Raw genomic sequence first — 144179 nt, 5'->3', positions numbered from 1 at the left:
AAAAACAACAGACACACGGAATTATTTAATGCGTGTTTTCAAAGATTAAAAATATGTGAATGTTCTTCGCTAGTATAACGATTCATGACTTTTTGAATTAGTTGCTGAAAAAATAGTTCAAGTTCGAGGGCATTTTTTAGTACGCAAGATAAGAGGCGAAGGTGGAAAAAAAAAAAAAAATCTGGGACGGGTTTTCAAAACGGAAAATTGTTGCTTTCATTCATTTCTGATGAGACATTATCAAACATATTTAACTAAACAGTTTCTATGACTCAGTAATTATTCATTTAAACATTGACTAAGCCATAGAAACTGTTTAATAATAATTTGTAAATTCATATTGATATCATAATGACTTTAAAACGATGAAAAACGGGAAAATGAGGAAAGAAGTCAGATATATTTATAATTACCTTTATGATTAATTTTGTGTCCATTTTTCGTGGGGTTTTCACGAGATCATTTATTAAACAACTTCTACAGATACATAAATGCCTTTATGATTGTACGTAAGAGATAGGCCATTGCATAGTTCTTCAAAAATCTCTATATAGAAGTTCTAAATTCATGGGAAAAATGTCATAGAGGGAAAAAAATGATTTATTCAAGTAGCTGTTTAAAACAGTCACGAAAAAGGTATTAACAGACAAAACAGACTTAGTTTCGCTGAAAAAAAAAATTGAGCAGTGCTGGAAGTGCAGAGTGAACATGATCCCCTTTTGCATTTTATCAATACCTTTTAGCCATCTTTTAAAAGAGTAGGAGTTTTCATCATGAAGCATTCTACTTGTATGTTTTAGAATTGGAGAGTAATTTTGTGATTGCTTCCCGTTTTGTAAGCAATAAGCTATTTTGTTAAAACCTTATAAGTTTGAAAAAATTCAAATGTTCACTGTTTTTCTCCTTTTATTAGAGGGATAAAAATAAGTTGGAGTTCTGGAAGGACCCTAAAACTCCTCCCGTGGCTGCGCCACTGTTTGTGATATCATGTTCATAGGCCATTAGAACGTTAAAAATAAACCATAGTAAGTAGAACGTAATTGGGAAAACTGGGCGCTTTATATTTTAGTTTATTAATTATTATAACTATTATATTAGAGAAGTAATATTCAACTAATAATATAAATTGGGAAATTAAATGAAACTTGAATAAACTGTAAATAGAATGAGTTTGAGAAGTAACAGTCAAGAATTGATTTTAAAATTTAGAATTAGAGGATGAAACTTTTTGTTAGTTCAATTATTTCAACGGATCTTGGCGACTTGTTTGCTTTCTGAATTGGCGAAAACAGGATGTACTCCCCCTACCCCCCCCCCCAGTGCACTTCCCATACTTTAATTTTTACATTTCATGGTACTTTTACTGTTTCTTACTTATGATGATTGGCTGATGTACAAAACATTAGTTGGTTGATCATATACACCTGTTAACTTATTGCTTGGGTGGCTGATTTACAAGTGCTGCGTTACTTACAACGGAAGAACACCAAAACACTAATGGCAAAACCTTGCTGATACATTTAGAAATATTTGTAAATAAAAGGCTGAAAACGCGAACTTCTGATATTAAACGTCACAACAACCCGAACAGTTCGAAAGACCTAACACATAGATCAAAATTAGCTTCAAGAAATAAGAAGAAACAGACTTCTAGATGAAGTCAATTTCACCAACTGCTGGAAACATCCTAATTTACGGAGTTTCTTCAAGCATTGTAACCGTATGAGTCCTATTCTCCGAGCCATTTTCCATGCATCTAGGATTCCATAATGGTTTCCACAACCTAGTTCCGCGCTCTAATTAAGCCACTGTCCCCCCACCTCCCCCGAAAAGAGCCCCTCTTTGAGAAAAACTCCCATGGGTTCGAGTTACGTCTAAGCAACACGGTGACATAACTCTCGGAACAAAAATATTTTCTTGTCTAGTCGGGAAAGAATGCTATTCAGTTGAAGGTCACAAAGGAGAAAAATGAAAGTCCAATGGTATGAATCTAGTATCCAGATAAAAGCACATTTGAAGGTTCAAATCAATACAAATGACGCTGGTTGTTTCGAGAAAGAGATTTTTTCTTATCCCCTTGAAAATGTTAGAATTTGAAATGTTTCTGTTAAAAAAATATTTTTTGGAAATCATTGAAACATGATGTCTAACTACAGTGTAAACGAATTAATTCGATATAATTTCATTTGTTCATACTTTGTTTTTATTCATGCAAGTCTTGCTGTCTTTTCAAAAAAAAAATCTTAAAAAGGTACGTTTGAGCAAAAGTACAGTGTTATTACACAGGGGTGCCCACCATCCCTAAGAGCAAGCATGCAACCCCCTAAACATCGCAAAACCCCCCGCCAAAGCAATAGACCTCCAAAAAGTGAAATACCTCTCAAAATACCCCCCCCCCAAAAAAACTTCAATGGCGCAGTCCCCCCCTCTAGGAGGGCACCCCTGTACTACAAATATCCAAAGGTATTCAATGAACAAGGATAAGGAATGTATGGAAATAGCCACAAGCTCATAACGATTTGACATTGTGTCGACCAGGGGGAAATAAGAGGGCAGAATATTTTTGAAATTGCGACAAAACAAGAAAAGCGTTCTATTATTTATTGGTTTTTATTTTTGTGTTACATTGTGCGTGGTGCACAACTACTTTATTGTTGTACCCCCACTACCAAAAGCATTAGAGGAAATCCAAGGATAGCATCCATGCGGCAGCGATGACCATTATGTAGAGTGACTCGCCACACGCATTTTTTAGCTTTGGCCTAGTAGCGGTTATTACTGCCGCCACCGAAGCATTTACATTGCGCAGAAACAGAACGTATGCTTCAATTTTTTAATAAAAAGAAAGAAAAAAAAATAACACTTTGAAAATGAATGAAAAGAAATCTAAGCATAAAAACCTTATTTCAGTAGTTTATAGACATAAGTTTGCTGAAAATACTAATTGAATGCGAACAATAATGAATGGAAGTATATAATATTTGTAATATTTTTTGGATTGAATTAAGACAAAAGTTTAAGCAGATTTAATGAATATTAAATAGTTTTTTATTTCATGAAGCTTTTAGATCTTTTGTCATTGATCGCAATTGTTAATTTTTTTCAATAATGCTCATATTGAAAAATAATTGTTCACAGTATGGTGCAAAATCGATCTTGATGTGAGAAGAAGTTGGCTCTTTTCGTTCTGAACGAACTTGTTCAAAATTATAAACAGTGTCGATAGTCTTACTTTCTTTAAAGTGTTTTGCTTTACCTATTCATACATGACATTCATCTGATATATGTTTGGGTTTATCAATAGATCTATTTCAAACAAGTCCAAGAAGGTTCTTCTGCCTTTATATAGTCGTTTAGGAAGACCCCATTTGGAGTATGCTGTTCAGTTTTGGTCGCTTTATCTGAGGAAAGATATTTGTGTATTGGAAAGGGTTCAAAGAAAGGTAACTAGACTAGTAAGGGGACTTTCAGATTTAGATTATGATACTAGACTTAATAGGCTTAACATGTACAGCCTGGAGCAAAGTAGAGTCAGGGGGACATGATTCAGTTATTCAAATTTATCAAAATGAAAGATATAAATGGATTAAATTTTTGCGGTTAAAGCAGGACGAGGGGTCATTGTTTTAAGCTATTTAAATCTCAGGCTAATCTGGAAATTAGGAAAAACTACTACTTTAGTAGGGTCGTGGGCACTTTTAACAGCTTACCAGAAGAGGTGGAAATGAGCATGGGGGTGGATAGTTTTAAGAGGGCCATTGATCTTCATTGAGGCCTAATTAATTGACTAGGACCAGCCTAGCTGGGCCAAGAGCCTGTTGCTGGTCGTCTCATTTGTATTTGAACATATTAACAGATATTTTCCCGTTATGTACCAGTATATAATAATTAGAAACCGATGTTCGTTGTGTTAATTCATTTTTCTTGCCTTAATCACATTTTACTGAGGAATGCTTCTTATCATAATTCTTTGTAGAATGAGTGACATTGACGATACGCCTCGATACTCGAAATAAATGATAAAAATTCGGTGACAAGAATTCATACACCAAATTGTAATAAACTCCATCAGTGCTTTTTGTGTATTGTGGGTCTAACCCAGTGGTTGACCATTTTGTTCACTTCTCGTGATTGGAAAGTGAGTGCTTTCAGTCATTTTAATATAATAGGGAAGTTTTCGATTTTTCAATTTTATTTTTATATGATAGAGTAACATGTACGAACATCACAGGTGAAAATTTTTTGCGATACGATAAGTAGTTTTTTTTAAATTAATTTTTAAAGTTCAAGCGCTTGTGACGTCAAATGGCATAAGACGTGACGTCATGCGCTCTTTCGATACGGGAGAAGCCGAAGGACATGCAGTTGGCTTCGAAGTCGAAACGTAAAAGGCTTATCTCCTCGCATTTAACTCCTCGCGTTTCTGGAACATTAAATCTCTCATCCTCTAGGAAATATTCGCATACCATCATTGATGTTACTTGAGGAAGATAATTAGATTGTGCTTTAACGAATCTGGCCTCCATAATGTGTTCAAAAGGATTATTGAATTTCTAAAAAATAAAAATACCAGCGCGCTCAAAATGTCCGTAGCGAAAACAAGGGATCTTCGGCGGAAGGTTGCCCATTCGCGCCCTGTGACGTAGGCTCGTGACGTTTCAGAAGCGCGCACTTTTGCGCGTGGATTTTTAAAAATTCATTAAAAATCAATCACGGTGTTTTAAAATTCGGCGATGGTGAGTTTTTTTTAGTTTTGAGGGTCAATTAACAATATCCAATAGTCAAAATATTAACATTTAATAGGTTGCAACTTCCCTATTTCGAGTAAATGAAGATTTTGTGAAAAATCGGCAAAAAATAAAGAGAAATATAATACTCAAATTTTAACTTCAGCAACTTCTTTAACTTTCAGAGTTTGTATTCCAAAGAGGTATAGCTCGGCGGAAACAGAAAGCTGTAATTTGTAATGTTTATGCTCTGAGAGAACACACAGGCAGTCTTAAGTTTCACTACACGATATTTCTTTATTATGTTGAATTGACTTTTAACAAAAGTTACTTGCAACTTGTTTTAAAGTAACTTTAACCACTGTCATTCTACATTTCAAATGAGTTTACTCAAAATTCAAATAACTTAAAATTTTCTACTATCTTTTAATTTAAATCTGCTGGTTTATCAGTGGCATGAAAATTGACAAAAATCACTATCTTTTTCATCTGAACAATAAGTGGAAAATTTTAGTGTGGTCTTAGTGACTAATATATTTTAATACTTTTTGAGCAATGGCTACAACTAATCGAAGAACTAAAGAGGAATCTAAATCCATGTTTAACTGAAACTGTGCAATTTTTTATTTGCAACACTATTGCTCTCTCATAGTGGAAAATTTTAGTGCTTTCCTACTTCCTAGTGGTCAATTTATTTTAGTGCTTTTGCGCAATTGGTACATTTAATAGAGGAACTAATAGTCTCTAGTTTTAAAAATGACTAACTTCTGTCTGTTACCTTTACTAATAACAAATCTGAAAGTTTCTGTGTCTGGATATCTCACTGTCCGGATCTCTATCTGTCAGGATCTCTGTGACGCCCGTAGCCTAAACCGTTCGCCCGATTTTCATGAAATTTGGCACAGAGTTAGTTTGTAGCATGGGGGTGTGCACCTCAAAGCGATTTTTCAAAAATTCGATTTTGTTCTTTTTCTATTCCAATTTTAACAACATTTCCCCGAGCAAAATTATCATAAGATGGACGAGTAAATTGCCAAGGTATCATAAAGTGGAACCGTAACATGGGCAAGCCAATGGGCGAGAAATTCACCATACATTATTTGTAAATACACAGGCGAACCAAAAGACCTTTTAATTTTCTACTACGGGCAAAGCCGTGCGGGTGCGACTAGTTTTCAATATACTTCTTTATTAAAAGTATTATTTAGAGATATGTGGCAATTGATGGATATCATTAAAGCGTAGAAAGAAAAAGAAAGAAATTGCAGTTATTTATTTTGTCAGTTTTTGTTCTCTTTTACAATGAAGCTAACTTGTAATAGTCATTCCAGTATTTTTGAATATGACACAATAACATGCAGTTTCTTGTACTTTTTTATGAAACCGACCTTTCGTTATAGCGACCGATTTTTTTTGGACGACAGGTGTCGTTATAACGAACGTTGACTGTGTTATGAAGAAAATCTAGAAAAAGAAGTTTTCGATGATTTAAAAAATATTTTAAATTGAATACTCCAAGAAATCTCCTTCTTAGCTACAAATGTGTATGTTTTTAAACTTTTCACTTCTCTAAACTTCCAGAAAAATGTTAACGATTACTGCTCTCTTTTCTTCCAAATAAAATTAATAGAAATGAAAAATAAATTAGGGGAGCTATTTAAAAAGAAGTGGAAGATGGGGAAAACCAGTGGTCATATTTGGATTCAGGAGGATTCTTAATTCTTAGCAAGAATGGTGTCAGATACAATTTGAAAGTTTTTTTTTTCTTTGCCACTAAGTGTAATGAATGTTGGTAGGGTAACAGTGGGAGAGACGCTATACTTTTTGTAGAAATTAGATAAAAAATTCAAAATGCGATACAAATCAATCCTGTATGTTTTATTTTAAAGTTGCACTATTATTAAGTATTAAAATTACCATTAACGAGTTTTAGAATGGAATAAAAAAGGAAAAAAAAATAAAAATTGTAAGTTGAAATCAGGCCATATATGTTATAATTCCTTGTTTTTGAAATTTTTGCGGATCATTTCCCTACCACAATTATTACAGTGTGGTGCGTACATTGTACATGACTCATGCAGCCATTTTTGGCGTAAGAAACACTTAATCCAGTCAGTTGTTTTTTGTTAAATAATAACTTTCTTTACATTTTCCGCGCCCACAAGCAACTTGTTTTCGCTTCACTGTCGAGCTAGGTAGTTTTGAGATTGGATAAGTCTTCTGAAGAGTCTTTGTAGGGGTTTCTGTACTAATGGATGTTTGTCTGGAGGTTGATGGTTTTTGTGAAGACTGAGCTGGAGTCCCAACACTTTCAGGAGGAATTTCAGGATTAGCTACTTCAATTAAACCAGTTATAGCATAGAAATGATGTGGAATAGCATTAGGATTCAGTAGAAATATTCCACAAACTTCAAAACCTGATGTTGCATTTCCCACGGCATTCCACGAGGTTTTTGAGCTTCATTTTTCGATGTTTCTCCTTTTTTTTTACTTTTTCAATATCCAAAATTAAGTTATCTTCACTCCACTGCCCCCTGATTATCGTATGCTTAGTCGCGTATTTTCATTGCTCTCTAGAAACAAAAACAAAAAAAACTTAACACCCCTTCATTTACACGTTTGAAAAGTTTGGTATCTCTCCTCATTATGTGAGAGAGATGCCACATAGGTATACATTATGTAAGTATTAACATATATTGCAAAATGTAGTTAAAATAAGTTAATAACAAGCTAAATCAAACATTAAAACCAGTTTTTGCATTACGTTGCCTTTGTTTTACATTTAACACTTACTGAAAGCGCAGCGACTCAAAACTTTCGTCGAAAAATGCTCGTACTAAAATAATCTTTTCGTCATACACACGTCACACTCGAGCACAGTCGAACAAGAACTGACACGTTCTGAAAAAAGTGGCTATGAGTAAATAATAACAGTGAAAAATACATCTAGCTCTTAATCACTGATTTTCTGAAGGTATGGCGTCTCTCCTCATATGGCGTCTCTCCCACTTTTACCCTATGTAGGAAACTAGGTTTGTTTAGTAAAAGAAACAAGGAAAATAATTTCTTGTAACCCCGAAACAATTGCATGGTGTTGCCTACAAAATTCGTGAATTTACGTTTTATTTTTCGATTTAAACACAAGAGTATTTAGTTAGTTCCTAGAGGCGTTCAGTTCCGGGCAAACTTCTTGATCTTCTAAAAGAAACTTCAACGGGAAAGAGGGTCTAAAAATAATAAAACCTGGATGTCAGATAACATTCGCAGTGTGCCAATAACATTAACTGTCGACACTTACTCAGATATAAGTTTTTGTCAAATTTTATACTTGAACGAAAAAAATTACATGCTACACGCTTTAAGAAATCAAAATTTTACAGAAATATTCAGAAGGAAAATATTTTGAAAACATGGTTGCTTTTCGTGATTTTTTAAAAGTAAAATCCTGTAGCGTAGACGACGTTACTAAGCAGGAAGCTTTGAGACGTGAGTCTCACTTTTGTTAATTTTTTTGGAAAGTTTTTGATTCCTCACATTGCTCACTCCTTTTAAAAACGTCATATCTCAAAAAATGAGCACTTTTGAGGTACGCCTCTTTTTGAACTGCCACGAATCAGCAGGATATCTCTGCAAGACCTGCATTTCTATAAATTATTATTTCGCCGTTAGAGAGCAAAAGCTATTTGCGTATTTGCGTTTTCAAGTATTTTCGGAATTTTATTTTCAAGAATGTCACAACTTATATCAAGTATTAACTATACAGATATTATTTACTATACCGAAAACAGTATTGTACACAAAAAAGGGCCTTTTTAACGCACTATTTGCATCTATGTCGGTATTGCATTGAGAACAATCAGTAACAATAACGACATATTTTGAGATATTTCAAGCATTAATTTTTGAAATTTGTTGCAAGAAGGTCTTAAATGAAACGCAACTTTTTAAAGCTTGCCCTTTTTACTTCTAATCTTTTTGAAACAGAAAAAAAACTTAATATTTCATTGGAAAAGACCTTTATGCACGACAAATAGTTCAGTCAGCGGCTCTATGTATATCGTACTTTTAAACTTAAAAAACTTTTTCCTAAAAAACCGCGATATTTGAGATGACGTTGTTGAAAAGAGTGAGCGACATATTGTAGCATTATGTATACTATGCAGTGGTGTTCCCATAGGCCATAGGGTGTACTCTATTTACGCCGTATACTCTCAAACATTTTTTAGACATACAGCGTATACCCTCAAGCTTCATAAATTTTCATATTATGACACACTATGTATATGATCATACACACAAATTGTGCGTAATGGATTACTGGGAGTAGATCCTCAGAAAAATTGATAGGAACATCACTGATACTATGTACATATATATATTGTATAACCACTCTGTTTGTTTAAATTGCCTAAAAGTTCCCCAAGCGATATTTTCTTGGTTATTTTCAAAAATCGAACAGTTTGAAAATTCAAATTACTTATAGTCCAATTAGTTCAGATTTTTGACTCGATTTTACTTTTTATAATGAAATAAAGAGGAAAAATTATTCTTCCTTCTAAACCTTATTTCGGTTGATTAGTGTTCGAAATTTTTCATTCCAAATGTGATAAAGAGCTGCAAAGATGTTCCTTTTTAAATATGATTTTGTCAAGTATATAATTCACAGTTCACAATGCGCTCTTTCTTTAACCATGCACCTCTAAATTCGAGCCCCTTGCTACATTTTGCGTGAGCTGCTCCAATACTGACAGATATCGATTCAAAATTTAACTCTGTACTGTAGATACGTTTTTCCAAAAAAATAAACCCTTGGCAGTAAGCTCACAAATATATTTCAAAAAGTACCCCCTCCATCTTTTAAAAATATTCGCTGCCAATAATTTATGAATGTCTAAATATCACTCATTTCGTATCAGCATTATCAGTAATTCAGCCATAAAGTTTGGTCTTAAATATCAAATAAAATACGAAGGTCTCCAACTCTTTTTATACCCAAAACCCCAGGTGATCTCCAAAAAAAAAAAAGAGGAACGAATCCGGAGAACTAAATACTCTACCTTTTCATTTGAAGCGAGGGACGTTTATAAATAATGATTTCCCCACTGTGTGTCTTTCAAATTTAACACATTCCCATCATTTTTCCGCTTACCCCCTCTTAAAAAAAAGGCATCTGTTAAGCGAGGACCGTTAAAGGTAACCTTCAGTTCCTTATCCCCAAACATCTCTGCTCTTTAACACCTTTTATCCGAGGGGACTTTTTTTTTTTTGCTTTATAAAATGGGGGGGGGGGGGGTGGAGGCTCTTTAATTTATAACTGCAACTCTTTACTTTCACCTGCTTCGGGTTTTTTTCTTCCTCTTTCACCTAGCGTCTTAAGAACTGTGTAAGAATGCGAAGATGTAAGGGGGTGACCACCAGGTGTCGTAGGGGGTCACGTGGGAAAAAAGGGACCAGTCACCTGTCGCGCTTTCCCTTTCGAGCTTTTTTCTCTCCCTCCTTTTTCTACCAGAAGATTTGGAGTGTGGTGAGAATAGAGTTCGGAATACGGGGATGGGCAGTATGTAAAATAGTTTGAAATGCATTGATGATTTTTAAAGAGTAATCAGAATCACAGGAGTTTTATTTTTCACTAGCGGTACCCGCACGGCTTTGCCCGTAGTAGAAAATTAAAAGGTCACTTGGTTCGCCTGTATGTTTGCAAATAATGGATGATGAATTTCTCGCCAATTTGCTATGTTCATTTGCTCGCCCACGTTATGATAATTTGCTAGTCCACGTTATGATAATTTGTTCGTCCACGTTATGATAATTTGCTCGGTAAAATTTTCGTACAATTGCTTTATTGTTAGTAAAGGCAAGGCTGCACTTGATACGTATTTCTATCAGGCTCAGTCATTTCAATAAAAGTTGTAGGGTGACATCAAACAAAAAATCTGGTCAGACTCCAGCGGCATCTGTTGAATTTTTTTAGTAACTTTTAACTGTATAAAAATCAGATTATTTTATTTTTAAAGCGAGAATTCAAAATTGAGTTATAAAGTGTTCCAAGTTAATTTAAAGGTGGAGTTTTTCCTCCTCAAGAAAAAGTGTTTGAAAACATATTTCAGGCAAAAAGTAAATAAATATGAAATTTTGTTTTCAAAAAAAGAAAAAAAGTTTCAAAACAAAATCCCATAACATCAGCTGAGGAAGCCGTTTTCTCTACTACTAATTAAATCAATGTAAAATTACTTTAATGAAAAAAAAAGGATAATTTATTCCAATTTTAGCAGTGAAACATTTTCAAAATTATTACATTAATTTAACTTTAAAGCTCCAATAAAAATAAATAGTAGTTAGTAATATTGAATATTGATAATTTTTTATTTATTATTTATGCATTAAATAACTATTTCAAACAAGCTCAAAAAAAAGTTTGCTATTTGGAAATGTATGTTAATAAAATGTTTTAGTCATACCATTTTTCTCTTTCGTTTCTTTCTTTCTTTTTTTCGGATTTAGTTTCTACTTTTAATTAATAAAAGAACTCATTCGAAAATTTTGTTCTGAATGAAATTATGCGTAATATAAAATCAAACATTACATCTTATGCACGAAACAATTCAAATGCTTTTGCATTACGAAGAAATTTAATTAAAAAAAAAAACCTCAGTCTGGAAAAAATAGCCGAAGAATTAACGTGAAAACATTTGGCGCGTTTTGGTTTTCGCCAAACTAGTCAAACGTTACCGAACGAAAACAATGCGGTTGAAGTGTAAAATTCAGTGTTCACTTTTTAAGCAAGACAAGTTATTCGACGAGATTCGTTAAATCGAAGAAAAATCTGCCAAATAAATACATTAATTTATTAAAAATCAATTAAAGTTCCATCAAAATGGTTGTAGAGCAAATAATGGCGGTAGCAATTTTAGCAATATAATTTTTTTTCGCTAATTTGGCATATTCCACGTCGTGATAATTCCCTTCAAATTTTAATGTGAATACTAAAAGGCAAGAAATGTAATCTTGGCGATTATTTTTCATTTTATTTGTTGTCGCCGTGTTTGATCTTTTAGTTTCAATAAAATAAGCTTTTATTGTTGTCTAATATAGTTTTTTACCGGATTATTTTACCTTTTATGCAAACTTTATTGTCGTTTTGTGGCTTGTTTCATTTATTGGAGGGATTATTTTAACTTTCAATAAATATATACAGTGGCTCTCAAAAGTGTTCGTACACTTCAAATTTTTTAGTAAAACCAAAATAACGCGAAACTGAATTCGAATATGACGTCCAATATTTTTTCACATCATTCCTACGTCATTCTAAATAAAACCCTGTAGTTTGTTCAAAATATTGACGGATCTTCTTTTTGAAATGGGTCAAAAAACGAAGAGACAGAGAAATCATACGCCACAAAAGTCATCGTACACTCAAATATTTTCGAATAAATTCATGAGTAAAATTATCATATGTCGTTTTTTTTTTATTATTTTTCATTGTGTTGACCCTTAAGAGTCATTTGGCTTTAAATTTTTGTTTATTTATTCTTTAATATTGTGCTTATTACTTTAAAATGGCTGGTATCCGTAAGAAACCACAAACACCATTTGAAATTTGAATTTTTTTCCTCACAGTGGACGTAAATTGGTTTGAAATGTCTCTAAATTAGTTAATTTATTCCATTCTATAGTAAAGTGCTTGATAAAATGCTTTAAAGAAAAGAATCGGACCGAAAACAAAACAAGAAAAGGTCAACCGGCAAAGTTGACAAAGCATGATCGGAGATTTACAGTTAAAAAAATTATGAAAAATACACATTTGAGTGCTGTAACAATTTCTGCAGAATTTAATGAAAAAACTTACATTTAATTTTCACCTAAAATTGTTCGCCAAGTTCTCTGATTAACTGGATTAAATGGGAACTCTTCCCGCAAAAATTTCTTTTTCGTGCGAAAAACGTAAAGCTTACGCTTTTTGTCGCAAAAAAAAAAAAAAAAAAAAAAAAGATAAGCTCCAAAGCGTTTTGGAATAACGCCTTACTTACAGATGAAATTAAATTCAACATTTTTGGTTAAATTGTTGTATAATTCAATAGAAGAAAAAAATGAGGAACTTGATCTTTAGAACTTAGTTGGATCAGTTTATCAGGACGGTGAAGGGGTTCTTGTGCGAGGGTGCATATTAGCATCAGGACTTGGCAGTTTGGAATTTTTTGATGAAATAATAAATATAAATCATACTGTTCATTTAAATATTTTAAAAACCAATTTTAAACTCTTAGCCAAAAATTTGGTTATCGGAAACCTCTTTGTTTTTTATCAAGAAAACGATAAGAAGCACACAGCTTTCAACGTTTGCGTCTAGTGCCTCAAAAATTGTCCTAAAGTTTAGAAAATACCCCTTCAATCTCAAGATTTGAACTTAATGTAACATATTTAGAGATATCTGGAGACTAGATTACGAAAATACGGCTTTGAAACGAAAATAGAGCTAGAAACTAATACTCGAAGTGTGGTTGAACACTTACTCAGAAATTACGCAAAAAAAAAAAAAAAAAAAAAAAAAAAAGGAAGAAAAAAGAATGAAATCTATTCCCAGATATTTAAAAGGTGTTGTTGATACTGAATGATATTCTACTAAATAATTACTTAATAAAAAGTTAGATTATTCAATAAATTTAGACATTTTTTAAAGTGTACGAAGACTTTTGTGAGATAAAATTTCCGGCACTTTTTGGTTTTTGATTTTTAAAAAATTAAGTTTAAATATTTTTTAAAAAAATTTCATGTAGTTTTGTTGAAAATTGATCATAGATCTTATAATTAAATACCTATACCGAAATAATAATTCCAACCAATGGATAGGGTCATATTTCATTGAAAGTCGTAGGTGTACGAACACTTTTGTTAGCCACTGTATGTAATAAAACTTTAGATGCTTTTTGATTACCTAATTTATTTATTTGGTGAAATCGTGCATTATTTTATCTTTTTTGTGGATTTTTAATCAAAACAAAGTAAAATTATTCACCACATAAAAACGAGCGTTTAAGTAATATGAAAAATCTCGTTAAAATATTGCGCCAAATCAATTTTAAATTATCCATTATCATGTAACATTATCAGCTGAATAAATAAATCGAGTCCTAAATTAACTAGTATGTTGTGGCCATCACGAAACTTCTATATTTTTCTTTTTTTTTTCTGATCCCTCCCCATGCTTGATGAGGAAGCAATATTTCCAACAAAAACAAAATTACACATGCAAAAACTTGATGACCATCCCAATGTCTGAATTATTGCAAAAGCAAAGCAAAGAGCGAAAAAATTGAAGTTATTTTAAAAGCCTTGCTTGAATTAATTAGAAATATTTTATTTGTTAACAAACATAAGATGGCAACAGTTAAAAATTTTAAATCATTGAGATAATATTTCCGATCATTTCCATACAATTAAAATCACGAGAAATAAGCAGACGATAATCTATTACGATTTATCTTTCTTATTGTTGCATTAATAAAGCTAATTTTATTCGCAAAAAAAAAAAAAAAAAAAAAAAAAAACTACACCTCTTGTAGCGATCGGCGTCAAAATTGAACCAAAGCCTGTTTACATATGGATTCACATATATTCCAAATTTCAACCAGAACGTAGCATTACTTCTTGAGATAGGGCACTCACAATCGGAAAAAATAACGGGTGATTGCGCTACCCCCTTTTTAGCTATTGACGCCAAAATAAAATCGGCTCTTATACCCACTAAGGGCTACTTGCCGATAAATTTTTCTTTCATTCCTTTAATTATTTCTTGAGATACAGCAGTCACAATTGACGACAAAAAACGTTCTATAGCTCAACCCCCGTTTGAGTTATTGACACCAAAACTGAATCAGCACCTATTCCTGTTAATGGCAACATATGGACCAAATTTTGTTTGATTCCGCCAGTTAGTTCCTGAGGAATAGCAAGCACGCGTAACTCAAAAAACGTCCCATTGCTCCACCCTCCTTGGAGGAATTCGCGCCAAAAACCGATGGGCACAAGTTCACATAGCGGCACATATGTGTACCAAATTTCGTTCGATTTCATGCGGTAGTTTTTGCTGTAGAGCGGTCACAAAAAACTGGTCACACACAGACGTGACACACACCCACACCCGCACATACACACAGACAGACATTTTCCAAAAATAGTCGAAATGGACTCGGCACACCTCAAAACGTTCGAATCCGTCGAAATTCGAAAATTTGCACGAATCCAATACTTTCTTCTATATATTAGATATAGAAGAAAGTAAAAATTGAAAGGCTCTGTAAATTTGTACAATAAGTGACGTACCTCGAACGGAAAAATATCGTAAGAGAAAATGTATTGCATTCTTACTGATGTTGTCAAAATAAAACGATTATAGTCGAAATCTTAACGATTGCGCCATTAAATATTTACTTTAGATATGCAATAAAATACCATAAAATTTGTAAACAACAAGGGTTCCTTTCTAGACTTTTTTTTATTCAGAAGAAGAGTAATGTTTAAACCCTTTACAAAATTTACTCACATTAAATATCTCAAAAAATTTTGTCGTAATCCCGGAAAACGTAAATAGTATTTATTCACTTTCATTTAATAAGGCGTGATGAGCTTCAGGGATGAATTCGTACATTTTGCAAGTAGCGAACACCAATGAGAAATAATTGAATCCTGAGTTGAGACCAGCTTTTACTGAAAAAGTAATTCATTTTCCCTGAAAAGCAGAACTGATACGGCGTTACGACATCAATTCACACTGTTCTACGCATCAGTTCACCATATCAATGAAATTTTACTTTGAAAATTGAAACAACATCCCTTTTTACAGCAGAAATAATTTGTTAACTAATGTAAACAAAGATTCCTCTGGTCCATACTACAGCGCTCTTTTGCGGGCAAGTCGGGCAAGCATACATTTTACAACTCTTTCTTGAAATTATTTATTTTTAACTAAACAAAATATAAATTATTATATACAGTGGCTCCCAAAAGTGTTCGTACACTTTGAAATTTTTTAGTACAACCAAAATAACGCGAAACTGAATTCGAATATGACTTCCAATATTTTTTCACATCATTCCTATGTCATTCTAAATCAATCCAGTAGTTTTTTTAAAATATTGACGGATCTTTTTGAAATGAGTCAAAAAACGAAGAGACTGAGAAATAACACGCCACAAAAGTCATCGTACACTCAAATATTTTCGAATAAATTCATGATTAAAAGTATCATATGCCGTTTATTTAATATTTTTACATTGTGTTGATCCTTAAAAGTCATTTGGCTTTAATTTTCTGTTTATTTATTCCTTAATATTGTGCTCATTACTTAAAATTGGCTGGTATTCGTAAAAAAAACAGCAAACACCATTTGAAATTTGATTTTTTTTCCTCACGAGAGCGGTAAATTGGTTTGAAATGTCACAAAATTAGATAATTTATACCATTCCATAGTAAAAAGCTAGATAAAATGCTTTAAAGAAGAGAATCGGACCGAAAACAAGGTAAGAAAAGGTCAACTGGCAAAGTTGACAAAGCGTGATCGGAGATGTAAAGCTAAAAAAATTATGAAAAATACACATTTGAGTGCTGTAGTAAATGTTTCTGCAGAGTTAAATGAAATTTTTCACATTTAATTTTTACCTAAAATTGTTCACCAAGTTCTCTGATTAGCTGGATTACATGGGACCTTTTCCCGCAGAAATTTTCTTGGCCGTGCGAAAAGCAGAAAGCTTACGCTTTTCGTCGCAAAATCATTGATAAATAAGCTCAAAAAGTTTTACAATTACGTCTTACTTACAGATAAAAATATATTCAACATTTTTGGTTAAATTGTTTTGTAATTGTAAGTAGAAGAAAAAATTTGGAACTTAATCTTAAGAGCTTAGTTGGATCAGTTAATTAGGACGGTGGAGGTGTTATAGTGTGAGGGTGCATATCAGCATCAGGACTTGTTAGTTTGGAATGTTTTGATAAAATAATGAGTCATGCAGTTCCTTTAAATATTTTAAAACCCAATTTTGAACACTTAGCTAAAAATTTGGTTATTGGAAACAACTTTGTTTTTTATCAAGACAACGATAAGAATCACACGGTATCCAACGTTTGCGTCTAGTGCCTCGAAAATTGTCCGTAAGTTTATAAAATACCCCCTCAATCTCCAGATCTGAACTTAATGCAACATATTTAGAGATATTTGGAGGCTAGATTACGAAAATACGGCTTTGAAACGAAAATAGAGCTAGAAACAGGAAGACTCAAAGTGTTGTTGAACACTTACTCAGAAATTACGCAAAAAAAGAAAGAAAAAAGAATGAAATTTATTCCCAGGCGTTTAAAAGGTGTTGTTGATACTGCATGATAATCTACTAAATAATAACTTAATAAAAAGTTAGATTATTCAATAATATATATACATTTTTTAAAGTGTACGAAGACTTTTGTGAGATAAAATTTCCGGCACTTTTTGGTTTTTTATTTTTAAAAAATTAAGTTTTAATATTTTTTAAAAACTTTTCATGTAGTTTTGTTAAAAATTGATCATAGATCTTATAATTAAATACCTGTTCCGAAATACTGAAAGTCGTAGGTGTACGAACAAATTTGGGAGCCACTGTATATATATATATATATATATATATATATATATATATATATATATATATATATATATATATATATATATATATATATATTTACAAACTGATGGTTTGAGTAATTTTGTTTGTTTATTTATTTTCTCTTTTGAAAGATTGTACGCATGCATACAATGTTGCAACATTTTTCATGTGTTGATACTTTTAGATTACCTTATAATTTTAAGAATTCAAGTCTTGGACTTAATGGTTAAAAAATAAATTTAAATTGAAAGTGCTTCCAAATTAACAGGCTGACCGTCTGCTACCCCAAAAAGCTTTAAATATTCCTATCTAGTTAAGAATTTGTAATTTTATTTCAAAAATATGAAATTGAGCTCAAAAAATTGAATGATTTTGAAATTATTTTGTTAACTCTAGGAAAGTGGAGCAAAATAAATCCTTTCTCAGAAATCACTTATTAACTACTTCAAAAGTTGGAATTATAAAAGAAAAAAAATCTATGTAGAAATTGGTAGCAGTAAAAAAAATAACTATGAACATTAAATCGGCTCTGTCGATCAATCGGCCGATTATCAACAGTCGATTAATCGGTAATGTATAATCGCCCAATTTGTTTAGCTGCGCATTTCCACTTCATACTTTTCACTGTTATTCATTGAGTGTAATTTCTTGTGAGAAGCCTTTAGCCACTACTGATGTTGTTGAATTCAACACCAGCAGTGTTGCCCAGGGAGTACCACGTGGAGGTAGGCTTCTCCAACCCTTTATGACCCGATGGCACTTTAAAGTCTACTCGAAAATATCGCTCATTAAAAATTAAAGTTGAGAAAATTAAGGGTTTTAGACCCAATTTTAAACTCAAGTTGAATGAAACTTAATGTTTTTATAACTTTAAAGACATTTGGGTCATAAAGGGTTAACTCCCCGGAGGAGGGCCGCCAGGCACTCTGATATTTTCACTTCATCTGGCGACCCCCGAGCCTGATGTTGTTGGCTCCTGAGCCTGGATGTTGGTGGCTCAGCTCCTGAGCCTGGATGTTATTGGCTCATTGATTTAACATGTAGTCAAATCGTATATTGACGAGTGGTATGTACCCGTCCTCCCGTTTGGTGAAGCGTTTTAGCAGCCTGAAAAGAAGAAAAAACAGAATTAGTAAATTACACTTAAAATTTTCGTTAATAGTCAAGAGTAAATAAAAACATGATTTACTTATAATGGATACATTAAAAGTTACTTGGCAATATAACTAATATTTAGGGAAGACATGTATAGTTTTTTTTAGATCAAAGTTAATATTAATAGAGTTCTTCTTTTTTTTCCAATTTTATCAACAAATCTAGTTTTTGAAATTGGTAAATTGTCAGAATTGGATTCCATACTCAGTTTTTGTCACAAAAAATCAAGAAATATAAATTTACTTCAAGTTTTGAAACAATATTAAATTTCAACATTTTATAAAAGTTTTTGAAAACATAAATTTAAAAAAAAACTTTATAAAAAAAACAGCTTACCAGGCTTTTTTAGAATGAGTTTTAAATTATGAGGTAACAATAATCCGTTAATTAGTTTTAATATGAACGTTTACACTTTTTCCCCCTTGAAAAAGAGTAACAATTAGTTTTCATGTAACAACAACACTTACAATCAAATAAGTTCAACTATCTTAAACAAACCGGGGATTATATTTTCTTCAAACTGACAGTTCGAAAATTATGATAATGCATGTAAACCATTTACGATTTTCAGATTAATTTTGTTGACTGTTGGCGATATGACTTGAAGATTTTTCATTTGAGTTAAATTAATGATGAAGAACCTCTGACATTGCATTAATTTGTTGATAATTAAATGCTTGTGATCCAATTATGGAAAACGAATAATCGTACTGTCCACCTCTGGCAAGTTGAGCTCCGCTGCCCGACCGATTCAACGATTCCATTAGTTGAAATAGGGGTGAGGAAAAACGGCTTAACAACTTGCGGATTTAGTTGGCAATGTTATTGCCCATTTGGCGAACAATATTACTGTTCAGTTAAGAAGTACCAAGCGGTACAGGGTTTTCTCGCCAATACAAGGGTTGCAACGGTAGCCCAACTCTGCGCCTAACAATTCCTCTTCCTACTGACGGCTCTCCCTAGAAAGAAATGGACTTGCTCAAGACCGTAGCTCAACTTTTCAGAGGTGGACAGTACATTGTTACGCGTAAACAAGAACAATAAATAAAAAGCACAAACAGGACTTGTTTTTTAGTTTAACTGATAACCAAAATGATGACTTACTTGTTTACCGAACGGGAGATTTTATGTTTGAGGGATGTATTGCCAACATCCACGTCTGCATCGGCGATGGGCCCGATGTCACCGAAATAATATTTCGTGACGTTTTCCGAGTACCTGCAATTATATGAATAAAATTGTAGGTAACAGCCTAGTAATAACTCCGTGAGAGAAAATCCGGCATTTTTTCCGTTTGCCGGGCGCAAACGAAAATCGCCAAATTATTACGTTCAACGCCAAGCGACGATTTGCCAAATGCGAAGCCAAGCAAATACGCCTAACAAGGGTTGTAAAAAAATTAGCGGATTTCTACATCAATTTGGCGAATCATCGTTTGGCGTTGGGCGCAATCATTTGGCGATTTTCGTTTGCGCCCGGCTAACGAAAAAGTACCAAAAATCCTACCTTTTCTAAATTTGTTAAAAATAGTATCGTCATCACCCCTTATACTTTTATCGTTTCAAAATGCGATTAAAAAACAAAACAAAAAATATTGTAAATGATAACTCCTCAGCAAACAGTTTTTTTTTTTTTTTTTTTTTGAAGAAAATTAATATTTCTGATGAGTCAATCCTATTGATGAACTTATTTTTTTTCTTCCTAATGGGGCTGTGGTAAAGGCGCTGCCTTTTGCAGACCTAGTGCGGTGCTCTGGCATAGCAACCACTATTTTACGTGGCACCACTATCGGTAGAATGCCATTGTCACGAATATTTTGACGCCCAGTTTCCTCCTCTAGGTGGAGGCACCTGGACTCTATTCGATGCAAAACAGCACTAGGAAATTTATTTTGGCAAAAGATACTAATATAAATAATAGTAAGGTGCTTAAAATTAAAGTGAGTTTCTAGTTAAATTCCAAACTGGGATTTGCATATTCAAGCACTAGTACCTACTTCAAATTATCTTTTTTTTTTGCATTAAAGTAGAGGATCTTATAGCACTGAAACATATTAATATTTTCAAAACATTTTTAAATTACGCAATCTGTTGCCTCTAAAATTGAATTGAATTTCTAATTCAATTCCGAACTACATTTGTCTTGAATATCCAAGCACTGGTGCACACTCTAGATTATTATTATTTAGCATTGAAGCTGTGAATCCCATAGCGCTGAAACAAATATTCATACTTTAAAAAATGTTTCAACTTCGAAATTAGCCGCTTCTAAAATCTGCCGCATCGAGTGGACTGGCAGGGTCAGCCTGTCGGGGATACCGGACTGGGCCAACTGCTTAGGGGGCCAACTTTAATACTAGACCCTTTTTTGTCAAACAAATTTTCCTAAAAAAACTAATTACTGAAGTTCTAGACCTTCAAATTCTAACCGAAATTGTGTATAAAGTAAAATGGGAAAAGTTCTATAAAACTGGGTTTTTTTATTTTCTAAAAAGTATTGAGAGAGAGAAATCTAGGTCAAGGATTTATATTTTGTCTGTTTATCTGTAGTTTGGATGGCAACTCAAAAAAAGTTCTTTCGCTTCATAGATGGTTTTTGGTGGGTAAAAGATAGAGTGAAGCTTTCAAATCTTGGAGCAAGGACCTCAAGTCAAGTAATAAATTTTAAAGTATTGGAAGAAATCGGATTTCTTTTACTATTTTCAGGTAAAACCTAGTTCTCATTCGTCTCAGTTGAATCATGTGACTTGGGATCTTTACCTCAGCTTTTCCTAAGCCAATGATTTGACTTGCTTTCTCCAGTTTCTAATTCCTTCTCTAAGACAGCTACCCGTTGGGGGGGGGGATCAGTCATGCAATATGCTATTCTGTTTTTGTAGAACTAAATTTATCTTCTATAAAATTGAACGTATTAATTTTCATGGGAATTATACCGTGAAGCTTGCTAATGAGTTAGTGCTGAATAAAACCACTCTTTTTCTGCGTTTTAAAAGCTTAATTTTTTCAATATAAATCAGTAAGAATCTTTTTTTCCTAAAAGGACGGTGAAAAAAAAAATGCATTGCTTACATTTAGATTGCAAAAAAAGACTTAATGCACCATACAGCGGTGTTGTTTCCATCAGTCAAAAGTACAACTTATAGACAATGAAGTTGATAGACTGAGCAAAATAAATAAAAGATTTCCCTAGCTCCATGTTATTTATTTTTAAAACGTTTAATTTTTAATTATTTTTTTAATAGTTCCGATTTTTCAAACAATGCGTGGTCTTTATGACGTCGCAAGTGATGTAATTTGACGCTACTCCTGTGGCACACTGAATGTTTACGCTTGCTGTCTACCGCGTTTCCATGTTATGATAATTCTGAAACGATTAAATATTGTACTCTACGCTTGCTATCAACATATCATAGCCACTACATATGACTAAAGAAGCGAATTAAATATTTCGCTCTGCCTTAATGGCATCAGTGAATGACATTTCATCACTTATGATGTCATACGCAGAAGCATAAAAAATGAAATTGAATCTGCACACCGATTAAAATATATTTTTAGAAAATACTAAACTTTGTCAAATTATTTTAAAAGTTGTCAGATCTTATGTTTTTAAGCATGCTGTTTCAGAAAACCATACTTTTAAAATTTCGGAAACTACCCCATTGTTAACAAGTTTGACAAAAAGTTTCGAAAACTTGACAAGTATTCTACGTCTAGTTAATTTCCTGATTTCATTTATAAAAAAGAATTTGAATGTTGAGAATCCAAACAAATAGAGCAAATGTAGTTACAGGCGTCCCACGTATAACACGGTATCAAATTTGCGATTATTATAACACGGTTTCGATATGACACGGTACGAAACTTAAATTTAATACTTTATGGTTTTGATATAACACAAAGTTGTACTTAAAAAACATGGAATTTCATTTTTGCTTAATAATTTCTGTCTGTTTGATAACTCTAATAAATTTTTACTTTGATTTTAGGAAACTCGGTTTCAATATAACACGGTACTCATCCCTTGATTTACATTATTTCTAAGTCTCGTATAACACGGTTTCGATACAATACGATACATATTGACATGATTTTTACTAAGTACATAATTAATTAGTATAAACGAGCTGATGTGTGCATCACATGACTTCCTTTTACTCCAATTTAATGTCGTTTTCTTATTATTGGCAGTTTTAATATGATTCAACAGTTTACTCTCTAAATATCACCAACAGTGGCCAAACTGAAACCAGATTTTAAAAAAAAAAATTAAAAGTCGCCAAATTTGTCGCCAAGTTCGCGACAGAACTTGGCTACCAAGACTGGCGATATATCGCCAAGTGTCCGCTAAATTATAACACCACTTGAGTTTACATCGAAATTAACAATGATTTCCTCCCAAAAAGGGGCAAAAGACCCCCTTTAGAGCATACGAATGCAACCAAAAAAGTAGGTGAACAACTAGACCCCACTAGGAGTCTTCGTACCGAATTTCAACATTCTAGGGCATTCCGTTCTTGAATTAAGCGACATACATACGCACATACGCACGTACATACAGACGTCACCAGAAAACTCGTTGTAATTAACTCCAGGATCGTCAAAATGGATATTTCAGGTGTTTGTACGTCCACGTGTGGTCGTTTTGAAAAAAAAAAAAAAAAAAAAAACTCAACATTCATTTGGGGGTGAGCAAAATGAAAATTAAGGCCGATTTTTGGGTGAAAATTTTTTCGCGAATACAATACTTCCTTTTTTTGTTAAAGGAAGTAAAAAGGTTAAAAAGTTATTTTTAAACAAGTACCACACGGAACTAATTAACCGTGTTATACGAGGGACGCATGTATTTGAAAGCAACTGTAAATACAAGCAATTAAAATACAAAAACTGCTGCTTACCCGCCGAGCAATTTGACGTTGAGCGGAATTCCAGACGTGAAAATCACGCCGTTGCGTTGTATGGTATAACAACGGGAATCCATTTCAAATCTAGAAGAAAAAAATAATAATAAATTCGTGTCAGACAAATTAAAATTCCCGCAATTAGGCATTGCAAAAACGGTGATTGCTTCATGTTTTTAATTTCAATTTATCTTTACATATTTTTAATTATACACTAAATACCACACAAAAAAGAACTCGAATGAATAACAATATTTTAAGTCACTAGAAAATCGCCCGTCAAGGTATGACGGATGAAAATTGCTTCAACATTTGAACGAAGCCATTGCCTGTTTGGCGATATTTTGATAGTTGAAATTTTAACCCTAACTCTAATGGATTAACCATAGACTAATAAGAGTAGACAGAGCTTTCCCGGACTTGCTGATGAAAAAAGTGGTTCATGGATACATCATGTGACTGGTGGAAGGCTTGGCGAAAACTTTGGCAGCATGGTTACTAGATGGCAGGATTATCTGTAGTTTGGCACTCGAGATGTATTTTAAGACGTAATGTGTTTTTATTATATTTTTATTTTCAGGTTCAGAGATGATTGAATTGTTTTTCTTTTAGTTATGCATTATTTTGATATTAATAATTAATTTTTGATCACAGTTCTCAGTAACTTTCATTTCATTCGGAAAAATCTTACCGTTTGCCGATTCTTTTTAAGCGCTTGCATCTTTAATTGCTTAGAAAGTTATTGAAATTGAATAAAGAAAATGCACAATACTATCTAAACGAAAAACTCACTAAATTAACAAAATATTTACAATTTAGAATAACAAATTTACAAATCGGACTCCATAAAAGATCATTCTTCCATGTTCCATCAATTCTATTTATTTTATTTCACGCTCCCGTTGATCGTCTGCTACGATCAACGCCCGCTGTTGCTAGGATATCCACCAGTCACATGGTTTGGTTTATGAGCTACAAAAGGGTTGCCATAGCTCGGTCTACTCATATTATTAGTCTATGGGATTAACCTTAAACTTCAGTAATTAGCATTCATTGTTGACCATTCTTTTTTTTCTTCATTCCCCTGAAATGACTGTCTTACAAGTAAAACAGTTAAGTTACCGGGTCTAATTCAGCCCTGTCACAATAAAGCCTCTCCCTGCATCTTAAACATCACCAAAACATGTTATCAAATTATCATGCCGTGGCGCGAGTTTCATTGTTGAAACTCGTGGGTTGCTCGATCATTGGCTGATAAGAATTATGTAAGACGTAAGGAAAAATAGCCTAGACAAAGTGATACAGAAGTGGATCCCCTTTATTTACTGGCAAAATTGCGGACTTAGAGAGAAAATGACAGACTCCGACTCTGGGGAATTTTAAAGCATTTGACTCTGACTTTTTTACCTCAAAATTATTCCGACTCGGAATCCAATTCCGCACGTACTGGCAGAGTTGCGGACTTTGTGGGAAAATGACAGACTCCGACTCTAGAAAATCTAACCCTTTGACTCCCGACTCCGGCTCCTTTACTCCAAAATGATTCCGACACTTTTACCCCAAAATAAGTACAACTCCGATTCCACAGCCCTTGTTTCAACTCTATACAGAAACATATTCGGCGATAGAACAGTTTTGAATAGTTACAATTCTTTGCGAAATGCATTTCACCACAAAACCAACCAGGATATCTTGGCATAGTTTGATCATCGTTATTTTGCTTTGGCAATGATGTACCATACTTGGCGTGTTTCTTTTTTACCAAACTTCAGATCAAACTGTTTTTTGGTACGAGATTCCAAATGTTTAATTGCCAATTTTCGCAAATTTTTCGTTTGAACTTAAGTAAACCGATGACTTCGCAAAACAGAACTGTTATATCACCTTTGCATCTTCTTTCAATGAAGAGTAAACTTGGTATTCTACGAGCTTACGAATATTAATATTGGTGATATGCTGATTTTTATCCGTTCATCGTAAAAATTTACAGCACGAATTTCGAAGTATTTTGGCATATTAAAGAAAAAGATGACTTATAAAAAATAAGGCAATAGAACTTATCTATGCCAATCTAATTATATCCAAAATCATCACAATTTTAAATTACTATACTTGTATATGAAGAAAAATCATCAAAGTCACTGTAATTATTCGAAAGCATTTGTATCTTTTGGAAAATACTGTGAGATTTTGCATGATTGCTGCTGGGAGTCGCTTGTCTGCTTGTATCGTTGTCACATCTTTGACTTTCTTTGTGAGAATGTATATGACATATTTATTAGAAGACGCCTTATCTAAACCTTAAAAGAAATCTTCATTTAGCGGCGTCAGCTAATTCAGCTGAACCGATATTAAAAGTTTCTTCGAACTGTGTTACAAGACTGAACAGGAAACAGATTTACAGTCTATCTCTTGTACCGCTATTAAAATGAATTCTTGTAGCCAAAGTTTCCAATAAAAATGTAATGTTGATCTGCTTCATTGGACCAGCAGTTGTTGATAAACATTGGCGAGATGCTTCTTCCAAGTATCCAAGACAGTTGCAGAAAATACCAAAGTTGTCAGTTGTTTCGCAATTCTTTGGTGCTAACCGTATCTTCACGCTTGTCGAAACTGTTAGTTCAGTGATGCTGCAGCTTAAATATATTTATTTACAGCACTAGATTACATAATAACTTCGTTTGGTTCTTTTACGTTAAAGTACATCACTTGGCGTATCTTTTTTGAGCAATCACGATTGCTTATTGTTCTCATTTGACTGCTGTCCTTGACGTTACGCTGATTTTATTCCCCCCCCCCGCCATCCTCTGCGGCACTCCCACCCACCGTCCTCTGCAGGCACGCCTCCTCTGGTCTTGAGCAGTGTTCCATGTCCTGCACACACGCACGCTCATACACATACACACACGCCTACGTGCATACACACAGGTTTACACACACAATTATACACATTTAACCGCCCAGGAGGAGGGGCAGGCTTGGGGGGACAGGAGACATTTCTAGAAACAATAACTCCAATGATTAAGGTCCTGTCGCAGCTCGTGATTGCGAAAAACATAATTTGAATTCAAAATTTCAGAACTCAAATTAATTTACTTTTTTTTAAAAACATTTGGCGATTTTAATTTATTTATCGCTGTATTGCAAATGACAAACTTCGTAGTTGGCGACGTTCAGCAGCTTCAATTTCTAAATTTTAAGGCCGCCATATAATTGTAGACATCGTCAATCCCTTTAGGCAGTTTTTCTATTGTCGCCAAGGTAGAAATTAAAAAAGTCGCCAAAACAAATGGTATACTAAGTAAAACGGACATAAATTGAAAAGAAAAATACCCTACTTTTTTGACAATGACATTCTTCTTTTTCATTTTAGTAGGTTCACTCGCAAAATGGTTTGTTCTCCCCCTTCCCTCTTTATTTGCTCAATTTATGCTCTCATTAGAGCCACCAATTAGGTACTTGAGCACTTCAGGAAAAAAAGAATGAAACAGATATAGTACAATAGCCCACATAAGCTAAATAATTCAATCCCAGAATTTCCACTCAAATGTGTAAATGTAGAACGGTAACGTACATGTTACAACAAAAGTAAATGAGGCCAAAAATTATCTCAACTTTTTCAGCTGAAAAAAAAAACACGTCATTAAACGAGATTGAAATAAATAGAAATTGGCCGAATAATGCGAACTATTAATAAGTACCAAATCTTAAAATATAAATCAAAGAATGAAGAGAGAGCATGGTGGTAAAGCAAACGATTTAGTTCTGTTCTCATCAAGGTAGAAAGAAAACGCCAAAATTCCGCACTCGCTTACACATAATTTGGTACATTTCCAATAAAGACACGTTTCATTTGGCATGTTTTTTCCTCCTTTTTTTTTTTTTTGTCTCTACGTTTCGCCAAAGTTTCATCGAAACTAATTGATACGCGATACCATACATTACTTTGTCTTTCAATGGACTTACAATAAGTCACCCTAAGAGTTGTATGAGAATGAATAAAAAACCACCACAAATATTTAACTTTGCCATTAAAAGTAAAATAATCCGCCACAAACTAAAAAAAATCTATGATATAATATTAAATATCTCATTGAAATATTTTTAAAAATAAATATAACTTTAAATGTTGCATTAAAATGCAAGATTATCCATCCTGATTATGTAACTATGTAGGAACATAAAAGTCCCGTTAATAGAAAAAGTTGAGCAAATAATTCGACGTAAACGTTATTTCTTTTAGCCAAGTCTCCAAGTGACTAACTAAGTCAAAATTGAAATGAAGTTAGTTGAATTAGCGTGAAAATTGGCGATTAAAATATTCTTGCAGGTTCTAAAAGCATATATTTTCATTGTGTAAATTTCAATGAGTTTATCAAAAGGAACGAGAAAATGCTTCAATACTAGTGTGTTCTGTTACTGTACTGAAATCGTATGCTTCATTTGAGGGTCTGAAATTTTTGCCAATTACATTCCATTGTCTAGGGAAGATTTCACTAATTTGAACTAAGCGATTTTTATACATCGGCATCGATCATTTGGCTCTAATGCCTGTGCCAGAAATATTTTCCCTTTAAACGAGTAAGAAACGATAAATGGGGCTACCATAAAGTGACTGAGTGAAGGGTTTCAAACATAGACTAATAATAAGAGTAGACCGAGCTTTCCGAGACTTGCTGATGAAAAAATTGGTTCATGGATACATCATGTGACTGGTGGGAGGCTTGGCGAAAACTTGGGCAGCATGGTTGCTAAATGGAAATATTATCTACAGTTTGGCACTCGACATGTATTTTAAGACGTAATGTGTTTTCATTATATTTTTTTTCCAGGTGCAGAGATTGAACTGTTTTCTTTTTAGTTATTCATTATTTTGACATTAGTAATTATTTTCTGATCACAGTTTACAGTAACTTTTATTTCATTCGGAACTTCTACGTCAGCGTTGGCGTAAACGTAATGGCGTAAACGTTTTGCGTTAACGCAAAAATGTACTAATCGGTATCTTAAATTGAAATTGTAGGTAAAAATCTTACCGTTTGCCGATTCTTTTTGGTCGCTTGCATCTTTAATTGCTTAGAGAGTTATTGAAATTGAATAAGGAAAATGCACAGTACTATCTAAACGAAAAACTCACTATATTAACAAATATTTGTAACTTAGAAATAAGAAATTTACAAATCGGACTCCTTAAAAGATCATTCTTCCGTATTCCATCAATTCTATTTATTTTATTTCTCCCGCTGTTGCTAGGATATCCAACAGTCACATGGTTTGGTTTATGAGCAGCAAAAGGCTTGCCATAGCTCGGTCTGTTCTTATTATTAGTCTATGGTTTCAAAGGTAAAATGATTTTCTCCCAACATTTGACAACCGCGCCAAACATCCAATTAAAATCCTCATCGCCAAATTGGCGACAGCCAAAATGTGAAAAACATTCGTGCGATATTAACAGAAATAAATCTTGATTTGAAAGTGTAAATTCGGGAAATTATTGAAATGTTTCAAAATATTACGCAGATAATGGACGTTACTTTTTCTAGATATTAAAGGCCTGTATTACAGAATATTGTACAGATGTTTATTTTCTTAGATTTAAATAAAAATATTTATCAACGTTTGAGAAACGTAAAATCTAATTACCAATCAATCCAAAATCAAGAAGAATCCAAAGAAATCAGTGAATATATCACAGTTTTAAAAGCAGAGCAAAATTTTTTTTCAGCATACAATGCAAAAAATTTTCTCCAAGTGACGTGAAAACCATCTTCAACGCTAAATATTGTTGTAGTAACAATGTAATGCCATTGTTGACACCAAAGTTGAAATCTGAAATCTTATGTCAACAATACCAAACATTGTTGAGTCAATATCATCTGTTGCTTAAGATTCGACAAAAATGTACGAATCAAGCGAATATTATAAGTTTTTAAAAAATAGATTATACACAAATCATATCACTAAATATTTTGAAGATGAAGCTCATTAGTTTAGATTGGCACACGCACTAAATTCTCAGATCCAAACAAGCAGTATTATAAGATAAATAAATACCTTTGTGCTGAACAGTAAAGTAAGACAAAACAACGTTAGAAGAAGCATTTACAAATTTGTGCTTCTTCTAACGTTGTTTTGTCTTACTTTAAAGCAGTATTATAATTGAAAACTAAGATTTGAAGCATTGAACTTCGCCAACATGCTAAAATAGTACCCTACCTTTACCATTAGTTTTAGTACATACACATAAATAACATACTTTTCTCTAAATAAAATCCAAATACACGTTAATATTAAAATAAAAACTATTAAAATAAATATATTTGTAGCACCGTAGATACGCTGTCTTTGAGACAAATTTAAAGAAATAGCAGAACGTAATAAATTAGTAGGAAGAGAGAAAAGGTATGCACGAATATAAAATCATTTCGGAGTTGGTACATTTGCAGATATTGAAAAATACGGTACGTAAATTATATGTAGGGTAATATATCATCCGTTTGGAACATTAATTAATGTATAGCAAAATAGAGAAACACAGATATTGCAATTGCTTTTCAACGGTTGAAGCAACGACGTCTTAAGAATAATTTGGAGAAAACTAATATAGTATAAAGCAATAAAAGTTACAAAAACGCAGTTTTTTCAATATACTTAAAGCAGTGCTTGAGAAATCAGAACTATTTAACACCTGATAGTTAGAACTCAGATTCAAGTTACGCACCATTAATCCAATAATCACTCATTCATTACTTCTAGATAAATGGGGGGGGGAGAAAAAATCATCGAATAAAAGTTCTTTCATTTAGGGAACTTTAAAACATGTCGATTAAGTAAAAGAAAAAGAAACAACGTTAATTCGCACATAGTCGCATACACGTGGTTAACTCCGAAACACGTGCATGCAGAGCTCTGTAAGTTCGTGTGAGTTGAAGTTGTGTTACTTACTCTTACATATTTCTGAAAAAAAAAAAAAAGAAATTCCTTATTTCTTCATGTCGATTAACTTTGTACCTTTTCTTATTTTTTGCTGTACAGAAAAAAAAGAAACCCAGAAGGACCAATGGTGCGCTCTGTTGTCTACTTTTTATTTCACAAAATCTGTCTGGAAGAAGACAATTAAAGTTTTTTTGCATAGTTTTTTTATTTTTATATTTTGATCCTTATCTCGTCGAATTCCCCCCCCCCCCTAATAGTACAATGCTAGTGACAGGCGTTTAGGTGGTGCTAACATCGAAAAATGAAAATGGCATCTTCAAAAATGAACTTCAAATGGAGTACCAGAGGAGTTTTGAGGGCCAATCGCCAAAAGCATTGGCTTTGACACATATTGACAATCCTGATATAATTTTTTTTCCATAAAGAATGCAATAACCAAAAGTTCACATCCCCCCTCCCCTCCCATTTGGCACAATATTCTAGCTGCGCTAGTGCCTGGCACGAATTTGAGAATCGTCTAAAGACCATTCCACAAAAAAAAAAAGAATTTTGACCTCTTGAATTCAAATTATGTTTTTCGCAATCACGAGTGTGTGTGTGTGTGTGGGGGGGGTTATGTGTGTTTGTGTGTAGGGGTATTTGTGTAGGCATGTGTGTTTATGTCTGTGTGCAGGTATGAGTGTGTGGGTAGTTGTGTGTATGAGTGTGTGTGGGGGGGGGGAATGTATGTGTGTGGTAGGCATAAGTGTTTGTGTCTGTGTGCAGGCATGAGTGTTTGGGTAGTTGTGTGTCGGTGTGTGTAGGTGTCTGTATGTATGCGTGTGTGTGTATGTGTGGGGGGGGAATGTGTATGTGTGTGTAGGCGTATGTGTTTGTGTCTGTGCAGGCATGAGTGTTTGGGTAGTTGTCTGTAGGTGTGTATGAGTGTTTGGGTAGTTGTGTGTAGGTGTGTGTGCGTATGTGTAGGTGTCTGTATGTATGCGTGCATGTGTATGTATGTGTTTGTGTATGTATGTGTGTGTGTATGTGTTTGTGTGTGTATGTGTTTGTGTTTGTGTGTGTGTGTGTGTGTGTGTGTGTGTGTGTGTGTACGTGCGTGTATGTATGCGTGTAAGTGTAGGATATTAACGTAACCTGGAGACGGCTTTCGCTAGAGGAGCAGCATCGTGAGGAGCCAGTCGACGGTGATGCTGCAGAGGGTACTGGCGGGAAAATAAAATGATAGGACCTCAAAACAGTCAAATGAAAGCTATAAGCAATCGTGATTGCTCAAAAAATCAAATAGGCCGTATCTCACCATTTTTGACTTTAATGAAATTTGATAGGTAGCATGCTCCAATATTCTGTAATCCTATTATTTTTTCTTTCTTGAAAAAATTTTATTCCTAAGATGTAGCTATTTTTTACAACGCGGATGAGTAAAATTTGGTACTTTGGTCATTTTTCTAGATCTAGAAAATTCATGTAAATTAGTAGGAAGATCAAACACGGCTTATTGTAAAGTTGTAAGAATGAACTTCTATTTTTGCATAAAAAGAAACTATTTAAGTCGAGTCTAACTAGACATTTTCTAGGGTCAAATCGTGGATAAAAAAGTTCTGTTTTCGTCAGTTCAAGCATTAAAATGTCAGTTCAGTATTTTCAGTAGGAAGCTGTGTTTTCTTCTGTTGCACATAGCTATGCCTGCTAGAATCACAGAAAGAAATAGTCCGATAATAGTAATCCTTCATTATGAAAAAGTTGCTTAAACTTACGAAAAAATGAAAAATGTGCTTTTTCGCTATCCAAAAATGGCTTGTGGGAGAGATGATAGAAATCCAAAAAAAAAAAAAACGCTAGGCAGAGAGCTGTTATGTGGTTTTTTAAAACGAAAAATAGTCATGTTATTCTAAAGCGAGACAAACCTTTAGGGTTATCTTCATATACACTGCTCGACATTGAAAATGCAACACCAAGATGGAGTGGTCAAAAAGTGATGAAATTTGGAAAAAAGACAGAGACAGCAAGGAATAATAAATGATCTTAATATCAAAATGATAGGCAGAATACAGAGCGAGAACGGCGGCGCTGTGATTACAAGACCACGTGCGACCAAACGACGGGAAATGGTTCTGGTTGACATGGGAACATTCAGGGTATCTTGCACCTACTGCAGAATCGAGGAACAAGTGACTAGTGGATCTGCTACAGCTTGTCGGTGGATGCGTCGATCCACGCGATCTGACGTCACTCTGGCTGCCCCTGCAGCTCTCAGTCTTGCCACATTTCGTTGTTCCAACCATCTTCGGCACAGCCGATGCACCGTGCTCGCATCCATGTGGGTATCAGCTGCTATTTGACGTACGGACCAACCTCCACTTCTCAGTCCGATCGCCGTACCCCTCGTAAATCTGCTGGAAGTGCCTTCGTTGGCATTCTCTCGTGTTACACGTATCCTCCAGGACAAAAACAAAATTTCTTCGATAATTCTCCAGTCAGAAATAACGACACGAATATTGCCCATTCTGCAAGTTCCTTTCCTTATATCTTACTTCACGTGCGTCGGAGAGCTGTGCATTTCACATCATTTACATAACTCAGTGATGTACGTCTACTCTAAAATTTGCATAAATTTCTGAACACTCCTTCTTGGTGTTGTATTTTCAATGTCGAGCAGTGTATATAATAGCCAATGATCGAGTAACCCGAGAGTTTCTTCAGTGAAACTCGCGCCGCGGCATGATGATTCGATTATATATTTTGGTAACGTTTAACGTGCAGGAAAAAGTTTATTGTGATGAATCTGAACTCGATGCGGTAACTTAGCTGTTTTACTGGTAAGACTGTCATTTCAGGGGAATGAAGAAACGAAAAAATCGTCAACAATGAACGCTCCTACTGGAGTTTAGGGTTAATCCAATGGAGTTAGGGTTACAATTTCAATTATCAAAATATCACCCAACAGGCAGTGGCTTCGGTCAAATGTAGAAGCAATTTTTACCCGTCGTACCTTGACCGGCGATTTTCTAGTTTTCAATAATAACCTTAGCATGCTACTTAAAAGATGATGAGTAGGCTGAAGAATTACCTAACAAAATACCGCCTACACAAATTTGATTGAAATATATTTACAAACTATAATTTTACACAGGAAATAGCTTTCCATTTTTAATGAATATATTTACAATCATAATTTTTCACCAAAATAAATGTCATTTCCTTGGACACATAAGAAACAGTCGCAATTTCACGGGTCTCAAGGATAAATATAATATCTAAATTTTCTATTATTATTGTAAATTTTCACTTGAACTACTTCCTCTGTCACCATGCTTTACCATTTGCACAGCCAATACAATCCTTCTCCTTTAGTTGTAGTACATTTTACGTATCGTCGCCTCAGAGCAACAGTAAAATATCTAATCCCAGGAATAACAGTAAGGTATAATAATGTTGCTTTGAGGCGAATAGTACCTGAAAAACTCTCTTTTCTTTTTCAAGTGCCTCAAACCATGTTAATTTAACAAGTGGAAGCTGCCTTTTTCAAGGAATGTAGGACTCGATACCAATCAACAGTGAAAAAAAAAAAGGTTTTGGAAGTTAGTGTTTTTGAAAATAAATCAACGATTATTTTCATTATTTTCAAATTACTGAAGAATAATAAAATAAAAGCGAATGAATTTCCAAATGATGCATATCATCTTTAAAAAAAATATCTCAAAATTATTTAAAAAAAAAAAAATATCGTACACCGTCCCGGACATAAAGCAATTAAAGTTTTTTGGCGAAAAACCAAAGTAAAAAATGCTTTCCTGATTGGGTTGCCATCTTTGGCGAACTGTATTCAGGCCAGAAATGTTTTGGAAAAATTAATGTACGCCTGAAATTTTTTTTATTTCCGAATTTTAGCTTATATACAGTGGAATCCGTTTAATGGGATGACCGGTTAATCGGACCAGCCGCTTATTTGGACCAAATCTTAAAGAACCGAAACCAGTGGCGGCGGTTCAGGGGGCTATTGTCCCCACATGTTTTTCATCATCAAATATTTTTTCAACATTAAGATTTTAATTTCAAACCATTCTGGGTGAGATTACCCGAACGTTACCAAGTATTGTCTAAAATTTCAGTTTTAAAACTTCAATTTTGAAAATTTTCCGGGAGCAAATCTTCGAGCGCACTCCTTCCTACTTTTAAATTCAAAGATGACCAAAATTTGCTTTATAAAACCTCCAGTTTGAGGGGGGAAAAATCAGGAAAAGAATTTCCCCTAGATAGAGTAAAACTGCGTTTTTAAGGCTCCAACTTAGAAAAAAAAAACCGGAGATTTTTTTTCTGAACTCCCAAAAGGAAGTTTAAAACTGAGTTCTTAGGTTTTCATCAGTTCAAAAAAATTAAATACTAGGAGAACCTACGAACCCTTTTGTTCTTCAAGTCAGAAGAAAAGTCTGAAATAACTTTCTAAAAGACGTTTAAAAAACATTTTAAACTTTGCAAAACTTCTGGAAGCGAACCCCAAACCCTTTGCTCTAAGTTTGCTAAAGATGGCTTTATTTTGCGTCTTTAAGACATCAGTTTAAGATTTTTTTCCGGGAAAAGCCTTCCTTTTCCTTACATTAACAAAGATAGTCTAAACTTATTCGTTTTTATTATTAGTAATTGGACTTTATTTAAAAAAAAAATAAGTTAAAAGGGGACAATCCTGGAAACCCCTTTCTGTTCTCCAAACGTTGACAATACTCTACAAAAACGGCGTTTTTAAAACTACAATTAGAAAACATTTACATGAGAGAACATCAGAAGCCCCCCCACACACACACACAGTCACTCAAAATAACCGAAAATAGTCTTCAACTTCCTTAAAAAAATCATCCCCCCCCCCCACTTTTGATCCCCACTCGCTGCCTATGACCGAAACAAATCCCATCAACACAAGCCTAAAATAATTCCTTCATTGGGGATCAAATATCCGTTTAATCGGACAAAGGAACATAAGAACAAATTAAAGATTGCCGCCTTGAAACGAGTTTCAAGCGGGTCAACGAACTTACTAGTTAGTGCAATTTAAATTAATAATGGCTCCTTGTAACTTTCAATTAAACCCAGAAATATTTACAGGAAAAAATGGTTAACGAAGCACCCATTGCATGGCGGCACTGTTCCAGCGCAGATCAAAATTTCAGTGAAATTTCAAATTTCTTCATTTTAGCAACCACGATCAATAATATGTAAATTAAAAAAAAAAATTAAAATTAATTTGAATTTTGACTTCTTGAATTCAAATTATGTTTTTCGCAATCACGAGTGTGTGTATGTAGGCATGTGTGTTTGTGTAAGTGTGGGGGTATATGTGTTTGTGTGTAGGGGGTATGTGTATGGTGTGTGTAAACAGGTGTCTGTGTGCAGGCATGAGTGTGTGGGTAGTTGTGTGTGTATGTGTAGGTGTCTGTATGTATGTGTGTGTATGTGTTTGTGTCTGTATGTGTGTGTGTGTGTGTGTGTGCGGGTATGTTTGTGCATGTGTGTAGCATGTGGACGCAACCAGGAGACGGCTTTCGCAAGAGGTGCAGCATCGTGAGGAGCCGGTCGACAGTGATGCCGGCGGGAAAATAAAATCATAGGACCTCAAAACAGTCAAATAAAAGCAATAAGCAATCGTGATTGCTCAAAAAAATTGTTGTAAAATCCATACTTTACATTAAATTGGCTTTTTTAATGACCGATTAGAACTTTTTGGCACTTATTTTTTCACTCTCAGATTTTTAGTTACTTCTGGTGCTAGAAGCGCTACTCACTGGAAGGAATAACTAAAACCGTCTCTGTTTGAACACGTTGTTGATCGAGTGTAAAATGGTTATTCGCATTATTTCGATTAATTTTTTTAATGGAAAAACGTCGCTTTATCGCACAGGTTGTGTTCGCTCAATCGGACCAGCCGGTTATTAGGACCCAATGTGGTCCTATTAACCAGAATCGACTGTATTACATTCAATAAAAGTTTATCCACGACTGTCTGAATTGACATGGGCTCTGCCAAACATCAGGGGTGCCGGCCCCCAGAGCAAGGGCGCACCCCCACTATATATAGTGAAGACCGCCCCCAAAAGGAAGAGCCTCCCTAAAAATGAGAAAAGTGCCCCTCAAAACAACCCGCCTAAAAATTTCAATGGCGCAGTCTGCACCATGATCCCCCCAGGTGGGCACCCCTGCCACACATGTTGAAAATTCAAACTACTTACACCAAATATGTGAAATATTCATGCTAATGTTTCAAATTAAAGCTAAAAGAAGATTTTGAAACTTCTCAAATAAAATTTCATTATACAGAATGCGCTTTCTTCAAGAGGTCATAATTACAAGTTAGCCACTAAATCTGGTCAATTTTTGGTTGAGTTTTTGCAGATTATCTACAGTCTGATTGTGCCAGAAAATAATTTGTGACGTCTCAGCCCAGGATCAGTTCTACTCAGTAAATTTTACAATGCTTCTTCAGAAATCACTTTATTTTCTAAATTTTTGATGCTTTAACTTTCCAAAGAGTCAAAAGATGGCGCCACGTAAACTCATGTTTATGTTTGCAAACTTCCATTTCTGCTCATATAAAATGTACAAAAGAACCACGTTAATTATTTTTCTCAATTTACCGCGTTCCTCATTTTAACGTTTTTACTCGTATATAGCTAAACATGATTTTGCTCATTTTCAAGTTGCACATTATCTTTCTTTTGATAGTAGAAACAACTTTTAATCAGTTTTAACAACATCTTTCCATTTAGCCTACCATATACAGTCGAGCCTCCATATATCGAACTACCACATATCGAAATTTTCCATATATCGAAATTCCAGCAAATTTCAATGTTCATTACATAGGAAAATTGTTTCTATATATCGATAAAATCTCTATATATCGAAATTTTTTTCGAGACATTTGTAGGATTTTTTTTTCCACTTTAGACTTTGTCTCATGAAAAATGAAGGTTAGGGGAGAAAATTATGTTTACTAAAGGTTGCTAAGAAACTCATTAGCAATCTGGGTTTGAGGGGTGTGTAAATAGGTCGTTGTTCCGTTCCGGTGTTCTTAAATTCCCTCAAGTTTATTTCAAATCTTAGTTGTAACCAGTTAAATCAGTTCCAAGTTACCCTTTTTGTCTGTTGATTATCATTCCTAGTCTTTTTAGCTTCAGTAAAAATCATTCAAGTTAAGTAGATTAATTTTTTACTTTTCTCTCAATTACCTTGTCAAAACGAAAATCCCCTCATGTTGCGAATCAAGTTGAACTGCCGAAGAATGAAGATGTATGAAGGCACAAAAATAATTTCTGTTAGTTTTTCAGTTATTAATTTTCGTTTAATCCGATGCTCGTATAAATTAGAAATTGCCTTTCATGCACGAAAATTAGCTTTAATTTTAATGTTATAGGAGATTTTTACGATAAAATAAGTTCGTTTCTATATATCGAAATTTCTATATAACGAATTTTTTTCCGGCAATTTGCTACTTCGATGTATGGAGGTCCGGCTGTAGTTTATTTGAAAAAAAATATTAATGCGTTAGAAATATTGCATCTCATATCCTGCGCATGGAAAATGCGACACATTTAGTTTTGAACGTATTCAATTTTGTCAGATCCTGTATGAAATTTCCCATATTACACACGTTGTAAAATATTTTTTAGTGTTCATCTACTTTTACTCAGATTATTTTATAGTATTTGATGAAAATTTGGTCGACTCCACACTCCAGTATAAAGGTTTCTCGCTTATTAAGCTTTTTCTCATCAGTCCCGCTAAAAACGTTATATCGTGGTTCATAAAATACTAGTGGCACCCGCACGGCTTTGCCCGTAATAGAAAATTAAAAGGTCTTTTGGTTCGCCTGTATATTTACAAATAATGTATGGTGAATTTTCTCGCCAATTGGCTTGTATCTATGTTACGGTTCCACGTTATGATAATTTCGTAATTTACTCGTCCATCTTATGATAATTTTGTTCTTAAAATTGGAATAGACAAAAAAAAACACATCGAATTTTTAAAAAATCGCTTCGAGATGCACACCTCCATGCTGCAAACTAACTTTGTGCCAAATTTCATGAAAATCGGCCGAGCAGTCTAGGCGCTATGTGAGTCACAGAGATCCTGACAGACAGAAATCCGGACAGAGAGATATCCTGACAGACAGGGAGACTTCCAGCTTTATTATTTGTAAAGATTATAAATTATGTAATTTAGAAATTTAGATAGATTGAATATTAAAGTTATACAAATTAGTATATGCTATGAAAAAATAGGAAAAAGAACTCTTGAACTTTCGTTTTCTTGATGTTTTACTAATTTTTTCCTTTGTTGCCCATTTTTTACTGCTAGACAGACGTCGACAAAGACACAAAGTCTGAATGTACACTGAAATCCCGTTACAACGAATACCAATACAACAAAATATCCGTTTAACGAAATGCCTTTCCAGCCCCAATTTATTAGCCTCTGCAAATACTTTAGTTCCGATAGAGTGAAATTTCCGTTACAACGGACAAAATTGGCGGTCCCTTAAGGTTCTTTGTAACGGGGCTTCACTACAACCCTTTAAGTTAAACAGTTTAGTACCAAATTTCCTTCAACTAACGAACAGATTTTATCTGTTCCTTCATTACTTCTTTCCTCAGTTTTTAAATTTCGGTTCTCAAACATTTTATACTAATTACTAGCTGTACCCGACGCGCGTTGCTATGCCAACAAAAAAGTACATTATACTGATTTTCATGACAATCGGTTGAACGGGGCAGAAGTTGCTACTCTGCAGTGCCACCTGGTGACGAGTGGCTTCAATGAGCATATTATGCACCTTCTCCGTGGAAAAATACATATATATAGCAATTTTTATAATAATCGGTCCAGGTATCAAGTGAAGCCGTGACTATACTCAAATTTTGTACTCACGCAGTTTGCAAGATCAATCCATCGCTAAAAATATCAAATAGAAGAAGTTTTAAATCCCCCCGTTGCATGAAAAGCCATAAAACAATAAAGAAAAAATTTATTTGTTCAAACTCAAGAAAAATGGCAACATCTAACTTCTTATCAATGAGATCTTTCACGCGAATTAATTTCTGCAGCCGATAAATTTTATTCGTATTTATCCAATGGATTGTGACTTAAATTAGAATAAAAAAGGAACTATCGATCGGATTTTTTTCGAACTGGTCTATAAACATTCCCAGTACCAAAATTAACAAACGGTGAAAGTTTCAGCCAAATCTGCCGGGTAGTTTTTGAGTTAATGGATGACATACAGACAAACATTCATTTTTATATATATAGATGAGAGGTAACATGACTTAAAACCAAGTGTTTTGAGGGGTTGACCCCCAAACTTTCCTACTGATAGCTTTTATAATAATTGTTACGAAATTATAAAAGGGCAAGTATTGTAAAGGTTATCAACTAATGTGTTTTGTGTGGGCGACCGTTCAAAATATTGCTCCTATATTTATTGAATGCTGAGAGCTCGAAATCTGCCACCCCTCCCTCCCCACACCTCTATTTTATTGGTTTTCTTTGTTTTATTGACTAGAAGTTAAAAAAGGAAAATTTCACTTTTTGTTCAAAATTTCGAATTGCTGCAACTTTTGCGTAAGATATTTTCGTTATTACAGGTGGCACGGATGTTTTTTGAAAAAAAAATCTTACATAAAAAAAAGTTAAGTCAATTTTTTTAATAATGTACTTCTCTGTGTTAAGATTCACAACATTTTGCTTGTATTGGATAAGTGCTCAGAACTCGGAATCTCTCTTGACTTTTCTAACTTTATACGGTTGTCGTTCTTTCTCTCCCCCATAACGAGTATCTCCCCTCTTTATTTTATTTTTTGTACCTTAGATCAACCCAATACAATACTTACTTTTTCCTCCGAATTTCTCATTTTTCATACCTAAGGAGTAAATGCGCTAAGATATTGCGTCGTTTTTAGCTACTTAAATACCCAACTTTTCCCTCATAGACATTTGTTGATAAGCCAGAATTCCTGATACTCCTCTTTTCCCCCATTGCACCAAACAGTTATAATTTTAAATTCTTTGAATAGGGAGGAGCTTAAAATAATATTTTAAATACATTGAGTGGGAGGAGCTTTAGACTGCAATGAACCTTCCCCTTTATCGATCCTTTTCACTTTCTCCTCCATGAAAGGATGTAGAACGCACTTCGTGCCGAAACTAATTTTGGGGAGAGGAATTAATTTTCCGGAGTTTGTATATGTTTATTGCCTTTGAATTTTGAATTAAACATGAGTGAAAGGGAAATCAACTGCTTCTTTTCAATTTAAAATTTCCAACTGATGATCTTCGTGACATTCTTAAATTAATGTAAACAAAACGGTAGAATATAATTTTTAGAAGTGGCTCCGATTTTTTTTCTCGCAGTAACTTATGAAACAGGTTCTAACAGTTTTAAATATTTCATCTTGGAAGTTTAAAAGAAGAAAATATATATATTCAACGAATTTTTCTACAGAAGGGTATTGGTAAATGATTAGTGATTTCATTTGATCCGCTTGGTCTAAAAGTCATTATCGTTTAAGTTTTTCAAAGTAGTAATTCCTGCAGCTTTACGCCAGTTTAGGGTAGGAATATTCAGTTTTAACCTACAGAGGAACCTTTTGAGTTAACCGTTTTCTTGAAGCTTCTTGGTCAAATGACTAAAAAAAAAAGGTTTATTCTACTCAAGTTCAGAAAATTATTTTTGCATCTTTGCTTATCACAATTCAAACTTCTTTATAATGTAGTAAAACATGCGTCAGCTAATGCAGTTTTTTTTTCTGGTTTTTAAAAATATATTTTTTTAAAGCAACAAATGAAATATTTATTCATCTTGATTTTTACAAGCATATCTCTTTTATCGCCTTTAAAATTCGCTTTTCAAACAAGGATTTTATTTTTACTAAACTTTTGGGCGACTTGATTACACAAATTTTGAGCACTTGCGGAACCTCTGTAAAAGTTCAAGGAAACCATAGCGTTCCTTGGAACCCAGGTTGAGGACTTGCCAAATGCACTTTCGCTAATGTCATCTGTCTTTTGCAAGTAGAGGTGCGACATCGATGTCGATGTTTTGGAAACATCGATGTTTTTGTTAAAACATCGATGTTTTTGGGCCATCGATGTTTTGGTTTCGATGTTTTTTCGATGTTGATGTTTTTGCATTTTAATTGAAAATAATCATAAAATTTGCTCCAATTTTCTCGCTAGGTAATTAAGTTTACTTATAGAGTTGCCAAAAGAATTTTTTTTTTTTTTTTTTTGCACCCATTTTATAAGATCAATTTTTCTGTGAAAAGGATGATTTTTGGGAAGATCACTACAAGATAGTAAAAGATTAACTAGAGAGTGAGGAAGAGGTCAAAGTTATTGGAAGAACCTAACACTGATAGTTTAGTGCCAGAACTTGCAGTCTATTTCAAGGCCCCAGTTCTTAAATTAAAGGGATATCCTATACGTTACTAGGGTGAAAATTATAACTGGTAAGAGAGAGTTGGTAAAAGTTGCCCTAAAGTATTTGATAGTGATGGCAATTTCTGTTCCATCGGAAAGAGATGTTTCTCTGACTAGTGGGATAGTCTGCGAAAAGCGAAATGCGCTTCTGACGAACAAAGTAAACAAATTTCTTTTTCTCCAAACTGTCAACACCAATATTCGGGATTACTTATCGACCTCCCCCAACAAGTCGTCCCTCTATTACTTAAAATTCGTGTTTAATTATTAACTAACAGAACAACACGTATTTCCCACTCTAAAAATAATTGTTAGAAATTTGTATTTTAAAAATAATTAGCACAATTTTTTCTCATTATTAAACTGACGGTAAGTGCTATGATACGTTTTTCTTCGATTCTTTTTTGATGTAAATTTACTTTTTGTTTCATTCAGTTTGAAAATATTTCCTTATCTAGATGTGTTAATCGGTGCTTGTCTTATATTATCAATTTTTGTCCTACTATAATACCAAGATGTTGCGAAATTATTCTTATTCATGATTTGAGGTTCAGTATTTTCAATATATTCATCGAATACGTATTCTTTTGTATTACTTAAATTAGTGTAGTATATTCAAAAATGTATGTTATACATTGATAAAAAGATCGATGTTTGGAAACATCGATGTTTTCTGATCGATGTATCAATACCATCGATGTTTTAATTTCTAACATCGATGTTTTGCCATCGATGTCGCACCTCCATTTGCAAGTATAAAACATTGATTTTTATTAACTTGAAATTATCAAAATAAATTGACATTGAAGGCGATATAGTTTACAAATAGCCATTTGGACCAAATTCAGTTAAGATTGATGTTTTTTGTAAACGCAGTATACAAATATTACACTGCGTGTAATATATACGTGTGTTTAATACATTTTGAAATTTTATGTTGCAACGTCATTCATCTTCGTTTAGTTTATGCCCAATGATAAACATTAACTTTTTTAACAGTGTAGTAGTTGTGTACTGTTCTGAAGTGAGTTAAAAAAAAAAAAAAAATTTGAATTTTGACATTTTGAATTCAAATTATGTTTTTCGCAATCACGAGTGTGTGTATGTAGGCGTGTGTGTTTGTGTGTGGGGGGTATGTGTGTTTGTGTGTAAGGGGTATGTGTAGGCATGTGTGTTTGTGTCGGTGTGCTGGCATAAGTGTGTGGGTAGTTGTGTACATGAATGTGTGTGTGGGGGGGGGTATGTGTATGTGTGTAGGCATATGTGTTTGTGTCTGTGTGCAGGCATAAATGTGTGTGTAGGTGTATGTGTGTGTATGTATGCGTGTATGTGTGTGTGTAGTTGTGTATGTATGCGCGTGTGTGTAGGACATGGATGCAACCTGGAGACGGCTTTCGCTATAGGAGCAGCGTCGTGAGGGCCCGGTCGACGGTGATGGTGCAGAGGGTGGCGGTGGGAAAATAAAAAGATAGGACATCAAAACAGTCAAATGAGAACAATAAGCAGTGATTGCTCAAAAAACAAAAACATTTCATCATTTTATTTTATATCTTACAAAATAATTTTTCGCTAATGACTTGTTGACCACCCTTGTTGTACAGCAAGTGAATTGTTATTATCTCGTGTCTTATTTGAAAAATGTTAAATTAAAGGACCAACACCAAATAATTTTTTCAGTAAATTTTTGTAATGTTTTTTATTTAAAATATACAACACGAGAAACATGTACTTAAAAAATATATAAATTTAATTCATACACAAAACAAAGCATCTTAAAGTAAGAGTGAAGATCAAGAGCCTAAAGAAGGAAAATATACAAAACTATACATTATTTTGGCAAAAGGTCATATTATTACTGACACACATTATTGATTATACACTGTACGTTTAATAGCTCCCGTTTATATGTATATATAAAAAAAAACTGATATTCTAACTGCTGCGAAATTAAGTCAGTTTTTTTTATTTACTTAAATAAGTAGTTTTAATCTACTTAAATTAACTACAATATAAATTATTTGGCAGCTCATGGTTTGATTTTTACTACTTAAGTCAGCATCTTCAATTTACTTAACAAAATTAATATGATCTGCAAAAATAACATTTATTTACGTAAGACAAATCTTACGTAAACATGATTTTGTCAGCTACTGTTTGACCACGGATTGTATGTAATTTGGCAATCTGCCCAGTCAAGACTATTCCATCTGAATGAATCTAGCAGGGGAGAAGGGAAAATAACGATGGGATTTTGATGCACGCGTTTTGTAATGTCACCAGTGCCTTATTCATTTATTGCATTCTCAAAAATAAAATTAAGGGCAATAAGAAACGTTACCATGGAAACAACAAAAAGAAAACAAAACATTTTCATTTCGTTCAGGAACGTAAAAGCAAAATGGTAAGCTCAAAACTTCATTGTGTGTATAAATAAAGCAATTCATTTTTGCCGTGAGAATATGGATCGAATATACTTTAGATGTAAAAAATGTTACTGTAAGCAAATTTTCGTTTTTACGAAACTAAGGCTAAATAATAGAGAGGCAAAAGCGCACATCTTTGTATGAGCAAACTACCACCCCTGTAAACAAATAGATACATCCATTTCCGCCTATAAACCGGATATTAGCCTTTCCATGTAATCGATGGTCAAACAGTATCGCCTACCATTAAATTCCCTTGTATTTGAAATGAAACATTGTCTCAAGAGCAATATGTGTCTTGAGAGAGGAAAAGTTATTTTTTCACAAAATGTGTTAACCATACACAAAAAATATTACTTAAATCCATAGAAAATCAATTCAGAGAAAAGCAAAACGTAGAACTAAAGTCGTTCTTCGATTAAAATACTTTTCTTCTAATTAAATGTATGCAATGGCATTAGTTTTAGAAAGTACAATAGTCATACTGACCAACTTTACCTCATTGGTATGACTATAACTCTAATCAAATGGCACCAGAAAATTCTTGAAACCAGTTACTGTAGCAACTTATCCCAAAACCATTTACGTTATTAATATCTTAACATTGAATATTTCTTGTATAGAAATATTTAAAAGCTAAAATATTTTTTAAAGTGCGATTTAAATTGAGTCAATCTTCATTCAGTTCTATTTGTACATTTGACTGAAAGAAGAAAAAACCATAATCTTGCTAATTTAACTTTCAGGATTTTTATCAAAAAAAGTTTCTTCACTTTAAAATAACGAATTATTTACATACAGACAACAAATATTCAACAGAAAAAGGATCAACCTTTTAATTATGTTCCTCTTTTTTTTCAATTCTTTTACGAATTCCACATATCTCTAAACCATTGTCTTCAGTCAACAATTTTATTGTAAAATTTCTTCAAAAAAGTTAATTTAAACAAACTAAAGCCAGACCAAGCATATGCAAATAAACTGCTCTTTTAAAGTCCGAAATCTCAGCACTTTCCCTCAAAAGTAGTGTTTAGACACCGCGTCTAATTCAAAGTTCCAAAATACTTTACACTATTCTATTATCTCTTGAAATAATTAACAACATGAAGCTAGGAACAATGGTAGTTAATTATTCCATTTTCTCTATCGCATCGTTTCGGCTTTACAATGCAAGAAGTGGTGATTCGAAATATCACAGAATGGCGATTCCTCACTTCTTGTACGAGTGGTAATCATGCTCCTTTTTGTTTTCTATCGTTATTCCTATTGTTACTTTCTTATTATTCAGAGGGTTGAGCGCTGACAACGGTGACAGCTTCTTCAGAACTTCCAGAGGATTGAAACTCAAAGGTACACTGACCCCATGCCCATGTCCAGGAGCTTTTGCCTTGAAACGAATGGTGATTCCTGGTTTTGATGGTGCCTCGTGGTGGTAATGGGAAGAAGAAGAACCATAGCTGACAGACCCCGCCCTTTCCGGTGCCTTAGATCCAGAAGAATAACTCGATGAGGGGCGATAACTCGGTTTATGGCTGTGGTACTCGGATGAACTTGAAGAGGGCGATGAAGAACTGGAATAGTGTGGCTTCACTGAGTCTGGCTTGCTATATGGCCGAGGTTTATCTGCATATCCATAAGAGGATGAACTATAAGTAGATTTAGGATAGTGAGATCCGGAGTTTGAGGACGTGCTGGAATAAGGCAAAGGTGGTGGGTGAGGTGGATAGTGCCCATTGTCATTCCAGTTTTCTTGTTTTTTGCTCTTGTCGTCCCAATCGGTATGTGCTGGCGGTGCTATCTGCTTCCATGGTTCACTGCTGTAACTCCTATGTGGATTGTAAGAAGACGATCCTGGTGATGCTTGGTAAGACGAAGAACCTCCTTGGTAAGACGAAGAACCTGTTGATTGCCTTTGGGAAGTGTAAGGAGCTTCATAAGGATGCGAATGAGTTGGATGATGGTGATGATTTGGTCCAGAGTTTTGTTGACCGTATTGTTGGACAGCTCTATAGCTTTTGGCGTCGTATGATCCTTGAGGTGGTGGATGGGCAGAAGATGATGGATTGTATGATCTGTGGGGATTTTCAGCCGGGTAGTATCCGTTCGAATTGTAAGGAGGATCCGGATAGTTGGAATGCTTGTGGGAGTCATATGAAGATGGTCCCGGATGATTGTAATCCTGTCTGGGAGTTTCGGCATACGTAACAGGTGGCACCGAGTCGGAACCTACCATTGTGGCATTTGTTGTACTTCGTCTCGTGTATCCCGACAATCTCTCCAGCTCTTCTCGAGACAGCCCTAACTTGGAAAGAACAGGGCTGTCGGCATCTACTACAGACACCTGATATCCTCCGATGACCACGGGGTCACCTTCAGAGATGTTTTTCCTTTCTTCTTCATTATGAGGCTTTTCAGTCGGAGGTTTGTAGTGGGTTCCTGGAGTTACAACCTGCTTCTTTGCAGAGGGATGATAGTAGTGGCTGCCGTAACTGCCAGGTGCTTTCGATTTGTAGTAGTAGTAGTCTTTGGGAGGATACCTTTTCTTCGCAGAGGATCCTGATGGCCTATATCCTGGAGAAGGTCCGATTTCAAAGTCGAAAAAGTCACTCAGATCGTCAAAGTCTGGATAATCGCTCCGAGATTCAAGTGTAGTATCGTCTCTTTGTATTCCATCATTCTGCAAAAATAAAAGGTCGAAAATATGAGATCAGTGCTATGTACGACGATATTACTAGTAGGGGAATGTGGGGCAAAGTGAAATGGTTAAGATGACTGAGTTTTTTCAAAAGGAGCAAATCGGAAATTTGTTTTGAAAATTCCAGTACATAAAGAAAGAAGATTTTATTTTGCAATAAATCTTGCGTTTAAACAGTATTTTTTATTTTTGGCAGAAAATTTGAGTCTTCAAAAAAAGGTGGAAAATTTTCCCCCTTTTTTCCATGGGGCAAAGTGAAAAATAAAATTGTTCTCTAATGGAATATTTTCTATTTGATTACAAAACATATTTTTGATCAAAAGAATCAGTAAATAAAAGGTTGAATGAATAAATGAGAAGATAATGAAACAAAAAACGAGTAATTAAATGAATAAATCAATTAATGTATGAAGAAAAATAAATGAGCGAGTAAAAGAATGAAAGAATAAGAAATTAAGAAAATAAGTGAATGAATGACTGAATGTAAGTGAATTACTAAGTGAATGAATGTAAATGAATTAATAAATGAAAACGTAAGTGATTTATATAAAATGATTGAGTAAATGAAACACACTAGCCGCCGTGTGTACTTGTCTAATTGTACAATTTATTTGAAGTACAAATAAGCTCAATATTAACTAAATTTTTGCTGAATTGAATATTAGGAGGTCTCAATTAATATTTAAAATGTTAATAACAAGTACTTTATCATTTTATGGTAACAAAAATAATTTTTGACTTACAACAAAACATTGAAATATGAGTATCAATTTTTTAAAGTTGCCTGTATTACCAAATGCTTTAATCGGCGGTATTTTTTTCCTGACTGGAATCGACTACATATGGTACTACATAGCTAAAATAATTCCAGATAGGTGGAGCTAAATGCAGAGTACATATTTCCCCATTTTACTTTGCCCCATGTTTCCCTACTTGACAATTTAAAACATGAATATCAAAAACGCTTGACGACTCATGTTTCTAGCTTAAAAGAAGCACTTTTGGAAACACAAAGTTAATGCGTATGGATATGAATTGGATTTATGTCCTAAAACATTTTACATTGGTAAAGAGATTATTCGTTCTCGTGAAGCACGTGTCTGTCAATTCTTTGAAAGAAGAAGTTGAAATTAGTGGTAAAATGAAATGAAGTATTGCATAATGAAAATACCTAACTTTTGAGAAAAATCTTATAAATGAAAAAATAACCAACAATAAGCGAAAAAGATGCGCTTTTCACAAGTAATCTCCTTCAATACTCCCTCAATCTCAAAAAAAAAAAAAAAAAAACTACTTGCAGGATATCCCACTAACATGGACATTTTGCGAAAATAATCAAAACTGGTTCAATCACCGTAAAAACGAGTAAATTCGGCATTTAAAAATTAAAAGCTTTCACGAAGCAAATACTTTTCCCCTATATAGTGCGAAAGAAATAGAAGAAAAGAATATTCATTCAAAGCATTAATAGTTCAAAGAAAAGGGGAAAAGAAATCAAAAAGTACTTTGATACTGTCTATCGTTATTGTTAATCGCTAAGGAAAGTGGCTTTGAAGATGTAAAAAAAAGATACATTTTCAAATTATTTAGACCAAAAGAAGTTATCCCTGATGTGTGATTTTTCGAACATATAAAGACGAATAAATTGCAGAGGACGTTTTCGCTGCTCACGCCTAAAGTGCGTTCAACCGTAACCATTACGTCCATCACGAGTCGCTCACTGGAAATCAGTTTCCCGTTTATCTTCCCTCAGTTTATTATGAATATGATGGACACGATCTTTGAAAGAAGCAACCTGTTGCACTGACTTGATTCTTTCTTCGTCCCACCTCTCTTATTGTGTAACTATTCATTCGTGTCATTTATTCATTCAGAATAACACTTAAGTGTTGTTCTGTGGATTGAAACTTGAATGATGTTTGTAATAACACTTAATATACTAGAATTAAAATCCGAAGTTAATTTCGAGGTACAGTTTACATTTTAATTAAAGGGTATACATTAGTAGCGGGATGTTTGGGGCAAAGTGACATGGTTAAGACAACTAGCTTTTACATTTTTTAATAAACAAAATTGGAACATTGTTTTGAAATTTGCGGAACATAAAGAGAGAACAATATAATTGCTAATTATACTTGTTGTTAAATTGTTATGTTTCATTTTGACAGTCAATTGTCATTTTCAAATCAGAGTGGAAAATTAACCCTTTGCCTCATATATGAAGCAAAGGGATTAATTAACCCCTTCAGACCTGGTGTCCGGTATACCGGACGTACACTTTAAACAGCTGCTAATCATTTAATAATTGATTTAATTAGATGAATTTTTTTTTAGTTGACTCTTCACATTCTGCTTATTATAATCAGTGAAATAATTTTTCGTTTTGGGATTGACAACACTGACATATAAGGATTGAGAGATAGAGAGTGGCTCACTTTTCCAACCATGGATTTTCATCTGAAAAGCGAGGTTTTTTTTTCCTGTGATTTTTTTAAAAATATATAATCTTTAATTAATCGTTTCAAACGCCTATATTATGTTTTAAAATTGTTTGTAAAACATTTTATAATGAAGTTTGATCGGTATTTTATCGTTTTTATATATGAAATATTGATTTCGGAAATATAAGCCCGGAATATTGAACGTGCCCCAACTCTTTTAATTTTTCTCCAACAAACTCAAAATTTTGTCTATAAGATACCTTTACCATAGTACACTATGTACCAAATATCAATATTTTTGGTCCAATATTTCACAATTCCTACTGAAGGGGTTAAAGAATTAAAATATTTTTCTAAGGAAATACTTTTTGTTTAATGTTTAAAAATATTTTTCTTCAAATGAATAAGTAAACTAATGAATGGATGAATGAATACGTAAATGGATAAATGAATACAAGTATTTAAGTAACTAATGACTGAATACGTAAGAGGCTTTTTAAGTAAACTATTAAATAAATGGTATAAAATGCTTCACTTAGCTCCGTAACACTAAACACATTTCTGTAACCATTAAAAATCAAATTATGCTTAACATTAATTAATTACTGTAGTAAATATCAGTAGGACTTCAAAGATATTTGAAATGTTAATTATAGGAACTCTATCCTTTTATAATAAGAATATTTTTTGATACAACACAAAATATTATCATATGAACTTTAAAAACGGAGTATATTATCCTATAATTTGATCATTATCTATACATATAATAAAATAAGATGTTTGTGTGTGTGTGGCGCGCTTCCCGAGAAAACGGTAAGGCCTAGAAAGATGAAATTTGGTATACAGGTGCAGTTTTTACCGAAAATGTGCACCTCGGGCTTTGATTTTTGATATTTTAATTAGAAATGAAGTTATTTAATGTTTTATGTGTTTTTTTGCTCTTTTTAGTACATTTTACCTCACAGACCCCGAAACAATCGCACCACACAAATATTTTTTGTAGTATAGTGTAGGAAATTTAATTTTAAATATGATGAATGAAAAAAATTTGAACATAGAGCAATTTTTGTATTTTTTATGAATTTTTGAAAAAAACTTTAATTTGCCTTTTTTCCTGGGTTTTATTTTTTTCTAATATCATCCTGCGAGAAGTATCAAAGCCTCATTTCTAAAATTTAAGTTGGTGATAGTAAAAACATTTCGCCCGCTTCAAAAGAAAAAAGTTCTGAAAAATATGCAATAGTTTTTTTTTTTACAATTTTTTTAATGCTGAGCACATCATGTCTTTCCACGCATCGGTCGAAAAAAGCGTTCTTCATCTTTTATGCCTCTGACGTCACTACTTGGTTTTCGATTCGATATTTACGATGAAATCTTAATCGCAAACAATGTTAATCTTTTTTTTTTTTTTACTATATAGCTTACTTCTACATTCTATGACGTGACGACCACGTGTTTTTCCGGCAGCGCTTGCTTTTTTTCTTTCCTTTTTTTTTTTTTTTTTGTTTTATTTAGGGATTGCATTTATTTCTTTTTCCAGTCTCCCCCCCCCCCCACTGGACGTTTTGCTGTATCTATATTACGTTACATTTCATATTTGTGCGGATTTAATTCAATAAAAACAGCGAGATTTTTTTTTCTTTGTCAAACGCACTACGGGCAAATTGCACACTACGGGGAATTTTGAAGATAACTTTTTTTTTTTTTGTTCTACTTAAATAAAAAAGCGGTTTCTTGAGTGATCTTTGTTTTTGTTTGGAAATGGGAGGGGAGGTTAAAATAAGTAGAGATGGATAAGAAAATTTAGAGATAGATCGTAAAGGTAGATAGCCGCCGAAGGCGGCAATCTTGGCGTAAAAATGTGAATGGCACAAAAAAAAAGATAAAGATGGATTAATACTGCTGCCAAATTTATTTAAACAGCCGCCGAAGGCGGCAAACTTGAAGTAAAAAGGTAAATGACAAGTTAGCCAAACAGCCGCCGCAGGTGGCTGCTTGCATAGAAAGGCGAATGGTGTAAGAAGGCGAACCAGCTGGTCGCCGCAGGCGGCTAGTAATTAATATCTTACTGACTGGAATCAGCTTCGTGCTGAATATTATAGTTAAATATTGCCAGACAAGTGACTATGAAAATTGAATGAAACATTTCACCTATTAACTTTGCCTCGCTAATTCACTTTGCTTTGTATTTCGCTATTTCTAATAAAATAGAGAAACAGTAAACAAAAAAAAAAAAAAAACTCATTGTTATGGAGGAAAATTAGTATTTTTATCATTATACGAACAGCTTATTATAGAACTTCAAAGCATTAATGAATAAAACACAATTTTAAGACTACATGGTCTTACGAATTAGAAACGCATAATAAAGAAAATAATTAAGCTTGAACCTGAAATTTTAAAAGTCCCTTATGCTTGAAGGACTTGTATGTGTGTGTGCGTTTTCTGATAAATTAAAGATTGCATATTGCTGTGTTAATCCTTCTATTTATCTTTAGCAATTAATTTTTATTTGTTGCTTGTCCAGTGCTTGCCATAAATGTTGATGGTATTTATTTTTTTAAATTTTGGAGGGTTCAATCTTACATTTAAAACTTTACTCTAAAATATTTAGAAATTAAGCTCTACAATCCAAAAATAATAGTAACAGTTTGAAAGTTTAAATAAAGCAAAAAAATTGTGCAATAAATTAAAATTTGATTATAACTATTATGCGTAGTAACAATTTGTAGTATCAGCTTTATTATTTTTTTCTCCGACTGCTCTCTCCGTCATTTTACAATGCTTACCGTAAATATTTTTTAAAGATTATACTAAAATCACGTGCCACCTACTACGAATGGAAACAATTTTAGAACTTCTGTTCTACAAGCAAAACGTCTTGCATGCGTTACCGCTGTTGCTGATAGGGAAGGAGACAGACGTCCATTCAACAAACGAAATTATTCCGTTATAGACATGTATGATAACTTTGAACAATGTTTGATCAATTTGTTTAATATCCTCCTTTTTGGTATATTTGACTTCTTGTAATCTGTCCGGCAAGGTTATACAGTCGAATTTGCTTATAACGAGCAGGCGTAGCAGTATATCCTCGTCATAAACAAGTGTTCGTTAGAAACAGGTTCATGAGAAAATCCTTAAAGTAGGTACGTGAGTATTTGCTTGATTAGATTTTTATTTCTGCTCAGGTACCAAAGAAATTTATTTTGAGCTATCTTAGTCTCTTTCTTCTGTTATTGTCTTTTGAGAAAAACTTATCGCCCGATTAATATCATAATTTGCACCACTGGCTTCAAAGGAGGGTTTCACATCAGATGTCAAAATGTTCACATCTAAAGCCATTGACTGGGTTTGCTAGTCCATGCTGCTGGTGGTTCAGCTTGAAATTCTTCACGTTTGTCTTTGTCACTTTCGTTTTTCCTTTTTTCATTTGCTTTAACTTGAATTTGAGCTAAAATACCCTCAAAAGTGTGTCTCGTATGTGATAAAATTGGCGTTAAAAATATGTAATTTTCAAATGCTTCTCTGCTAAAATAAAAAAAAAAATGTGCCGTCATAAAATTTTCTCAATTTATGACTCGTAACTAACTTACGGTTGACTTTGGAATGTTAATGGAATGTTTGTCCAGAAAGGATAAGCTAAGCTAAGCTGGAAGTCAACGGAAATTTTTTGAGTCAAAGTGTTGTTCTCTTTAAGCGGGTTTAGCTTGCCAAACGCAACTTATGCACCGTAACGATGTACCAACCAAGTATTTCTGATTTCTTGTCTTAAAAATTAATTTTACATCCTATTTTTGACATTGTTCTAAGGGACCCATTTATCCAAGGTATCCTGTTACCCAGTCGGCGAGAAATAGGGAGCCTATAGTAAGGAACAAAATTTTTAAATTAATACCAGGAGCAATCAAAGGAAGAATTATTTCAAATATTTACTGAAACCAACAATTGATAAATCAAAAAAATTACGGAAAACATTTGCGTTTTATCCGTAAAGTATTTGAATGCAATGTGTAATAATATATTTACATGATATTCTAGATCATCTTGTATGTTATAATCTCATACAATAATCATAGTTGAATAATATTGTCGACTGTTTAAGGGAGGAGGGATCATTACCCCTATGACCCTCTCCTTGTATCTACCCCAGCATTTATTATAGGGACAAAATTTAGTATAGTTAGTGCCATCAGACATAGGCGAAGCATTTAAGCGACTTGGTTACAGATTTATTGATGATATCTTCTTCTTTACTAATAATAAAGCTGAAAGTCTCTCTGTCCGGAGGATGTCTGGATCTCTGTGACGCGCATAGCGCCTAGACCGTTCAGCCGATTTTTATGAAGTTTGGCACAAAGTTAGAATGTAGCATGGGGGTGTGCACCTCGAAGCGATTTTTCGAAAATTCGATGTGGTTCTTTTTCTATTACAATTTTAAGAAAAAAATATCATAAGATGGACGAGTAAATTACGAAATTGAACCGTAACATGGGCACAAGCCAATTGGCGAGATTAGAAATTATCATAACGTGGAACCGTAAGATGTGTACAAGCCAACTGGCGAGAAAATTCACCATACATTATTTGTAAATATACAGGCGAACCAAAAGACCTTATGATTTTTCTATTACGGGCAAAGCCGTGCGAGCATCACTAGTTACTACTAATAAAGCTGAAAGTCTCTCTGTCCGGAGGATGTCTGTGACGCGCATAGCGAATAAACCGTTCGGCGGATTTTCATGAAATTTGGCACAAAGTTAGTTTGTAGCATGGGGGTGTGTAACTCGAAGCGATTTTTCGAAAATTCGATGTGGTTCTTTTTCTATTCCAATTTTAAGAAAAAAAACTATCATAAATTACGAAATTATCGTAACGTGGAACCGTAACATGGGCACATGCCAATTGGCGAGATACGAAATTATCACAACGTGGAACTGTAACGTGGGTACAAGCCAATTGGCGAGAAAATTCACCATACATTATTTGTAAATATACAGGCGAACCAAAAGACCTTTTAATTTTTCTATTACGGGCAAAGCCGTGCGGGTGCCACTAGTAGATGAATAAAATCGCTCTTCATTAACAATCTTCTGCACTTCTTCAGGCCAATTTTATTTACAAACAGCGAGGATACAGATGTCTAAAACCCTTTTGACTTCTCCATCAAAAGACATTTGATTCAATTGGCACGTTCTCCTGAAGTGTGTGCTAATTCTGTCTGCCAACAATACCAACAAACTACTTCATTATATATCCTGTTAACGAAAGTAACAAACCACTTGACGGATCGGATTTGTTTTTACAAATTCTGTTTTCCCCCGGAGGAAATCTTTCCTCTTGAGGAAGATACTCATACACAACCTCCTGCCCTCTCAGTTTTCAAAACGGAATGAAAAAAACATATTTTGGCGTGATTTCGGATGGAAATACCCCCGAAGCGGAAACCGAGACCTACTTAAATCGCCAACTTGTCGGAAGGTTATTCACCGATGTGGAATGGAAAAAAAGAGGGTTTGCGTAGTTATCGATTTTTTTTTCTTACCGCGATTAAAACCAGTCTCGGGGGAGAAAGGTGTCTGTTGAATTACGTTTGTGTAGAAACAGTTATTTTAGGAACTTTAGGAGCTCTGGTTCTGATGGCTCGTTTATTGTGGAGGTCTTGAAGGAAGGAGAAAATGGAACACTTTTTGTCCCCCGTATTGATTTTGTTCTTTGAAGTGGTAATTAAAACCTAGTTTGTTTGAAGCGTTGGACAGCAGAATCGATGACTTGCACACTAAACCCACTAATTCCTCTAATTTTCTAAGTAATTGCTTTTCTTCAACTTTGTTATTACGCCAAAACTGCATCAGTAAAAAATAAATAAATAAATAAATAAATAAACGAGTAGGGTAACGCACCAATAACAGACGGGTCCATTAACAGACAGTCGTGAGTTTGAATTTTAATAATAATAATTTTAGGCGGGTAAAACTGATGTGGCTGTGGCCTATGAATACGGTGCAACCATCTAGTGTTATCAGAATGAATTTTATGAGCCAGTTGGTATTTACAAAGCAATGGTGGAAGGTTATGAATAGCCACCACGAGGTCTGCCGGTGTTTCATGTTCATTTACATTTAATAAGGCTTTAGTTCTAAAAATAAATAACGGTTTGCGCATTTTGAAGAGAAAAAGTAAATTTTGTCCATTACTCATCATTTTCTTATCCTATCTGTTACTGGGTATCATCAGATTTTTCGGTGTCGGTTACTGGGGTTGGACCTTTTCTCGAAATTGAGCAAATAAAAATAGAATTAACTCATTCAGCGTATCCAGCAGCAGCCAAGCGTTAGATGAGATGCATTTGCATGAGAGAAAATTTAGTTTAAAAAGTCTAAATACATAAAAAGACTCAGAAAATTGAGTTAACCTGAGAGCGATGTCTTAAGCATGTCTGATACTGGTGCCGTTACCCTAACGCCAAATTTCACCAACAAATAGAGAAACTCTTTATAATAAAACCTGTTAACTACTCAATGTGTTTTAATCAAACGCGTTTTTATTGGCTCCCGAAAAATAACTTATCATTGAGTTAGGTTTGAAAATCTAAACCGATGATACGTATTCCTGTAACTGCAAATTAACTTGCTGTTTACTCAAATTCTGACAAAGAAAAAAAGCTGGATGACTCATAATGCCAATGGGGTTGTTTCCTTCAGACAAAAGAAGTACTTTTTCGTCACTGAAATTGATAGAAAAAGCAAAAAAAAAGAAGAAAAAAAATGGACCCAGAAACTACTTTCATTTTCTAAACAGTTATTTTTTTAAAATGTCAGATTTTTGAAACAAGGCGTGGTCTTGATGACGTCACAAAAGATGCACTTTGCCGCATCTTTCTACCGCGAGTCCACGTTATGATAATCAAGAAGCGAATTAAAATTTCGCTCTACGCTTGCTATCAACCCTATCGTTGCAATACACGTGAGTAAAGATACGAATTAAATATTTTGCTCTGTGAATGGCAACACTGAATGGCATTTCATCATTTGTGATGTCATCGGACAGAAGCATAAACATTGAAAGCGCGCCGACTTAAGTATTTTTTTAAAATATTAAGCTTAAACAAATTATTTAAAAAATGATCAGATCCTATGTTTTTAAGCATGCTCTTTCAGAAAAAAATACTTCTAAAATTTTGGAAACGACCCCATTGTTTTTAGATATTTGCAAATGAAATACGTCAAATGAACAGAAAATAAAATAACACTTATAGTGAAAAGTTAAAAAAAAATGTATCGTTGAGAAGTCACCAAATTTTGCAACAGTATATAAAGTTTGTTTTATTATTGTTTTATCGTTACATTCATAAAACAAATACGAATGGTTAAAAATACAGTAAACCCGCAATTATCCGCGGAAGAGGGTGGCACGGTAACCGCTGTTAAGTGAATTTCGTGAATAATCCGCAAAAAGGATGGGTTAGGAAACAAGTGTATGCAATAGCTTGAAAAATAAATAACAATGGCATACGTTTTAACTAAAACAATAATTGAGTATATAAAAAAAATTAGTTAAAAGCTAAAAAAATGATAGCTCATTGTTATAAACGGTATTTTACACACATATGGTATACACATATGGTATTTTACACACATTTGCGAGCAAATCGTGCACACAGAGTAAGTAAATACGATCAAGTTAGGCAACACCAAAAATGTACAAATTTGTTTTCCAACCAAGCTATCAGATAGCTCAAAATACTTAAAATACACCGCCAGCTCAGTTATTCCATCCGAGGACTGCAGTTTCGTACTTTTTAGCACTCATCAGCCCGGAATAGGAATCACATGAGCTGGAGGCGAAAAATCTCTTAAGGGAGCCAAGAGAGCCAAACAAACTGGTAGCTAATGCAGAATTAGCAAACCAGATGAGCGACCGCAACAATGGTGCGGTTCAACTCAAAGATTGATGGCAAAGCTAAGGTATTTTGTAATAAGTTACCGCCTTAAAGCCATAGGGCTAAGGCAGAAATAAGATTTCTGCCTTAGCCCTGGCTTTAGGGCGGTAACTTACTACAAAATATCAGCTAACTCGTTTACGCGCGTAAGTAGTGTAGATCTAAGACAGTAAATTGTGTAGCAATGTGGATCTAAAACTTGGGTTTCAACTAATCACGTTTCGGTGAACTTGGAGGGTTTGGTGTTATTGGAAGGGAGAGGGAGAAACGAAATTGAAACATCAAAAGAGAAATTTTACACTAACTACGTAAAATAGGTGCATTTATCTTCATTCAGTAAGTCATCGCCGATTTTTTTAAATTTATTTTTTAAGTTTTTGAAAGTGTGATTGCCCGCGGAAAACAGGGAGTTTTCTGCACACAGAAAAGAAAAATTTCTCAGACTGCTATACATTTTTCAAACCCATCAAATAAAAATTTTCTTCCATTCAGCTCTTCCTTTCTTGCGGTTCACGTTTATTGACATTTTCTTTTTGTTTAAGCTTTGGCTTAATCTTTGTCCAATTGAATTCTTTCTTTCGGCTTTCTGTACCTTCTTCTTGGCATTCCTATTGGTTCCTTATCGGTCTATAATTTTCTCATTGGGTTTCTGGCTAATCCGCTATTTTGGTCTTTTAAGCTGTATGCTTATCTGCTCTTGGCTTTTGTCGGATGTCTTTTCATCCATACGCTCATTACTTTTTGCATTGAAAAAGGCGTTCCCTGTAACGCCGAAACACGTGTTTGCAGTAATCTGCGAATTTGTGCTTTTCTGACGTTGTTATTTCTTACTTTACTGTTCTGCACAAAGGTAGTTATTCATCAACATTAACATTGCAATGAGAAATAATATTAACATGTATAAATGTTGAAAGGTCACATTTGTTTTCAAGTTATTTAGGAGAATATGGGTTCCGAGTTCAGATACTCACAGTTTATCATTTGTCAGTTAAATAAGGTAATTTTATTCACTATTTTACGATACAAAATAAACAATGTAATAGAGGCTCAAATAATTGCATGAATATTCATGTTTAGAGTTTACTAGTAAGTCCCCACCTTTTTCCGTTTTTGTCGGATTATTCACGTATATCAGTTAATATCTTTTTGCAATTAAAAAAGGATGTTCTTGTAACTCCTTATCCCCTCTCTCAAAACACACTGCATTTTTTGTTTTCCAATATTTTTCATTTATACAAAGTGACGACCAACAATTTGTTCTGGACTCACCTACGCTGGTCCCAGTCAATTTATTATTCGCTAGTGGAAATTATAAGAAACCCTCTGAAAACTACCTACCTGTTGATCGTAAGAGCTTTATCCGAAAAGTCATTAAAGGTGCCTACATCCCTACTGGTCGTAATTTGTTTTCATTTCCAGATATGCCATAGCTTTAAATAGCTCAAAACGAGGACTTATTGTCTGACCTTTAGTGCAGAAACTTAGCCCATTAACATCCCTTCATTTTGATAAATTTAAACAGCTGAATCATATCATATTTGATGAAGGCAATGCATATTAAGTTTTTAAAGTTTCATACCATGATCTCAATTGGAAATATTTTATAATAGCCTAGTTAAACTTCTTTTAACTCCGGCAATATATATATATAATATATATATACATTGTAACGGATCCGGCGCGACTTCCAACTTTCTTGAAAGGACGACACAGTTCTTGATTAAAAACACAGAGAATTTATTTACACTATGTACAGGAAAGATCGTCAACAAATGCTAAATTAATCATCATCAATTAAGCAAGTATCACATCACACCGTAAACTCAACGGTTACACACGTATTTACTTCCAAATACGAAAAACAACACAGCGAAATGCCTCGCAATAAACAGAGCTAATACACTCTCAGCACAAATTCTCAATCGAAACTCCCCTTTTTATCACGCGGGACGCCTTTATAAACATCGAAAGAAATCAAATATTCCAAACACTTCTGGAAAATAGTAGACCGTTATCAAATTTTATCAATGAACAAAAAAGAAATAGGGGGTTTGTATACTTTAGCCATATGTATAGGGGTTGTATATTCATTACGGGAAACTATTTACAGGTTACGTTACTACAATGATTACTATTTACAGGATTTGTAACTATATATATATATATATATATGAGAAACAAAACTCAACGAAAACCTGTTTTATTAATTTATACTACCTAACGCGAAAAAAGGTTTTTATTTCTAATTTACATTCATCTTTCTTTTTAGAATCTATAATATGATAAGAGGCAGGGGTGCCCACCTAGCTAGTCATGGCGCAGATTGCGACATTGAAATTTTCGGAAGGGGGGGGGGTGTTTTGAGGGGTATTTTTCTAACTTCAGGGAGGGAATCTTGCTTTTGGGGGGTGTTCACGATATTTAGGGGGAACGCCCTTGCTCTTAGGAGTGTAAGCACCCCTGCAAGAAGCACCTTCCTTCTGGAATGAATTTGCAAACAATTATTACAGATAAGAACTTTTCCTTTCTTCATTTTAATCTCCCGGTGTGACACTTCTGGGTGAAAGCAAAATTTATTTCTCTCGTCGAACTACAAATCCCTTACGTCACCCCTTTTTGGCAGACGACCGCCGCCCATTTGATAAATTGCTCGAGTTCCACCCACTTTCTCTTTTGCTGTTTCTCCAGCAGTGAAACTGAACCGGCGTGGTCTTGAAAACAAAAGATGGAACTGGGTCTGAAATCGAAACACACTTCACTCGGAATCCGGTGGCAATAACCTTGCCTCGTTGTCTCAACTGGCCCCTTGACCCGCTTCCTAGCATACAAATGGCGCGATATGGAGGATAGGGAAGAACCGAGGAAAGCTTCAGGGGATCGAAACCGATGATGTCATAAAGAGTGTGGTATCAAAGAAGTGATGCTGATGACTTAAGGGCTCCTCCACATTATCAGAATTTCAATGACTTAAGTAAGTGTTCTTCATCAAAAAGATCGCATAAGCCCTTTGCTTCCTTTTAAAACCAATAATTATCGTAGGCAGATAAATAACATTATCTGCAGAAATGAGTTTTTAAGATGTTTGAGGAAACACGTTTTGGATTCAATACTAACAGTTGAGAAATGTTGGTATTAGACGATTTTTTCGCACTTTGTTTTCAAATAAACAAGGGAATCAAATAAGCAAGTCTGTACTATGATAACCCGTTGTATATCGTTGTTTTTATCCCTTGGCAGTCTTATTGATATCGCCTCTCATCTTATTGATTTATATCCAGAGAATACCATGCATTGGCCATGCAGCTTTCTAGATCTTGTAAAGGAGATGAAAGAGGAGAGTGCTGTCGGATGCATTTTTCCACCATATCCCACACATTTTTTTATGGGGTAAGGATCCGTCCTATGCGGTGGCAAGGGGAGGTTTTGGAAGTCTGACTGATGCTCAATCTGAACCAATTTTCAACATTTCTAGCACGATGTATAGTTGCATCATCGTCCATGAAGTATCGTCGACATCATAATAAAAATGCATCATTGCAGGGTGCACTTGATCTGTCAGTATATCTAGGTATTACATGGCTGTTTGTTTACCTTCGACAAAAACCAGGGCACTACTTCCATGCCAGCGGAACATGCTCCATATCATGATACTCCCCCCAAACCATTGCATAGTGCACACATTTCAAATGCAAATTTCAAAGGTTTCTAATTCATTGGGCCAGTGACTGGATTAAATTTAAAATAGCATTCGTATTCAAAAGGGGGGATGATATAGCAAAAGGATAAACCAATTATAGCAACGTTGATTTTAGTTTATGTCCGGCAGTCATTTTGTCTCAGCATTTGACCTCAAGCAAAATGTTTTAACGAGAGAAAGCTGCGTTATCTCAATTATCAAATCTATCATCTCTACTTTCACTTAACAAATATTCTAGTTAAGTTGAGTACTAAATTCACTTTCATGTTGGTCATATCAAAGAATCATTGCAGAAGAAAACCTACCAAAGATGTTGAATCAGAAGTCAGTTATTACTCTTAACTATTCAAGGAAATAATAAAAACCAAATGGGATTTTGAAAGGTAAAATGTCTCAACATACGTAAGTTCAAATGACAATTGATGAACAAAAAATTTGGGGAGAACAATAGAATAGATTTGAAAACTGCATCTGGAAATGGCTCTAAAATGTTAAAAAAAAATCTTTCATTCTTTGAGCACCATCGATGCAACTTTTAAACATATCGTTTTTCACCGAGTTCAAAAAATTTGGTAAAATGATGTGTTACCATATTTTTTTTTTTCTATTTTTCGGAAAACCTTCTCAAAATTAAGAACGAAACACTTCTACCTTAACACAAAAAAAAAGGTGAAATATTATTACGAATAATTACTTTCATTACTTCGACATCTTGTATTTATAATTTCTGCAAAAAGATAAGCTTTTACTTTTTATGATTAAAGTAAGTTGTTAAAAGTTGTTAATAAGTTATTAGAAAAAAACTTGCCCCGAAAAACTAGCGCTTTTAACCCCTGCTTAGATTTTGCCAATAGGCGCTAATTTGTATGAGCTTATCGACTACAGTAAAACCTGTGAAGTAGACCACCCTTGTAAGTTGACCACCTGTCTAAGTTGACCACTAAAGTAGTGCATTGCAAGTGGTCAACTTACACAGGTTTCACTGTCTCTCGTGTCATATGGGCATATTATCAATATACGTCTCAAACGAACTGATAAACCTAAGCGCAGTAAGGGAATTTAAACCATCTGTTTGACCAAAGCTTTTGTCTTTGTTTATCTCAAGAGACAATGGGATCATTAACACTCGATTCACCAGGCGTTGATATTAACAATCGTAAAGAGTTTTTCAGCCTTTAGCCCATTTCGCGGGGTTAGGCTCTTCTTCCACTGAAATAATTGAAGGTTCATCTCGAGTTTAACTAAAAATAGGACCACTCATTTGTGTTTTTGTTTGTCGAACCTTCAATTCGCGACGGGTGACTCGGTCCATTTATTGCTGTTTGTGTTCGATGTGGTGAGGCGAATGAATAGAATGAAAAATGAAGTTCTATTAGTTGGTACAGGGTTGGAATTTCGAACATGTTGTCGGTGTTCCATGAGAGGTTAAATATGGGCTAATGCTTTGTAAAATTGAAACATGGAGGTTTAAACCGGACTTTTTTGCCCACACGTAACTTCTTATTGCACAAAGCAAGGTTCCGGTTTCTTTTTAACACATTGACTGCTAAGGACGAGATAACTCGTCAACCTGAATTATGCAGTATGCGCTAAGGACGAGATAACTCGTCCTCCAGCTAACACGTTGCTATACTTTCCTGGCTGTTCTGCCGCGTAAACGAACATTTAGACAACGTTTAAAAAGAGAACACAAGATCGCGTCTCTACTGTGTTTGCTGTGAAAACACTTTCTGATGCAAGTAGGCGTGCGCGCGATCAAACGAGATAGCGCGCGAGTTTTTGGTGCTGTAGTCTGTGAGTAAATAAAATCGTAAAATGAGCAAACGTAGGTATATGTCTTACATATGTAAGTATATGTAAGAAAATGCGTCGTCTGCCATTCTCTGATCATTCGAAAAGAATTGCCTTATCAATGCAAAACATGTGCGTCCAAACCAACCTTGTGTGTTGTCCCTTGCATTGAAAAATATCACACTGGAAAGTTTCCAGAAAAAATATACATAGAATTTGTTTTGTATGCTGTATTATTCAGGAAAAAGTCCAATAAAACTGTTTACCTTCAAATTGTTTCAAATAATTAGCTTAGCGCAGGTAGTTCGTATATAGGCTGTCGACGACGCAGTCAATGTGTTAATCAACGGAAGGTGGTCATGGGCGGGTTCCGCTTTGTTTGACCACATTGTTTCTTTGGAAGGAAAAACATATATAGGTGGAAAATGAATAATTTTAACTTGAACTTGAAAGGATACCCTAGATGTTCTATTGATTCAATAAGTGGTGAGTTATAAAGAATTGTTTGAAGACGTGGAAGTAATACCTAGAAATAAGACTTTCTTGTCGTCTGATGATGTTTTTGAAATATATTATATATATCTCACTATTTAAGATCTCAAAAAATTAAATCTTGTATGGTTTATTAGTTTCCTTATTTGTCGAAATCCTGTTTCTACCCAAGTAGGTAGTTACCTAATATCTAATTGCTTAATATAGTCTCTGAAAATTGTTAACACATCCTTAAATGCTCGGATTAGAATCTGCGTAGTCTTCACAATGCTGTCAGGTTGGGTTTTCCCTAACTATAGTTTCACACGCAGCCAGCAAATAAGATTTTGAAAAACAAGATTTTGTTATCTTTATATTTTAAACACGTCTGTCACTAACGCCGACACTAACTTGTGACTAACGCCGTAAATGCCTCACTAAAAGTACTTCTTTTTTTCTGCATTTGCTTAAGGATTCACGAGTAAAACATTACTATTTCTTGGCATTTAAATTATAACCTTTTTTATTACGTAAGTTGAATGTTTGAAACAAATTCTATCCCGCAGAAAAAAATATTTTCTTTCGAGTAAGTTTTGACTGAAAATTGTGAAGGAATGCGAATTTGGTTTTTAATCAATATCTCCGGTAATGACAGTCCTATAACATTCCATAGAACAGCAGTTCTCAACCGGTGGTTCGGTGGACCGGCACCGATTCGCAGAAATATTTGACCGGTTCTCAGAAATTTTTGCTCGTCACGTTAAAAAAATTTCATCACTCAAAAATTAATAAATAAAAGAAAAAAAATGAAGACAAAAAAAAAAAAAAAAAAACTCCAATTTTTGTAGTTTTCTGTGACACTTCAGCAATATTTATTACTTATGCATATATGCGTGATTGTATTAAAACAATTACTTATCTTATTCTTAACATTTAAATATTTTTGTAACAGTTCTTTAACACCAAATCAAGTTTCAGTTATGAATTTATTAATAAATTTATTACTCCATTTTTTTAGTCTTTTTTAATTGTCACAGAGTCGAAAGTTTTTTCTTTCTGCCTAAAAAAAGGATAAAGATAAAAAGAAGGATAAAAGGGGAAAAAAACCATCAACGACTCGTTAAAAAATAATCACATGTTTTTTAACGGTCCAGAAAAGATTTTTCTAAAAAATTTTGCACATATATATATATATATATATATATATATATACTAGTGGTACCCGCACGGCTTTGCCCGTAATAAAAAAATTAAAAGGTCTTTTGGTTCGCCTGTACATTTACAAATAATGTATGTTGAATTTTCTCGCCAATTGGCTTATACCAATGTTACGGTTCCACGTTATGATAATTTCGTAATTTACACGTCCGTCTTATTATTTTGTTCTTAAAATTGGAATAGAAATAGAACCACATCGAATTTTCGGAAAATTGCTTCGAGGTGCACACCCCAATGCTACAAACTTTGTGCCAAATTTCATGAAAATCGGCCGAATGGTCTTGGCGCTATGCGCGTCACAGAGATCCTGACAGACAGAGATCCGGCCAGAGGGACATCCAGCTTTATAATTAGTAAAGAAAGATAAAGATATATGTATGTATATATATATATATATATATATATATATATATATATATATATATATATATATATATATATATATATATATATATTCTTGCCAGTCCGCGCGTCAGAACGTGTTGAGAACCTCTGTTTTATGCCTCATATTCTTCAAAACAGCGTCAAATGTAGAATTTTCCTTTCCCCAATCTCGTTTTCCCCTTATTTTCGGAATCTGACCACGAAATTGAAACCAGTCCTCATTAACATACATATACTAGTTGTAGCAGCAGTTAAAATTATGTGATTCTTGACGCAAAGCTTGTAGAATGCTTTTGAACTGGTCTGGTTTTGTTTTTCTTTTCATTATTATTCTTTTCATGAACTAACGAAAACATGAGAGATAATTTTGTTTTTTCGGGAAATTTTGACGGCATTGAAATTTCTGCACAAAAGTTTTAGTACAGATAATAAGTTTGTTATGTATTGTCATCAATTACTTTTGACCGCCTCTGCCTGAAATTTTATTTTCAAAATATGAACGTCTTATTTTGCCTTCTTTACTAATAATAAAGCAGAAAGTCTCTCTGTCCGGAGGATGTCAGGATGTTTGTAGGAATGTCTGGATGTCTGTGACGCGCATAGCGCTTAAACCGTCCGGCCGATTTTCATGAAATTTGGCACAAAGTTAGTATGTAGCATGGGGGTGTGCACCTCGAAGCGATTTTTCGAAAATTCGATGTGGTTCTTTTTCTGTTCCAATTTTAAGAAAAAAACTATCATAAATTATGAAATTTTCAGAACGTGGAACCGTAACATGGGCACAAGCCAATTGGCGAGATACGAAATTATCATAACGTGGAACTGTAACGTCGGTACAAGCCAATTGGCGAGAAAATTCACCATACATTATTTGTAAATATACAAGCGAACCAAAAGACCTTTAATTTTTCTATTACGGGCGAAGCCGTGCGGGTGCCACTAGTTAATCTATAAGGAAGAAAATGGTAAGGAGTAAATTGCTTAGGGTTGCCCATCCAGTGAATGATCAGTTAGTTAAAAAAAAAAAAGTTAAAAACACTATTTGTTTAGATGAACTGGCAACGGTAACTTCCTCATTAACAGTACCAAAAAGGAAAGGAAGGTAATATATGAAAGAAAACTAATCTGAAAAATTGAAAGGGAAAATAAAGCTTGCTTGAAATCAAGAAAACAAAAGAGGAGTAGAAGTAAGTGGAGAGTATAAAATAAAAGATTAATAAAATCAATGAAAAGAAGGCGCAATCCCCTCAATAAAGTTTTGACTTTGAGCAAACATTCGACAGTGTTTTTCGGTAGTTGGATGTAGACTGCATTGCTGCATAATCTTAAAAATTGTACCAGTTTTATTTTAATTAATGTGCATGTATTAACAAAGATTTTTTTCACTGCCATGTACACTAAAAAAATGCAGTACTACTGGAAAATTTCTAATGAACTGGAATTTCATTAAGGTTTCTACTAACGATAGAACTTCTTAAGTAACATTTTCCACGTTACTTAAGACGAATGTGTATTATTTTTAGAAATCTTTAGTTAAGCCCCGTTTACTTCAGATTTTCTTGTAGAACTACAAGAAGATTTTTTTTGTGTACTAGATGATTTTTATTTTTAAGAATTTCTGAAAATGAAATGGTGCTTTACGCTTTTATTTAAAGTTAGGACTACTCTATGTTGATGCAGAAATAATTATTGACTATACACACGTACACTGAGAGGAAAAATATAAAAAAAAAAAAGAAAAATTAATTTGAATTTTGACATCTTTAATTCAAATTATGTTTTTCGCAATCACGAGTGTGTGTATGTAGGCGTGTGTGTTTGTGTGGGTTGGGGGGTATGTGTGTTTGTGTGTAGGGGGTATGTGTATGTGGGCATATGTGTTTGTGTCTGTGTGCAGGCATGAATATGTGGGTAGTTGTGTGTATGTTTTTATGTGTGTGTAGGTGTCTGTATGTATGTGTTTGTGTGTGTGTTTGTGTGTGCGTGCGTGTGTGTCGGACATGGATGCAACCTGGAGACGGCTTTCGCTAGAGGAGCAGCATCGTGAGGAGCCGGTCGACGGTGATGGTGCGGAGGGTAGCAGTGGGAAAATAAAATGATAGCACGCCAAAAACAGTCAAATGAAAGCAATAAGCAATCGTGATTGCTCAAAAACTGCAGTAATTACAAAACAAACCTATAAGATACAAGGATTCTATCAAGTTTTATAGTTGCAGCTTCTTCTAAATAAATATTATAGCGTTACTTAAGGAGGGACTGTATCAGATTTTGTGGAATTCCAGTTTCCTAGAGATTTTGTTAGTAGTACTACTGTCTTTTCATTTTTTTTTTTTTTCAGTGAGACATATCACAAACATGGAAAAACATGCTTTTGCTTTTTTCGAGGTTATAACACTCTATCACTGTGTTAATCTGTGATACGGTGAGTAATCCTAGTAAAACCTATAAGTTGCTTTTTTTTCGCAGATTTGTGATTGGTTACCTTTTAACGGGGTTCAAGACACAAAAATCGTCAAATTTTGCAATTTTTTTTAATCATTTGAAAAATTACTCCGTTTTCTCCTGCTTAAAAGGGCGTTTGAATATTATTTCTATCTTAGAACGAAAGATAAAATTATTTTTGTTGCATGCACTTAACTAATGTTTATTTAACTTTAAAACTTTAAACGCGTTTTTCTCCATGATGCAATTTTTCTCGATTTCCTGCATTCAAACTCTTGTTCTTATAAGCCAGGAACCGATAAAGTAATGAAATTTGGAGCATATCTTTTTTAAACAGTTTATTTTAACTTTTATTCGGCGAATTAAAAAAAAAAAACGTTTACTGCAAAAAATATAATTTTTTTAAAAAAAAGTATCTTTGAATTTTTTGAAATCTTTCATCAAATATTTTTTATTTTTTATTGAATCAATACTTTTAAAATCGCCGAATAAAAATTAAAGCTTAGATATTTGTGCATAATTTTTTGAAAAAAAAAAATTGAAAATTTACCAAGAATATTTTGAGTTATAGCAATTCAAAGCAACCCCATTTTTTGTTAAAAAAACAAATAAAATTGAAATAAAATTTTTTTTTTTTAATTTTTATGTTATGATTTTCCTTATTAAATAGATGGTTAATCAGTGCAAAAAATTTCAAAACTCTAAAGTATTTAATAAAAATGTTTTCAAAATGTGTCCCGAACCCCCTTAATCCTTAGTCTGAAGCTTCCTAAACAAAAATTTCCTGCACCTAGAATTATCAACGAAACTAATAGAGTTTTCCACTTTAACCGTTTCAATACTAAACTTATAAAGTTAAGCTTAGCGTAAAGTACGTTAATTTTAGAGGTGATATAAATGAATAGAGCATAGATAGGAAAATGAATCAAGGAGGGACAAAAACGAATGCAAATGACACTCCTTTAACCACAAATAAGTAAAACAGTCATTTGAACGAATGAATTAGTGAGCAAATACACTTATTTGTACTCTAATTTGCAAACAATATTGTATACAAATGTTTCAGTTTTCACAATAAGTCAATTTAGTAGCTTTCAACATTGTTAGCTTCGGCTTGCTTACATCTCGAAACTTATAATGTTAACTTAACAATAACTTAAACAATGATCAATGAGTTTCTATAAATTCTAAACAACGTGCATGAATTCCTGTAGTCTTGTTCATTTGATGATTAAATGCACCCTTTTTCTATTTTACAAATGCCGAATATTAATCAAAGACTTATTCTTCGATGAAACTCATTCTTCCATTTCTTTCAATCTATTTGTTAACTGAATTTTACACGACTTGAATTTTGTAAGATTACAATTTTTATGTGTTGTACAAAACAGTATTTCTCGAAAAGTCCGTTGAAAATTCAAGAAACAACACTAAGCGTTCTGGAATAACGCTTCAAATAAGGATTCTTAAATCAGTACAGTCGACTCCCGCTACAATGCGATTCAATGCGATTCGCGTTATAGCGAAAGGGCTATAAAGCGAATTTTTCACGAGCAATGAATTTTAGAGCTAAAGCGAATTCCTCGTCGACAACATTATTTTTTTTGGAAGAAAGTATCGACTTCGTTATTGGCGACTAACTATTGATTTCGTGAATGTTATTACATCCCTTTAGCATCACTGACAGCTTAAGTTCCCACACCAAACTAGTCTTACGCATTGCGTTATTAGTGCATCAAATAACCACTCAGCATCTTTCGTTTATTTTGATTGCATTATTACTATTGATTTCGTGAATGTTATTACATCCCTTTAGCATCACTGACAGCTTAAGTTCTCACACCAAACTAGTCTTACGCATTGTGTTGTTAGAGCATCAAATAACCACTCAGCATCTTTCGTTTATTTTGTTTTTATATTCTACCTATTAAAATTGATGAAATATACTGACACCTTAGCACACTGTTTCATCCAAAGTTTGAAGATGGGAAGAAAAAGAAAGTTACTTCCAAAAAAAGAAACAAAGGTTAAGACTCTCGATATGCTTGAACAACTGCAAAACGTCGACGGTAGCAGGACAATGAATATGAGTGAATCTTCCATAATTACAATTAAAAATCGAAACAAAAAGATATCCGTAAAAGTTCAAAACTTTGTTTCAATATTGAAACTTGCAGAGAAATGTAAGAGAAGTAAATATGGATTATGAAAATGGAAGCTGCTCTTGTACTGTGGGTTTAGGAGATGAGGAAGAGAGGCTGTTGCCATAAATAGAAACGTTATGAAAGAAAAGGTGAAGCGATCGTATTTAAAAAACATATTAAAAAGAATAACGATCTGATCATCTTTGCTAATAATAAAGCTGAAAGTCTGTCAGGATCTCTGTGACGCGTATAGCGCCTAGACCGGCCGATTTTCATGAAATTTGGCACAAAGTTAGTTTGTAGCATGGGCGTGTGCACCTCGAAGCGATTTTTCGAAAATTCGATGTGGTTCTTTTTCTATTCCAATTTAAAGAACAAAATTCTCATAAGATGGATGAGTAAATTACGAAATTATCATTACGTGAAACCGTAACCAAGCCAATTGGCGAGAAAATTCACCATACATTATATGTAAATATACAGGCGAACCAAAAGACCTTTTAATTTTCTATTACGGGCAAAGCCGTGCGGGTACCACTAGTGGAGAATAAATCATCACCATCTTTATTTTTCAACTCATGAATATTATTACTATATCTATTTTCTATTGTACAGTACAATTATAGCACAGAATTTTATTATTACGTTACGTCTTCCCCTCCCATTGATCATTCATTTTGGATCCTTAAAGATTTTTTTTCAATTGAACGGCTTTTTTTTATTTCTTTAAAAAAGTAAAAGTTCAGTTCCTTATGTAAGAAACTGTAATGTGTAGTTGAGGGATGCTTTAAAACAGTTTAAAGGGTCTTTAATAGTGTCTAGAAGAAGTTGGTATGTTTCTAAAAAAAATTGTATACGTTCATTTTTCTAAAACGCGAAATTTCGATCTACACGAGGAGTCTTGGAACGCATAAGTCGGGACTCGATTATACATATTTTCAGTATAGTGGACTGCCGATTATCGAAACTGTTGTCCTGTTGGGATTGCCTCTAACTCTGATACAATCAGAAGCTCGAAAAATTTAATTGGCAATTTAAGAGACATTCCTGAGTGCACTAAAACTATTTGTTGCTTCGTTTATGATAGCGTTTGCATAAAAAATTCATCGGGCTTCGAAGTTTTTTCTTACACTTACAATCTACACAGATCTACACAGTGTATTTCCTTGACCTTCAGACCAAATCACTCAGTTCATTTTACTTAACTTTCATTCAGTTCACTCATTTGCATATCATTTTGTACCGTCACACGTTGCGCAAAATTTTTTAACAAAATATTGGGATAAAATGATCGAATAATTTGACAGTTCGGATATTTGCATATCATTTTGTACCGTCACACGTTGCGCAAAATTTTTTAACAAAATATTGGGATAAAATGATCGAATAATTTGACAGTTCGGATATTCGATACACAACTGTATAACTTTTAACAAAACATTGAATGAAAAAAATATATTACCTGTGGACTAATGCTGTTCTCTTGTGAATTTAAGGTCACGGCTTCTGAAGTAATCGCCCAACTTGCGGCTCCTAAGTCCAAGGAAAAAAAAAGTTTATTACCTAATCAAGTGTTTGAAACAACATTTTCATAAATCCAAAGGTTCATCAAGGAATGTATCACAGTTAATCATACATGAAAATTAGCATATGAAGATTAGTATATTAGCATATAATGATTACCTCAAGATTCTGAAGTGACATGTATGTATGCTAACTAATATTTAATTTGCTGTGAAGTGAACATATACTTCGTATATCACGCATCTTTTTATTACACGTCTGAAGTCAGTAGGAAACCATATCCTTCGTTTACAACGTCATAATATTACTTGTGATATGCAGGGTCCAATCCATCTCAAACCCCCAGATCACCCAGGAGTCTAAAAATTACAGTGGCGACTAGTTCTTTCAGAACAAGAGTCCTCCCGAAGCCATGTTGACCTGAACTTTCCTCACAAATTTGAAATAATTGGTCTTCAGCCTAATATTTCCTCCTAGTTCCTAAGATTTTATAATTTTTGTTGGTATCTAGCTGTAAGTGATAAAAATAACTACATTGCAATGGAGTCCTAGTTTCTAAAAATAATCCCAAGTTCTAATATTTTCTAATTGCTTAATTATGAGTCATTCTTTCCAGACACATTATGATCTTCACACCACCTTTCTCGCTGGTGATGCGAAGTTCAGCCATACTTAAAAAAAAAAAAAAGTATAAAAATGGAGGGTCAAATGAGGTCCCCCGTCCCTTTTTTTGATCGAATTGAAGCAGAAGATTTTGTGCATTGTTGTCCAAGACTACATTTTCTGATAGCAATTATATGTGAAAAATGTGATTTATGGACTTTTTTGTAGCAAACGAAATCATGTTTCTTTTTCCCCAGTGTGTTTTCTTTTATCCCAGAGACTTGGAGGAAAATTCAAACATCCCATTTATTTGTCCATGAGGTAGATTTAGGTAGATAATCGCACTATACACAATTACTTTAGAAGCTTACAAAGTTCTACACCAACAAACTCAATCCGTAGGTCGCATGCGATTCGACGGATCCTTCAAATGTAATCTGAAACCACTTGAAAAGAAAAACAAACAAAAAATTTCATTATGCTATGAGTTTATGTAAAGTACACATAGGTGTCATTCACATTGAAATTTAATTCTTCAAAAACTAGGAAGAATAAAAAAACTCAGTTTAGCATGTATGTGAGAAATTGAAACACCCAAGTTGCTCATTACAGCTGCTAAGGTAAAAAAAAAAAAAATAGTAACCTTCCTCATAATGTGTGAAACTAATTGAAACCAGTCAGTTCGCATTTGAGGCAGTGAGAAGCAAAGAGATGTATGTGCCAAAATTAAATTAAAAAGTTGGGGATTACCAGGGCAAATGATAGTGGAACCTCTCCTCTACCTTGGGGCAAGAAATGGTGCTAGTAGTCCCAGTAGGTGCCGTTACACAGAATGATTTAGAAAAACTTTTCAACCAAAAGTCTACTCAATTTTAAACGCGATTTACTGAAAAATTGAAAATATCCTCTTACATCCCTTTGTTTCTCACTGCCTCAATTGTTGACCTGCTGGACATGAAAGTTTCAAAAAGACGCCTTTTCTCATACTCTTCATTCACCTTTGTAGTCACTTTTCCATAGTCCATCTTCAAGCAATGATGGCGCCTACACAACTGTTTTGTAACACGCAGAGCTCTCCAGTGGCGTAGCTAGACCCGACTTTCGGGGGGGGGGTTACTTCTTATATATATATATATATATATATATATATAAAATCGCTTGGAATTTTTTCCTTTTCTTCTTTTTTTTTCTTTCTCTTCTCTTCTCTTTTCTTTTTCTCTTTTTTTTGAGACTAACTTTTCGGGGAGGGGGGGGGGGTTTGTCCCCAAACCCCCCCCCCCTTAGCTACGCCCCTGGAGCTCTCACAACCTCTTCTAAATGTTACCCAGTCTTCACTCACCAGCAGTTTAGTTTCAAAAATTACCACAAGTGTGGTAGTCGAATTTGTTTCTACTTACCATACTGTTGCCTTTTACCGAAATTGACACTACATTTCTTTCTCACAAGTTTTTCATCAGAACTAAGATTAAGCAAGTTTAATTGTTTTGTAAGCATTTTATGCTACTACAAACTGTTTGATTCTTGGTGTTATAGTTACTAATCGGTTGATGATTGCTTGATCGTTTTATTTTCGTTCTTTGAATATCAAGAAATAAAAAAATGATATCATGCTTTAAGCGAATTGAAACGATGCTGCTGTTCCAGAAAATACCTTAGAATTTGTGCCTAGTAAGTCTTGTGCAGATTTTCTATGTAGTTAGCTGATTTCTAAATAAATTGAAAAATAAAACAATTTTTGAGAATATAACTGATTGCTCTAGGTAATCCGTCTGCATTACCAGTATAATCAACAAAATAAGTTTCGGGGCTTTAACGGTAACGAAGTCTTTGCACTAAATGGAAAAAAAAAAAAAAAAGCAAGAGGCCTGTATGTTCTGCAAAACATACCTAAAAATTTCCATCTGTATTAAATTGACCCTACCTGGGTTTTTATAAATCAACACCGGAGAGTCCCCGGTAGTTAAGAAATGTCACTGTGGAAGTGGTATAATTGAAATATGACGCACATCACCCACTGAATGTAAATCTTTTCCATTTGCAATTTGTTTTGGCTTCTGTTTGGTTAAGGAAAAGATTTAAATCAATAATGCAATATTTTGACCGTTAAAAAGTAATTAAGAGAGATTATCTTAAGTATCAGTTTCCATATTGAATTCTTCAGATTATGACACATTACAACTATTTTACACATTTGGTACCGGGAACCAATGCGTCCAGGAAAAAAAATCCCTCTTCTAAAGAAGAAAATTTCCCTACTATATAAGCTCCGTTAATGCTTTAGCAGCTAAACGTTTCATTGGAGAAAAAAAGCTAAATGTAAATGAGCACTTTTCTGACATTCTGTAAATGTGCTGAGAGGGTGCTCTTTTCTAAGCTAATGTAAAACACCGGCTTAAAAGGGCGTTCCAGGCTGTATATTTAATTCTAAACCATCAACAGGTCAGTACCCTCTTAAGTGAATGAGATGCTGAGGAGCCAATTAACCTTGCTGTTTAGTCGCCCGTGAAAACTACAATCATGTTCGATTTCACCTGTTGAGTGCCTCTGCCATTGTTTCGCACTATATTCGGCGGGCACGCGCTGGAGCTATTACTGATGATCGCTTTGTCGATTGTCGGGAGAACACTACCGGATTCGTTTTCGAATGAGGGAAAGTAATCGCTTTCTCCGTGGCTAGAGACCTATCTCGCTTTTTTTCTAATCTCTTTGAGGACCAAAAGAAATATTTATTCTCTAAGCTCAAAATTTGTTTCATAAATTATCAAATACAAATAACTTATAAAGTGTCTTTATCAGAGTTTTGATATTGCCAAAGAAAAAACAAATTGTTTCAAATCATCTAACCCAGCAATTCTTAACTGGTGATCCAACGGAAAGGCACCGGTTAGAGAAAAGGTTTGTAGAAAAATTTGACCGGTTTTCAAAGATTTCTGCTTGTCCACGCTAAAAAATAATTTTAAAAAATCCTTGCCCAAAGAAGAAAAAAGAAGAAAGAAAACACCATAATTACGTGAATTTTGAGATTAATTTTAATAATTTTCTATGATTTTTCAGCAGTGTTTTCTACTTATGTATATTTTTTACGATAGTTATTTATCTTAACATTTAAATAAATGAGCAACAGTTATTTAATACCAAATAAAGTTTTATTTATGCATATATGTATTAATTCATTTATCATTATTATTGTTTTTTGAAAAAGGAGACAAACCCGTAGCTGTTGCTAAGATTTTTTTCTTAAATATTTGACGGTCCCGAGTAGATTTTTTTTTTGGTCAAGAAAAGAAAGGAAAAAAGGGAAAAAGCCTCACCGCTCTGTAAAAAAAAAAAAAAAAAAAAAAAAAAAAAAAACACACACAGATTTTAACGGTTTGCAAATACAAGTTTTTTTACAAACAATAAAGAGAAAAGAGAGGAAGAAAGCAAGGAAAATAGAAGAAAAGAACAATATTACCGGTTTCATAAATTTTTTCGAAAAGCTTTTGTAGGTCCACGGGCCAAAAAAGGTTGAGAAACGTTTTATAACCAACAATGGAATCAAAAGTTTTCCAAAGCATACTTAGAAAAAAAGTCAGACTGCCACTTTTATCATTAATTGATAATCACTTTTTTTATTTAGAAAAGTTTTACCTGTTGCACATTTCTTGAGCTAAGCGTAATTATTTTTTTGACGTGACGTACTCGAGATCCTGTTTAAAGAAATGTTTTTTTTTTGCAAAATAAAGTATCTGTGCTGTTGAAATTGAAGTAATGAGACACGAAAACAAATGTTCTGGTACTGAGACGTTGGACTTGAACCGTTCAAACTTACTCTCCCATAAAAGCTTTTGATTATGTGTGAATAATGTATCAAAAGTATTGATTTTTTTCTAATTTTGCTAAAAGATTAATTTGATCTCAATTTAAGGCCAACTAAATTTTTTTCTACAATCAGTTAGTTCATTTGGTTAATGAACAACTTTCGACCAAAAAAATCTGATGCTTCCATTAGAAAACAAAAAGTTATTAAATTGGCGTGGTTCAGTTCAAATTTTCCGCTTACGTTATTAATTGTCTGATGTTTTGAGAAATGCTTTTTAGCGAATCCATTTTCTGCATGACACTGAGTGTCTCAGTCGTATTATGGATCTCATGTAATTGTTCAAACTAGAATTCCCAGTCTCTTACTATAGTGACGAAGGGAAATACTCTCTCACTTAAAAATAAAACGATTACTTTTTATGGGGACATGAGTGATGGAAAAACTGAAGTAACTCTAGCTTTCACTTAAAAATTATTGCATCGGAATATATCGCAATCTGAATATGCAATCTGAAAAAACTGTTTCAATCGTTAAAACATTCAAACTTCTATAATTTCACTTTATAGAACTTTTCAAACTTTTTTACGCAAAAGAGTTTACGTAAAATTTACGATTGAAAAATGTAAAAATTTTTTCTGTATGATCAATAGTTTGCAATTCATTTGAAATTGTATTAGTTTCAAATCAGGTAATGTTTGTAATAAAAAGTGTTACATTACGTTTTTTGTGTATCATGTACGTGTATAATATATATAAGTTTGAACTTTTTGATTATTTGTTGCAATTGTTATGATATAATTTGCTGTTTTTTTGGCAACATTTAACAAACATAGAATTGTGTTGTTTTGATTATAATTTCGAAAATGAAGTTCTTTGAAATTCTCACTTTTGGTCGACACTTGACAAGCTAGGAATAGTTATCGAATATAATGGTCAATTGAGGGGGCTATCGTATGCCAACCCCCGAGAACTGCAAGCACTTACCTCTCGAATCAAGCTCTAACGTTCTCGTTCATCTGTATTACCTACATCAGTTTTTCTAGCTAGTGCGAGTACATTAAAAAGTTCCTATATTTACAAAATTTTCTGGGCACTAAATATTTTTGCCCTGAAAACTCAGTCCGGAATAGAACAATATTTGCTAAAATCTTGGATTGTGCTGAAATCTCAAGTATAAGATTTCTTCCATCTTTGAGAGCCTATATTAATTTCAATTAATTTTATTGTGAAAAGAAGAATTGTACAATAAAATGTGTATGACAGTGTTACCCTAGTTATATTTTAAGCTATTGCAAACTGTAGCATTAGATCTATTTCAGCCTCAACTTAAAATTTTAAGCGACGATTATGAAAGAAAAATTCCTCTGCAGATTTCTATCTCATCAGATACGGATCTGCATACCCGCAGACCCCGCAGTACGAAGGGGGGGGGGGGGGGGGCTCACGTCCTTAAGGAGTCCAACAACACAAGAAATAAAAAAAAGAGAAAAAAAAACTAATTTCTTTCAATTAATTATAATAAGGCATAAGTACAATAAGTCTTAGTGCTATAGCACTAAAACTTATTTAAGTTACAAATATACAGTACTGGCTTCAGGGGAGAGGTCCTACAGATTTTGCTGTAGGGGGCCCAAAATTTATACATCCAGGCCTGTACCTCATAACCCTTCAGGATTTCTTTCCAGTCTACGGTCCACCAAGATAAAATTCTGTTTACGCCAATGATTTTCAAGTTTCACATGCTCTCCAACAAAATGAATTTACAGATTTTCTTTGTTAAGAAGAATGCGAATCACAGTCCTTATGTTTTTAAGTGCGTGCTTAGCACATTTCTCGCATACATTTTTGTTTCCGCACTATCTTCAACTGCTTCTGTTCCCGTTTAACTACGGTGGGTTTCCTATGCCACGTATATTTGATTTTATAGTGCTTGTCTTAAGTTTAACTCTTAAACAATATGCTGCAAAACTTTGCCCTCATTTATGTGTGGGAACATTTTTCCTACAGCGAAACGAAAAAGGGGGAAACGTTTTACATGTTATGATGCTTGTGATGGAGAAATGAACAATATTTGCAAGTTCGTTTCCACACCCCACTCTTGTCTTTGGGCCAAACACGTTCTACTCACAATATTGGAACCGATTCTGTCGGAGCAACAGATCACATGCCCCCTATCGGGTAACATAGACATTTCTCATTGCTTGGCGAGTTGACATTGAATGATTTATATGCATGTAGGTTCGTTTGTGTACGTATGTATTCAGTGTTTTCTTCATTAATCACCATAGTCTTTCTAAGTGTCAAATGTGCCCCACTTTTCCCCGGCGTCCCTTTTGGTTTTTGGGAAATTGGCGCATTTGACTTTCAAATTTTATACTTTTATCTGTGAGGTAAGGAGCACTAAGTCACAAAAACACAGTTATCCAGGGGATGAATTACAAGTCTTTCTTTTGCGAGGATTTGTATTAGTGGATTGTCTTTTAAAAAGAAATTCCTTTATTAAAATCTTAGTGTATTACATCTCTGAATAAAGCATATAAAGTTGAGTTGGTATGTCCTCAAATCTCGATAAAAAAAATGAATAAAATATTAATTTGAATTTTGGCATCTTGCATTAAAATTATGTTTTTCGCAATCACGAGTGTGTGTGTATGTGTGTGTGTTGGCCTGTGTGTTTGTGTGTGTATGTGTGTAGGCCTGTGTGTTTGTATGTGTATGTGTGCAGGCCTGTGTGTATGTATACGTGTGTTTGTGTGCAGGCATGAGTGTGTGGTGTGTGTTTGTGTGTGTGTAGGCGTGTGTGTTTGTGTCTGTGTGCAGGCGTGAGTGTGTGGGTATTCGTGTGTATGTATGTGTATGTATGTAGGTGCGCGTATGTAGGTGTGTAGGCCTGTGTGTGTAGGCGTGTTTGTTTGTGCCTGTGTGCAGGCATGAGTGTGCGTGTGTAGGTGTGTGTGTGTGTGTTGTGTGCAGGCATGAGTGTGTGCGTATGTAGTTGTGTATGTAGGACATGGATGCAACCTGGAGACGGCTTTCGCTAGAAGAGCAGCATTGGGAGGGGCCGGTCGACGGTGATGGTGCGGAAGGTGGCGGTGGGAAAATAAAACCATAGGAATTCAAAACAGTCAAATGAGAACAATAAGCATTGTGATTTCTCAAAAAAAAAAAAAAAAAAAAAAAAAATATATATATATATATATATATATATATATATATATATATATATATATATATATATATATATATATATATATATATATATATATATTAGTACCCTTCACCTGCCTGGTACAGAGATGAAATTAGGCTTTAAGACACAGCGCGACAAGGTGCCACCAAAAAAACGGAGCATGTTTGATATGCCTTTGTGACCCAATCCTGGGTTATACCAAAGAAACAAAATTAGCGGAAGGAGGATTTGTGTTTACTAATAATGAAGCTGAAAGCCTGTGTCTATGAATGTCTATTACGCGCATTGCACCTACACAATTCGGCCGATTTTCATGAAATTTGGCACAGAATTAGTTCGTAGCATATAGGGGAGCACCTCGAAGCGATTTTTTGAAAACTCGATTCATAATGTGGAAGAGCAAATTATCATAACGTGGAAGAGCAAATTATTATAACGTGGACGAGCAAACTACCATAACATGAGCGAGCAAACGACTATAGAAAATTGGCGAGAAATTCATCATCCATTATTTGTAAGTATACGGGCGAACCAAATGACTTTTTAATTTTCTTCTACGGGCAAAGCCGGGCGGTTACCGCTAGTAAGTAATAAAACTGATGTAAGCTGAAGAATGTGAGCCCAAAATAGACACAAGCAAAAGTAATATTAAGAAAGCTTGAAAAGTAATCCATTAATTTCATCGGAACAGAACAATACAAAATTCATGTTCCTAGCTTTAAATGTGTTACGAAAGGGATGCTACAGAAGTTTAAACTTTTAAGGTATGTCCGAAAGGTCATCTTCTCGATTTTTATGTCTGCTTAAAATTTATGTGCAGATAGCGAGGAACGGATCAATTCACCAAAACATTAAATGTTGACAGAGCAAAGCCGTGGAGACGCCAAAGAGTGTTATGGCTGAAGAAATGACGCCTCGGAGATGTCCTTTTTTCAACTACTATAAAAACTGACGTTTCTGAGACGTCATTGTACGGCAAGAGGTTAAAGTTATTGTTAAGTTATCGCAACCGCAAGTGACTTTATTATCATGTTATTAGGTTAACCCGTTAACATATTAATAAAATCACTTGCAGTTACGGAAATTCAATAATAGCTTTATCCTTTTGATATAAAATACTAGAGGACCCAACAGACGTTGTACTGTTTAAGCTTTGTAAATTGAAAAGTTTAAAGAATTCAATAAACTATCTAGTGTTTGAACCGTTTTGTTGAAAAAATATAAGTAAAAAGAAAATGATTTAAACTGCTTGGTGTCAGAATGCATATATTTATTGCAACTTGATTTATCTAATGCCGACTGAGCAGTTGTTTTATTAACTCTTTTTCCGGTCGTACGTGATGTCTTGTTCCTTCAGCCATACTAAAAGGATAAAAAGGTTCCTCAGATATTAAGTGTAAAAAACTAACTACCTATATAGAACAAACGGGAAATCCCGCTGCAACATCCCCCATATGAAAAGAATAAAACAATCGAAAGGATATCGTTTAGAAAAATCATAAAGGTAAAAACAGTTCTCTGAATAAGCGAAAATCACTCATTCCCCTCCCCTCCCGATGTAAAATAAACACATTCTTCAACTAAAATGACTAAAAACGAAAAGCAATTATTTGTAGATTGAAATATTTCACCAAATAAACAAAAAATACAATACATTACATTAACAGTAGCTTTAAAATGTCAACAAATGATCTCGCAACTCTATTGTTCGTAGCCAAAGTAAGTCCCCAAGCAACTACGTTACTGTAATCCAGCCGATCAGTGAGCGAAACTAACTTCGACCGATTAGCGGTACTTTTTTTTTTTTTTTTTGAACGCAAACTTTTAAAACTTCATATATTGCCTAATTTGTTCTTTCCACCAAAGATCAAGATCTCCCATTGCACTGATCTTTTATTTACAGAACTACCCAGTTATAATTTATCTGGACGAAAATAAAATTTGTTTCGTCTTAAAATTCCATCATCTTTTCCTTTAATAATGTACTGATTAGTTTGATAATCCTTAAATTATTCTTGACATTGGTGCCAAAACTCAGATGGATTTGAGCGACTTTAGACCCAGTACTTTACTTTAAAATATATCTCACCTAATATCGGACCTAAAATCGTTGCTTTCAAGAGATGAAGGCTCCACACTCTCTCTCCCTCTGTGCATTTTATGTATTCTCAATTGACATTTCACAGTAGGAAATTTCATTACAAAAAGCAGAGCTGGCTTTCTTATTGTCCTTTGGCAACGGGTTAAATATTTATTTCAGTTTTTGCTCAACAATAGGTTGAAATAAATATTAATCATTTGGGAGATATAACCATCCAATGTTTAACTTAATTAATTAACTAACAAAAACGTTTCCAATTCGATCCATCGCGCTTCAAAACCATGCTTGCCACAACTTAATTATACACAAAAAAATTAGACCAAAATCGGTCCAGCCGTTTAAAAGCCTTATGGTGACAACGTCCGCACAGAAGATTTTTATATATTAAGATAATAGCGTATAAGAGATGTCATTTATACCGCGTGCCATTGAACACTTTGATGTCTCCGAAATGTCCTTAATTTCCAGTTTCCGTTGCAAACTGACGTAACCGAGATGTCATTCATTTCATGTTCAATTACAAACTCGTCGACGTCTCTTAGACGCAATTGTATATCTAGGATGTAACGAATTTAGAAAGAATGAATAAAACAGGATGGAATATCACCATCCTCTGTTATGTAAGGTGGAGTCACAGGCCCAAAAGTAATCTCACAGAAAACAGCAGACAGTTTCTTACAATTAAAGAAATACATAATAATTACGGAATTTGAGGGTTTTTTTTTAATAAAATATCTATGAGTTCCTTATAACTTTTCACAATTAACAGAAATATTTGTAGGCGTTTACATATTTATATTCGAAAAATTCACAATCTAAATAAATCCGGAAAAATGTGTAAACACATTGTAAATAAAACGAAATAAAAATAACTCTTACTCCATTTATTTTTTTATTACGCTGCAAAAATAACAAAAAACAAGCTAAATCACTTTCCGAAATTTGTTTTATCTGGACCAGTGTAATCAAAGTTCTAAAAATTGTTAATTAATTTCCTCCTATGTGTCCTGCTTTAAAGAAAATTGAACCCACCCTAGTTACTCTCTATTTTTGAAAGCTAAGTTTCTTCTAATGGCAATGAAACGTTATCGTGAACTACGAGCAATAAATGTTATCATAACCTTGTTTATAGTTAATATACGACGGCTGTTTTTTGACATTATTGCGCTTCCATAATCGATCTACTAAAAACTGTTAAGTGTGTCAAAACTGGATCATTGTAAAAATATTTTTTTTTATTTTTATTTTGCACTTGAGTGTTTCAACATCGCACTTCGGGAAAGAAAATGACCCAACTTTAAAGACATCATAATCAAGGTTTTAGGCAATTTGGGGGGGGGGGGGGTAAGTTGTAAAAATATTTAGCCTCAAATATTACAATGCGCTCAAAACATTATGATGTGATATTTTCTGGTTAGTTTTCGTTGTCTTAATTACATATATATATATATATATATATTATATATATATATATATACATACGTAAAATCCCTCTAATGCGGACACCAACGGGACAAATATTTTTGTCCGCAACAGAGAGTTGTCCGCAAGACAGGGGCTTAATAATGTTATTTGCATTGGAACAAGGAAACTAAAAATTGTCCGCATAAGAGGGATGTCCGCCTATGAGGGGTGTCCGTTAGGAGGGGTTTTACTATATATATATATATACTTCGAATTTTTTTTCTTCTAAACTATGAAATTTTAAAGAGTGTCACTATTGATGATATCGTTTTTACGTCACCACACCAGTTTTGTAAGCAAACTTTGTGAGAGTTTTGTGGCAAGAAAAATCATTAAATTAAGATTTTAAATTAACAGTTAGTACGTTTTTTCGGTTTTTTTTTTTCCAATTTTGCGTTGCGTCACCTTCCTTGCGGGGTGCGATATGAAAGCTTTTAAAATATTGGATTTAAACAGCAGTTTAATAAGTATTGTTTCTTTTTTTCGTAACAAACAAGAACTTTAAATATTTCTGCCATGAGTAAAATAAATGGTTGCGCAAAAGTATTATTGTTGGTAGTCTCCCAGGCTGTCTTTAGAAACAGTGTTTTTATATCCTTAACAGCACATATTCACCTATTTTTGCATTCCGCATATTTAAGTTATAAGCATGTGTCTGCTCTATTCTGCAATTTTGTGATTTTTACATCACGTTTTTACTTTTAGCACTAAAATGTTTGTTTATTTGTATTACATTAGTTTTGTGTGATTTTAGATGAAACGTTATGCTTACGAGAAAGTTGTTTGACAGGTTTTGAGCACCATTGAATAGGTTCAGTTCCATAGTTAGTATTTGTAAATTACTCTTACTCATAAATATCGTTTCGTTATCCAAATCTTATTCCTATTTATTTCAATAAGGGGAAAAAGCATTGCACTTCTTAGTTAGCAGCTTTTTTTTTTTTTTTTTTTTTTTTTTTTTTTTTTTTTTTTGTCGACTAAAAGATATTTTAGAAAAAAAAAAAGATCCTGGAAATGCAGCTTTTGAGTAAAAATCCATTAAGAAGAGTTAGTTATTAAACGAGATAACAAATTGTCAATGGAAACACTGGCTGGCCTTTTTAAAATGCAAAACAGGTGATTCAAGGCTACTGGAATTTTTTCTTACCGAGTAGAATCCCCCCCCACCGCCCCCCAAAAAAATGTTAATAAAATAGAAGTATTTTAAATAACTTGTTAAAAAATCATGTCATATAAATGTACAAAAAAGTATGCATTGTGGAAGATTGGAGAACTCATTCTTACATGATGCGCATGATGACCGTTCATTGCAACTAGTGATTGAAATAGGGGAAGCGTGTTGTAATTTTTAACGTCAGTTATTTGAATCAAATTCAGAACCTAAAAGTTAAATTAAAATACACCAACAAGTTTAATGCAATACATTTTTTAAAGTTCAGACAGTTTGAAAAAAAATATTGCCAGCCATTTAAAGTAAGAGTTCCAAGCTGTCCCAAGGTACAACGTCCTATTGTACCTTGGGACACATCCTGTTGTACTATGGGAAAGTCTTCATGGTTCAGGAAACAGCCATATACTTTAACTAATTTTGCCACCAAAATCAAGAAAAAATATTTTTTTCATGGTAGTGAATTAAATTATGAATAATTAATAATGAATTATGAACTAATATTAAATGTGCTTAAAAGGCTACACAAGATTAGAACATTGTTCCATGTTCCTAAACATATCTTATTTATTAAGAACCATGCATATGTTGTACCTTGGAACGTGTCCTAAAGTACAAAATGTCTGGCTGTCCCAAGGTACAATCACCACGTGGTTTAAGAAAAACCAAAATGATGGTCAATCAAGATGCACTATCATTATTTTCTCATAAGCAAATTATTTAAAGTACTTCTCTTTTATAACAAAATAAAATTTAGTTGATTAAATTCAAAAATACAAAGACAGAAAACGAAATAAAAATGAAGAAAATATTTAATTGGAGATATGAAATTTTCTTTCTCTCACAAGATCGTCAATTTTACTCATTTGATGATGATTTTTACTATGACACCATTTAGTGGTGAAGGTTACTATTGGAGATTACAAAAATAATCCTAAAAAATTAGCAGTGTCCCAAGGTACAAACGTCCCAAGAAACAATACTCTACTGGTATACCGAGAATCGGTATTTCCAGCTTTTTCGGTATTTGTTGAGGAAAAATAACAATATTTTTTGTTTTAGCTGAAAATTATAAAAAGCATTTAATGCAAGAATGGACACCTAGGGTTGACTGGGGTAATTGTGAATGGGGGGAATTGTGAGTCACGTCAATAACTTTAATATTTACAGTAAGATTATGAAAAAATTACTAATAGGAATTTTTTTCCTTCTCAATATGCTGTTAAGTCTTGGAAACAACCATCCAACTGCTGATATTTACATTTCATTACTTTGAAAAACATTGTTTTTTTTTTCTAGTACATCGGATTGACAATGCATTTGATAAATTTAAATGTTTTTATGTGTTTCAATTTTATAATAATAAACATAAATCTACTTCTTTCGAAGTGGCCGACTTGTTCAGATATTTTTCTCCAGTGTTCTTAAATTTATCATTTTATTACAAACTTACAATTACCCCTTCATTTTGAAAAATGGGGGGCAAATGTGAATTTAAGAAAGAGGTAATTGTGAACGCTGCTCATAATTACAACGCAATACAAGTGTGTCTGCAAAAAAAAAAAAAAAATGTTGATGTAGAGGATGGCGAAATCATTGTACAAGATAACACGAAAATTCAGTTTGTATGCAAAGAACACGATGTATTTTCAGCCTCTATATTTTGACATAGTTGGTAATCACCACTATGTCTACCATTTCCTGTGGAAGAGCAGAAGAATCGACGAATAACTTGTGTTTTTCATTGATTTGTGTATTTAAATGAACAATAGGGGTATGTTTCAAGTCTCATTAACAAATGAAGCATTTTATTTGCGTAATTAATAAATCAAAGTGGTAATTTTTAGACTTATACGTTTGATGTCTTGTTATTTTTATATTTGTATAAAAAAAAAAGAAACGAAGTCTGAGCTTACAATTTAAGTTTGCATTTTCTTTAAATCGATAGAATAAGTCATTTTTAGTTTGTATTGAACATCTATTATAATTTTTTCCCATTACTTCGGACTTGCTATTTTTTGATACATTTGAGACATTTGTTACCGGTGTTATACAAAAGAAACTGTGAGCACTAAAAGTGAAGGGATCATTTCCAAAGTAGGATAAAAGTGAACATTTTGAACAGAGTTTTATTCGCATCTACCACAATCTATTATAATACATTATAAATGGACTTTTTACCATTCACAATTACCACAAAAATATGTGATTTACAAATCTGTTCCAGATAGTTCTGAATGCCTACAAAATTTTCATTGTTTTAAAGATTCTTTAATGTGGTGGTATTACACACCACCTGATGTGTAATAAGGTGGTACATCCTTATTACACATCAATAAGGATGTACCACCAAAGTTACTTGTGTGGTACATCCTTATTGATGTGTAAATTTGAATATAAATTCTAAAATGTGATATTTTAAGCCCTTGTTTTAAATTAATGATTTTACTTGAAAACATCAAAAATCATTCACAATTATCCTGGTCAACCCTACTACTACTTTAAATTTCCAGACATTTTTCTCACTTTAAAATATTTTCCCATTCTACTACATAAGGGGGGGGGGGGAGGGTAAATAAAGCAAACAGACTTGTTTAAATTTTTTGAAATTTTTCATTGCGAGTGATTTTATTTTCTTTTTACGTTTTTGAATATTTTCTGTGTTTATGTTGGGAACACATTTTAAAACAATCCTGAGCTTTTGAAGGAAATCTGATGAATAGAAAAAAATCAAAAAGAATTGTAAAACACGTGTTCTTTATTATCCCTCTCCCCTACTTCACGTATATTCAATACTAACTTCCGCAAATTCATCTAAAAATATTACCAAATTTTCATTGAAAAAAATAAAATAAAAATAAAAAGATCACACGAGCGGAAATAAGAAATGCAAACTTATGCTGAAGTTTGCAACTCTTACCTAATAGGTATATTTTGCATAGGATATATTTCGTGTCATTCAGAGTAAATAATTTTAACTAATAAATGTATATCAATTTGTATAAATTAAAGTTTTGCTAAAATAAAATTAGTTATTATATAAATAAACATTATTAACGTTAAACGAACAGCTATAGTTAATAGGGAAATTTTTTTGAAGTGTAATGTTTATACAGTGTTTCTAAATACGTAGTACAAGTAATATTATAAATTTTTACGTATTAAAAACATAACACATTGCAAAACGTAATTGCTAATCGCCAGTTATATATATATATATATATATATATATATATATATATATATATATATATATATATATATATATATATATATATATAGTTTAATATCTTTAATAGTAGTTATAATCTTTAATTAATTACACTAATACTCATTAAGTAGCAAAGATGTTTTCCCTATATTTATACATTTTGGTTTGCTAATATCAGCGGATATTTTTCAATAAAATACAGGATTAAAAAAAAAATTATCTGTTGTATGTCAGTGTTTTTGACAAGAATTAATATGCGCAAAATTATCACCATTTAAAAACCAACTATTTAAGTATCAACAGCATAGCAGTCGTATTCTCATAGAGTATACTCCATATACGCCGTATACTCTCAAAAATTGTTTTAGACATATAGCCCTCAAGCTTCAAAAATTTTCATGTTATGAAATATCTATTTATATAAAAATCAATACCTTGAGATAACATATATATATATCAACGCACAGCCAATACCGCTGAAGCCACCTACTTGAAATTTGGCTGGCATGTCCACATGATTACGAAAGTATCCACTAAGAAAGGATTTTTCAAAATATAGATTAGTTCCAGAGAAATTAATTAAAACCTCTTAATTTCTGCAAAATTAAAACCTGTAATTGAAATTTAAATCCCTTATTTTCGAATTCTTTCCTCCATTCAAATCATTATTCAGTACTTTATCTCAACTTTTGGTCGATAGCGAATTTTAAATTTGTTGTTTTTGTTTCTCACGTGATTCTTCGAGACTTTTCCAAGTCAAATAATAATATTTCTGTCTTTTACTTTCTCCTTTTGAATTTAAAAGAGTGCAGTTTCCTGTAAAAGTTAACTTTGCAATAACCGTTAATAAGTCACAAGGACAGACATTAAAAGTAGCAGCGATCGATTTAAGAGAAGACTGTTTTTCACACGGCCAATTTTATGTAGCTTGCTTCAGAGTCAGTTCATCAAGCAGCTTAATAATTTCAGCAACAAAAAGAAAAAAAAAAACCCAAAAATATTGTATATAAATAACTTCTTGCTTAAACATAGTTATAACAATAAAATGTGAAAGGCCTGTGTTTGCAAAGATAATCAATGCTTCAAAAGGATCGTTAATGACAGTTAAGGATCGGTTAAGGACAAGGGCATATTTCTAAGGAGTCCAGGGACCCCGGGAGCCTCCCAAAATTAGAAAAATTATCGATAATAAGTAATTATTATAGGGAGTTTTCTTAACTAGGTGCACCAAGCACTGTTATCCCATATTAATTCCATTACCCGAGCAATGCCGGGTACGAGAATGCTAGTTATGTATATGATAGACACATATTGTGCATAGCTGATTACCAAGAGTATACCCTCAGAAAAAGTGATGGGAACATCACTGCATTTCAACAGTTTCTCGCCGGTATAATTTGATTTCTAATATCTTTAGTCTAAAATTAATAGCATTGCTTCACACAGTAAAATTTGCATTTTTTTCTCCCAACATTTTTCTTTGAAGGATAGTAATTTCTATCAAAATTTTTTAATAAAATCTTCGTTGTATCCGTCAAATATGAATTCAACTATTTATCCCTCGTCACGTATATTTTCTGAAAATATTCATACATTTCAGCGTTTCTGAGCAGCGGAAAAAAACATGGAAATGATCTTGTTGACCACCTAGAAACCCCAATTTACCGCCAAGAACAAGATCACGGCACAGAAGCAGAAAAAATGTCCGAGAAACGGACGACTCACCGCAAGTGAGGATCCAGATCAGCGCCAATCCCGTAGCAGCAGCGGCCATCTCTTTCGTTCTGACAACTCCAAGTGTTCTGGACAGGACTCTTCTTTTAATCTGGAATCGTCTGCAGCGGCCAACAGGTGCAACGACTCCGCTCGGAGCCCTCGGGGCCTGCCCCATATCCTCCGCCATGCCAGATCTGTGTCAAGTTTGGCGGGCGGACTTGGGAGGAAGAGTGGCGCGAGTCGATGCTGGTGGACAGCAATGGTGGGGACTGTGGTTTGGTCTTTTCTGACCTCAGAGTCGCGTATTTTGATATTTCTGGTAAAATATAAAATTGAAAAAAAAAAAATTCTAATTAAGGACACATTTTGGCAAGTTGATTTCTTTGACTGCAATTACACATATAATGAATAATGTGGTACCTACAAATTGATTTTTTGTTCAAAATAATTAAGATTAAGATACAAAACGTAATAGGATTTTCTTCCAAATCTGCAAAGTTAATATTTTGCTGCGCGCTGATACTGAATTAAATACCGGCTTATATTTTCCAAAATTTTCATAGGAAGATGCGATACATCTCTTTTTTAGCTAATAAAGTATTAAATATTTTTTATAGCAATAAATGTTAAAATTTTGCATAAAAATCATAATTGTAATGTAAAATCTGTCCCTAAAATATTTTTTTACTAGTTTTAATTAAATTGATGTATAAGTCCTAGAATATGTACACAAAATTTCAGAGCAATAGAACAATAATTTAAGGATGGTGTAAGTAATTTTACGTTTTGAGAAAAACGCGTTTAAAGTTAAAATTCACAAAGGTCCCATATGTAAACAGCCCCCTAATATTTTATTAATAACTTCTGAAGTATCTTGACGAACATTAAAAATTTGGTACCAAATTGTTCAGAAAAGTAGGGAAAATAAAATTTGTTTTTCGAAACATCGGATTTTTTAAGGTAAAAAAGTCCTGAGACTCCAAAATCATTAACATCGATTGTCGCGCTTGTGGTTGACACTTCACTATTAGTTGACAATAAAAAGGAAAAATAAATCTAAGTGGAAATTAGAAAAATGTGCAACAATTACAAAATTATAAAAAAGGTGTTCAAAATCTTTTATTTTCTTCTTTACTGATCTTTTGCCTACTGTATTCTTAATGTGAATTTAATTTTCCGTCAGTAGTGTCAACTACTAATGCAGTATCAACTAAAAGATCGCATGTCAATCATTGGTAGCTTTACTTGCATTTCGTAATTTCAATTATCTCTTTGCTAAGCTATGTAATTTATTTTCTTAAGTACACCGCAAAGAAAAAAAATCTTTCGGTTAAAAAGTAAAAATAATCTAAACATCAACGTGGAAAAAGAGCAAAATTTCAAAGCTTACACGTGTTTCAAAGAGCTCCTTTTTCAATTCAAAAACGGTGTGAAAACGTGTATGCCTTTTTTTTTTCATTTTGCGCTTTTTTAACTTTTAACTTTTGCACAGAAAATATTTGTGATGCATTATTATTATTATGCACGTTTAATCTACTTAAACCTTTTTTTAAATATAGCCAAGATGTAAGTGTTCTTCTCGAAAATGCATAAATTCGTATCGACGACTACAGGTGCAACATGTGAAAAGTTTCCATATTGACTAGGAAATACACATCGCACTCAAACACTCATCGAAAAGAGGATTTGGGGGTTAAGCTCCCCCCCCCCCACTGACATACTGGTTTTTTTTTAGCAGGGTTGGATTTTTGACACCAAGATTGGTGTTTGACGTGACGACTGCATGGTACCGGTTTAAACTGTCGAAAACCTCAAAGTGAGAAAATTTGCTTGAGAACAAAAGCTTTCTGAAGAAACATAAATTACTAACTAACACTAGCTGCGTAGATTATGATGAATTTCTAAATTCAATGAGAGTAATTATCCAGCGATAAATTAAGTTTAATCAATAAAAAATGACAATTGATAGGTTAAATAACATGAATAGGTTAATTGAAAATTTTAAAATTTCAGATTTTCATTGCATATTTGTAAATATTTTGAGGGTGTTTTTTTTCCCCCTCCGTTTCCATTTAAAACTCAAGTTTAGTTAGCTTCTATTTTTGACATAACTTATATATGGTAAACGAACTTACATGCTGAGTGGAATACATAGAATTGTTAAAAATTATACCTCCGTTTTTAAAAAACTGACTAACCTGATGAAGGTGCAGGACATTTTTTTTTCAATGTTATGTACAACACATTTACTATCCAGTAAACTAATTTGAATTTTAGAGTATTTTATTGATGCATTAATCATTTATAAAATAAATCATTTTCATCTCTAATTTCTTTTTACCACGTGATAAGTACAAAAGTAACATCTACGCATGCCTATTTTCATCTTCATAGTAAATTGCAAAATAATATTTACCATGAAAGCAAGTTACAGGAAAAGTAACTATTCAGCTGCTGAGCCCTTATAAACTTTCCCAATAAAAGTTAGTGATTCCAAGTTATTGTATTTCTCCGGAAATAACTAAACTAAATATTCAGGTATTAATTCAAGTATTCAACTAAATTAAATTGCTTTTTAGTGGGTGAGAAGACGAGAATTTCTGTTTTTCTTCCCTTAATTCTGATTTCTTTTTCAATTACGTAGTTCCATTGCTTTGTACTTCATCAGCATAACAATATGTTGCTCTTTTTTTTTGAGCAATCACGATTGCTTATTGCTTTTATTTGACTGTTTTTGGCGTGGTGTCATTTTATTTTACTACCGCCACCCTCTGCACCATCACCGTGGACAGGCGGGCTCCTCACGATGCTGCTCCTATAGCGAAAGCCGTCTCCATCCATGTCCTACACACACGCGCATACATACACAACTACACACACACGCACACAAACACACACACATACACACAAACACACACGCACACAAACACACAAACACACACATACACACAAACACACACATACACACACATACACCTACACACATACACAAACACATACACACACACAAACACATTCACGCATAAATACACACACCTACACATACACACACACAAAAACATACACACATATTCATACACACAGCTACCCACACGTTCATGCCTGCACACAAAGACACAAACACATATGCCTGCACACACATACACCTACCCCCTACACGCAAACACACATACACCCCCCCACACACACACAAACACACACGCCTACATACACACACTTTTGATTGCGAAAAACATAATTTGAATTCAAGATGTCAAAATTCAAATTATTATTTTTTATTTGATTTTATTTTTTTTTACAAATAAAACACATATATATTCGTTGATTAAATTCAGTCGACAGATCATATAATACTTACTTTTCAGCATGTTTAAAAATGCAAGCCTTGTTAATAACAATTAAATTTAGCTAATAAATTAAACTTCTTATAAAAAAAATCTAGGTGTTTAACATTTTTAACACTACGATTTTTAACGTGACTGTTCAAATCAAGGTTTGACAGTCAAAAACTGTCACGCGTCAAAAACTAGCCAACCCTGGAAAGAACTTTTGACCTCCCACCCCCCTCCCACCTCAGGAGAAACTTCTGACTGGAGTATGACAACATCTTCCCCTAAATGAAAATTATGGTTGCCCTCGTAGCCCCAGCCTCATCGAGAATTTCTTGATAAAAAGCATTCCAAGCGCTGAATTTTAACTTACTTTTTATTCTTATATCTCATGATAAATGAGGCCCTTTTTAAAATTCAAAAGTTTTAAGGGTCGAAATCTTTTAAAAGAATGAAGTCTATTTATTTTGAACTTAAGTCTCAGTTAAGTTATTAAAAAAGACTATGACATGAATCAACAATGAAGAAGGGTTTTTTGAAGTTGTGCAGCTAAATACATTGAATGCCTGGTTATTTTTTAACATGGCTGATAAGATAAGACTTACATTATTCAACTATAAGACGAATTCTTAATTTGCTCATAATACGATCGATTCGCGTTACAACGCGATTCAACTTACGTGAAATGGCTATAACGCGAGTTTTTCATGAGACAAATTTTTGGTCTAATGCGAATTCCTCGCCTACAACACGACATTTTTCGGCAGAATGACTCGGCAGAAAGCAGAAGATCAATTCATTACTCTTTCTTATTCTTCCTTTTCTTCTGACAAGTTTCCTCACACGTACGCAGTGTTAAGGAAAGTCTGATAACAATATGGTCGCGCTGCATACACCATCATCATTATCATCATCATATTTTAATTTATAAATAAAATTACTGTATCTGCTGTACAGTACTATTAATTTTACGTTTTATTTTATGTTTCTTTCTCCCGTTGATCATTTATTTCGTGCATTGCAATGATTTTGTGTTAAATAGTACAGATTTTTAAAACTCAGTAAAAAATCACATCATTATGTAAGAAATAGAAATATATAGTTAGGGAATGGTTTCAAACTGGTTGAGAGCTGTTTACAAATGCACAAAATAGTTACGTATGTTAACATAAAATTCGCCTGCACATCGTTGTCCACAGCGCGAAATTTCGACTTGCGCGAGGGGTCTTGGAACGCATCCCTCGCTTAGATCGAAACTCGACTGTAGTTCTCTGGAATCAAACCCAACCCTATTCACTAAGCTAACCTAACCACAAACTTTGATTAATCAGCATGCGTCTATTAATATTCTTATGATGTCACTTCATGCAGATAATGTGGGCAGAGCCACGGATGTTATTAGCAGTTCTTTAAATTGACGACACGATAAGTGCTTTCAAATCCTATTGTGTGCTAGAAACGAAATTAGCATTGTGGGTTTGACCGAATGAATGTGTTTCATGAGCAGAATAAGTAGTGATTGCATTATCGGAACAAAATTCTAATACCGGTAATGGGTATTTTTTGAAACGTGATACCTTGATTGCAACACTCAAAAATTGATCTGGATTGAGTTTATTGGCGCAAGAGCCTTAGCAGGTAATACTGCGCCAAACAGTTGTGTGTCTATAAATAGAAAAAAATACCTGAAAAAGGAAATTTTATTGCGAGTAAAGGACACAGAACTTCAAGAATTTTGAAGATTTTTAGCCGAAATAAACACAAAAACAAAGTTTTGAATTTTGAAAAACAAGCCAAAAAGGAAAATAGAAAAACAATTTTGAACAACTTGAAAACATTTATAAACTTACAAAGACGAGACGAAAACAAGGACGAGTACAAAAACAAAAATCCGATCTCTTGAAGGAAGGGGAACAATTTAGGATGGGGAACAATTTAGGATTGGAGTGATGTTTTAAGTGGGGTTCCTCAGGGATCAGTTTTAGGGCCTCTTTTGTTTATTATATTTATGAATGACATCAATGATAATATTTCTGGAAGCATGAATTGTTTTGCTGACGATGTAAAAGTTATGGGGATTGTCGAAAATGAAGAACAAGTAAAACAGCTGCAAGAGGATTTAGATCATATTACTAAGCGGGCAGATAAATGGGGTATGGCAGTTAATGTAGGGAAATGTCAAGTGCTACACTTAGGTCATGGAAATAAGCGTATGAGATATCGTTTACAGGGTTCAGTCATAAATCAGGCAGAAAATGTTATGGATCTGGGTGTCTTTATAAATCAGGACTTCAAGTTTAGTCAACAGTGCAGTATTGCTAGTAACAAAGCCAACAAAATGCTTGGGTTCATCAATAGATCTATTTCAAACAAATCTAAGGAAGTTCTTCTGCCTTTATATAGGAGTTTAGTAAGACCTCATTTGGAGTATGCTGTTCAGTTTTGGTCGCCTTATCTGAAGAAAGATATTTTTGTATTGGAAAGGGTTCAAAGAAGGGTAACTAAATTAGTAAGGGGACTCTCAGATTTAGATTATGATACCAGACTTAATAGGCTTAACATGTATAGCCTGGAGCAAAGGAGAGTCAGAGGGGACATGATTCAGTTATTTAAATTTATCAAAATGAAAGATGTAAATGGATTAAATTTTTGCGGGGAAAGCAGGACAAGGGGTCATTCTTTTAAGCTATTTAAATCTCAGGCTAACTTGGAAATCAGGAAAAACTACTACTTTAGCAGGGTCGTGGGCACTTGGAATAGCTTACCGGAAGAGGTGGGAATGAGCAAGGGAGTGGATAGCTTTAAGAGGGCCATTGATCTTCATTGGGGACTAATTAATTGACTAGGACCAGCCTAGCTGGGCCCAGTGCCTGTTGCTGGTCGTCACATTTGTATTTGTATTTGTATTTGTACATCCCCCAACAATTCCCTCAAAGATGAGTGGCAATGATTGAAGAATTTGAAACGAATATTGATTAAAATTTTGACAATCGGAGAGTATATGCAACACTGTCTGATTGACATTTTCTCAAAAATTGAAGTTGGTCTTAATATTCTTATTTTTATTGGCTGCTTTAGAATGAACACAAACTTAAGTATATTAAGATCAACTTCCATTTGTGAGTGCTGCTATCAGGAAATCATGTAAAGCCTCGTAGCATGTTCTGATCACTCAATAGACTAGAAATAACTAATTTGAATACATAATACAAAAAACTTTTTATTATGTACTGGTTTTTCCATATATATTTTGCTTTTAAGTTTCATACATTGCTTGATAATGTATTTAAAAATGATTTTGATTTTCAGTTTTTAATTAAATGAAAATATTTTGTGTCTTTTTATTTCCTGTAAGTATTATATGACACTAAATTATTGATTTAATTAAAAATTAAATGAATGAATTAATTTAGAAACAGTAAAAAATGAAAATAATAAACATAAATGAATAAATACTTAATAATATTAATAACAATTAACAATGAATTTACTAACTAAGCATAGGAAAATGATAATTATAAATATTTACACATTTTTTTTACACTTAACAATAGCCAGCAATAATAATAATATTACGGAAAACGGCTATGATAACTGTCAACTTGTGCCCCTAGATGTTGTGTTCACAAATGCCCCATCGTCTACTTTAGAGCTAACTTGCCAAAAGAAAATTTTTAATTTAATAAAAAAAATTTAAACATTGTCATAAATTTACTTGAATGATCATACAATTTAATTGTTCGTAATACTTAGGTTTAGCATTGCAGTTAGTTTTGAAAATGTTTTCATGTGAAGAAAACAGTGAAATTTTCTTTTCAACACTTGCTAAAGCAGAGAAGTAGCCACCACAGACATATAAAATAGCTCATTGCTCTAAATGTTTGTCCAAGACGTACAACTGGTACTGTCCTCATTTGAGAAATTTTCCAGATTTTTTGCTTGAAACGATCATAGTAAAACACACCATGTTCATATGTACCCCGTGTTCACACGAGTCCCCTTTTCCCCTACATTAAATAGAAAGTTTCGGCTAAGCCGAACTAAAATGTCTGACCTCCTTACTTAAAATGTTCGTGTTTAAATACAGTGACTTCCTCTTCTAGAAATTATTCATCAATTTGTTAAGTAGTAAAAGCGTAAAAGTCCCACTGTGTATCAAGAAAAAAAAACTAAACTTTGCATAGAAAACAAAACCCGTACATTTCTTTACCTGTAGACATTTCAATTTACTCAGAGAGAAAACTGTTCATCTTTCATTGTGGAATACAACCTATTCCGCGATTATCAGCAATCATTTTCCTTTTCAGTATTTTTCAAAAACATTCATTTATAAGAAACTAGCTGTACCCGACGCGCGTTGCTACGCCAACAAAAAAATACATCATTATACTGATTTTCATGACAATCGGTTGAACGGGGCAGAAGTTGCTACTCTGCAGTGCCACCTGGTGGCGAGTGGCTTCAATGAGCATATTATGCACCTTCTCCGTGGAAAAATACACATATATAGCAATTTTCATAACAATCGCTCCAGGTATCCAGTGAAGCCGTGACTATACTCAAATTTTGTACTCACGCAGTTTGCAAGATCAATCCATCGCTAAAAACATCAAATAGAAAAAGTTTTAAATCCCCCCGTTGCATGAAAACAATAAAGAAAGAATTTATTTGTTCAAACTCAAGAAAAATGGCAACTTCTTATCAAAGAGATCTTTCACGCAAATTAATTTCTGCAGCCGATCATTTTATTCGTATTTATCCAATGGATTGTGACTTAAATTGGAATAAAAAAGGAACTATCGATCGGATTTTTTTCGAACTGGTCTATAAACATTCCCAGTACCAAAAATAACAAACGGTGAAAGTTTCAGCCAAATCTGCCGGGTAGTTTTTGAGTTCATGGATGACATATAGAAAAACATTCATTTTTATATATATAGATGAATAATTTTCTTCTGAATGTATTAACAGTAAGATTACAATGAGTGTATTAGTAGTAATATTTTTAAAATGTAGGTCAGTAGGGTAACGGCACCAGTAACAGACAAGGGTCCAGTAACAGGCAGTCGTAATTTTGGATTTAACTAATAAGAATTTTAGGTGATTAAAACGGATGTCACTGCGAACCCATGAATACGGTGCAACCATCTAGTTATCAGAGTGAATTTTATGAGCCAGTTAGTACTTACAAGGTAGTGGTGGAAGTTTATGAACAGCGACCACGAGCTCAGCTGGTGTTTCATGTTCATTTGAATTTAATAAGGTTTTATATCTTTACTAATAATAAAGCAGAAAGTCTCTCTGTCCGGAGGATGTCTGGATGTCTGTGACGCGCATAGCGCCTAAACAGTTCGGCCGATTTTCATGAAATTTGGCACAAAGTTAGTATGTAGCATGGGGGTGTGCACCTCGAAGCGATTTTTCGAAAATTCGATTTTGTTCTTTTTCTATTCCAATTTTAAGAACAAAAACTATCATAAATTACGAAATTATCATAACGTGGAACCGTAACATGGGCACAAGCCAATTGGCGAGATACGAAATGATCATAACGTGGAACTGTAACGTCGGTACAAGGCAATTGGCGAGAAAATTCACCATACATTATTTGTAAATATACAAGCGAACCAAAAGACCTTTAATTTTTCTATTACGGGCGAAGCCGTGCGGGTGCCACTAGTATAAAAATAAAGAACTTTTGCACATTTTGAAGAGAAAAGGGGAATTCTCTGCACTACTCAACTTATCTGCTACTGGAAATCATCAGGAGTTTTGGTGTCTGTTACTGGGGGTTGGACCTTTTTTCGATATTTCGCAAATAAAAATAGAATCAACAAACTCGGATCCAGAAGCAGCCAAATGTTACATGAAATGTAGTTGCATGAGAGAAAAGTAGTTTTAAAAGTCTATATACATTAACAGGCTCAGAAAATGGAGTTAACCTGAGAGCGATGTCATAAGCATGTCTGTTACTGGTGCTGTCACCCTATTTCTTTGTTTTTTTAACAGTATCACTCATTCATGGTTGTTACGAATAACGGCTAATACGAACACATTCATGAATTTTCGACATTACATATTAAAAAAGTTCAACTGTATTAATGAAAGAAATCATTATGCATCATAATGTAAAGTATCAAGTTTCATAAAACGAGCTGATGTGTGCATCACATGACTTCCTTTTACTCCAATTTAATGTCATTTCCCCATTATTGGCAATTTTAATGTGATTCAATTCTTTACTCTCTAAATATCACCAACAGTGGCCAAATTGGAACCAAATTAAAAAAAAAAAAAAAACACTTCCAAGCTTATCGCCAAGTTGGCGATAAAAATTGGCGACCAAAAGACTGGCGATATATCGCCAAGTGTCCGACAAATTATAACACCACTTGAGTTTACATCGAAATTAACAATGATTTTCCTCTAAAAAGGGACAAAAGACTCCCTTAGGAACATCCGAATGCAACCAAAAGGGAAGGTACAACTAGGCCCCACTAGGAGTCTACGTACCAAATTTCAACTTTCTAGGATGTACCGTTTTTGAGGTTATGCGATATTTATACACACATACGCACATACATACGTACATACGGACGTCACGAGATAATTCGATGTAATTAACTCGAGGGTTGTCAAAATGGATATTTCGGGTGTCTGCAGGTTCCTAGGCATATATCCACGTGTGGTCAGGTCGAAAAAAAAAAAAACCTCAACATTCATTCGGGAGTGAGAAAAATGGAAATTAAGGTCAATTTTTGAGTGAAAATTTTTTCGCGAATACAATACTTCCTTTTTTGTAAAAGGAAGTAAAAATTTCATTAAAAATTTTTTTTGTTGGTGTTAAGAGTACAATCGTAAACTTTCCGGAATAAAGTGCAAACATTTACTTAAAAATGTTGAAACTGTGTAAATGGATCGAGCATTCTACAGCTGCCTAAATAATGTAATTATTAACACCAGAACAGCATATTCCGTAGAAAAGACTTTAATTATTGATTTCAAATTGAGACTGCTAATTTTTATTTACAATTTAACTTCGATTACTCCACACCCCAAGGGAGCGCGAAAACATGTCAAGTTAAACTGTTCTCATCTTATCAGAGTTCCATGATTTCAATTTCTTAACAACTTCCTGTATCACTTATTTACTAATGTTTACTATTCACACAAAAGAGAAATCAATTCCATTAAATGTTTTTTTCTTTTCTGTTTTTACTGAAAAAGTAAATAGCAAAATAAATGTTTTCGATAGTTACGTTACTTTTACTTACAGATTTTTAGTTCAGTTATAGGAGAAAAATAATTGACTGTGTCTAACAATATAACTTTATCCAAACTATCAAAAACGAGGAAATTTTTAGCCTATGTCTAATTAAAAATTGTAATTAAGCTTAAAATTCAAGAAATTTCCAAATTTTGTCAGGAGGTTGTACGGATACTTTGATATAATTATCCATGTTCATAGTTCATGTTCCAGTTGACGCAGCGAGAAGCAGATAGATGTGACAAAAGAGCGATTTTGAGGAAAACGAGGGTAAAGTTGGAACCATACGGAAATTCAAGTGTACTCTGTTTTTGTTTTTAGTGTTTCACTTCCTTGTACAAAAAAGGAAGTATTGTATTCGCGAAAAAATTTTCACCCAAAAATAGGACTTAATTTCCATTTTGCTCGACCCCGAAATGAATGTTGAGTTTTTTTTTCAACCCGACCATACGTGGATATGTGCCTAGGGACGTACAGACATGTGAAATATCCATTTTGACGATCCCCTCGTTAATTACAACGAGTTTTCTCGTGACGTCTGTATGTACGTACGTATGTGTGTGTGTGTATGTATGTCGCGTAACCCAAGAACGGAATGTCCTACGAAGTTGAAATTTGGTACGTAGACTCCTAGTGGGTTCTAGTTACGCGCCTTCCTTTCTTGGTTGCATTCGGATGTTTCTAAGGGGGTCTTTTGTCCCTTTTTGGGGTGGAAATCATCGTTAATTTCGATGCAAACTCAAGTGGTGTTATAATTTGTCGGACACTTGGCGATATATCGCCAGTCTTTTGGTCGCCAAGTTTTGTCACCAACTTGGCGACAAATTTGGCGATTTTTTTTAAAAATGTGGTTTCAATTTGACCACTGTTGGTGATATTTAGAGAGTAAACTATTGAGTCATATTAAAACTACCAATAATGAGAAAATGACATTAAATTGGAGTAAAAGGAAGCCATGTGATGCACACATCAGCTCGTTTTGTAACAGCTCGGGATAACAGTTTTTCTCAAGAGTGACCACAAACACCCCTTGCAATAAAGCAGATTGGTCTTTTTTATCGTTCTGACGAGTTATTTAAAAATTCTCATTTTTATCACTATGTCAGTACACCCCTTTAATTCTAGCCTGACGACAGCTAAAACATTTTAGTAAGAACCTACAAACAACTGTTTTCTTAATCGTTGCATTTTATTCCCGTACAAATATGTTACACTAGCAGTATTCGCACGGCTTCGCCCGTAGTAGAAAATTAAATACTTTTTTGATCGCCTGTATATTTATAAATAATTGATGATGAATTGCTCTCCAATATACCATGTAAATTTGTTCGTCCATGTTATGATAATTTACTCGTCCGTGTTATAGTAATTCGCTTGGTGCAGAGGAATTAATGATGGTAAAAAGTAAAATCTTAGAAAAGAACGAAATCGAATTTTCAAAAAATCCCTTTGAGGTGCTCACCCCTATGCTACGAACTCATTTTGGGCCAAATTTCATGAAAATCGGCCGAACGGTCTAGGTGCTATGCACGTAAGAGATATCCAGACACACAGACATCTAGACATCCAGAGATCCAGATTCACAGACTTTCAGCTTTATTAGTAAAGATTTATCAAACGGAAAAGAAAAAAAACTTCGATGTGAAACTTCGAGAATTGAATTTTTAATGAAAAATTCAAAATCAATTTTTCTATCTGTAAAAATATTAAAAGTTCAAAGTAAGGTTTAGTGATGCTTTATTCTACAAAATTGCAGATTGCTGCATAAGCGTGTCTCGGCGTTACAAGTAACGCATTTTTTAATGCAAAAGAAGTGAGTAGAGAGATGAAAAGACTTCCTGGACAAAAGGTATTAACTAATCTGCAAATTTGTGCAATAAAAGGCAATTTATATCGTATTTTACTTTTCAAGCACAAAAGTATTTCATAGTGAATAAAATATGACAACGTATATAAAGTACAAATTCAAAATGAAAAAAGGTTAAAAAACCAGCAAACAGCTGTTTCGGCACTCTAAAATACAAGTGCCATCATCAGTGCAATTAAAAACGAAGACAGGTTCAACCCGACTATCTGTGTCGCCTCGACTGTGTTTTAGTCGGGTTGAACCTGTCTTCGTTTTTAATTGCACTGATGATGGCACTTGTATTTTAGAGTGCCGAAACAGCTGTTTGCTGGTTTTTTAACCTTTTTTCATTTTGAATTTGTACAAAAGTATTTTTTCAATTCTTATTAGAAGTGCATTCATATGTTTGATAAAAGCGTTCAAAGTTTATTTTCATTTATTAAAAATTATCTGTATTTATTTATTTTTAGTTAAAAAATATTCAATGTTTATTGCTTTTACTAGCTGCGTCTCCCGGCTTTGCACGGTCTACCTCGAAAATAAAAGTTATGTCATGTGACGCGCGTTCAACAATCAGGCTTGAACAAAAAAAAAAAAAAGGTGAAATTTTGCGGCAGATTGCGGAAAAATAGCCAAAAAGTAAACATTTTAAATCCCCCGATTACAGGAAAAGCCTTTAAAACAAAAGCCAGACTTTTATTTGTTCATATTCGAGAAAACAAAACGGCAACAAATCTCTCTTCTCAATTTTCTTCACGCTACTAATTTTAACAAAAACATTGTTACGGAAAGTTGAGTTAAAGCACGGAGTAATAATTTAAATGGAGGAAAGCCCTCGAAAATTAGGGATTTTATGTTGAAATCTAAGTATCATAATTAATAGTTTTTAATTGATATCTCCGCTAATTATTATCAGATGATTATGTTAAATAACCAAACATAAAGACGGGAAAATTACGAATCTATCGACTGGCGTTCGGAAGAAGTAACTCGGACATAGATATATACATAGATACGTAGGTACATACATAGATACATACGCTCAGTTTTTTAATTATATAAGATTTTTGAGTTTGCGATAAGAGTACGACAGTGCGCGTGCTAAAGAAGTTCAAAGTAGTCCTTTGAGTTATGAAAAGTCAGCTGTCTAGCTTTTTGGAATACCAAAAAATAATAATTTTCTCTAACTAAAATTAGAAGCTTACTATGTTTATTCAGTTCAAATTCTGTTTTCCTTGAAACACATATTCTTTCCGAAAAAGCTTGTCTGACCGGAACCTCGAAATAGTTTTTTAAACCAAAAAACGGCTTTCTCTAAACACACCTGCTTGACTTAATCCACTAGAACCAAAATTTATTCCGTAAGGGAAAAAAACATCGCCATTCATACACCCTCTTTGTCAGAGATCAGGCCCATTAAAAATGTTTTCTCTATTTAACAAACACATTTGCCTGCCCATATTTTTCCACGAGGAAGGCAAATACTCTCACATCGTGTCGCGAGGAAATGTCAATCTTGAAACTGACAACTCAAAAAAGGGCCATCTTTGCGATGAATGCATCGAATCTTGCAGTCCCATTGTGGCTAAAATTAGATACTTCGAAAATCTAACAGCTTTCTGTTCTTTGGAACTAGAGGAAATGAATAATCGGATAATTAGAACAAGTATCAAGCAGTTTTTTAAGGAAATAAATTCAATAGATGTTTTTTTATTTCTGTTGTACTCAAATAAATTTTAATGAACTTTGCTTTAGGTAGAATCCTTGTCAATTCAACTAGGGCGTTACCCTGATAGTCATGGAATTTTTTGAATGGAATATACAGTAAAGTCCCGATTATCCGCGAGCGGATTATCCGCGGGGCGGATTAATCGCGAGTCAATCAACAATCATGAACATGTATTTTAGCAGTAAAAAGCAAATAACAATGGCTGTTTTGTTTTGTCGGAAAAATGTAAATTTGAGCTAAGTTTTCTTTGTTTTATTTATTTATTGTGCTTTTCTTCATCGTACATATTCTTGTTCTTTACTGATATTAAGTTCTGTTGTGCAAAAATTAAAAAAAAAAACATTTTTACTTTACTGTATATATTTTCACTGCTTGAAGAAAATATTATGCATCAATACAGCTACGTTTTTAAGGAAAGGGCAATTTTTTAAATATTTGTCCCTCATTTTAGCTTTTTTGCGGTTTATCTGCGATTTTTATTATCTGCGGCACTTATGCCACCCAAATCAGCGGATAATCGGGAGTATACTGTACGTTAAAACTCAAAAAAAAATAAATAAATAAATAAATAAATAAATAAAAATTAATAAATAAAAATAAATAAATAAAATAAAAATAATAAGACCAGGGAGCATTACAGTTTTGTCCAAAAAAAAAAAAATCCTGCGTTGACATACAGGCCGCCTAAGATGACGACCCGGGTACCTTTTTTCACTCACGATTTTCAACAAAATCTTTAACTATCGCAAGAATTTTAAAGACTTTTGTTTTTTAAATTATTTTGTTGTGGTTTGTTTTATTTAAAAAGTTACTTTTTTCTGTTTAAAAAGATATACCACATTTTGAAATATATGTTTAAGTCTTATTTCTAAACTCTTTTGAAAAAAAAAAAAACTTAAAATCATGTTTTTTCTCGTGTCAATTTCGAAACTTACTTTTTTTACTGCTAATCTGTACTCCTGAGCATGACATTCCCCGAAAAGAAGAACTCCCAATTTTTCATTTAGTAGGTTTTAGAGACATTTGAAAAAATGAGGGTTTTTCATGAACTCGATCTGTTAAGGTAGACATGAAAATTCTAAATTTTATTTAGCACCAAGTGGTCAGAAAACGCTGTTGATTCAGTTTAGTGGCGGATTTTTTTTTTTTTTTTTGGAGTCGCCACTTTAGGGAAAACAAGATGGCACAACGCGAAACAAATATTTTGGTGCTAAAAGGTGACGGACCAGCACATCGGATGGAGACTGCGTTCTTGTTTTCATAAAAACTATTATTCCTGCAAAAAAAAAAAATGGCAACTAAAAATTGAAATGGAGCTATATAAGCAAATTTAAAGTTTGTTCTGCCCACTTGCTTACAAATAAAGTTTTGAATCTTAAAGTCTACCTTTACACATAGAATTCCTGAAAAATCTTCATTTTTACAAATGCCTCTAAAATCTGTAAAACCAAAGAGTGGCAGCTTTGGTTTTACAGTTACTTTTTAGAAAGTGCTCAGTGGTACTAATAAAAAGTTAAAAATAAAAATTGGCATTTTTGAGGGAAAAAAAAAATAATTTGAATTTTTGGCATATTGAATTAAATTATGTTTTTCGCAATCACAAGCATGGTGTGTGTATGAATGTGCGTGTGTGTTTGTGTAGGAGCATGTGTGTGGGTGTGTGTGTGTGTGCATGTATGCATGTGTGTGCGTGTTGTGTATGCATTGCTGTGTGTGTAGGCGTTCATGTGTGTGTATGTAGGCATATATGTTTGTGTCTGTGTGCAGGCATGAGTGTGTGTGTGTGTAGGAGTGTGTGTTTGTGTCTGTGCGCAAGCATAAGTGTGTGTATGTGTGTGTAAGCGCGTGTGTGTATGCCTGTGTGTGCAGGATATGGACGCAACCTGGAGACGGTTTTCGCAAGAGGAGCAGCATCGTGAGGCCGGTCGACGCGACGGTGGTGCTGGCAGAGGGTGCTGGCGGGAAAATAAAATCATAGGAACGCCAAAAACAGTCAAGTAAGAACAATAAGCAATCGTGATTGCTCAAAAAAAAAAAAAAAAAAAAAAATCAAAGGGTTTTTTTTTTTTTTTTTTTTTTTTTTTTAAACACTAAGGTAACGGCACCAATGACAGACATGCTTAAGACTTCGCTCTCAAGTTAACTCAAACTTCTAAGTCTTTTAATGTAGTTAGATTTTTAAAACTATTTTTCTCTCATGCAACTACATCTTATCTAACGTTTGGCTGCTTCTGAATCCTCTAAATGAGTTAATTCTATTTTTATTTATTCAATTTCGAAAAAGGATCTGGCCCCCAGTAACAGACACCGACAATTCTGATGATACCCAGCAAAAGATAGATGGGGAAAGGATGAGTCATGGACAGAATCCCCCTTTTCTCTTCAAAATGTACTGAAGTTTTTAATTTTTCGATACAAAAACCTATTAAATTCAAATGAACATGAAACACCAGCAGACCTCGAGGTGGCTGTTCACAATCTTCCACCACTGCCTTGCAAATACCAACCGGCTGCACCATATTCATGAATCGCAGCAACATCCGTTTTACCCGTCTAAAACTCTTATTAGTTACATCTGAACTTACTTGTCTGTTACTGGACCCTTGTCTGTTATTGGTGCCTTTACCCTATGGAAAGAAAACTTATGCCACATTTTGAAATATGTGTTTATCTTTTAAACAGAAAAAAATAACCTTTGAAATAAAACAAACCAAAATAATACATATTGTACTGTTTTGGAGAAGAACTTTAAAGATTTTGTCGGAAAATCGCAAGTGAGAAATGATGCTAGGGCCGCCATCTTTGGCGGCCAGTATTTCGGCCAAAGAATTTTATTTTATTTTATTTATTTATTTATTTATTTATTTTTTTGGAAAAAAATAAAATGATCCTTTATCTCTGATCTTACCTATTTTTATGAGTATTAAAATATATTACAATCGAAAAATTGCAAGACTATCAAGCCCTGGTTGAATTGACATGGGTACTACCTTTAACTGTTTTTATTACCCTGTTTGCTTTACGGTTAGCAACTTTTTCTCGAATTAAACTGATTTCTTTAATGCAGTTCTTACTTCTAATAATCGTTTGATTTATTTTATTTTGACAAAAAAGTTGCAAAAAAGTGGCAATACCTTTTTTTTTTAAATTTTAATTCTTTTTTTCAACGTAAGTTGTTGACAATCTTAATATTGATACTGGAAGGTCAGAGAAAAACAACAGAACTTACAGACTGATTTACCCTGTTAACTTCTTACTTGTTTTACATTTTATCCCTTTGGACTGTTTCTCCTTTTGAATTATATATTTTTACAATTTTTCAATTTAATATTTTACATTTGTGGATTCACCTTTTCATTTTTTACTTGTTACATTTTACATTTTTATAGTTTACTTTGTTGCATTTTTGTATTTTACTCTCTCTTCATGCGTGCTGAGTGCACTATGTGCATTCTAATCAATGAATTCCTATGTTCAAGTGCTACTGCCAAAAATTAAAAAATATTAATAAGGCTTGTTTATTTATTAAACCAATAAGATTAGCAGTAACTTACCGCCCCCTAAGCCAGGGCTAATGCCCCAGAACCACATCCAGTATACCAGACAGCCCAGTCATCACACCCAGAGACTGTAGTTTCGTTCCTGTTAAAACGTAGATCAGTCTGGAATAGTGAATAACCGAGCTGGAGGCAGATATCATCTCATTGAAGCTGAGAGCGCCAACAAACTGGTAGAGAAAATAAATTTATCTCAACACCGAGTGGACATAGCGTGGCGCGGGGTCCGACTCGTGACTTGAAGGCAAAGTTTGGGTATTTAGCTAAATATGATTTGTAGCTCAAACTCAAACCGCTAGGTTTCTTCCTGCGAAAATTTTAAAATGATCAGGCATGCGAACTCTGCGTAAAGTACACCGCCAGCTCAGTCATTCCATCCGAGAACTGCAGTTTCCTGCTTTTTAGCACTCATCAGACCGGAATAGGAGTGACTGAGCTGGAGGCTGCAGGCAAAGCTAGGTTTTTGCAGTAAGTTACCACCTAATTTAGGGCGGTAACTTACTGCAAAATACCTAGATTTGCCTTCAATTTTCGAGTTGAACCGCACCATTGCTGCGGTCACTCATCTGGCTTGCTAGTTCTACATTAGATACCAGTTTGTTTGGCTCTCTTTGCTCCTTTAAGAGGTTTTCCGCCTCCGGCTCAGTTACTTCCTATTCCGAACTGATAAATGCTGAAAAGCACGAAACTGCAGTCCTTGGATGGAATGACTGAGCTGGCGGTGTATTTTATGTATTTCTGCCTTAGGGGACCTGACTTGGGGCGGTAACTTACTGCAAAATACGAACTATGGATTCAGGCCTATATCTAGAAGGGTTGTTGGTTTAGAATTTCTGGTTTAATCTCTCCCCAAGAAGCGATGCCATTTTTTCGAACTAAGTAGAACCGGTATGAGTGGGAGGGGGGGGGGGGTAGTCGCGGAGCTCTGTCATAATGGTTAGATTTAGTGCAAACTGTTGGTTACAATTAAATGACATCATTGTTTAGTGAAAAGTTGAACTATTTTTAACGGTATTGTTTGAAAATAGGAAACATGAAGTTTTTAGACAATAAAATACTTATTATGAAGAAGGAAAACTTACGGGCGATGCATTTACCCTTCGAATTTCAAAGTTTAACCTCTGATGTTTTGGAAATTGTAATTACTGTGATCGGAAAAGTCTACGACAATAAGTATTAACTATGCAGCCTAGAGAAGAAAACATAATCCCTTGTAAATTTTATAAAACTTCAGAGGTTGTTGATTATTTAATCCGTTAGGAAATCTAGTTAGTCTGTTAAAAGTCTTACATAGCCTGGTTCCTTCCCTTGCACAGGCCCGACGAGAGGCCATGTCAGTCTAGTCGGAAACTAGGGGCCCGGGCCTTAAGGGGGCCCAGCGACACTGACGCAAAAAAAAAAAAAGAAAAGGAAAGAAAACGAGAGGAAGAAAGAAAAGAGTGGGGAGGAGGGAGGTTCTCTGAATAAGAGAGAACATAAAGATTAAGTAAAATTTACTACTTTAGTCACGAAGTTGTTTCCTTCAGTCAAAAGTACTATTTTTAGTCACTGAAATTGATAGAAAGAAAAAAAAAAAACACGGATCCAGAAATTACTTTTATTTTCCCAACAGTTATTTTTTTAATTATTTTTTAAATGTCCGATTATTCAAGCAGGGGGTAACCTTTATGACGTCACAAATGAGGCATTTTGGCGCATCTTTTTACCGTGTTTCCATGTTATGATAATCAAGAAGCAAATTAAATATTGCGCTCTACTTGCTATCAACCATATCACGTTGCCAGTACACGAGAGTAAAGATGTGAATAAAACATTGTGGTCTGTGAATGGCAACACTGAATGGCATTTCATCGTTTGTGATGTCATCGTTAGAAGCGTAAACAATGAAAGCGCACCGATCAAAGTAAGTTTTTAAAAATATTATACTTAGTCAAATTATTTTAAAAATGGTCAGATCCGATGTTTCTAAGTCTGCTCTTTCAGAAAAAAAAAGCTTTTAAAATTTTGGAAACGACCCCATTGCTGTTGTGCCCCTAAAATAGAGGTAATTGCTTTCCAGTTAGCCGTTTTGATTTTTTTTCTCACGCCCCCCTTTTTTTTCTTTTTCCCCCTTTATTCCCCCCTTTTTTCTTCTTTTTTCCCTTTTCTTTTCCCTCTTATCTTCATTTTCCCCTTTTCTTTTCTTTTTTTATTGGGGGGGGGGGGGCAGGAGGGGCCCGGCGACATAACTGACAAAGGGCCCGCCATCGCTCTCTGCGGCCCTGCACTTGTAACACAAAGCCTGGAAAATAAAGTTGCGAAATGAATCTTAAAATACACGCAAACTAAGTCCTCCTCCTACTTCAATGGAGCCCATCGTTATTCCTTTTGAAGTAGCCATTTGACTAGGTATGAAAAATGGAAGATTTTCTGCTTGAACTCTTCTCAGGAAGAGCGACGTTCAACTCTTCCGTTCGCCAAAACGCTTCCGTCATTATAATCATCCATTTTCCCCTCATCGAACTGACAGCCGAATGTATTTTGGGAAATCTCACCCTTTTTAGATCAAGAAACTTTAGAAAAATAAATCGCCGTGAAAATCCTAATTGAAAGACCTGTGGTTTTGAATAAGGTACGAATACATGTCAATGGAGAGAGAAAACATTTCCATTTTATTGGTTTAAAATAGATTATCTTTTAGAAATTGTTAATAAAGAATTACATTGAGTTTATTTAGACCATATCAGTTCTGACACCAAGGAATCCTCGCGTTAAAAAGATTCCTGGAAAGGCAACGCCCATTACTTGAGTGATGTAGCGAACTGTTTTTGAAGGAAGAAGTTCTTCAATTGACGCAATTTGTTTGTGTGTGTGAAAAGTACTTCATTAAGGTTGGACTGTATTTTTTGCTTCCAATAATTGCTCTAGATGCCTAAAACTTTGTGCGCTTGTATATTTATTACATCTAAAACAATAAAAAAAATTGTGCAAAAAAAAGGAATGCTTTTCAGAAATTTAAAATTAAAAAAAAAAATTAAACGAAAAATATGCATGTTTGAAATTGCTCCATGCGACCCATTTTTTTAAACTTAGAATTTCCACTTGTTTTTCAATAAAGTTCAAGGTATTATACGTTTATGTACGCATTATATGTGATGTTTTATGAGACAGGTTTATAAAAAATGGCTGAAACTGAGGAGAATTTATGTCAAATTTTCAGAAAATACGGCGCTTTTACCAAACAAAAGAATTGAATTTCAAATTTTACATAACCGTCATTATACTAAAATTCATGCGTACAACTATAACTATATGTTATCCGAATGTGTTTCTAAAATTTAATTTTTATCCGATAAATATTGTGGTGCTTGGAACATTTTAAGTTTATGTATATAGTGACATCAGTGTATACGTGCTGCAAAATGTAAACTAAGGAGCGTAATCACGGATGCGCAAATAAATAAAAAAAAAAAAAAATTGAATTTTGACATCTTGAATTCAAATTATGTGTTTCGCAATCACGAGTGTGTGTATGTAGGCGAGTGTGTTTGTGTGTGGGGGGTATGTGTGTTTGTGTGTAGATGTGTATGTGTGTAGGCATGTGTGTCTGTGTGCTGGCATATGTGTGTGGGTAGTTGTGTGTATGAATGTGTGTGGGGGGGGGGGGGTATGTGTATGAGTGTGTAGGCATGTGTGCTTGTGTCTGTGTGCAGGCATGAATGTATGGGTAGTTGTGTGTATGTGTGTGTATGTTTTTGTGTATGTGTAGGTGTCTGTATGTATGTATGCGTGTGTGTATGTGTTTGTGTGTGTGCGTGCGTGTGTGTGTAGTTGTGTATGTATCCGCGTGTGTGTAGAATATGGAAACATGGATGCAACCTGGAGACGGCTTTCGCTATAGGAGCAGCATCGTGAGGAGCCGGTCGACGGTGATGGTGCGGAGGGTGGCGGTGGGAAATAAAATGATAGGACGTCAAAAACAGTCAAATGAAAGGAATAAGCAATCGTGATTTCTCAAAAAAAAAAAACTAACCCATAATTCATTAAATAACGCATGGAATGAAAACAATCTTGTTGCCCTGAATAGCTGATATAGTATTAAAAAAGCCTTAACATTTTTTCGATTTTTTGCTCAATTTTCAGCTTTTTTAGTGTCTACTGTAGCTTTAAGTAGATGTAACTGAAAAAAAAATGCGATTAAGCTCCATAGAAAAGAGGGATGTTTACTTCGAAGTATTTTACAATCAAGGGATGAACAACCAAATGTCGTTTCTGTAATGCTCTTGTTTTATTATTATTATTATTTGAATTTATTTATGTTGTTTTTTGTGGGGATGTGCTATTTGAAGAAAGAAGAAAGTAGGCTCGAGCTTTGAGTCTACTTTCTCGGAAGTAGAAAAGACGAAGGAAAACGTAAGTCGACTATTTTTCGATTAGAAATACCTTAAAACGAAATGTAGTCAAAAGTAAAGCACTTAGTTTAGTGAATATTAAGAAATAAAGTAATTTAAAATAGGCTTCGGACATGAGTAAGCATTTGTCTGGGACTGCGCCTTTTTCTCTTCACAAACCCTTTTTTTTTTTGAGCAATCACGATTGCTTATTGTTCTCACTTGACTGTTTTGATATCCTTCCGGCGGCCTCACGATGCTGCTCCTCTAGCGAAAACCGTCTCCAAGTTGCGTCACTTGCCCACACACATACACGCACACACATCTACACACTCAAATACGCACACACACATACACGCACACACATCTACACACACAAATACGCACACACACATACACGCACACACATCTACACACACAAATATGCACACACACATACACGCACACTAACAAACACATACACACAAACACATCTACACACACAAATACGTACACACACATACACGCACACTAACAAACACATACACACAAACACATACACACACACTTACACATACACATAACTACCCACAAATAAACATACCCCCCACACACACAACTACCCCCCCCACACACAAATACCCCTCCCCCCACACACACAACTACCCCCCTCCCACACACACAACTACCCACACACACACACACGCATGCCCACATACACATACCCCCCACGCACAAACAAACATACCCCCCCAAACATACCCCCCACACACACAAACACGCACGCCTACATACACACGCACACTCGTGATTGAGAAAAATATAATTTAAATTCAAGATGTCAAAATTCAATTTTTTTTTTTTTTTTTTTTTTTTTTTTTTTTTTAGAATAATCTATTCCGAACAAAAAAAAATATCATTTTTATGATGAACAACTGCTTTATACCATATATCTAATTTTTAATTTTAACTTGAACAATTTCATTATTTCTTGTAGCAGTTTCATTAAAAAAAAAAAAAAAAAAAACAAAAAACAAAAGAGGGAGGGGGGGATCCTTAACATAAGGCACTACTGGGCAAGCGAAGGGGTGGGAAGAATGCTCACGGATATTGCAGATAAGCTTTCGGCAAAGATCACAAGCTTAAAAGATTCTGTAAAAGATTAACTTAAAATTTCTAATTGTTTTCAGACTATTTGGAACTGTTGCAAAGTATTTAACAATAATTGTCCACGTGCATAGTTCAGCTACTTCTGAAAAAAAAAAAAAAAAAAAAAAAACACACACACACACACAATAAAGCTACAAATGAAAAATTTGCTTAATAATTTGACGATACACACATAGTTTTTTTTGAAAAACCTTCAGAAATTTATATTTTTCCATAAAATAGGAAATAATTGAAAACATTAAAAAATAAAAAATCCTTAGATTTAAGCAGTCGATGGGACAGTCACCAACTTGTAATAACTTATAAGCCGTTCAATGCAATTGGTATATACGAACATGTTTCATATTAAACAGTTTCACATGTGAACATGTATCATTGTTACACGGGGCACATGTCAACATGCGTCAATTTTCAGAAACTCTAAAATTTGACCATCATAAACTATCGACAAATCAAGAGTATTGTCGATAGCAAACCTATTGATAGCGTTTGATTGTCGAAAGTTGTCAACGAGAAAGTTGGTGCCACTATCCGAAATATCAACAGAGCACTGCTAATATTTATAGTTAGTAGCAACAACAACAACTGCTGTTTATATCAACTGAGGATTGTAAAGTAGAGAGGGTCGAGTATAAATCAAGTAAATTCCGGAGTAGAGGAAAAAATAAAACCCAACGAGTAGGGTAGGGTGGTTCAAAAAATTTTTTTTTCAAACTAAAGTCCATGACACCCCCTTTTTTTTTTTTTTTTTTTTTTTTTTGACTTACTAATAGTATTATTCTGTAAACGTTTTAGCTTCACATTCAAATTTTTAAGAGGATGCTAATTAACCTCTTAATTTATCATTAGCCGTAGTGTAGAAAATACTGCAAGTTTAGAAACATTTAATTTCCTCAGCTGCTTTTTGGTAAATAATTATTTTATTGCAAGGTATATGCATATTACTATAGTATATTATATATGTAGCATTGCCTTTTCAGTTCAATGTATTTTTTAACCCCCCTCCCCATAATGATGAGGTTTGGGGGAGGGGTTGAGCACCGTCTTTCAGTTGAAATAGGGTGCTAATATTCTTCCAGTATATTACTATCCACAAGTCTGAAAATGTTGAGAAGTGTCCTGTTATCTAGGAGAAACTCTCTCTTTACATGTATTTTTGAACCACCCTAGAGTAAGGTCCTATCGCATCTCGTGATAGAAAAAAAAAAAAAAAAAAAATTTGAATTTTGACCTGTTGAATTCAAATTATGTTTTTCGCAATCACGATTGTGTGTGTGTGTAAGCGTGTGTGTTTATGTGTGTGGGGGGGGGGTATGTGTGTTTATGTATAGGGGGTATGTGTATAAGTGTGCAGGCATGTGTGTTTGTGTCTGTGTGCAGGCATAAGTGTATGGGTAGTTGTGTGTAGGTATGTGTAGGTGTATGCGTGTGTGTATGTGTTTGAGTTTGTGTTTGTGTGTGTATGTGTTTGTGTATGTGTGTAGGCATATGTATGTGTGTGTATGTGTTTGTGTAGGTGCGTGTATATATGCGTGTAAGTGTAGGATATTGACGCAACCTGGAAACTTTTCTCGCTAGAGAAGCAGCATCGTGAGGCAGCCGGTCGACGGTGGTGCTGCAGAGGGTGCTGGCGGGAAAATAAAATGATTGGACCTCAAAACAGTCAAATAAAAGCAATAAGCAATCGTGATTGCTCAAAAAAAAAAAATTGAATTCAAGCTGTGAAACTTTTCTATTTTGATTTTCCTCCTCTTTCGTCTCTCAACCGCTCACTCCGGTACGGTATGCTTCCTGTAAAACCACTGAGCTGCATCCGTCTAGAAATACCCAACTTCAACTTTTCACGCTCAGGTATCACCTCACAAACACTATAATCCCCCAACCACTGAAAAGTCTTTAAAGAACAACAACAAAGAGAACCCCAACCACTAAACAAATCACGCATACATTTCCCTTCCGTCTCTATTTTAATTAATACGTTCGATCCCAAACGAACAACTCATCCGTTTACTTTCAAAAGTGTCTTGTCACTTTTTATCCCCCCAATTGTCCCGGTAATACCACGGAAGTGATATCACCAAAATCCGGGTCGCCTTTTAAGAGATCTAGTTCTCGGAGAAATCATCACTTTCTTTGAAAGGGATCCTTCTAAACATAGAACAACCTATCGTCTGCTCTTTCTAACCCTCTAGATTTTCTTTTCGGTCTTCCTCGTTGAGTGAAAGAATATTCATTTTGTGCAGTGGTTTCGTGTTCGATTAATCAGTCTTCGAACGTCATATATTTGCCAAACGTGTTTCACTTTTGTTCAGAAGTGGGTTTGATTGTCTTCTTTCTACCAATAAAAATGTCTTTAACTGGAAAACATTTCTGCTAATTGCGAAAGAGTGAAGGTGCCAATGTTTTAGAGAGAGATGGACCTTTTCTCCCTCTTTACAAAAAACTCTACGTGGTCATAAATTCAATTCTATTTCTTCGTGCAGTTGTTATGGGTGCCGTTGGCAAGGTTACCAACTGCTCCGCATTTTGCGGAGTTGCTCCGCAAAAATGGCAAAACTCCGCGGCTCCGCAAACAATTAATTTTTCTCCGCATTTCTCGGCTAAACGTTTTCAAGCTTAAATTTTGCTATTTTATCATAACAAACATCTGAATATGGGAAATTAAAGATGCTTATACTCAAAGATTGAAATTGTGTTTAAAGCTGCTTTATAAATTAAAAAATAATTACTAATAATTTTAAATACTAGTATAAAAATAAAGCTGTAAAACATTTTTAGATAAGTGGTTTAGATAAGTTAGTTATTTTTAATTATTTTTATACAAAATGCCGCACTGCTCTGCAAAAATTTTAATTGCTCCTCAAAATCACCACAGATGCTCCTTAAATGGTTCCTCCAATTTTGGAAACCCTGAACGTTGGTTCATAGTTTTTATACATTTAACGGAACAGCCCATAGAAGCCAAGGCCTACTGTACCCATCTCAATTTTCGTGACCGAGGGCTGAGTGTTCTGAACAGGTGGTCAGCCGAACGCGGAACCCCAGTGTTTATACCCCAAGCACGCTTTGTACTCATTTTATCGACCCTCTGAAGGACTGAAAGTCTGAGTCGACCGTACTCGATCCGTAAATCGAGTCAATGTCAGCGTAGCGGAAACCTTAGGCGCCACCAAGCCACTGGGTTCTTTTTTTATACTTAATTTTACTAGTGTTAATGCACCTATCGACAAAAAATGGAGAAAAACTTTTAAAGTATTGTATAGTCGTCTGAATTAAGTCATAGTGAGATAAAAGCCGTTTAAAATCTAATGATTTGCAAGGTTTCAACTTTAAAGGTATCCTGCCACTCAGGTTCAGCCTCAAATTACGTGAAAAATGGGATGTAAAATAAGTTATTTCAATTATTTCGTTGCCGACAGAGTGGTTTGGTGGTTAGACGCTGATATCTTTCTCCCAAAGGTGCAGGTTCGAACCTGGTTCCAGTCGGTGGATTTTCAATTTACAGAAAATCGACAGTGCCCATGTCGTATGATCATGCGGCATGTAACAGATTCCGCTTGTACTTGTTCCGCTTGGAGTGCTCTTGGGAAAGTTAAAGTCCTAGTGCCGTTTCGAATGAGAGCCCAGGTGTCTCCATCTAGTGGGAAAAGTGGGCATCAAAGTTATCGTGGTAATGACATCAGCCGATAGTGATGCTACATGAAAGAATGGATTCTATTTCGGGGGATCGCATTTGGGCTGTGAGGTTGTACCTCTAACACAACCCCATTAGAAGGGATAAATTATTAAAAAAAATAGAAGCTTAGCCAAAAAGATAAATAAAATTACAAATAGAATACTGCAATATAAGAGGAGAGATCTACCACTTTAAACCAGCATTCAAGAGTAGCTACCAATCAGTCAGAACAGAATAACTGAATTGTACAATGTACACATAGTGTTGCCGACTTATTTTGCTAAATGAAGAGTAGAAAGGTAATGATCGCACTTTGGCAAGAAAAGTGACATAACTCAAAATTTGGGGAAAATGTATTGACTATTGATTTAAAACCTAAATTTAATGCTATTTCTTACTACAGAAACTACGACAAAGTTAGCTTTCATAACTGGTACATGATGACGTTAAAAAAAAAAAAAAAAAACAATAGTGACACATTATTAAAATTTCATAATTTAGATAGAACATTTTCGAACTTTAAAGATGCATTATTCATTCAGACAACAAAAACTAACCAGTTAACACCACTCACTATTTCTTTTTCAAGTATTGCAATATTCAAGACTAAATCTCTTAAATATTTAGTTAATTATTTTATTAATATTGCATAATATGTTTATTTTATTTACTATTGCATAAAACCTTAGTTTCCCCATTGCTGTTTTTTTTTTACTTTCGTCACTTTTCTTGCCAAGGTGCGATAATCTTTCCGGCAGAGAATCAGTGAGCCTCTCATACAGTTCCCTTTCAGTCAAAATATACTTGTAATTGTGCTGTGACTCAAAATTAACCAAAGCCTAATCTCAAGCTATTTCAATTTTGTGCATCGATTTTTTCTTTCATTGACATGGACTACTTAAAGGTCCGAATAGATTGTCGGAGATACACCTGGACAACTTTGGAAACCATGAACATATCTGGTAAAGAAGTATACATAGTCTGAACGAATGAAAAGCGAAGTTAAAAATTATGTATTTCCACACTAACTACGAAAGTGAATACATAAAGTTAATAAAGTTAACTAATACTAACTAAAGTTAATAAAGTTAATAATAAAGTTAACTACGAAAGTGAATTTATTATAGCAAATATACTCAACAAAGTTTGAGTAGAATATTTTGCTGACTTAAGTTTTCCAAGGCATTAGAACGAAGGGCGGAACCGAATTTCCCATTAACATTATCAAAATTAGTTTGAAACCGCGTTTTTAGAACGAAAAATTGGGCGGAGGGGTGAGGGATTTCGCACTATTGTTTTTAAAAAAATCAATACGGGGCAACTTCAAAAACTCCCATTCTTTTCATTACACTAACGTCAACAAATCCAGCCTATAATGGTGCTTTTAAGATTTCAATTTCTAAAAACTTCTGCAGAACCCCCCCCCCCCCCCGATCCTTTCCTCCCCTTAGCATCACCAGAGACTGTCTAAAACTGAGTTCTTAGGAATAGAATTTCAAAAAATTTTCGGGGGAGAATCCCCGGACCCGCCCCCCTCCCCCACCAGAAGCGAATATTTCTCGAGAGTGCTTTCCCAAAACTATTATTTGGTTGCGTCACTCGATGACAAACCTTATATAAAGTTCTTGCCTCACCTAGAAAAAAATGAGAAGATCAAGGCAATATTGCCCCCCCCCCCCAAAAAAAAAATATCACAAAAACGAAATAAAGGGGAGAGGGAGCTAATCTTGGTTATATGGGCCCCCTCCAAAATAAAAACATATATACGCCACTGATTAGAAAACAGAAACAGTGAGAAAAACCTAGAAACAGTATCTTACCTTTAGGCTCAGCACTTCGATAAAAAATGTGCACCAACGCTGTTATCTGCGTTCACTCTGAAATCGTTCCGACTCTTAATTTTGCGTATGGGGACTTTTTCCATCAAAATTAATGAGTTCATCTACTAAATCTCTCGAGTGGAAAATGTTGCGATTTCTAAATAAACTCGCATGCTGTAGAGGGACAGGAGTCCATTTTCCGACCCGTTGCGTGACGGAAGTAAAAAATAAAAAAAAAAACTTTATTACGAGAAACAAAGTTATCACTGGACTTAAACGATCTTCTTCACGAAAATGTAATAAGAATTTGCGTTCGTTAGAATTATCGAAGAATCAGAAATTAAGTAAATTTCGTAAGAAGTATTTTCAGGAAGTAATTGTTACACAATAGCATTTTTAACTTGCCATTTCATTCGATAAGGGAAACAAAATCAACATGTTTTAGTCATTAATCGTTTAGAATTTCAGTATTTGTAAGCCTTATTTCATTGAACAGAAATTAGTCGATTGTAGGGCCAAGCAAAAGTAAAATATCTGAAGTGAATTTTTTTATTAAGCATTAAAAACATACATTTTTGACCGAGAAAATGTTTCTCAATTCAAAGAATTCGTGATAAACTTCTAAATTATGATGCGAATGCTAGTATGTGTTCTTTTTTTAAAACTATTTTGCGTGCCACATACGATACTATACCTTTACTTTTTGCGGAGTGTTGTAAAATTAATCTTTTCTTAAATTTCTTAAAATATATTGTTTTTACCGATCAAATATTTTAAAATGTGCGAATCCATTCAGAGTTGGTATGGAAACTATAAACATCGCTCTGAGTAATTCAAAAGAATAAGAACATGTAGGGTAACGGCACCAGTAACAGACAATGGTCCAGTAACAGACGGTCAAAATTTTGGATTTAAACAATAAGAATTTCAGGCGGATAAAACTGATGTTGCTGTGACCTGCAACCATCTAGTGTTATCAGAGTGAATTTTCTGAGCCACTTGGTATTTAAAAGTCAGTGGTGGAATATTATGAGCAGCTACCGTGAAGTCAACTGGTGTTTCATGTTCTTTGGAATTTAATAAGGCTTTAGTTCTAAAATGAAGAACTTTTATACATGTTGAAGGGAATTTTGTCCAATGCTCATCCTTTCCTCATCCTATCTGAGAAAAGAAGATAAAGTCTAAATGCATTAAAAAGGCTCGGAAAATTGAGTTAACCCGAGAGCAATGTCTTAAGCATGTCTGTTACTGGTGCCATTACCCTACTATATGTCTCTATACCTTCAATTCTTTGCTTAGTATTGCAGTATTAACTTTTTTTTTAAATTTGTGATTTTTTTTTTTTTTTTTTTTTTTGCAGATCAAATATTTTAAAATGTGCGAATCCATTCAGAGTTGGTACGAAAACTATAAACATCGCTATAAAACTGAGCAATTCAAAAGAATAAGAACTTGTAGGACTTGATAAGAATGATAAGGGCACCAGTAGCAGACAAGGGTCCAGTAACAGACAGTCAGAATGGTCCGATGTTAATAAGGAATCTCTAACAGTAACAGACAGTCAAAATTTTGGATTTAAATAATAAGAGTTTTTGGCTAGTAAAACTGATGTTGCGACTCGGTAAAGTTTGATGACTCATAAATACGGTGCAACCATCTAGTGTTATCAGAGGGAATTTCATGAGCCAGTTGGTATTTAATAGTCAGTGGTGGAATATTATGAGCAGCTACCGTGAGGTCAACTGGTGTTTCATGTTCTTTGGAATTTAATAAGGCTTTAGTTCTAAAAATGAAGAACTTTTGTACATGTTGAAGGGAATTTTGTCCAATACTCATCCTTTCCTCATCCTATCTGAGAAAAGAAGATAAAGTCTAAATGCATTAAAAAGGCTCAGAAAATTGAGTTAGCCCGAGAGCGATGTCCTAAGCATGTTTGTTATTGGTGCCATTACCCTACTATATGTCTCTATGCCTTCACTTCTTTGCGTAGTATTGCATTATTAACCTTTTTTAAATTTGATTTTTTTTTTTTTTTTTTTTACAGAACAAATATTTTAAAATGCGTGAATCCTGAGTTGGCATGGAAAACATTAATAGCGCTATAAAACTGAGCTATTCAAATTAATAAGAACATGTACTGTATGTCTCTGACTATCGGCGGGGAAAGATAGTTCTAAACTAGATTGTCGTTTCCTCGAAACTACATAAAAATCGTGCACATCCACAGTTTGAATCCTGCGATGTTTTTCATGTTCTATCAGCCGGATCTCTCACGAATAATTTAGCATTAGTTAATTATAAACATTGTTTTGTCTTCCAGCAAGATCTGTTACAAAATAAAATCCAACAATAGCTGTTCGCTTAACAAACACAATAACACTTTTCATTCAGATCGCACAAAAAGTTTCAATGAAAGTTGAACTCAGGCACGTCGATAGGGGATGTTCTAGAAGGATAAAGAAAAACGATGTATTGTTTAGTGTCTGGATGAATTGCTGCTGTAAAATGCATTGTAATTAGCTGTCGGAACTCTTTGCTTGCATTGACTTGATGAGATTGCAAAGCTATTTTGGTGTATTTTAGAACTTTCTAATGTTCTTTTTTGTGGTCGTTCCAACTAATAGCGTTACCCACTAATATATCAAGTTTTCCCAAAATTAAATTGATTGAAAGACTACTTTTTGAATAGTTCAATCAAGATTAATTTAAAATGATCTTGATAACTGTGATATTCCCAGAATTGTAAAAATGACTATATTAAAGAATTTGCTGCAAAACTAGATAGCCTAAATTCTTTTCTTTCTTTCTAATGGGGTTGCGTTAGGCGCCTTAGCCTTTTGCAGACCTAGTACACTCCCTTAAAATGGCATCCAGTCTTTCATGTGCCACCGTTAAGGCGCGGATATCAGTGGAACAGTTACTTTTGACGCCCAGTTTCCACCAAATGGAGGCACATAGGCTCTCATCGATGCAAAATTGTACGACAGATTTAATTTTGCCGAAGGCATTCGTAGCCGAATGCAGGCTCGGATCTAAATTTTTGGCCCCCCCCTGGAACAAACTCTGTAGGACTCCTCCACACAGACTAGCAGTTTATATTTGCAAAGTTTTTAGTCTTAGTGCCAGTTTTTCAATCCATTTTCCTGTTAAGGACGTGACCCCTCCACCACCTCGGTCTGCGGGTAGCAGATCCGTGCCTGATCGAGCGAATTCCCGAGGGAACTTCTACCTTTTTTAGGATAAAACTAATTTTACACTTTACTTAATTATTGTACTTGTGCGAGAAATAAGATGAAAATATGCAAACAAATGCATACAGGATATGTACGTATATATGCATGTACTATACCAGTGGCGTCGCTACGGGGGGTGACTGCGGTCCGCCCCCGGGTGTCACCCATCTGGGATGTGATACCCAAAGTGTAAGCGTTAGGGTTTGGAAAATATGAAGCTAAAGTGCATTTTTAAGATTACAAATTTGAAAATGATCTGAAAATGTTCCAGAGGGAAAACCTTCGGACCCCCCACTTTTATTTGCTTTTTTATACATAAACCCACTTAAAATTTTGTTATATCACAAATGTAGTTGTTCTGAAAATTGCATGAATTGCATGTTTTCATGTTTGCATAAAATGTACTTTTTTTTCTTTTGCGTTTGTAGGAGGGGGGAGGGGAGTGGCACTTAAACTACCGCCCCGGGTGTCACCCATGCTAGGTACGCCGTTGACTATACAGCAATAATGTATTATATTCTAGTTCCTTGACTGTCATGCAACTGACCGACCATCTTGGGCGATTACATTCGGCTAAAAAGGTACAGAAAAAAGTACCCCAACAGGTCGCGCTGGGTTACCAGCAGGTTAAAGCGGGATCCGATTACCAGTGATGTAAAATGCTTCATAGTTGTACCTTTTGGTGACATTACCTCTTTAATGAAAGTCTTGCTTGATCTGAAGATGTCACGATCAATGACAGCTACTGCTACTGTACTCAGGGGCGCCAAGATGGGAGGTCACGGGACGTCAATGTGACCTCCCAAAATTTCCTTATTCGGCAAATTTTTGCAGAATAAGCGTCTGTATAAAAGCAGCAACTGTTGTGTGCTAAATCCTGTACGGCATCCGACACGCAGCTCACAGCATTTAGCAACCAGCCCTAAGCATCCAGTCCTCGGCATTGATTAGAACTTGGTCGTCTTGAATTCAAATTTTGATTTTCGCAATCACGATTGCATTTGTAGAAACGAGAAACTCGACGAGTAGGATCCTATCGCAATTTGTGATTTCGAAAAACGTAATTTAAATTCAAAATGTCAAAACTCAATACCAAGCGTTGGATGCCAGATACTGTGTGATGGATGTTCTAATGAAATTCTTATTAAAGACAAAATTGCTTATGGTGTAGGGTGGTTACCGGTAAATGAACACTTAAGCGTAATTTAATTTTCAGGAATTCATAACATCGTAAAAAATTAATTCGTAAGTGACATCGTAAGCATATTTCTCTGTAGGGGAACGTGGGGTAAAGTGAAATGGTTAAGATGACCGAAGTTTTTCAAGATGAAAAAATCGGAAATTTGTTTCGAAAATTACAGTACATAAAGAAAGAACATTGTATTTTATAATAAAACTTGCGTTAAAACAGTATTTTTTATTTTTGGCAGTAAATTTGAGTCTTCAAAAAAGGGTGGAAAATTTTCATTTTTTTTTCTACTTGGCAAAGTGAAAAAAAAAATATTTTTCTAATGAAATATTTTCTATTTGACTATAAAACATATTTTTGGTCAAAAGAATAAGTAAATCAAAGGTTGAACGAATAAATGAAAATATGAAGAAATAAGAAACGAACAATTAAATGAATGAATCAATTGATATATGAAAAAAAAAAAAAAATATATGAGCGAGTAAAAGAATGAATGAATAAGAAAATAAGTGAATTAATAAATAAATGAGTTACTAAATGAAGGAATGTAAATGAATCAATGAATGTAAACGCAAATGATTTAGAAAAAATGATTGAGTGAGTAAATGAAACAAACTATTTCACTTTGACCCATCTACTTTGCCCCGTATGTAATTGACTAATTGCACAATTAATTTACAGTACAACTAAGCTCAATATGAACTAAATGTTTTCTGCATTGAATATTAGGAGGTCTCAATTAATATTTCAAATGATAATAACAAGAACTTTATCATTTTATAGAAACAAAAATAATTTTTGACTTACAACAAAAAATTACGATATGAGTATCATTTTTTAAAAATTGTCAGTATTACCAAATGCTCTAATATTCGGCGGTTTTTTTTTTCTGGCTGGAATAGACTACATATGGTACTACATAGTTAAAATAATTCCAGATAGGTGGAGCTAAAAGCAGAGTATATATTTCACCATTTCACTTTGCCCCATGTTCCTCTATAACTATTTTTTGAAAAAATCTGGGAAAATAATTATGTCTCTGTGTCAAATTTCTTTGAGGGGTTTGATGAAAAACAGCGCTGCACCCCAGTCAAAGAATACATTTAACATGTGGGCAAGAACAGCATTTGCGCTCAAAACATTTTTTGCTTCATTATTGTTTCATGTGTCGTTGTTGTGATATGGTATAACTTTTGGAATGTTGGCTTTCTTTCTGTATGATCAGGCCCGGATCTATAAATTTTGGACCCCCTGCAACGAAAACCGGAGGGCCTTCTTCTCAGAGAGTAACAGTGTATATTTGAAACGTTACACAAGTCTTGTGCTATTTTTTTCATGTGTTCCCAAATTTTTGGGGCCGTTGGGCCCCTGAAGGATGTGCCCCCTCCCCCTTTCACTCCCGCACTGCGGGGTTTACTGGTACGCAGATCCGAGCCTGTGTATGATGTTTAGCATGAATGAAAACCGTGAAAAGATACTGAAACTCATGCAAACATAACTTTAAAAAAAGTTTCAGAAATACTAAAATGATATCGCCTGGCTATAATTTGATTATTTTTCTTTTATTATCTTTGTTCCGCTGACTTTTTTACAGTAGTTTAGTTACCTACAAACAAGCAAAAAAAGTAACAGCAGTGCCTATTTCCCTCCCCCTAGTTCAATGACGCAAATCCCCCCCCCCTTAAATTTTTCTCAACCTCTTTCCCTTTTTTTATTTATTTATTTTTAGCACTCTTATGATTTAATTCATTTTTAAGTATATTTTTTAATTATTTTAAATTATAATTGTTATTATTTTATTTAAAAAGATCTGTTCTAGGCCAATGACATATACACACCCACTAAATAAATAAATGAATGAAATATGAACCCCCCCCCCAAAAAAAAAAATGATGGCGCAATTTGCGCTATAATCCTTCTATGTGCGCACCCCTGAAAGGTAAGTTATCTTTTATTGATATTAATTTGTTTGATATCTTCAAGGGAAAAAAAATGTGTGAAGGGAAAAACGAATTATTTTAGTGCTGCCATCTTTTGGCCATTTACCGATCTAGGTAAAAGTTTTAACATTTAACCACTAAAAGATTTTTTTTTAGAAATAAGTTTTCTGTTTTGAACTTATTGCTTTTCTGCAATTTTGCTCTTTCGGGGCGTTTAAAATTCTCGTAGACTAACAGAAAATAAGTAGAATTTTACGAAACCGTATCAATGGTTTTGCATTGTGTTGCGAAGGCGTATTGCAACTTTTTTCAAGAAACAACACTAACCACGCTTATTTTGATGTAAAACATTATTTTTTCAATACCAAAGGTGTAATTGACCCCCCTTCTCCCCGACTTCTCAGGTGACGGGCGTAAATGCAGCGGTTTCTCACAATTTAACGAATAGTTTGGAAAAGATCCTTAATCTTTATTGGGGGATTAATGAATTAACTCTACCAGTCTAATTGGTCTTAGATGCGTCGTCGGTTTTATTTTGTAAAGGCTTATTTCGCAGCTCACTTTTCATGTCAATTTCAATGTTACTTCAATATAGTTGAAAGGCTCGGGGCAGAAGTGTGACAAGCCACAAGGAGTGACTTTTCGATTAAAATTTTTGTTTCTCATAACTAAAATTGAAATAAACATAAAAATGAGTTATGTCATTTGGAGAAAAACATATCTAGTTTTAGTATTGCAGAATATAAAATGTATAATACCTCTGAAAAGTTCTCCAAATATATTTTATAAATTGGAAATTTGCCTACTGAAAAATTCACATCATTGCCCGAACCCTTCAGTTAATAATTATTTTCAAAATCGGCTATATATTGAAACTGCTGTATCAATAAAATTTGTTCTTTTAAGATTCCACTCAAAAATTATATTTAGAGTATTTACAGTAGAACCTCGTTTATCCGGCTCCCGTCTATCCAGATCTTCGATTTATCCGGATCTAATTTGTACATGAAAAAAAAAAAAGTTTTACTCAAATAACAAATTACGTTTTTTTTTTTTACACGCTTTTATTAGCTTTACCTGCATGTATGTATCTTGTAACGGAATCTTGCAGCTCAAATTTCGCCCACATCCTGCGATCGGATTCTTTTGAAATTTGGCACGCGACCTCAGACCCGATGACAATACAATGTTCTATAATCAAAGCAATTAATTAACCCTTTCAATTGTTAGTTTCCTCCAATTTTAATCAATATTTTGGCATAAATCCAACAATGTAAAAAAGGAAAAATTTTTAAAAATACATTAAAAAATGCTCGCAAAAATTATTTAAAAACATCTACAAAAGCCTTTAATTTTTCTGCATCAGACAAAATTTGTTCCAATGTAATTAGAACATGAAATATAATTGTTTTTAACTAATTTCATGCCAAAATTTAGGTGAGCCTTCAATTGGAAATTCATTGCTGATCAGACCATTGTTGATCAAATTTTTTATTCAAATGCATCTCAAATTTTCAAAGTAATATAAATATGATTTCCGCAAACATACATCGATGACTCACAGTAGCTTCCCATCGGGGTGCCCTTGTCTTAACTTTAAGATATTACCTCGCACTCGTTTTATAAATAATTTCGTCACCTGATAATTCTCCAACATAAGACTAAAAACAAAAAAATAACATAATCGTTTAAAGAACTAAAAAAACACGCTTTCGTAGCAAAATGAACTAAAAAGTCGAAAATAATCTTTGGGTGATAGTAGTTGACCAATCACTTAATTTTAATGTAATACAAAAGAGCGTGGTGCTTCTATCAGTTGTCTTGAATTTCTTCCATTTGCTGTCCAAGAAAAAATGTAAATAGACAGCACCCCACGGTTTTTTGTATTACATTAAAATTAAGTGATTGGTCAACAACTCTCATCCAAAGATTATTTTTTACTTTTTAGTTCATTTTGTTACGAAAGCGTGTTTTTTTAGTTTTTTACACTATTATTTTATTTAATTAAACTTACTTTATTAAATTAAACTTACAACTCCCTGCATAGAAAGTACAATCAAGTATAGTACCAATCTACCAAACAACATGGCGTACTGTGATTCACTATTTTTGAACGCACACGAATAAAAATATTTCACTGCCTAAGTAATTTCATAACTAAATTGGGTCAACGAAAGAGAGACAAAATAGGCCAGGGATCTACCGTAAGAAAATGTTTTGTAACCTCAACTCTAGGTAGCATTAAATTCACCAGGAGTTATGCTTTTGTAAATGTTGTTCCTGCCTCTAGATCAGTTATGACTACTTCAGGCTGATGAGTCCATAACAAGGACGAAAATGCAGCTTTGGATGCTTTAACCGTCCTGTAGGTACATGTTTGTACAGGGCGGAGCGCGGGAACTTCTTCTTTTGAAAATGAAATCAAAAATTTTACATACGAGGCAGTGAGAAGCAAAGGGATGTAAGTGGCAAAATTAAAAATTTGGAGATAACCAGGACAAATGGTAGGTGAACCTCTCCTCTGTCTTGGGACAAGAGATGGTACGAGTAGCCCTGGTAGTTGCTGCTATGCAGCATGATTTAGAAAAATAATTCAATGAAAGCCTACATAGGAGCTAATCTTTAAATGCGTTTTACTCAAAACTTGAAAATATCCACTTACATCCCTTTTGCTTCTCACTGCCTCATATCTAAAAATTCTTTATCTTTTTCGTATCACACATAATGGGAGGTTATGCTTTACACTTTTGAAAACAATAACTTGTAAGTGTTGCACTCCCTTGTCAATACACTGATTCAGTCGAACTCGAAAGTTTTGGTCAACTCTTTGGAACATGTCACCCACTATGTTGGCTGTTTCGGCTCGGATGCGGTTCTTCGGGTCCTCCAGGGTATGTGAAAGATTATTATGAAGCCGAGATTTCAGATAACCCCACAGGAAAGAGTCACAGGGGGCAAAATCAGGCGAGCGCGCAGGTCAGTTTAAATCCTCATTCTGATCTAGCGGCTGTTAGAAAAATACGCCTCCACAGTAAAAGCGCGATGCTGTCTCGACCAAAGCATGATGGCAACTGAAAGAGTGATGTAACAAAACTGCTCATTCAGATCTTTCCGTTGAGCCTCTCCCCACCACTCTGTCCACACTTTTTGCGCGCCAAATTAAAAAAACGGAGTTTTCGCGCCCCACCCAGTAGTTCTGCCTCAGCCCCAACTTAGACCACAACTTACAATTTATTTCCTCAAACTTTTGCCTTCATTTTACGAATTGAGCCGCACCATTCATTGAGGAGGAGCCCCGCAAACGGAAATAGGTTCGCTTTAAAAAAATTTTTTTTGGGAAAACACGAAACACTATTATTTATTTATTGTTGGACTTCACACCAACAATAAGTTGTAATATTGTTCAGTTTGTAATGTTAAGAAATATGCTAATTATTTAACGTTAAATATTGGATATGTTCTTTTTTGTTTGAACAAGGTGGATATGTATTTTTTTGCCCGAATTAATTTGGGATATGTTCTCATTTACCTGAACAGTTTGTCGTCTAAATTTATTCGGTAAAACCCCAAAACAGTTTGACAAAGTAATGTACAACCTGGTAGTTAAAATTTCATATCTTATCTGCTGCGATAGCTGCTAAGATCACTACCTGGGAAAAGTGATAAGCATTGTGATAGTCATATGACCAAACTACAGCTTCCCTTTGGTTGAAGTGGTTTTGTTCTTGTTTGCCTAGGACACATGTATGGATATGTTCTTTTATGTACAGAATGTCAGTTTTCAAAGCTCTAACATAATTGCATATGAATTTTTGGGGGTGACACCAACTACATTACCGTATAGAGTATAGAAATGAAACTAAAGAATAAAAATAAGATATTACCCAATTTTTGTAATTTTGTGGATATGTTTGCTTTTGCATGACACATCCTCAATTGCGGACTCCTGCTAAAGTGAGAAATTTATTTTGGGTACCAGTTTAAAGTGAATCTCAGCTTCGCTGAAAGAATAGCTGCCATCAATTCGGTTATGGCAATTCCAGACTTATGAGTCTATAAGAACGACAAAACTGGATGTAGTAGCCGGATTGTCGGTGTATGATTGCAATGTTAGCTGAATCTGGTGGTTAATATTAAGTTCATCAGTGCAGTTTAGATGCAACATCAAATTTAGTGTTTAGTAAAATTTTTAAAAATTATAATCAGAATTACTACAAAATCAGCCGTTCAGTAATTCGTAAAAAAATCTGTGTGCAGAGGACCTCAGGAATAAAAACATTTAAATGTGTTAGTGGACGGATACAAACTATCATTTTATGGGGCGGGGCAGCTGAAGAATGACCCTAACAGTTTTGGGCTCGAAATATTTCTGAAACAGATTGGTTGTCAATGAAAAGCACCAAATCGACCAGGAATAATGCATCCAATAGGGCATATCGTTACAAACTAATTTCATGAGCAATGGAAAGAAATAGTAGTTCAAATCTTAACTTTCAAAATAATTAATGAATTGAAAAGACTACTGAAATCGCTTACATTTTAACCATAAAGTTTTTGAACACAATGTGGACGGATAGAATTGCCGAGGATTTAGTGGGTCATGACCCCCATGACCCTCCCTTTGTATCCACCACTGGAAGTGTTACAGCTGGGTAAGATTTGATCTTCTTGGGGGTAAAAAAAAATTTCCGTCGCTCGTCAGCTAGTATCGGATTAACTCCATATGTACCACTTTGTACATATGGAATCTACAACATTCTCTCTTGCGCTAACTATCAAGAATCATAGCCCGATCATCTTGACATTGGGCATGAGGCACATTTCTATTTCAGGGCCCAACTAGGGCTTGTCTAAGATTTTTGAAGACACTGGGCACGAAATTCACTTTGAATGCACCCCCAACCCCAATCCCGCTTTTTTATATGCTGAAGCAATAAAATATTTCGATATTTGCGTTTTTACGCAGCTAAATTTGGTGGTACCTCATTTCCCAATATAATGTATACATTTAAAAAGTAGAAGAGATATACTGGGGAAGTGTATGATAAATACGCAAAATGTTTTTAAACTTTGCCCGGTGCAGTAAACCATAAATACCAAAATTATCTATGATATAACTTTTAATTTTCAGATTTGTAAAAAGATCTAATTTTGAAGGGGAATTTTTATCAGCAAATACGTTTTATTGTTATACGTTGTTTTGGCATTTGCAAAACTATCAATGATATCATTATACTCTAGATTTTGAGTGAAATCATTATTTATTTTTAATTAGCATGATAAATTAAGGAGATTTTGCCCCCCCCCCCCAGAAATCTAAGAGGAGAGGCCTGTGCCCCACATGCCCCTGCGGTAATCAGGCTCTGTCAAGAATAATTCTACTCGTAGACAGTGGTGTTACCATAGGGTATAATACTCCGTATACGCCGTATACTCTCAAACATTTTTTAGAATTACCACGTATACCCTCAAGCTTCAAAAATTTTCATTTATAATTCAGATTCCATCATCGGATTTTTAAATTTTCCTAAAGCAAAAATAATATATTTGTGTTAACCACATTTTCCTACAAGTAACCGCTTTTCTTTATATTTCTTAACAATTAATAAATCACCGTCTTATAATCACATACACATATTGTGCATGATTGATTACCGAGAGTATACCCTTAGAAAAATTGATGGGATTATAACTCTCGTAGACTGTAATTATACTTATAAAAAAATATCTGTGAATAAATTTGATTGCAGAACGAAATTTTTTTCAAATGGGCAGATATTGTCTTCATTCCTTAATAGATGGCAGCAGCAGCATAAGTATTATTGGAACGACGTTTTTAATTATTCTTTTAACCCACGAACCGGCAAAAAAAAAGACATTTTTTTCCGTGGACAGCGGACAAGGGGCGTGAACAGGGGAGGAGAGGAGACATCTGTTGCCCCGGGCCCAAGCCTGAAGGCGTCCCAAGATTTTGAAATAAGGTTGTGAAACATATGTTGAGGTAAATAATACGGACGTGGACCTGAAAAAGTCGTTTGTGACGGGCCCTAAAATTTCTGTGCACTTTCCTACATCGGACTAGTGGAATTTTTTGGAAAAAATAAAAACGTATCTAGCTACCAGACCTTAAGCTTTCATTATGAATTATTTGCAATAGTATTTAGATGTAAGAAAATAATTTTTAGTGATTTTCAAACTTTTTGTGTAAGAAATTGTTTTGAACGCTTATTGGGGTAAAAATCTTAGGGGGCTTAACGTATCCGCCTCAGGGGCATATCGTGTGACATCTCTCTCTCCGAAACAAGGGCGGATACAAGGGAGTGCGATCGCTTCTACTACTATCAACATACTATCGACTTTACTATAGTACTACGACTATCTACGTACGATTCCTTGTGCCGAGAAAAATTAACTCTCATTGCTCCCAGGCAGTTTTTTTTTTTTTATTATTATTATTATTATTTTTTAATTTTTTTTAAAGCAATTTTTGACGATCTCCAATCATGATCGGGGAAACGGGATTCTCCCCTGGATTCTTTTCGAACTAAAGTCTTAAAAACTCGATTGCAGGACAGAGTTCGGAACGACCTGCGAGAGTTTTTTGTAATTGAAGTTCCGAAAACGCAAGACGATCTCAAACTTGCTTTTCTAAATTCTTCTATTTCATCAAGATTACTATTTCCATTATCTTAAATTAAACGAAAGATAATGATTACTCCGATACCTCTATCAATTTTTTGTGGTAAGTATAAGAAAGGGCGTACTTTAAAATCCTGCAGGTGGGGGGGTAAGTCTATGTGCGATACTGATGTGTGCATGTGTGTGAGTGTGTAAATCAGGATACGTAGTAAGGGCTTGTGATAAAATGTCTTAGTGATAAAATGTGTCCTTCTTTGATAAATTGTTGAATCCGCCCTTTCTATATCCCCGTTTTTTTAGATTTTCTCAGAAATAAAACTCAAGAATAAGACCACTTGGATTGTCTATCCAGAGTGCCATTGGTATTGTCCATTTTTCACAAAAAAGCACTTGACTCCTCTCTCGTCACGTGGTATCCGACGATTCTATTCCGCTGTTTTCGGCAGAAGGTATATTCGGGTCATAGCATTTTGTTGTAAATGCAGCAGTTTTTAAAATGTAAGAATTACTTAAATGACAGCAGACAAGTGAAGCAAGTGATGTAAAAAACACTAAGAATTTTTTGCACAATAAAATGCACGCCCCAAAGTTAAGGCTGTCTGGTGTTGTTGTTGTTGCATGCCCCCGTAGTCAGTAGTGCTAGACCAGGTTCATGAGTTTGTTTACCCTCAAGAAATCCAGAACCGTCACTGGGTCTTCAGTCAAATCCCTCCTGGAGAGCCCCAGGCAGGACAGTAAATGGTCAGGCGAAACCTGCTCAACGGAACACTTGGAACAAATCTGAAAGGCCTTCGACCCCTCCGAAAATTTTTAAGTTTTAAGATGTCCACTACGAAAACGGGCAAGAGTTGTTTGTTCCTGTCTTGGCTGTCTGGTTGTCTTCTTTAGAAGCGCGTGGATTACGTACCGATCACCCCCGCGTAAAATGGAATTCTGAGTTTAAGGGGCCGTGGCGAAGTGCCTTCTCGTGAAAAACGGACATAATCAATGTTCTCATCCCGGAGGATCTCTGGCTCTGGGATTTAATACCCAGGATAAAAATATTCCTTGCCTGCCTTCAAAGTGGTCCACTTAAATCAATTAAATTTTCAGAGGGATTCAAGAACTTTTTCCAATTGTTCTTCTGAGCTGGCTTCAACAAGATTGAACTGACGATCCTTTAACGGTGTTGACTTTTTTTGAGGGTGTGCGATATCATGGACCTGGTAGGCCAGGCACTGCTGGCAAACGGGTTCGTGCAACAACAACAACAAATACACAATACATCCCCTTCCAAACTTCAGCTATATCTCCCACCGAAATGTGTTTTTGCCTTCGCCGCTGCTTCTGTTAATGGAGAAATTCGTATATCCTTCTTTAATTTCTTTTGCTTTAAGTACGGCGACTAAAACTGAAATCTGTAATGGAGAGACAGAACGCTCCACAATGATTTACGAGTGTATTGCGCTTAAATTATTTAATTATTAAAACAATTAGTTGCAAGTAAGTAATTTATCAATCTAAAAATACTTTTATGTGAGGATTTACGTTCCGTCTTTTCCCTTTTATGTAAAAGTAAAACTAAGTGGATCAGCACTCAATTATTGATCATAAGTTATCTAAATATTTTTGAAGAAATCAAATTTCCTTTTGCATTTAACTTTTCCTGTAACTAATATAAATCGTCTCTCTTCATAGAGAGTTAATATTTGCTTGAAATACTACCAAACCCATTTGAGTCTTTCCACGCCCACTAACTTAATTTTCCAAATCGTCTTCACTCGACCATCTGCGATTTGGATCAAATTTTACAGAAGTGTAGAGATGCCTTTGAAACCAGCCTGTGCAAATTTTCAGTTTTCGAAATTAAAATCCTGAGGATTTAGGATCTCCCAAAAATGTGATCCAAAATGGTGGATAAGCTTTTAGTGACAAATTGCAATCTTTAGTATAAGATTGCAAAACATTTTCTCAAACAGGAAGCCTAAAATTTTTGGGAGCTTAAAGTACGTTTGGTTTTGAATACTGTCTATTATTTTTGTAAGTCTGAGCTCATTATATTTTGTGTAGCACTTATGTAAACTCGCGAAAAAGCGCGGTGAGGAAATTTTTTTCTGGATTTTAAGTTGTCATAAAATCGGAACAAGACTAATTCAAACGCTCGTACTTTGTATATTGTTAATATACATGTTTTTGATGGGTTACAGTTGCAGAGTTCAAATATCTGGTTTCTAAAAGATATTATCATCCGCGAAATGGCCATCAAATCAGTTTAAGTAAAAAATAGCCTATTTTCAAAGCGCTGTAGGCTGATGTTTTTCACCTTGCATCATCTTTTAGTTAAGACCATTAGAAAGAGAGAGAGAACTAGAAAGGACAGATTTTTTTTCTTTAAAAAAAAAAGGTTTTTATTTCGATGATGTCCTTTGATATAAGGATGGAAAAAAAAACCCCTTGAAATATTGCCTTCAATTTACCAGAAAAACTCCTTCACCAACGTATAAAGGAAGGTGATTGCCGTGGAAACCGGCATATAGTACAATTTTACAGCTATTATTTAACAGAAATAGTTTTTTATTCTTCTTTTAAAAAAGTTGGTTAGAAAATTAAGTATGAGAGAAACAGGAAAACATCTTGTTTTGCCTGACGTATCAGTCTGTTTCCAGAATAAGATATTTTTTGTATATTGGAAAACAGATATTTAAGCTCTGCAACTGTAACCCATCAAAAAGAAGTATTTTGACAATAGAATCCGAAGTACGACCCTTTTGAATTATTTTTGTTCATATTTCATGACAATCCAGGAAAACATTTCCTCACCGCGCTTTTTCACGAGTTTTCATGTGTGCTGCACAAAATGCATTGATTGAAAAATCTCACAAAATTATTTGAACATTATTAACAGCTAAACGTACTTTAAGCTACAACCTTATCCTAACTTTACAATCTTAGCGTACAGATGACAATTTCTGACAAAAAGCTAATCCGCCCTTTTTGGGTAACTTTTTTTCAGACATCCTAGATCCTCAGGATTTGGGTCTCGGAAGCTGAAAATTTGCATAGGTTAGTTGCGAAGGCATCGCTACACCTCTATAAAATTTCATCTAATTCAGAGATGGTCCAGCGAGGACCACTAGGTCACTTGACATGGAATAACAAATTTGGGATTCTAATAGCTTTTGAAGCTGAATCTGCACAGTATCCCGGAAATTACTATTCTGTTTAGAATGTCTTCGAAAAATCAATATCGTCCACGTGGTTCTGAATCGATTGAGATGGTCTTCTCCAGTTTTGGATTGATCCATTCTAAATGTAGAAATGAGCCAGGTGTACAAAACGTTTCAATACTGGAGTTTTAGTTACTGTCTGCTTCGAGGGGAAAAAAAATTAAAGTGGATGTCTATTTTATTAAAGTGTGTAAGTTTGTAAACTATACCAGTAAAATGTATTCCCTGTATATTTTCAGCTTTAAAAAATATTGGAAGAAACAGCCCATTTTTTTAATACTAGCGGTACCCGCACAGCTTTGCCCGTAGTAGAAAATTAAAAGGTCATTTGGTTCGTCTTGTATATTTACAAATAATGGATGAACTTCTCGCCAATATGTTATGCTAATTTGCTCGTCCATGTTATGATAATTTACTCGTCCATGTTATGTTAATTCGCTCGGAAAAATGTTCTTAAAATTGGAAAAAACAAAATCGAATTTTCAAAAAATTCTTTTCGAGTGCTAAGAACTTATTCTGTACCAAATTTCATGAAAATTGGCAGAACGGTTTAGGCGTAACAGAAATCCAGACTTTCAGCTTTATTATTGGTAAAGATAATACTATCTATAATCTTGTTTATTTTTTAATAACAGTAGCTCTTCCATCGGTCTCTTTTATTCTACAGACAAAGACAAGCAGGGGTTATATGCAAAACTATGTTTAGGTTATCTTTCTGTTTGGATTATATATTGCGCATCGTTTTAGAAATCTTAAACTTTCATAAAGTTTCCTAATGTTAGCAAAGTTTATAAAGCTTTAAATCAATTTTAAATTAATTTTGTTGTCAGTAATTTCAGACAGATTTTTAATAGAAATTACGGTTAAAAACCGAAACTACTGTTTTAACAGAAATTACTGTTCAAGTAATTTTGAGTTATGTCAAAAACAATGTCAAAAAGTGTTTTCTTCTTCACATGATGGTTAATTTGTCAAAAACTTATCCAAACCTGCTTCACCACCACTTCTACTGTTCGTGCAAAATTTAAGCAGCCCAGTTGTTGTCTTCTATAATTGTTGATCTTTTACCTCATTTGATTTAAAAAAAAAATCGGTACTTAAAATTTATAAATTTCAACGTTGAAATCATTACATGAAGATGTTTCAGAAATATTAGTATCCATGAGCTGTGTCTACCAACTTCGCTCACCCATTATAACAAAACTCTTTATTTAAGATGGTACAAAACTAATGAAATCAACACAAAATTTAACAATAATTGTTAATATTATCTTAAAAGTGCTTGAAAACACTTTGCGTATTTAGTCGCAAATAGCAAAGATACTCTGTTAACATGATATTAGCAGACTTTTCTTCAACACTCCCTACTTTTTAGCGTGAAAACTTTATTTTCTCATATAGAAATATATTCTGATATCTCATAACATTTTCATAAGAAGTGACAGGTTCTTCAGGAGAAAAAAAGTCGTTTTGACTAGAGTTTTTTCTTCTTCTTATTATTATTATTATTTGCTGGTGATCTCCGATTTGCATAATTTACCTAGATACTATTTGATGGACTCGAAATTTTTATCAAAAAATGCATAACTGATATAGTTTCTATATTTTTAAGAGCTTTAAGGCCAAAGAAGTACATTTGGAGGACGTCAAAAGTATGGTTTACAAAAAAACGAGCACAAAACTATCTAAAACTTAGCTGTTTATCACATTTATACTCATACTAGCTGTAGTAAATTTTTGAGCACCCAAGCGTCTCATTGCCAAATTTGGCAAACTAATTTGGCGACGTAAGCTGTAGGTTAGTATGAGGAACATACACACACACACACACACACACACTAGCTTTTGCAAAGTCAGCGCGGCCATGAGCAGGACACATATGAGCATGAAGGGTTAATGTAAGATTGAAAAGTATGCCAAAATTTATGATTCAAGTAAACCAAACACTTTAATCGATCTTAACTGGTTAGCATTGATCAAATGCAAGCTCGCCTTAGAATTAGATGCTTAAAAACTATCTGGTTTCATTTCTGAAATATATCCATTGCGTCACCTGCATACGATATTAGAAATACGTCCTCACCTGTCATCCCCCACCGAGCCCTACCCACAACATCTCTGATTCAGCGAACCCTTTGTTCTAATTTAGAAGCATTTACATTTCCTACTTCAGACTGTTCCGATTCAATTCCTCCGGAGCCCCAGGGGCAAAACAACTCCACTCCACTTGCTTTCTTTGGTGACACCATTTCGGGAAAGATGGTTTCCCACTCGATTTTTTTGTCTCTTCTTTTGCTAGATCACTTTTTTCTCTCGAAAAACACCTGCTGCTTTAACAAGTGGCTGAGGTTGATAGGGTCATTACGAGTCCGTTTAGTTGTTGTCCGTCATGTAGTTAAGATGGTTCTGAAGCTGATATTGAGGTCGATGGTCAGTGCAGGTTTAAGAGAACTTGTTCAATCAAAGACTTATTAGTCAGTTCTTCCGTTTAAAAATATCTGCAATTTAGTAAAATACTCTCTAGGAGTCCTTTATAGAGAACATCGAAAGGGAAATTTCAATCTTTAATGAGTCACGATGATTTTGGAAAACATGACAAGTTGAAGTCTAAAAATGCTTCTTGCATCTCCTTTGAAATGCTACAACAATTGTTGGGTCAACAACACGGATCGTTGAACATTGACCTACAGATCCAAAAATCCTTCAATATTTACTACTAGCTATGTAGCCCGACGTTGCATGGTTTACTTCAAAAATAAAAGTTGTGCCTATTGACGCATGTTCAGCAATCGGGCTGAAATAAAAGAAAAAAACTGTGTACAATTTACCATCAACATGACGAAAATAGCACTTTTAAGACTCAAAATTTAAATTTAAACATCTCTGGATTTTTCAAAAATTCCAAAAATCCAATCATTGTTGTTATTAATGGGCGTACACATTCGGATTCACGTTTTTTTCTTTAGAAAACTTCCCATGTGAGTTTTTGAGCGCCGAAAGATCTTTGTATCGAATTTGACAAAGATTCGACGTAAAATATTAATTTTTATGACGAACACCTGTATGGGGATTTTCGCTCCCCGTGGGGGGACGAAAACCCCCCTATGTAAATTCTTGTTCATCAAAGGAAATATGCGCCAAATTTGACAAATATCCGACGAAACAGTGGATTTGTATAAGGAACATGCACACAAAAGCACAAACCCACATAGAGCCTTTTATGTGAGAGTCATTCAATAATTAGAGAGACAAATTGGTGTGAGGAAAAGACTAAGCACGATATTGTTTTAAACAGAAAAGAATTGCGTGAACTTCACTTTTGGCGACTGAGACTTTGCTAGCCATTGGCAATGAAATGGTTACCTGTTGGTTGCTAATATATTAGGGTTTTATCACAGCACGAATGGATGATTGACTGCTTCCGGTCCGAAATTTAACATTATTTCAGACCGGAAGCAGTCAATCATCCAGCCAATCATCAAAAATTTAACATTATTTCGGAGTTTGTTCATTTGAAATTGATCAGTACGTGATCCGGAAAATCAGTAGTGATCCAAGTCTGATTTCACACATAAAAAATGGGCGAAACATCCCTCACGCCCTTATATTTATAATTGAGCCAGATAAATGTCATAAAATATTAATTTTTAACTCAAATTACTTGCCTAATGAAAATGAATGGAGTGAGTAAAAAAATCGTTTTAACAATATTTACTTAATTTTCACTGTTAAAATGGTATGTCCGCAGCGGGAAAAAAATTTCTAGTTCCAAACTTATCCTTCTCCATGGAGCCCAAATTGAACTCTTTCAGTAACTTAAAGAAAATATCATCAGTGGGCGATATAAATATTTCAGGACTCCACTTGTCATTTTTTGATTAATTTTTTTGATATCACGAGCAGTTACTACCTCAAACTGTTTAAGTCTTCTTAGTACTAAGAGATGAGGTGTAGCTTTTTACTTCTCCCCACTGATTTTCACTTTCACAATTAACTTGGCTCATTTATTATTGTAGAGGTGTTTCATTCATCCTCCAAGCCTAAAATTTCACTTGGATCATCACTGAATTGCCGCAACGCGAATTGATCAATTTCAAATGCATTAACACCGAAATAATGTAAAATTTTGGACTGGGCAGATTCAGCATTCGAGTTGGGAGTTCATCCATTCGAGTTGGAAGCTCTTTTTCGGACATTGTCCGATTCCGGAGTTTGGTTCCCACTTACGAGGGTCTTTCAATAATTAAAGAGATAAACTGGTTCGGAGAAAAAGACTGTTAGTAAAAAAGACTGGCAATACAAGTTTGATACATTTGAGATCTTAAGTTGATCTCTTTCGTCAAACTTAGATGAGTTCTAATCGGGGCGTACGCGGTAATTTTGGGGATCGACCCAAATGATTTTACCGGCCCCCTCCATATTGTTCACACCCACGTTTCTACAGATATTTCGCCAATTTTGGGTCCCCTTCAGGCTCGGGTCAGGGCCGACAAGTGTCCCTTCTCTCCCCCCCCCCTCGTGCACGCCCCTGGTTCTAATCAGCTGATTGATCAACATTGCCCTGTTTATAATATCAAAATTGACTTAAACGATGTCGAATCTTCTTAGAAATTTCGCAGTGGTTGAACAACGTCGTATGATACGTTTTTTAATTGTTGAAGGTAGAGAAACCAGGTAATATAAAAGTGTATGGTGAAAGTTGAATGAACCGTGAACATTTTTGCAAGTGGGTAGAACAGTTCGAAAGTGGTAGAGAATTCGTCTGACGACAGGCGTACTGATCGGCTTATTGAAGTTTCAACCTCCTCACTTCAAACTCGAATTGATGACATCATTTGTGCAGATTGCCGTGTCATTGATGAAATGATTACAGAAAAGGTTCAAGTTAGTACTGGTACTAGTTCAACACTCATATTAGATGTGGGATTCTCCAGCAAGACAAGGCATGTCCTCAAATTACTCAACTAACTCGAGAAACAGTTTAAAAAATGGACTGGGAGGTACTTCCTCATCCCCCATGTAGCCTAAATTTAGCACCCTCTGATTTCCATATATTTGTTCCAGTGAATTCGACATTACGTGGGAAGGAGTTCCGGAATAACAAGGATGTTAAGAAACTTGTGGGAAATAGGCTCCGACACCAAGACAAAGAGTTCTTTGCAGTCGGTAGGAAAAAGCTCGAAACATGTTGGGACAGTTGCATAAATGTTAATGAGGATTATGTTGAAAATAATTAAAAGTCTGGCTTTGTAGAAACAAACGGTTTTTTCTCCAGGTCAGTTTGCCTCTTGATTGAATGAGCCTCGTACATATATATTAATTACTCTGATTATGACTTAATCCTGTAAGGATTGTTATGGGGTATAAGGGTTATTCTCAGAAAACAAGGAAAAACATAGGCGTTGCCAAGTATCAGATATAAAATGAAAATAACTTTGCATTGAACTCCGAAGCCCTCGTTCGCAGTTTATCACTTTTTATGAAAATAGCAGTAGAATAAAACATATTTTTTTTTCATTTTTCTGTATTTCATTACAGCCTGTAAATACATTACGCAAACAAAATTATTTTTAATTAGTAAATGTTTAAAAACCGTCAATTATTCATAAGTTCTGCCTTATCACTAGAGCTAATGCTGTTTAAATATCTGGTGAAAATATTTTTTTTTTTAAATCAAACTTTATTAGATGTTTATAAAAGAGGGTATTTCAACTATGAACATTTGCTTAAAAGACTATCATAACTGTCTTGTACTTAAAGTAATTGTAAAACACATCATACTAAACACATCATTGTCCCAGCAGATACGATTGCTTTCGTTATTTCCAGATGTCAAAAAGAGCTTTGTTTCTGATATCCTCAGAAATAACTTCAAATTTTCTAGTTAAACTCTTGTTTTAGCTGCCTGTTAATGCCATTTTCATATTTTAGCTGAAGTAAAGTACTGTTTGACCATTGATTGTATGTAATTTGGCAATCTGCCAAGTAAAGACGATTCCATCTCAATGAATCTAGCAGGGGAGAAGGGAAAATAACGATGAGATTTTGATGCACGCGTTTTATAATGTCACTACTGCCTTATTCAATTATTGCATTCTCTAAAATAAAATAAGGGAAAACAAAAGTAGTTTCCATGGAAAAAAGAAAATAAAATATTTTCATTTCGTTCAGGAACATAAAAGCAAAATGGTAAGCTCAAAACTTTGTTGTAATTAAATAAGTCAATTAGTTTTTGCCGTGAGAATATAGATCGAATATACTTTAGACTTAAAAAATGTTGCTGTGAGCAAATTTTCATTTTTACAAAACTAAGTCTAAATAATAGAGAGGCAAAAGTGCGCAACTGAAACAAACCAACTTACATCCCTATAAACTAATAGATGTGCCCATTTCCGCCGATAAACCGGACATGAGCCTCTCCATGTAATTGATGGTCAAACAATATATAAAGAGTCTTTGTGTTTGTTAAGTGTCATTTTCCTAGCCCTTCTAAAAAATCTTAGATGAGTACAGACATTTTTTTTTTGTTGGCCTACCGGACAATTTATCGGGCTATTTTAATAATATACCTACATGTAGAATTTAACCTTGAAGAAATTTCAGAAATGGGTAGCAACCTTTAAAACCCCCACTTTTGTCCCCATTATTGGGTGTTCATTATCCTGGCCAATGGGGTGGTTTCTAAAAATTAAAAAGTACTTTTTCTGAAAGAGCATGCTTAAAAGCATAGTATCTGACCATTTTTTTAAATAATTTGACTAAGTTTAATGTTTTTAAAAAATTACTTTAATCGGTGCGTTTTCATCGTTTAACGCTTCTGCCGATACATCACAAATGATGAAATGCCATTCCCTGTTGCCATTCAGAAGAGCACAATATTTAATTCGCATCTTTACTCACGTGTACTGGCAACGATAGGGTTGATAGCAAGCATAGAGGCACTTTTTAATTCGCTGCTTTATTATCATAACGTGGAAACGCAGTGAAAATGCGCCAAAGGACATCATTTGTGACGTCATAAAGACCACGCCTTGCTTGAAAAATTGGACATTTTAAAAAAATAACCGTTGGGAAAAATGAAAGTATTTTATGGGCCCATGTTATTTTTTTTGCTTATTCTATCAATTTCAGTTACTAAAAGTACTACTTCTGACTGAAGGAAACAACCCCATTGGACTTCCTGAATCATATAATAGCAGAAACTAATATTTTATTCATTACTGTTTTTTTTTAAACAAACTTATTTTTCAACTTCAACATTCTGCCTAAGAGCTTGCGGTCAGGGCCTGACTACTGAAAAGGCCAACTAGGCCTAGGGCCCCAGGCTTTCAGAGGCCCCAAGTGGCTGAAATTGTTTTAGCCTGAGGTGAATTGTTTTTTAAAAGAGTTGCAACCATGACTGCTAGGAAATTTACCCAGCAACAACTGCCTGTTTGTGACCCTATTAGAACTTGACTGTTTGTCATTGGCGTCTTGGAACTGGAAAATTTACGTATGCACCTCTAAAGAATGCACTGCATATATATTTCTATGCACAAATATATGTGTGTATTATGCATTCTTATTCGTTTTTTGAGTCTAAAGGTGAAATGAAAAGTTTTCATCGTGGCCTTTAGAATCACTTATTGTGTTTATGTTGTTGTAATTTTTGAAACGTTACACCCCGTTTTCACTGCGAGCTAAGCGCGCTCAACCCATCAATGCACTTACGAGCTAAGCGCACTTACTTTAAAAGTCGTTTGCACTAGAGAACGCACTTAAAGTTTAACTGCAAACCCAGTTAATCTAAAAGAAGGAGCCTCATCTCCTTTGGCAGCGGGGCGAAAAAGTGACCGGATTATTCCATCGCCAATGGTGGCGCTAGTGGTCCATCTCTCGCAGTTCGCTCGCCTGATTTAACCGACCCCGAGTATTCGACTGGGTGGATGCCGGCAGTTAGCTAGTTTGGGGCCATTGATACGAAAAATTTGTTGCAACTCAATAATATCGCGCGGTCAGCACGATGGACCTAAAATTACTTTCTTTCTTATATTTGTTCTAGAATTTAGACATTAATTCTGTGTGTCCTCGATCTTCTTTCTTCTTAGTTCTTTTACTCCAATTAATTTATGCAGTAACCCTCTCCCCCCCTCCCCCATAAATTTTGCATGATATAAGCTCATTTAAAATTAAATATTTCGCAGTAATATGTGCAATAATATTTAGTTTCTTTTTTTGTTTACTTCTGCTGAAAAAGCCGTTTTTCCCCCCTTTTTTTCTGGTGGATTAATCTTTAAAAACGATAAGAAAAAAAATAATTAATACTTTGAACATTGAAAAAAAAAACTGCTTTTTCGTTAGTTAATTGTGAACAATTAAAAAAGAATCTTACAAGAAAGTGCTATTTAATTCAAGCGTTAATCTAGTTTATTGCTTATATTTATCAAGCTAAGTTTCGTTTTCACTTACCATAATTACTTGGTTCTTTTATTCCAATATTTGGTTCTGTTACACCGAGTTTCTTTATCCTGCACCACCCCCCCACACACACAAATTTCGTGCGATATTAGCTCATATAACTTAATATAGTTCACTGTATTATGTGCACCAATATTTAGTTTCGTTTTTGTTTAATTAATTACTTTTGCTGAAATAACCTTTTTTTTCTTTTTATTTCGTTGGATTTATCTTTAAAAACGATTAGAAAAAATATTAACACTCTGTATATTGAGAAAAAAAAATTGTTTATCGTTAGTTATTAGTGAACAATTACAAATAATGTTACAAGAAAGTGCTATTTATTACAAGCGTTGATCTAGTTTATAGCTTATATTTATCACATTGTGTTTCGTTTTCACTTACCATAGTTACTTTCTTTCTCCTCCTCCCATACATAAATTTCGTGTGATATAAGCTTACATAAAACTTTATGTATTACGTTTAGTTTGAAATTGTTGCTCTGCTCTGGATTTAAGTGAAATTTGAAGAAAAAAAAAAAGCAAAACATAAATATTTTGATGAAAATTATAAGTTAAACAGTTCAATCTTAATTTCAATTGAATTCTCTACATGAGTGCGTTATTGAGTTTTTCTACTACAGTGGAGTTTCTATTATTCAAGTTAAGCATATGTGAAATTTAATAAATAAGAAGAAAAAGGACATGGAAATATAACTAGAAGGAAACAAAATTAGTGATTTAAATTCCAAAACTTTAGTTGTTCATTGCTACTCTCTTTCTATTTTTTTAAATGAATAACTTTAAAATCAAGTCTTCTCGCTTACTCTTAAAATTAAATGCATAGTACTCAGAAAAATTATGAAAACCGGATCGTAATTTACGGGTTTTATTGGGAGAAAATGTTTTCAAAAGCCAGCTAAAATCATTTTTAGTTTCATGGCAAATGAGCAGAACAGCCATATCAAAAACAATATACAAAATAGAACACAAAATTGCACAACACATAACAAGAATGAATGCTCGCTAAAGTCGTAGCAGAAATACAAATTAAACACATCGAATGCAAAATATGCCAAAAACCTAGGGTGGAGTAAAGTATTCTATGCTTCTTTGAACAGCTTTCATGGCGAAAGTAGTTTAATACTTCCAAATATACAGGTGATAGTTTTTAAAACACACTTGTTTACAATGCTTCGCTACGAGCGAAAAGATATAAGTAGTGCGAGAGATGATACTCTAGCGGCCTCTGGCGGAAGTGGAATTTTGTTGCCAAACTGCTAACATGGAGATTCGTCTCCTGGTCTTGTTGAGCGGCTTCCCAGTGTCGCTCAACTGAAGCGGCTTTGAGATGCGCTAAGTGAATGCGCAGTAGGTTAGCTGAAAACTAAGCGGCTTAATTCCGCCAGTGCAAACGGGGTAATGTCATATGAAAAGAAAGACAAACAAGCATTTCATAAAAGATAACTATATTTCACAGATTATATAAATGTTATCGCTTTACAAAATAAATATATCTTAATTATGATTGTTCAAAACCCTTTGTAATGAATAATTACATAATTTAAAAATACAATAAACGACCAGCATTTTGATAACACAAAAGAAATCCATAGATTTTTGCTTTTATCACATGCGCTTACAACAGCACTATTACCATTTATAGATGCCTGCATTCTCTGTATTACATCTAACAAAACTAAAGACTATAATCATAGAGTTGGATTTCGCCCCTTATATTCGGAGGCGATGGATTTTGTGTTGCACAATAAATTTTAAGTCATAAACATTAGTCAAAAAGGGTCTTAAGATTTGAAACATTTTGGCAACATTCGAAATTTTGCCTAATTCATGTACATATTCAGATTTGGAAGCTTTTTAGCGGCATTCTAAATCTTGCCTAATTAATACTTGCATCTGGTTAAAAAGAACATTTAAATCTTATATTTTAACCAGTCTAGTATACAATCTGGAAATTTGCTTCTTTTGACCTCCCTCATAACTAATGACCAAAAATGATCTGGCGTACAGTATACAGTAAACTCTAATTAACCGCACCCTATTCAACCGGAATTTGCTTAATTCGGACAGCCATTTAGTCGTTAATACGGTATAAATAAAAGGCGAGTTAGCGCAATTATTTTCATTTAAAGCTTGTAAAATAATTTATGTACATAATATACTAAATTTCTTCTTATACAGTTTTATATTTCATTCTCTTGAATTAAAAATGCAATTTTTACTTTGTACAGTAGTAAGTTTGTTTATGTACTTTGTCTCAATTTATAAGTTATTTTGTTTAATCAGGACTTTTATTATTTCGGTCGACCTGGAGCCCCTATTAGCCCGGAGTAATAAGATTGTACTGTGATTCCAAATGTTGCCAAAATATTTCATAATTAAATGTTTCTCAGCCAATAGAGTAGCAGATAGTGCTGAATTTGTGTGTATAAGACACTCAGTTTTTATTACGTTCAGCCTATGATGTTCAGTTTCTATTCAGAATTAACAGTAACTTTAATCGTAGAGTTCATGCTAGTTGGTT

At 34.2% G+C, this 144179-nt stretch overlaps 1 protein-coding gene across 1 annotated transcript; it reads right to left on the bottom strand.

Moving 5' to 3' along the window:
• Positions 1–45452: 45452 nt before the first annotated feature.
• On the bottom strand, positions 45453–135448 carry LOC129226276 (adhesive plaque matrix protein-like). Its single transcript, XM_054860876.1, has 2 exons — positions 135359–135448; positions 45453–46919 (listed from the first exon to the last, which is right to left on the bottom strand). The coding sequence occupies exons 1-2, from the start codon at positions 135446–135448 to the stop codon at positions 45453–45455; spliced, it is 1557 nt and encodes a 518-aa protein (XP_054716851.1).
• Between the last annotated feature and the right edge of the window lie 8731 nt (positions 135449–144179).

Source organism: Uloborus diversus, chromosome 7 (genome assembly GCF_026930045.1).
Source record: "Uloborus diversus isolate 005 chromosome 7, Udiv.v.3.1, whole genome shotgun sequence".
NCBI lineage: Eukaryota > Metazoa > Arthropoda > Arachnida > Araneae > Uloboridae > Uloborus > Uloborus diversus.
The sequence above is the reverse complement of the archived record's forward strand: the minus strand, read 5'-3'. Positions and strand labels throughout refer to the sequence as shown.

What these genes read in the sequence shown, in the direction of transcription:
- LOC129226276 (XM_054860876.1), bottom strand. Translation starts at nt 135,448, where the DNA reads ATGGTGTCACCAAAGAAAGCAAGTGGAGTGGAGTTGTTTTGCCCCTGG. An exon ending in AACAGTCTGAAGTAGGAAAT is followed by an intron (nt 46,920 to 135,358) that starts GTAAATGCTTCT and finishes TTATTTTTGCAG; the next exon opens with AATGATGGAATACAAAGAGA.